Source organism: Dermacentor albipictus, chromosome 10 (genome assembly GCF_038994185.2).
Source record: "Dermacentor albipictus isolate Rhodes 1998 colony chromosome 10, USDA_Dalb.pri_finalv2, whole genome shotgun sequence".
In the NCBI taxonomy this organism is placed as follows: Eukaryota; Metazoa; Arthropoda; class Arachnida; order Ixodida; family Ixodidae; genus Dermacentor; species Dermacentor albipictus.
In genome coordinates, this window is record NC_091830.1 from 71,801,611 (window position 1) to 71,931,280 (window position 129,670).

The window sequence follows — 129,670 nt, forward strand, 5'->3', positions numbered from 1 at the left end:
TAGATAGATAGATAGATAGATAGATAGATAGATAGATAGATAGATAGATAGATAGATAGATAGATAGGCTTAAAATGCCTTAAGTAGGCAAATAATGCCAATCGCACAAAAAAATGCCCATGTGCATAACGGCCACTACAATTATGTGTTTTTGTCAGTACCGCCAACTACGAACACTTAGAACCTGGACTGCGCAAGACGACATGCTTAGACAGTGCCTAAGATAGAAACAGATTAAGAAATATTTCTTGCGTGGAAGCTGTAGATGCTCGTAATGTCAATGCCAGATATTCAGGCCTATTGCCGCGAAAAAGAATGTGGCGTATAGAAGAAATCTTAAATATCTGTAAGTTTGCGTTTATATCTGTCTGGTAACTTAACCTTACTAAATATAGCTTTTGTTCATGAGTGCATCATGTGCCAAGCAAGTAAAACGTGATTCATGTTATTTTATCAGAAACTGACGTTAACATCTTATCTTAGTGCTTCTATAACGAAAAAAAATAGAAACTCAAACAAAAATAAGTGTGACCTTATGTGCCATCACGCATCTGCACATTGTTTCAGCCTCGTTACAGTATTAAGCCCACTAAAATGCTACCATCTGCGTCCTATATAGGTACGTGCGTGTACATTTCAGATCCAAGATTTATTGGAATACACTTGACACTGCCACACCGGTGCGAATTCGCCAAATGCAAGAACGCTAGCGGTGACACATGCTTTTCTCAGTCATGCTCTCTTTATATGTATATATATATATATATATAATATATATATATATATATATATATATATATATATATATATATATATATATATATATATATATATATATATTCTGATGAAGGCCGGACCCCGGCCGAAACGTCAATAAACCGCTTCATACGCGCGTCTACTTCACTGTGTATATATATATATATATATATATATATACACGTCAACTCAAATGTCAAATCTGCGTCTTAGTACAGACTACCTATCCTGAAATATTGAATAATGTTTCAGAGCGGTTCAGAGCCACGGTGTGCATTATTACGCTCGGCATTAATGTGCTCGTTTATAAGATTACCAGAATGACGCGGTGGTTATACTTACCGTTTTTTTTGCTTTCACGTACCGCATGACACCTTTTATATTTACCCCATTTGCAGCATGAAGAAGGTATATTCTGAAAGAGTGTTTGCGAAGCCCGCTCGAATTGAGCAGGGAATTGGTGAAAGTGTAAGATCGGTAAGACCTCATTCGGTCCACAGCTGGTGGCACATTAACCTAATATCATCTTTTGAATTGGTGCAATCACTTGTAAGAAAATGAAAATGTGCTACCGTGTTTCTTTGTTCTGAATACCTGAAAGAAGCCAAACGATATTGGTGAATTCCTCTATATGATAGTCGAAGAAATTTGACGGATGTCAGGAAACTCTTCATAAGCCTTATAAAGCGTTATCAGTTTAAAACAAAAACTTAGCCCTGCTTTAATAATTACGCGCTATTCAACCATAAGGGAAATTAAATCTTTTGGGCTCTAGGGCAATTCACCGACAGCCACAGGTTCAACAGAGGTGAGATTTTGGGCTCGCATTTCACAAGTTGAAAACTATTTTTTCGAATAAATATGCTTTTCACAAATTTATGTTCACAGTGCAAAAAGTGCAAGAGGGTGACAGCACGGTTTCCCATTCTTTATTTGGACGCCAGTGGGCCACTCAGTAAAAACCTAAAGAAAGGCAATCTGTCTGACCACATCCAATCATGAAGCGGCGGTTGAAGGTATAAATAAAAAACGGAAGCAGTACCACATTGGTCGCAATGAATCCACCGTGGATGCTCGAGTACGTCATCTACGATGGTAACGTTGCTGAGGTGCACCTCAAGAGATTGGCGCCTCCTTCGGAGTCCTGCTGTCTGGTGTTCGAGCATTTGCACGCACATTATGCGAACCACATCCGCGTCTACATGGATGGATCGGTCAGCATGGATTCTGACAGCAATTCGGCTGCGCATAGAATCCCGTTTCTTGGTACTGCGTGGTCTTGCTGTTTGGACATTCTAGGTTTTTACTAGCAAAGACGACTGCTATGGCTCTATGCAATTCGTCAGATTACAAAGTATCTCGTCATGCACAGCTGTCCATGTGGCGACGAGTACAAAGTATAAGTGCACCTAAATTTTATTATTTTAATGCGTTGCTATGCATCACAAACACTTTCCGTAGAGTTTGTGCCCATACGAATACCGCCTTAATGAAGGAACAAACATCCGGGCCTCGAGTGCCACTAGTGCTTCCTTAGGCTGTAGAAAATTGTACTGACTCATCAAATGTGACGCATAGAATGACCTGTCAATCCCTTAACAGCTTTTCATTGCCCTGCCAAAGATGGTTGACGTCATGTCAAATCTATAATTGTTCTCATACACTAGCTCCGGCACAGAACGAGAAGGAAAGTATGTACACACACTTTTATTGACTTCTTCCATTGATAATGCTTTAGCTACGAAATTCATACAAATTTATGCCAGAAAGCTTATTCCGTTTATAATGATAGAATAATTCTAAAAAAAATTGTGGCTTTTTTACAACATAAAACAACGCAGAACGACAATGCCGCCGTTGTACTATAGCGCATGATACAAGGCTACGAGGAAATCACCGTGTGATATGTGCTATCCTGCGAAGCTCCTGAAGCCACTGTGGTCGCTCCTTGCTGTAGCGCTGACTTCAGGGGCCGCCATCCAAAATGAGAATGCTGATAATAACATAAATTATTCACGATCTATAGATGATTTTATTACTACTGGACTATCGCACAGATGGCATGGTATCTATGAATGCGCAGCGAGGTTATTTGGTGTAAAATGGAATCATTTGGCTCTGACATTTCAAACGGTTGATTCCTGCTTGTCTTCACTTAGGGGAGGTAAAAGTGTCTTCGTTGTTTGTGGTTCGCCTTTTCCGTCTTCCGTTTCCTAGAAAAAAAAAGAGTATGTATTTGCTAAGTTCCTAATACTCCAAGTACATTTTGAATCAAACTGGTGTGGTTCGCTCCGCGATTAGAGTGAAAACCCTAGTTAGCACAAATGAACCAACCGCAATTTTCATTATGAGTGAATAAGGATGGGGGAGGAATACGGGCTCAGGTTTTCCGGACGTGAATCCCAGGTACAACGTCGCAGCCTTATATAAGCATTCCACATTAAAGGCACCCCATAACTAAGTCCAGTGTGAGAAAACTGAAAAGTTATGATTAACGTCATTCCAACAGCGGTGAGCAAAACCCCGAGCTGCTTTCCTTCTGGTGGTCACAAATTTCCCGCCAGCATTATTTTAAATCTAGCAAGCGAGGAATGACTCAAACCGTGCTTGGATTAAGCTTCTGATACTCCCGCCGAGGGAGTTTCGGAAGCGGCGCCACAATCCGCGTTTTTATTTAATTTTCAGTGCTGCCCTCTGTCGCACGCCGCTGGAAAAGCTTTGGAAAGGGGCCGGTGCGGTCATCTGGTGATTTCTTTGCCTGCCCCCCTCTTGAATATGCGTGGGGCGGGCGTTTCCGAGATCGTGAATAGCTATTGTTTGCATTTGCAGGGCACCATACTTTTCCTAGAACCTCGGTATCATTGGTCGACTGCTGAGTGAGAAGGTCTAAGTGAGCTCTTGTGCTCCGAGAAGGGTGGATAAGGGCGGGATCACGCTATAGGGCAAACGGCTGATATTCGTCAGCCGGGGCGGCTGCCGTGGAACTTGTAATCGCTGATTTCTTCCCTTGCAGCTACGTTATGTATACCGCTTACTCATTTTCTAGACATTTCGCATACTCGATGCAAGGGACTGATAGTGGAGCTTGCTGCCTTAGACTGCCGATTTCCAAAAGTGATGCATTTGCCTGCAGGTGCGTGTGCGACCGCTGCGTGCCGTTTGCTCTAAATAATGTTAAGAAAAGGGCATCGTTGATCTGACATAATGTAAAAACGCTGCTGCACATCTGTATTTGCGGATATAAGCCGCACTACTGCACCCAAGAACGGCTAAATATCAACTTGGAAAACGGCGACGAACGAATATAGGAATAGTTGGGCCTCTTATTACTTGTTCTCGCGTCTCTTTCCCTTCCCCACATTTACAGTCTGCGTGTGACAAAGTATTGTTGGACAGAACTCTGAGCGTGTAAGTTCACGCATATAGGACCTGTAGTCCTCTAGCGAGGACGTAGATAGCAGGGATCACGTGGTGGCAGCTCAACGAGGTTAGTGTTTACACTGATGTACCAAATCCACCGCCCCCGGTTTCCAGTTTGACCTAGAGATAAACAGCTAACCTCCGGAATGAAGAAGTGATTGAACATCATAAAACGTAAAGTCCCGCTTGTCTACGTTGTTGCATTTAATTCGGGGGACGCGCCATAGCAATGCGGCTTCGGAAGTGATCCCGCGCCGATGTTAGCACAGCACTATATTGTGCGCACACTGCAAGAAGTGAAGAAGAATTTATTTAGAATCAATAAGACCGGAACTGACCTATAAAAACTTCAGTTTTAGTTTAGGTTCTCAAATAGCGTGGGCACGAGGTCGACAGCGCCGCTCGTCCTAAACTTCGCTGAAGAAAGTCAACATCCGTTAAAACCTCATGTGCAGGGTGTGTGAGGCCTGAAGTTTGTGTAGTTACACATAGAAACCACATTTCCACACATTTTTAAAACTATTGGGTACACAGACAAGTGAAGGCGCTGATGCTATCGCGTTGTCGGTTCGCTCAGGGACCGATCACTCAGGTATCGATTGAATGATGTTCGACACGCTGGTGCTGTCGGCTTTGCCGGCGCTGGTGGCACGAAAGCCCGTCGCCATATGAAGACTCGCAGTAGTCAGTTACATCGTTGCCCATTCAGTGTCATGAAATGGTCTGGTCTGTACAGGCCGCGAGCAGGCCACAACGTGCAGGCAAGAGCGAGTTGCGTGCGCACTTGCAAACCGGCCCCCTCCTCCCCTCCCCGTCTTCCCTCTCCACCGATGGAGAGGAGAGCGAAGGGCCAGCAGCGCCAAGGGGGGCTGAAGCAAAATAAAGTCAGTTGAAAGTGGGTTTCACGCCGGCAAGTCGTCTCTCTCCTCCGCGCGTACTCGCGTCTTAACAGTAGCGACCCGGACGAGGCTTAACGACACCCACATGGAGACATCAACGCCATGGAGACTACAGCCGACGCACCAGCCATCTCCGCCGTCGAGGTTAAGCAACCACCATTTTGGACAGCCGACTCAGAACTCCATTTTCTGCGAGCAGAATCGCGATTCGCCGCCTGACGCACTACTACCGGACAACCTGTCACCACGTTGTCGGCAGGCTTTCACCTACAGCGGGGAGCGAAGTACGAGATCTGCTGGTGACTTCCCTCGCCAGTGAACGCGTAAACAACGCTCAAGCAACTGCTGATCAGCCGATTCACGCCATCAGAGCCACAGCGACCGAAGCAGCTACTACACGGCGCTGAGCTCGGCCACCGGACACCTAGTAAATTGTTGCTTCACATGCAACAAATATACGGCATGACGACCACCGACGCCGACAGCAGGCTTCTTCGGGAGCTCTTCCTGCAATGGCTCCTCAGAAATGTGCAGATGATCCTCGCTTCGGCTGCCGACAAACAGCTTTCTCAGTTCACAGAATTAGCCAACGCCCCCATCCATCGCGGCGGCTCAAACAGATGCGGGACTTCGCACATCTACAACGAGCTGCAGGACATGGGAAGCAGATGTCTCACTCCGCCGACACAGTAGCAGCCATACGGGTCGGCAGCGCTCGTGCGAAGCACCAGCGTGCCGCGGCGCAGCCCCGACAACTGTGACAGAGAATCTGTTGGCACCACAAGAAGCACGGCAATGCTGCCCGCAAGTACACTCCACCTTGCGATTACGTGGGAAACGGCCGTGGCCGGTAGTGAGGGCGAGCGGTGTTCAGGATACCGCGGAGTCTCCCCCATCAGTGCTCTTCTTCGCCAAGCATAACAGTAGTCTGCGATTCCTCGTGGATGACGGTGCTGGGGTGAGCGTGGTGCCGGCTTTATCAACAGAGCGCCGTGTCCCCAGTGCGTATACCCTTCAGGCGGTCAACAACACATCCATTGCCACTTAGGGATATCGCTTGCTACCACTAAATTTATGTATGAACAAATAGCATTGTTAATCGTGTTAGAACAGTCAGGTGCGAAGGGTTGTGTCTTCACGTACCAGGGCAAAGTGATTGTCTCGTCCTGCTTACTGTGCTAAAATATGCGCTTCCATGCTGAAATCGAGACAATGTCATGCCGTGATTTGGCCGTATTGGTGCTTCTGCCTGCATTTCCCTGCCACCTCACGGTACTTGAATGACCTAAATGACCTAAACCCGCCTCTTTGGCGACGAAAACGATCTAGTCAAGTAACGCCAATTTTCTCGAACGCTGATGGCAAGACTATTTCTAAACCCCTTACCCACAGTTCGGCAGACGTATATGGGAGAAATAGTTTATGTAAATACTTCCGCGTTAAGTTGGAGGAGGATTGAAGGAGGAGGGCAAGATCTCATGTATTGTACAAGGGATCTCAGGAGGATGTGACAAACATGTCGCAAATTCTGGACTAAGGGGTACTATCTAAGTTGATATAGGTAGAATAATAAAGTATTACGTGGAACGTTTCACTGAATTTACGCAATTTTTCAGTTTAGTATTCATTCTACACTGAGCAGCCTCCGAAAGTCTTTAGACTAACTATCGGCTTTGTGCAACAAAAAAATATTTTTGTCAATGATGCGCAAAAAGCTCCTCTCATGGTATCTCAGCAATGACATATTTTGTAGTATAAATGATGCCGCAGTAACTGTCTATTAGTACCTTACTACTTTTTCTGGGTAGAAGAAAATATTTACCTTTATTGAAAAGCTTTCATCAGATTCCATAACACCCAACCAACGCCAGAACCGAACGCAGCACCTGCTCAAGTGCGTGACGTCTGCATGCCGTTGCCTGTGCTCACCTGCGATAGAAATAATAATGCATATATTCTCACAGGACACCAAAGAAAATTAGGATGAGCCGTAGGAATAAACTACAACACCAAAAAGATTCCGGCAGGATTCATCTCGCGATGGCTTTCTACAGTAATGCGGCTAGCGTTCAAGCAATGTAGCGACACCCACATCGCTGAAAACACGTTCGTTTGGAACTTGTAGCGGTCATTATGAAATTTCCTTGCTTCGCCTGCGTGCGCCACACAGTTTCTTCTCTATCAGTTAAGTTTTCTATAACATTGACTCCTCAAGGTCGGTCAAGAGCATGTCTGCGTAGTGATGTCGCATTGACTACGATAGAATGACGAAGAAACAACGACATGATGGAACCGAAGGCGCTATGACAATGACGGCATGGCTACAGTTACATCGTGATTCTAAAACTACAATGGTACAACAACTACAACTACAACAACAACTAAACTACAATGTGACGGCGACAGCAGTATGGCAATCGAATGACGACAATGCAAAGTGACGACTGTATCACGACGGTATGACGACAACCAGATAAAACTGCAATAACGACGATAGCAGCATGGCGACCACGTTATGACAACGAATGCACGACGATAACGAGACAATGACAACGGCGACAAAATTCAAAGACAACAGTATGAATAGCATACAATGATGGAAAAATATTGAGGTCGATGAAACTATGAAGACGGTATGGCGATTATGGCCTAATGACAATGGGGCAAAGTTTGTGAAGTTATGACGTGAAGTGAGACCGTACAGACTGACGGCGACAACATGAGGTCGATAGTATGATGAATCTGTGTGATTTTGACGACGTGAAGCTGACGGCATGACGAGAGTCGGCAGACGGCATTAGAACGACAGTAATGGAATGACTCCAATGGCATCAACGGTATGACAACGAATGCATAATGATGATTGTATGACGACGACCTAATGAAGGCGGCTGCAAGGCAACAGTATGAGGTCGGCATGCTGATGACGGTATGGTGACGATCCAAGAAGTGACCGAGCTCAAGGATCGAATGACGAAAGCGGTATTACGGCGATGCAGTGACCTCAATAACATCACGACCTCAATTGCATGCCTAGTGTTTATGGTGTTACACAACTTCGGACATTCAGTCGGCGTAAAAGGCGTGACAACAACGACATCACGAGAGTCATCATGGATGGATGGATGGATGGATGGATGGATGGATGGATGGATGGATGGATGGATGGATGGATGGATGGATGGATGGATGGACGGACGGACGGACGGACGGACGGACGGGCGGGCTGAAGACGCACAAAGTAGGAAAAAATTGCAAATCGCGACAGGAGGCATGACGAGCCCAACAGACGCGAAAAGAGATTTTTCAAGTCAACGCACTCACTTGCCAGGACGTCATGGATTCGGATGGCGTCTGCTAGGGCCTAGTTCGCTCTTTACTAAAAACGATGCATAACATTATACAGTGAAAGCTCGTTAATTCGAACTTCAATAATTCGAATTTATGGATAATTCGAACTGTACGATTTGGTCCGGCCAAGCTCCACAGAAGTCTATGTATAAAAAAGTCCGTTAATTCGAACGCGAGAAGGTTCCCTCACGGATAATTCGAACTACGCTCGCCTGGCACACGGCCAGAGAAACGCGCCTACTGCCTACACACAAGGCTGTATTGCCTCCTAAACGGAGAAAAGGGCGAGAGAAGGCAAAATCGGAAAAAAATCTAACCAACGCGGGGTCAGCCAGAAGGCAGCGGCGGCTGCCGCCTCTGTGTTCTACGTAACCTCCGAGACTTCTTGCCCGTTGCGAATCTCGGAGGCTTTGCAAATCTTGTACAGCTGCTAATGTTGTGCGGAGATGGCACGGCAAGCGCCAAAACACAGCGAATCAAGTACGTCGCAGCTGCGCTTGCAATCAAGAACCAACGAATCGGGGCCTTCGCCACCTTCACATGTACGGCGTCTTTGTCTCGGCAGTCTTCATCGGTTGTGTACCTCTGTTTTCAGCTTAGGAGGTATCGGCCGTCGCGATTCATTGTGATGGTGTTAAGCCTCGGCTAACGTTCGTTTCTGTGGACATCGGTGGTGTGGCACAGTCGGACCCAGAGCTTCGACTTGAAGATGGCGTGTGCCCGCGGCACACGCCATCACTTTCTGACACGCCAAATTTCTGACATTCCCTACTGCTTCCAAATCGCAGCGTACTGTTGCTCTCCTTCACTTTCGTTAGTTCGAACTTTCGTTAATTCGAACTGAAGCGGCGTCCCCTTGCGGTTCGAATTAACGAGCTTTTACTGTATTACAAAGAGCCAAAGACTAAACATAGAAAACGCTGAGCGCATTTCCGGCCCTGTCACGGCCGGAATATTTGAAAAGACTTGACTGACATGAATTCACAGTGTACTTCAGCACTCGCGTTTCATCATGCAGTTCAAATAATGAACCTGGCCTTCATTTTTTAATTGATGGACTTTATACCGCGAAAATTACCAAACTGGTGTTTTTAAAAAATACACTATTAGTTTAAAGTGTTTATTGCTTCTGTTTAGAGATACTTCGGTATGAATATATTGTTGTCAGAAGATATTTAGAGCGCAACTTTCGAATACATGGCAAAAATCACTCTAAATTTGGAGTATGCAGAATTTTATTTTCAATTTATTTCATGTCAGTCCTAAATGAAGCCACAATGCTAGTGCAGGAAGGGCTCCAGTGCGATTACCTTTCTTTAAGGATTACAGGTATCCGAAGAAGACCCCAATTTAACATGAAATGAGTCGTAAGACAAACCGTTATCAAAGCGAAACATATCTAGAAAAAATCTGAACAGTTCTATTCAGAGCTTTTTTATTTGTGCTGCCTTGCAGCGAAAGTAAATTACAGCTTGCTTGTATAGTGTTAACCTTGCTAAAAGTCCCAGAACTGCCCCAAGAAATTGGGCACTTCAGCTTCAAGTACTTCAGGTAAGTACTAAGTATAAGAGAGTCATCACACCTGCTGACAACTCAAATTCCTAAAAAAAGAAATATGAAGGCAAAATTAATGGCTGTGAGGTTTTAAACTTTAGTTTCGCAGGAACGGAACAATTCTGCATGCTCTCGACATCTTCCTAGCGCTAGAAGAAACTACATTGATGTTGTTTTACCCTACAGTAAAAAGCTCGTAATTCGATGGGCAGGTGTAAGGAAACAAACACGGCAGTATCTTGTATTATCTGAACTGTTTCCAAAAATCCTCAAACCTATTTCGTATATGTATCAGTTTACTGAAGGATTTCAAAGTAAATATCCATGATCAGTCTGACACTTTTGAACCTCGAAGTGACAGGTATAGTTGAAAAAGCTTTCATGACAGTACACTTAGCTGAGCCTCCAGAAGAAGCTGAACGATGCACATGTCGTCAACCTAATAGAATGTACCAACAAGTTTGTCGTTACCCTCATTCCTCCTAGATATTCTTAAGATGGTAGGAACCTAACATTGTGGCTGCTCTCTTTTTCTCAATAAGCTCCATATAGCTGCTTTGTTTCTGAGAAAACTAGCTTTACCTATATACTGCAATTTCGTCATTGTACAATTGCTTCTGAGTTTGTTATGAACCTAGCCTATGGACATTAAAACGAGACGTCTATGCATAAACTTTTTCAAGACACAAAACAAGCGTACACTGCGCGTGAGTTTTTTTCTTACATGCAAGCAGTAGATGGTTACCTTTATGACGAAATTATTCAAAGTATTTTGTGGAGGTGTGTACTTTCATGCATAGGACATGTTGCAGGGAGGTGAGGCATATTCTGAAAGAACTTCAGGTGCAATTCTGACGTGCATGTTTACGCATGCTGGTGGATTGCAGTGTGTTCAAGAAGGCTGAACTAACCTTCGAATTCTATAACTCGGTCGTTATCTTTGTGGTCAAAGGCCTAGGTTGTACTTTTTGGCATAAAAAGAAAAGCTTGCAACTGATGTGTTTCGCAAAATGCACAATTGTAGGCTATTTGTAACAATGTGCAATTGATGTACCTGTGATAACGCTTATGAGTATCCCGAGTAGAACTGTAGCCAACATCCCAAGGAGAGAGCTCCATAATGGTGATATTGAAACCGAAGCTGTATTTCTCGGTGACCTGCAGAAGAGTACAACGTCATTTCTGAATCAAAAGTTGTGAACATAAATTTTACGGCCGCGAATATAACACCGTAAATAAGTTTGAACACTTTTTTGTCGGTTTATGAGGCTGAATCTACAGTAACATCTCTAGCCACCAAGCAATTGCCGCCAATCAGGAATCCTACGAGACTGCAACCACAGAATATTTCTTAACCTTCCTCAAACAACATCATTCTGCGGGCTAATAAATTACGGATATTCGTAGCATAATGCTGGTGCGTGGCGTTCGTACGCGACAGTGGTACTGCGTCGAAGTCTTGAAAATCAGAGAGCATTTATTCTACTCAGCATTTTTTTTTGTCGGTTTGGGGTAACTTTGGGGAAAACTTTGATCTTGAGCTCGACATCCAAGGTACCGTTGATGACGTTGCACTACCATAAACAATATACGGAGCTTGTAGAGTCAACCACAAGAGATTACGGACCACGGGTTCTGGTAAAACGCTGAAGTTCCGAGAAGCCTGTAAACGCAGCCAGTAAAACCAGACATCACATTCTTGCTCCCATATCCTAGCAGCGGCTGAAAATGCAAGCACCAGGCTTCGTTGTGAGGCTGCAGACCATATTAGGTTTTTTTTTTCTCAGATTCCTTGGTCCGTGGAGTTTTGTGGGTGACTGTACCTATTCGTTCTTTTGCTAATGTCGATGGATGACTATATATTTATGTTTCTACTACAGGTAAGTGCCCATTAGCCAACCATTGACTACAGCATGAGATGTTCTTATACCATACCTTTAAATAAAAATGACATCAGGTGTGGTGGCAAAATACATCCTGCCAGAATTACTTTCACTTCATGTCATACTTTTGTTTTTTAAAGAAAGTGGAACTTTGTAAGGCCTGGCAACATATTTGTTGCAAGCATTTCCTAAGTCACAAGTGAGTCGAACAAAGAATGTTGCTTTAAGGCAACGCTTCGACAAAAAGACTTGTTTTCGTCAAGGCAGCGTTCCGTTGTACTTCTGGCCTGTTGCAGTAGCTGAGAAAATTTTACGCAAATAAGCTCTCAATAATTACACAAAGTGCATTGTAGATGTAGGGACGGTTTTCTGTTGCTGCGGTCTTGTTTTTCTGAATACGGAAGTTACTGTCCGCTTCCGAATGCGGTAAAAAAAAAGTATCAGTGTAATGGTGCAATGTGGTCGCAAGAAAACTTGGCGACCTAAGAAAAACGTCATGTGATTTAACTTTCCTCGAGTATTTATTTGTAAAGGTATGAAAGCTTAATTATGCCCGTTTTCGCCAAACTATTCTTGCTCAACACGACATTGTCGCCACATTCTGTGAGACGTAAATTCATAAAGGAAAGAAATGCGCAACAGGATTGATACCTAACGCATAGACGCATGAATGTAATTATTTGCACACATACCTGTTCGAAGAAAAGGAGACTGTGAGGTTTGTGCCAAAAGACGCAACGGTGTTGTTGTCTGGACAGTAGTCAATCGATACGGGCATGTGTGGCGGTTGGATTCCATTGTGAATCGACCACCACAATGCAAGAATTTCAGCAGCTAGCATGAGCAGTGTGGATATCCCTGCTCCCTGCGATGACACAATGAATCATGGCTGTGAAGCAATAGGGGCATGGTTTCAAAGTTGAATAGCTACATCTGTTGTCTTCTTCAGTTTATGCGAACAATGCAGCCCAAATTTGGAAGCATAAGGCTCAGATTGACTTCAGTTCTCGAATTCCCAGTTTTAGCGGTCATAGAAAGTTGCAAGTGCCTAAATGAGAAGCTTGTTTGCAGGAGTGTTTTCAGAAATTTTTTGCAGGGGCGGACTAATTTACCATGCCACCTTCTCTATGTGATAGATGGTTCAACTGCGGAGTTTTCAAATAAAGAGGCGTAGCAAATCGACGGGAGAAAAGGAATACAGTCGAAACTGAACGCTCACAATCAACTGAATTTTATGAGCGTGATCCTGCAACGAGAAAACAGAATGTGAGCTGAGCACGAAGCGAATGCTTTTAGGCTTCATAAGGCTAGCTTTCCATGAAAGAAACTTCGTTGCTAACCGGTGCTCTGCCTCTTCCTGTCTTTCTAATTGTTTGCCCCATGCATCAGTTGACAAGTACAGTATCTCAGTCACTGAAACAACGACCATGTACTTCTTTAATATGCTGTAGAACGACATCTTGCGTGGTGGATTCCCTCGCACACGAAATGATGTAATTCTCGATGGCCGGCTTATGTATCGCAAGGACACCACATAGCGTGACACAGCTATAACAGTCCCGCATGTAATTAAGAACTTTTAGAATCATAAGAGGGAAGTGTGGTAGGAAAAGAATCCGGAAGGGCCCATCTCACGATGACTATCGACGGTGCTGTGTTCATAATAGAATTAATATAGCAACACAACGTATGGCCACAGTTTGAGCGAGTTTGTGGGATGCCTGTACTGCCGAGAGGCTCATTTTTGATTCTTTATTGAGATCCCTTTTAAAATAGGGTGGTGACAAATAGTCACCTAGCCTGATTGAATTATTCAGGTATGTTATACTGCCTTTGCATTCTAACATTTTGTACCTATCTTAATCTTTCTTCTCTTCCTTAAAACTTTTCCACCTAAATTGTACCGCTTCCTATGCTTATAACGGATTCAGTCGTATCTACCTCAGCGTTTTTTCTGCCAATACTCTAAACGTGTCTTGCCTGTCTCGACCGCTGACCGGTTGGTGCATCCGTCCACATTACATCCAAACACTTCTGGAAGGTTTAAGTTACCTATGGATCTCACTGGGTAAATTCGCATTCGATTAGGATGTACTGATTGGTCTCCGGATTTCTGCTGCAGCATACACGTGCTTCATCTTGTTGCGAATGTTTGGCCATTACGAATGTAGGGTAAACCTAATAATAATTCACTGCTATTCAGCTATCTTTCGAAGCTCTTAACATAGAGCGTAAACAGCGATGGAGACAGAGGATGTTCCTGCATTACTCTTGGTGAATATCCATGACTTCGTTACATTTTCGGCTTTCCCGTGCAATTTTATTTGGTTATGTCCCTCAACAGCTCCACCAAATCATCATCAATGCCTGCGTGCTTGAGCATATCCCACGACCATTCTTTGCCTACGTTGTGATAGGCTCCTTTATTATCTAGATATGCTATTCATAAAGGTCTATTCTGAACTATTGAAATCTCTGTGCACTGATTTAGTAGAAACGTGTAACTCTCTAAGCATGTGCCTGGCCGGAACCCATTTTGTAGGTGGTTGGGTGCTTCTATAGGAACACTACGTCATCTAGCAGCGACGCCACGAAGCCTGCGCATGACCTCCGAGATGCATGGCATGCAGATGCGTGCAAACTCTGATAAACACGTCATACGCCAGCCGGACTCGTCTCTCGGGCTTCTGATTGATAGATGCTATGAGCGTTCCCTTTAAAACGGGGTAGTCGGCTGCACTACCATGCTGTTGTTCTGATGATGATCACAATTTAGTGGCATCCCCTTCAAAACTGGCAGTGACAAATAGTCACCTAACCTGCTTAATTTAATTGGGTATGCTATGCACGTTTTATATAGTAGTTTTGTATACACCTTCTTAATTTTTTGCCTTCAACATATACCTTGTACCGCTAGCTATGACTCTAAGGGATCCGGTCGTATCAATCTCTTCCCTGCTTTTTTTTTTTCACCAATACTCTGAACGCCTTTTGCTTATCTAGACTGCTGACCGATTGATGCTTTCATCCGCTTCAAACATAAGCGCTTCTCGAAGGTGTAGGTTACCTAGGGTTCGCACTTGGTGAATCACTTCGCATTCCATTAGGACGTGCTGAGTGCTCTCCAGGTTTTCGCTGAAGCATACACTTGCCACATCTAGCTGCGAATATTTGCTCCGGTACGTTTTTGTCCATAGGCAACTGCCTCGATCCTTAAATAGCAACGCACTGGTTTTGCGTTATCTCACAAATTTTCCCTTCTCATTTATTTCTTCACATTCCTGTAAATCTCTCTAGTCCTTCTTACTTCTATTTTATGCATTCTATTGACTTTTTGTTTCTCTCACTTTCTTTCTGATGACTCCTGGTTGTCTATTTACACTTTCAATTACCTTGTACTTCATTGCCAACTTTCCTGACATCGTCATCTATTCTGTGTCTACGCCTTTCGATTATAGATACTTGTGCACTTTAACATTTATTTTTATCCATGGTTCTGAGTCTTTCTTCAAAACTAATTTTGCTCGGTACTTCTTTGAACTCAAGAGAGGCCTAGCCCATGTCACACTGCATTGCCGCATTCGTGGTTTTGCCGTGGGCTCCAAAAGCCAACCGGCCTAGCGATCTTTGAATAACTTCCAACCACGGCAAGACATCCGATTTTCAGTATAGAATGGGATTGGCGAACTTTAGCGTGGCTCCATTACTCCTTTCCAGATTTCACGCACCTGCTCATAGTTATTGTGTGTTTTTCCGAGGTTCGTGACCACAGCTATGGCTATGACTGCCTGTTCAGCTTCTGTGGTGTAGATGCGCTGTATCGTTGCCGCGACGGTCTCACGGCGGGCGTAGTTCACGACGCTGACGGCGTAGGCGTCAGCGTCGTAACGGCGCAGCTGGTAGAATTTTCCCAATGGCGACCTCAGTCTCAAGGACATCTAGCCTTCCTGAAACGGCCACAGCAGCATGGACACCCGGACATGATTCTCTCGCTGGGATCCTGAGGGCTCACGCCTTGGCTCGAGAGCACACTCACCGAGCCTCGCAGCGAGACAACCGTGAGGACGAAGGTGGTTAGAAACAAATGCCAAAACAATTTCAAACCACATTTAAACTCTACAAACTACAGTGCAAGAAATATCCCCACCGCATGACTCCTCTCTAGCGCACCAAAGCAGTTTCGTGCAGGCAGCTACAGACGAGCACCGTTCCGCACCGCACACTATATCACGCAGTGTCCCCCACACAATACCCGCAACAATTCCCAGATTGCAATGCCCTGGCCCCGCTCTGCCATGCAATCTGGACGTGCCAGTTCGTGAGTGCCAACCCTACAATCCCACACCCAAGCACGCGACAGTGGGAATCCTCGCCTTCTAGCGTCAACTGCCGGGACCACCTCGATCTGGTCGCGAGAAGGCGCCTGGAGGCCGCGGCTGGTGGGGTCCTGGACTGAGCACTCCACCCACGCCCAGGGTCTGTCGCAGGACTCTGCGGTTCCTCTTTCACTTAGTAAATCTTCTTTCCCTCTGTTTCTCTGACGCTTATTCTGGTCCCACAGTGCTGTTTCCTTCACTATTGCAGCACTGCGCTTTCCCTTTATTTTCAGATTCTCCTGGTGGGTGCTAGACTAAGTTTTTCCTTCGTTTATGTATACGCCGAGCTATTTGTATCGTTTAACTATAGATATGGCATCGAAGACACGCTGCGCGATCTAGTGGCGCTGCTGAAAAGACCGCGCATGGCCTCCTGGACTTCCAAGATTGGCTCGCGTTGGCAGGCGTTGCTCCTGCGGTCCTATTTGCGCGCGGAGAGCCTACAATCAGTGCTGGGCACGGCCGGTTCCTTTTGCGCACCACGGCACTCACACCCGAGGTCTTTCCATACGCCGATGAGGCCTTCGCACACTCCTGTACTGTTGCTGCGGCTTGAATGAGGCGAAGAAAACAGGATGTTGCACTGCTATGATTCCTTACTGAATATGAAAAGACGGCTGAAGGTGTACGAGGGCCAAAGCGCGCGCTGGGGGCTATTTATTCTCAAATTCATTAATATTTCTTGTGCCCGTGCACATACTCCCAATACATTAAACTTGGTTTGTAGAAGTTGTATATATCTGCAGGCATTAGTCATGAGTAAGGTAGAAAGCATGAACAGCCACCAATTAGCCCCTTTCCTCGACCTTTTGAAATGCGCATCTAGTGTTAGAATCGTCGACGAACGAACAAACCTGCAGGCCTAAGTGTGCAAGTTCAACTCAAATATTGAAGGTGAAGTCTCACTGAAAGTGCGAACACACAATGAATATTTCAGCAAAGCGCAGCAAGGTTTATGAAAGGTTTCTTTGAAGAGCGGGAAATACACAGTGTATACATGGAGCAGTTTTCTAAAGTGTTGGCGTGAAGGACGCTCATTGGATGCGGCACATATGCAGTGCACTTGCAGCGCAGCCTGATGAAGCATCGAGTTACTGTCCTTGTGACGGCGGTCCGATTCTGCTCAGCGTCAGATATATTGAGGGGTATATTTGGGCATAGAAGAGCGACATACGCCCACTGGAATGAACCAAGTGACCCAAGTTGGCACAAAGCAGGTTTACTGAAGACCAATACAGAGCGTATAAAACTAGCACAGACCGCTTAGAGTTGCGCGCAACCTTCAGAGCGTGGCTAACAGGTACAGGCTACCTATGGTTTTCTCGGTGCCACCCAAGTTGGCGGCCGCGTGCCCACGCACTTCCAAAGCGCCGAAGTCCTCCCCGTGCCGCCAGAGGTACGTATGCCAGGCCGCATGTCGGCTGCTCGGTTGGCGGGGAGTATTATGAAATCCAGCTTGGCTGCCGTAGGGTTTAGATCAGCCAAACAAGCCGGGGCTTCAATGACAGAGTTAGAGAAACTGAACTTTCAATAAAAACACTAACTTTCAGTTAAATTGCCCGTACATTGTGACTCGTGCATGTTTGAGCCGAGGTTTTGCGGTGTTGGCATTCTCGCTAAGAGTGCGGATGCCCTCACGCGTGATGTCATGGAGGCATATACAACATTAATAATAAAATACACATGTATTGCAACGGCATCGCTGTAGTTCTAAGTAGCGGTGAATAAGACCTTTTTTAAATCTTTACTAAATCAGTAACATTCTCAGAATTATTTTATCTGGTGTAATTTGATGAGCGTTTGAAGCGATGTGGTTGGCGCGTGTGCGAAGCGGCTATCTATCCCGCTACATTTTTGCGAATAGAGTTAGTTGCGAGTGATGCCCTCTTCTGCATTGTGTTGCTCCGGTGTTTTTCGCGTATGTATCTCACAAAAGTTATCACGTACAAACTAGCCTAGCAGCAAGTTTTGCCAAGGGTAAGTATACACTGTTGACGACATCGTGGCAAAGCTACGGAGTTAGGTATTGTAAAACATTTTATTCACGTCAATTATTCGTATAGCATTTAAGCAGACAGTGCGTGCAATTGGTGGCTTGTGGATGGGACACAGGTAACCGCCAGTCGCTCCAGAAATTCTCAGTGGGCCCCGCGCATCGGAGATAATAAACAGGTTTAGTTGGGCGCCCATAACAGTGCTGCGTACGGAGGAAAACCGCAGCGGCGACAGTGCGCGTGCGCAGTGCGCAGCAGCTCCCACGGTGTCTTGCGTGCACCTGCAGCTTTTCAAAAGCTGCGTAGCATCGGCTGAGGGCCCGGGTGGCATTGCAGGGCGTTCTCGCATGTTCTCGCGTGTCCACGAGTGCGCATTTTCCGATATGGCTCTTGCCGGAAATATGACTACGGATTGTAGTTTGACTTCGTGGCGGCTGGTATTGGCTACATAGGTTCAGAAAGTGGCATATGGCAGCGCTGAGTAGCACACTACGGGTTCATGTGCGTGCAAGTTAGCAATCCCCTTCTCAACTTTTGCGCCCAGCCAACTATTGCCGTTTCATGCGCGTGCGCTTCGCTATGTAGGCGCGACCTCAAGCGCTACGTACGTGGGTGGTTTCGGACGTCCAACTAAAGCTGTCTATGTTGAAGGCTCCGCTGTGTGGTCAACGTTGTGGGTAGTGCCTCATATCCAGTGTGAGGCCATGGCTGCATTATGTCAATTTCGGCGTTTAAGAAGTCTGTTTTCTCGCCGATCTTTCCGTCACGGCTCTAAATTTTGAATTTTAAAAAGATATCGCCTTTTAACGAGGTCCAAAGTTCCGTTGAACTTTGAAACCACTGTCAGCCTTTTACTGAACCTCGGCTTTCTCCGTAAGCGCGCGTAATCCTGGTAGAGGGGCATTGCATCACTTTTTAGCGTGGTAAGCAGGTGGTACTAGACACCAGACAATGCTCTCGTGAACACCTGAGCCAAATATTGCTCACTTTCCTGCATCAGGAAACCTGCCACGCTACTGTGAAAATCGCTCAAGCTTTCCTATGGCTCCATCAAAGTCCTGCCATGGCAGCGGGACGCCATTGCGCCCTCGTACGACTATTGGCCAGATGTGTGAAAACGTCAGGAGCCACAATGGCCACAGAAAAGTGAGAACAGTAACAATTTTCGTGATACGCCACGTCGTGGAAACTTCGAGATACCACTGCGTTCAAAATGTTGACACGAAAATTCAGTTTTCTATTTCTCAGCATTCGGCAGGCGTTGTCTGGGCCGTCCAGCAGGTCCTCGAGGCGCTCGAAAGGCACGGATCCAGTGAGCCGGCAACGGCGAGCGGAGACCCGCGCCGAGTAGCGGCGACTTCGAGGATGACGTAGGCCTCGTCGGGGCGCGCGAGCGCCCAACTCCAGGCATAAGTAAGGTTGCCTCCAATCCAATCCAATCGGCTCTATCTGTGCCGCCTCCTCCGAACCGCGAGATATTGTTGGCCACTAGCGCAGTGCAAGTCTGTGCGTCCCATACGGTTGGCCTTTCTCCTTGCGTGTGCAGTTTAAGCACGGAAATACCAACTTGAACAAAACTGGAAACGCAGCGCGTACTTGGCGTTGTCCCGTTCACAGTTTAATCACCTGTGTGAAACGCGCGTTAGCAAGCATTCGCTGAATACAGGCGGGAAACTTCGACGCCCCCATGTAGTTACTAGCTGCAAAGGCAGGCGAGATTGCTACACTTGCACTGTATCGACGGCCGCAAGGCGCACAGCTTCGGCAAGCCCGGTAAAAGGGCATCGGATAAACACAATCAACAAGATTCCAACGTAGCGCAAGCGGTCGGCGCAGCCTGCGTAAAGAGTCCGCATAAAAGGCGATACAGGCCTTGTGTACGACTACACATGCTTGGTATCGCCTATACGTGAACATCCATGTGAGCCATCATGGCGTTCAGTGGGTCCCTGACATTCACAGCGTCTGGTCGCCGTACCCTCCACAGTGCAAGCCCTCCGAAGAAGGAGCGGGGTCACCACAGAGGAGGTGAAGGCCGATCTTTGTTTGCCGACAACGGCGCTATTACTGAACACATGGAAATACCTCTTGCTGCAAGATATTTTTGAAAATTCGTGCTTTCATCAGAAATGCTTTTCGCTAGCTTTGATAAACATCGCCGCTGGGACCCTCTAAGCGGTGAACTTGCACATAGGCATTAAGGGACGTCATACATAGGCGTGTGGAAACAAACGAATAGTGAGCGTTAAAGGCAGCTCCAAAACAGCTGTAGAAATACCGAAAGATGCGAAGGTGGAAGCGTGCGAGTTTACCGAGTCGGAAGTACACGGGATAAATAAGAGTTAAAGCTCACTTGTAAATCTGCAAATGGAACACCGAAAGACTGATCATATGAGAGAGTACAATGATGTATCATCTAATAATAATAATAATAATAATAATAATAATAATAATAATAATAATAATAATAATAATAATAATAATAATATTTCATATGCACTTTTATTACATTTTATTTCATTTCAAATATGCACCTTGTTACGAAAATTCTTACTATAACGCACGGCCTTACTTTCCTCGAGCTGTTTCCATACTTCAGATTATCAGGTAAATACCTTTTGCGACCGTGAAGCTGACAAACAAGATACACTTTGTTTATAATACTCACTTTTGAATGCACGAAAGGGAAGGCTATGGCCAGAATAAAAAGTCCCACGAAGGGACCGGTGGCGGCTCCGTAAAACATTATGAGGAGCTGCAGTATAATGTGAAAAAAAAAGAAAACAGAACGGACGAGTTAGTCAGTTCAACGAAGCACAGCGAAAATTTCTATTCTCTTGAAACCAGAAGTACGCTGTATAACGGTAACTGATTAGCTTTGCTGTGCGACGTCCATATGGAGCGATGCACGCTTCTTACAACTTCATTACATTAAAATGAATATAGGGGAGGCTAACATTCAAGACAATAGAGCAGTCCCCACCCACTCGAGTGCTTGAAGTGACCAAAAAATGTAGGACAAGGAGGTGCTGCTCGAGCCAACGTTTCGACTAAGGGGCTTGTATTCGTGCGGGCAGCAACTTCTTCTCACAGCGGTGTAATTTTTTTTTTTTACGCGTGGCTTTTCTGCCTCACCCTCAATGGATGAGGAGGAGGACAATCAGCCGGTGCGCCGAGCAAGCGGAAGTGAAATTTTCGACAGAAATATGGCGCGGGGAACGGGGAGGAAAAAAAAGCAGAGGGTGATGTTCAATTATTATAGAGGTGACACGTGCGGAAACTGTTGGTGGCTTACAGGTATGACCGATGGAACGAAAACCGGATACAAATATGCAAGCAGTGCTTGGAATACGGCAGGCCTATGTTCCCGCAAAGCAGGAAATATGAGAAGCTGCTTTCGGCACGCGTGAAAAATATAAATATAGGGAGTTTCGGAAATGAAAAACCGTTCGAAGTTACTGAATTTTCATGAGACACGTTAGGCTTAAGTAAATTCTGTCGGTTATCATTCTTTCTAACTTTTTTCACATGTTCTCAGAGCGCCTCATATTATTTAATGGTTTTCAGGATGATGGGTCAACCGCGTTGTCAATCCTGCTTGCCGAGCACAAGCAGGGGCCCTAACTATCGGCTCCAACTTCTCTTCCTTTTCTTCATCTTTTTCCCCTGTGGAGAAGTTGACCTTCTCATAGGCGGCGCATCGGCTTAGACTCCTGATCCTCTCCCATACAGGGTTAGGGAGAGTGAGGTATGCGTACATAATAACGAAGCTAAGGAAGGCAATTACTGCTCTGACGAAGGCAAGTCCCCCTGTCGACACGTTAGCTTCACCGGCATTTCTCATTTTGCTCTTGTTGATGGCTAGGCCAGCGTTAACACGCTGACCTTGCACCCCCGTTTTTGCGCACCTATAGCATGCAAAACATTCATTCAGAGAAGTAAGGCTCGAATTATGGGCGAAGTGAAACGTTACAATGGTGAGGCAATCTCAATCGATAGCATTTGCCAACAGAAAAGACTTTCTCTGTGCGCTTTATTTGGCTCGACCAGCGAAGAGGACTCTAGTAGGAGTTTTTGTTTGGCGTATACGTAGGACTGGCGTCTTCGATGTATCGCGGTACTTACAGCATGCCATATGATTATTAATAGATAACTGGGTCTCTCCGCACCACGAGACATTTGACTTGGCCGACACGCATTGTGATTAACATGTCACCACGACTGCGTCTTGTGTTGGGCCCATTTCATGCATTATTTGCTTATAGAAACAGTTAAAGCCCCCCTGCATGAAGATCGTGATGCAAAGGAAGAGATCGCGTTATTTTGTGATAAATGCCCAAGAAATTTGTCTAATGGATCGTAAAGGCCTCGTTTCAACAATTTAGGGTTGCTGACTGAGTGGCTGCTATAATCGAGTTTTTTTTTTTTCTCCACCAAAATTTTTAAAATTACGTGTGACAAATAGAACAATTCTAACCCTTGAACTAAATTATTCGTGAGGAGGCCTTCGATTCTACAAGAAAGTAAAATGCTTATTTGAATAATTAGCGTAATCTAACTTGTTAGGTTTTTTACTAATTGGTATACGGCAGATGTTGAAATCTACGGATCGTATTGAGTCACTTTGCAAGGCATATCGACATGGAAGGAATTCTGACGATGGCAGCGCTTTCGAGGTATGTACCATCAAAGTAGCAATTGAAATGTTATAAAAATTTAACTATGGGGTTTCACGTGCCAAAACTACTTTCTGATTATGAGACACGCCGTGGTGGGGGAATGCGGAAACTTAGACTACCTGGGGTCCTTTAACGCTGACCTAAATCTAATTACAAGGGTGTTTTCGCATTCCGCCCCCATCGAAATGCAGCCGCCATGGCTGGGGTTCGATCCCGTGACCTCATTCTGAGCAGCCCAACACCATAGCCACTAAGCAACTATGGCGGGTGGACTCATATAAATGCTCTTTTCTCTACTTACTTTTATAACAAAACTGTGTAATGCACGCAAACACAGAACCGGATCGCCAATGTATTTCGTTGGACACATTGAAATTTATTATCTCAAAGCTGGCACAGTCCTGAGCATTATTTCGAAGTGTATACGACTTGCGAACTCAGCATCTACTTTTCATAAATTGAAATATGCGCTGTCAAGTAATAAATTCAAGTGTTAATGGTGCAATTATCGAATTATTAAATTCAGCCTTTTGATTTCTCGTAGAAGTAACGACCGTCTGATCGAGTAACCTTGCTCCATGGTCAGAATTGTTCTGTCTGCACCACGAAATTTTGAAAACTTTCATCCAGCTAAAAAAGAACGCCTTGTAGAAGAGTTGCTCGAAAATAGGTCCAATGCACTCTAACTGCTTTTACCGCACGAAACATCGTCAATACTGCCCAGTTTTTATGAAGAACACTTCGGGATGTTTAGCCACACCGACACCACGTTGCCCTTTCTTTAGCTTTCTGGCACAACTGTTCGTCCTCTCGTAAAGCACAAACATTATAATATTTGAGAAAACAAATGGTATGCCGTGATTCGACACGTGGTAAATGCGCAATTTGTGGATGGAATTGATTGGCCTATTTATCGTTCCAAGGCAAACCACGTGCATTGAGAATAATATGCGCTACCGAAGGAACTTTAACAACCTGTAACTTCTTCACAAGTAGCCGATGCTGGTTGCAGGAGCAATTCCTTTTTGTGCGAAAAAGTCACATGGCCCAGTGAGTGAAAGCGTCGGCGCCTGTCGTCTATAGCAGCCAAACGACACCTGAACTCACATTGGCATTGGCTGAGACGTCACGTCACGAGAGCGCCTCGACAGAATTCCTATTGACTGCGAGACCATGTGCCGACAGCATCTCGATGCATTAGAGCAGGCGAAAGGGTGCACCTTTTGCAGCGTAGGCGCGCCAGGTGTTGCGCGACGGGAAAGGGCATCGACTCGACGCCACGTCACCGTCGCTCTCGCCACGGATGCTCCTCTATGTAGCATTGCCAACGCCTACTAGATATAAGGCCTGTGCACTCTTACTTATGATGTCGTGTAACTTGAAGAAGAATTTGCACTGTTAAACCTGGCTTGGCGAAAGCTGTGACGTTGAAATCCCCGTGGCTTACTGGGGAGCATCCTCATGCAGAGGCTATGGCAAGGCGGCCAAGGTAGCGTGACGACATCTATCGAAGTGCACAGGCCTTGTGCTATCTATGATGTGTTGGCAGAGCGGACGGAAGGCAACACCTGCGACGTTAACGCGCCGAGTGTTCCGTGAGGGGAGATGGTATGACCGCGACGCGTCGCCGTGTAGGCATCACCGCTTCAGTGGCATGCGGCGTTGGCACCTCAAGCTGCTGCTGCTTGATTGCTGCGGCAACACGTACCGCTATGCTACATTAATCACAGCGAAAAACTCGAAGGACTGCTCAGAGCGTCGTTCAATAGGACATTTATGCTTCTGCATTCATAACTCATAAGAAGTTTCGGTGTCCTCGGATATTTGTAGGCGAAGCTCTCTTTTTTTTAGCCTGTCATCTCGTGGTGTAACCTGACCGGTGAGTTGCTTGGCGGATTCTCGCTGAGTGAATTGCTTACCACACAAACAAAATTTTGTTCACATCAAAATGTGGCAGTCATGCGGGGTAAAATTAAACCATGACAAGAGGCACAAAGCCATCGGCACTGTGACGTCGGCGGTTTTGGTCGTTAGATTGCTGCACTCAATGGGGCCAAGAGAAATATGTAATTCTGTGTTAGCTCTGCATACAATATAGCCACCAATTTCTGGTGGAGCGTTCACCGAAAAGATTACGTCGAAAAGTTTGATCCTATCGAATGAATATATTTCGCATTCGAGGGCTTAGGGAAATGGCGAAGTTCATGCTCAAACAATGTGGCAAATGGAAGTGCTTACCCTCGTTACAGATCCCATGTAGACAACAACGCAGCTATAGGACGTCATAAGAGCTCCGAGAAGGAACGCTGCAGAGAGAAATAACTGTAAAGAGTTTTCGGGAATTGATTTACGCAGTACACTCGCCAAATGAAGGTTATTATTTTGTGCATTACTTAATAATTAGGAAACTGAGGCTACATCTGATGGAATCATTCCTCTGCTGTACTGAAGTGCAAATACTGCTTTCGTGTTAGCAGAAGAGGTAGTTAGCCACCACAAATATGATAAAAAGTTAATAATTCGCACACAGACCTAGGCAGCGAGTCGTCCAACGGACATTGGATTCTAGGTTTTTAAAGTGCCGAGAGAGAACGTCCACGTAGAGGACAGCAGCCTGCGCGTTGACGATGGACGACGTTGTGCTAGAAAACACAAAAGCGAAGTTTCAAATCAGTATCAGAATGGCAACAGTTCACCGAAGCAAACCGCGAACAAATCTTAGATCAAAGTTTATGTCTCTTTGCTAAAAAAAATGCGTTGCCCAAGTAAAAGCTCCCTTGGGGTCCCCTTCCGGTCGTCCTTCTTATGAGAACCTATTTCGTGACGTCACTATGCCAGACAACATTCCAGAGCTTCTGCCCTTGGCATGGCAGACAGAACTAAATTCTCAATCTTATAATGCTATTTAAACGTTTATTATGCTTAATGCCTTGACGTTATCCTAATATTTTAGTTCCTAGCGTCATCTGGTCGGCCAAACGACAGTTGCTCAAATGATAATCTGGGTGTTGTATCATAATAAACATTTGCTTATTTCTGTAGTGCATAATAGCATTTGCTGCCTTTTATTACACCGTCGCGGTGCCAAAATCTCAAAGGTGAGATTTCCTACGCAAGAAGTCTTGAGTAACGTATGCTGCATCTTGTGCCTTCGACGAATGCTATCAGTATTGTTAGTGGTAAACCAATACGTGAGCCTCAACCCATTGACCTGCCATGTTTCTTGGCTTTCTGCGTTTTTGATTAACTGCTTGGTCACAAGCTGTACTAGCAAATGATTGTTGCAAATGTATTTCCGTTACAACTGGTTATAAAGGACTCTGTGCTTTGGCGCCACCTTTCTTTCGTAACTACCCCGTGCGAGTTTCGCGCACCATTTTAAGGGCGTATGGCTACTAACATTTCAGTACTCAGAATTTAAAATCCCTGTTCAACTATATGGCTCGGCAAAAAAAAAATTTTTCTCCTTATGCGGCGCATATTAAATAGGGGTGCTCCATAGAGTACATTTAAAATCGCATTTAATACGATGAATAGGAATGTGAGCTTCAGAACAAAAAACGTACACTCCAATATTTTCCAACAGCTTAGCATGATAAAATCAAAAGGGTGGCTTAGTCTCATTCGTAGAAAAGAACTTATCTATGTTATCTTATACATGCATGTAATGCTCTTCACAACTGGACTCCCGATGAAATGGGCAGAATGTGAATAATAGTCGTATTTCAGTTATCTTGTTTACTATGAGAGGACTGTCAGGTAATAAATAAACAGAACGTCAGTAAGTGCACGTGAGATGTCTTTGTTGATTGAGTTTAAGTCTTATACGACTGCTACGTACAATTTTTTTGAAGTATGCGAGCAAGTTATGCAACATTATCAAAGTAACTTTTTTGCTTCGCTCAATTCAGATAAACAAGAAAGTTCCGCAGCATATTACACGCCTGTTACACGTCAAAGCGAAAGGCTGCTGCACACTTGGCAATGCACCGTCTCGAATCATCGCGTTGCTGCTTTCGCAGTTTGGCTTGCTTTTGACGTTTAGCTGCGGCTTCGCGCGCTCGTATAGCGGAGTGAGGCTCACGCCAACGACGTTTCTCTTTGATTTTACCTCGCATCGCTTGAACAGGGGATGGAAACGTACGTTGTTCTGTGTGTTGTTTGGGTGATTTAAATGAATGTATGCACTATTCGCTTCCCCGTGCTTAGCACAAGTCTTGTAGCCTTAGTCTTACGGGGGTATGAGCCATTACATTTTTTGCTTGCTTACGTCGGTATGAGCCATTAAGAACGTCACGTGGTTTGTTTTGTACAAGTCGACTAGACCCCGCTTATCTGTACGCTGTTTGCGCGATCGCAATGAATGTATGCACTGTAGCTTCACTTTTCCGAGCGCTTGTAGCCTTTGCATTACGAGAGGGTAAGCCATTGCGTTCTTTGCTTGCTAGGGATATGAGTCATTGCTGAAGATTGTTTCTGTACAATTGGACAGGACGCCACGTTTTTTTCAAGGCCATCGGGCAAAATATATAAATTCGCTCTGGGAGTCCCCATACGTACCTCCACTGAAAGGCTAATGCTTACTGGAACTTTCAACACACTTACTGAACTCACAATAGCCCACCTCGCATCCCAATACAGCAGACGTTCTAACACCGCAATGGGTCGGCACATTCTACAAACTCTTTCTATCACTCCGGCACCCATCACCAAGACTAAATAAACCATTCCACGTCACATACACGAGAACCTCTGCATCCCCCCACTTCCCAAAGACATGCACCCTGTACACCACAAACAGCGCAGGAGGCAGCGAGCAAAGGCTCTCCAAAAAGAATTCTCCCCCTCAAAAGACGTGCTCTATGTTGATGCCGCCGAATATGGGAACAGAAGTCATTACGCAATATCAGTCATTAACTCTCACGGCCAGGTCTATGCGGCCGCCTCCATTCCTCGCTCTTCCTCGGAGGAGGCGGAGGAAGCGGCCATAGCCCTGGCCCTCACAATCCCAAATTCATCACTTATCGTTAGCGACTCCAAAGCAGCCATACATAAATTCGGAGCGGGTAGGGTCTCTAAGCCAGCCCTTTCTCTCTTCTTGGTCCATCCTTCCCCTCACACGGTGGCATTATTCTGGACTCCCGCGCATGCGGGCCTTGCCGGAAACGAGGTGGCTCATGCCAGTGCCCGAAGATTTACAGTCCGAACTCAGGCATCAGATGTGTCGGAACTCGCCACGAAGGAGGCGCCGTTTACAGCGCGGGATCGACTTATTACCTACCACGACATCTGCACACACTACCGATTAGACAATTTAACCTTTCCGCCCCTCATGGGCAAATCCCCGCGTAGGTGTGAAGTTCTGTGTCGACAGCTGCAGACTCGCACCTTTCCGTCACCTTACCTCCTCCACCGCATTCATGCCGCCATTTACGTTTCTCCTTCTTGTGAATTCTGTGTCTCTCCCAAAGCAGACTTAAACCACATCATGTGCGGGCGCCCTAAGCACCCCCTTCCCCTTTCCTCAAGCAATTATTTTTCTAGTCAGGAGCAGTGGGTGGCGGCCTTGCGCAGTTCGAGGCCCGATCTTCAGGGGGCCATCCTGGAGTGGGCTGAGAGGATAAAGGAGGCCTACTTCAAGCCGTTCCTGCCTCCCACCCTCTATTCCATTGCCCCCTTCCCATTAAAGAGGGATAAATAAAGTTTCTCATCATCATCATCGGCAGTACGAACCACGTAAGGCTTTCGCCTTCAAAGCTTGACGGCTGCCTGAAGTCGAGGCAATTCCTATAATGAATGAGTGGAAATTACAGAGCAGAATCCACTGCGTGGTTATGCTCAGAAACCGCCTATGCGCCACAATGGCAGTTATTGTGTAGGAGCATAATTCGAAGCCATCATTACTTGTTTCACCATACTTTCATTGAGTGTTAATATCTCTCGTATTAGGGAAAATTCGAAAATGCTACAGTTTCGTATAGGCCACAATGGAATAAAACATGAATCCCGTGGAAAGACTATTTGTATTTTTATGCATAATTTTTGAATATTTGAACACCGTCAATGCTCTACGTCAACTTTGAGATTTCCACAGCGCGTTTATCCGGTCCATAATCTCAATGACTTATTCTTCGTCCACTCTTTTGGAAGGACTACTTGGTTGTTACTCCTTTTCATGATCCGTAGCCGATTAGACCATTTCTTTACAGGAGAGCATTCTTTTACTTAACTGAATGCGGAATCAGAAGACAGATTTATCTAGGCTATAAAATTGCGAAATGTTCATTGCGTTGGTGTTTTTACTATAGATACCGTTAGTACAATATGTAGCATGACCACGCGTTCAACCACTTCTTTATGTCCACCCCCTCGAATTTCATTATTCCGAGTTACCTTTTGTGGAATGTTTTTACTGTAGCATCCTTAGAATGCACGTAAGTCGCTGGTTTCAACTTTTCGGGAGAGCTTCCCACATTCCGCTTCAACTTAAAGGTGCTCTAACACTAGGCACATGTGTGAATAGAAAGAACGAAAGTGCAACACGATGTATAACACTAAGATTGAAAAGTTCCAGAAACTGCACAGTTGCTTATGATTTTGTTTTATGTTAGCTAAAGAATAGTTGTTTGCATTCACAGAAACTTGCCTTGATGCGGCACTAACAATAGAAGCAAGAAAGATTCCGCTGAACCCCTTGAAGTGGACCAGGTATGTTTTCACATAGAATGGCAGGATCTGTTGTGAAGAAATGATGGCACAACATTGATTCGAAGAAATATAATTACAAATTGTATTATTTTCTGCTGTTCACAAAAAAAAAATTGAACGCCTCGTTTTCTTTATTTCAGAAAAGAATTTGCTCTTGCAGTGCAAATGTATTCTGCTTACCTGATCATGACTCGCAATAGCACCACGGAGCTGTGGATCACATCCTCTGAACCAAAAAATCAATGCTAGAGACATGAAAAGCTGTACTGTGTACGCTGTGGCAAGCAGAAGTGTTCCTACTTGAACCGTCCTGCAATGAGCCACAAATAAGTAATTAATCATTTCTTTCTGAGGTCGAGTGGTCGCCATAGTTGTGCCTTAATTTTAGATGCTTCGAAAAACGCCGAACAAAGTTTAAATGTAGGTGCTTATGTTGTATTAGGCTATGACAGGAGATGCAAGCTTGAGGCGTGTGTGCATCTATCACGCAAAAAAACTTGTTTTAAGAAAAACGCTTGCATTACTACTAATCATGGATACCAACAAGCCCAATACATTTCGCTTGGAAACAGCATGCGCATGCAAGGTGTGGTGCGCAGAGCATTTTCACTGCCAGGGTCGTGCATTCCGCAGCAGAACCAGATTTCCCACTGTAAAACTAACGTGTGCAAATATTGTGCGATATGTGACCAGGTCCATATGTGAGAGTTGCGCTTTGTGAACAAGCGCAGAGGTGAAGGTTCAGCAGTATCCAGAAATGCAGCTTAACTTGATTTAAACGACACCTGCCGTGAACGCACTAAAGGAAACGCAATGAGCGTCTTGAGCGCGTTCACACAAGGGGTCATTTATATTGTGAGCTTCAGCTCTAAACATAGCTGTATCGGAAACCAGGTCAAGCAACCCTGAGAGCCGTTTGACGTTTTTCCGAACGAGAGAGCGGAGAGCCAGGGTTTTCAGCCTTGGAAAATTTGACCGTGCTTTGTAAATCTGCCCAATTAAACGTTTTCCACCCTTTCCGCCCGCTTCCTCCACTCACACATGGCGCAGTCGGCATCCGGAACCTACCGCAGCCACTTCGCCGCCAAGTAAGTCGTCGTACCCTCGACTGAGCGCTGTTGCCTAAGCCTAAGCCTAAGCCTACCTAGCCTATCCTAAGCCTAAGCCTACCCAGCCGGGCGTGTCAACAACGATGTCGTTCATCAACTGGCGTGTTGCCACCGCAGAAAACCTCGCCACCTTGATTGTACAGTTGATTCAAACTGAGCTGCAACGCTGAAACCTCGCCACAACCGGCAACAAGGAGGAACTAATCGACCGACTTCTGGTTGATACCGCGCAAGACCCACCGCCAAACCACGAACCCGCGCCATGCGTGCCCGCATATTCAGCGTCACTCCCGACCATGTCAGCGCCTACGACGCCATTCCCAGCCATGGTAGCCTTCCCGTCAGACCCAGCAGAGAACATGCAGCGCATGGCAGCTTTTCACCAAAACATGGCCATTATGATGACCACGACAGCAACTCACGCGAACCCAGTGCACGTGACAACGCTACCAGACCTCTCAGCTTGACTGCCTGCCTTCAATGGAAGTGGTACCTCTACATTCAAGCACTGGATAGAAGAGCTCGAGCGCATCCAACGACTTGCACGATGGGAAGACTCAACTCTCCTCGCCATCGCGCAAGGAAAGCTACGTAGAGTCGCAGCAGACTGACATGCCTCAACAGGGCGACAGCTTACCACATGGTCCATCTGGAAGGCCGGACTCAAAGAACAATTTGACGAGCAACTTTCGATCATACAGTGGCAACAGAAGGTCACAGCCCTCACACAAAAAGCCGGAGAGAGCCTGCAGCAGTACACCTTTGCAAAGCTCAAGATCGTGTCACGCTGTCCAGTTCCCACAAGGAACGCATCGAATACCTCGTTCAAGGCATTCGTGACGACCAGGTAGCCACATATATCCCTGTTCAGCGACCTCGTACCGTGGACGACTTCCTCAGCATTGTGTCCGAAGTGGACAGAGCATTGGACCACGCCCGCCTGATCCGATCTCCGCAGTCAGCAGAGCAATTCGCAAGACAGCCGGGACGCCCCCAGCTCCAGAGTGCTACTGCCAGGATCGACAGTACTGTGAACTCCTCGCAGACTGCTCGACCATCTATGTTCCAGTACACTACACGCATGACGCAGTCTCCTCGTATTAACAGCCTACCACCTGCGGACCAAGAGTCGAGGTATGAAGCCATTCCAGCTAAGTATGGTTCCCCAGCATACAGAAGAGGACAAGACTTGAGAGATGCGGTGTGCTACAGCTGTCAAGAGAAGGGTCACCTTGCAAGTAAATGTACTTCACCAAAGCAACCTTCTGGTGATAACAAGCTGACAGTGCCCAAAGCACCAACAGCCTGTGTTGGCCGTGACGATGACACCCTGTATGGATCCAAGTTCAGCTGTGCCGTCGCTACTGCTCAAGTAAAGGAATGGGAGAGATCAGTGCTTTCACAGACAGCGGCTCAAATGTCACCATTCTTGCAGCAAGCTTAGCACCAAACCTCAACATCAAACCGTGTACCAAGCCACCTTTGCTTGTCGTTGGTGGAAGCTCCGTCATGCCGGAAGGATCTGTCTTTTTGAGGATCACCACTGGACCTCTATCTGCAGTTGTCGAAGCAGCCGTCCTTGAACGGAACGCCCTTCTCATCATTCTAGGAGAGGATTGCTTTTACGCAGCTCAAGCTGGACTCCACTTCAAACCTCCAAAGCTGCCTGTGATCTGCCAACCATCTATCAACGTTGTCGTACAGTGCAAAGAGGAACTATTGCGAAGAATGTCAAATGCAGTAATTTTGACAACATCTGCATTGTCACGTTTTGATCCCACCCAGCCCAGGCAGAGCCGCTTCAATTCGAGCATGAGCTGTACGAGAATGAACCCTTGTGGAGCCAGCTCAACAAGGCAGCCATAGTTCAACTGGAAGCCACATGCCCCACAAGCCCACTCCAAACTCCCCCAGTCCGTTGCCTTCAGACTCAATTGATAACGTCCCTGACGAACGCCTGACTGACATCTGCCTCGGAGCTCAGCTCAATCCCGAAGAACAAGCTGCCGTGAAGAACATTGTACAACGACATGCTGGTATTTTCAGCACCAGCGCTGAAGACATCGTTCTCTATGAAGGCATCGAACGAAATCAAACTGCTGCCTGACGCCAAACCCTACGGTCGACAGCCATACCGTTACACTGCCAGTGATAGACAATTTCTCGAGTGTCAGACAGCCACTCTGCTTGAAAGTGACATCATCCGACCATCCTATGGCCCATGGGGCTTCCCAGCAGTGGTAGTGACGCAGAACGACAAAAAGAGGCTGTGTGTGAATTATATACCTCTGAACCAAATGACAGTGAATGTCTTGCAGCCACTTCCCCGGGCTGATGACATTTTTGATGACCTTGCTGGAAACTCCCTGCTTGCGGTCTTGGATTTGTGTTGCGCATACTGGCAAATCAGAGTGAAAGAGGAAGACCAAGAAAAAACCACATTCATCACGCACCAGGGTACTTTCAAATGAACTCGAATGACTTTTGGGTTGAAAAACCCACCTTCCACCTTTCAAAAGGCGATGCACAAAATCTTTTCTGAGCTAAAGCCTCGACAGTCCACATCAGGTGTACGCACATACCTGGACGACATCATCATCTTCGCCAACACCTTGTCGGAGTTCCTAGATCTTCTGGACGAGACTTTGACTCTCCTGCAGTGGGCCGGCTTCAAAGTGTCGCTGAAGAAGTGCAGGTTTGCTGTTTCTTCGGTGAAGTTTCTCGGATTTCTCATCTCTGAACAAGGCAAGCAACCACAGCCCGCAAAAATTGAAGCACTCCTGCGAATACCAGTGCCAAAAACGTCAGAACAGGTGCTCTCCTGGCTCCAAACAGCCAATTTCTACAGAAGCTTCATACGTAACTTTTCGAAGATTGCTGCGCCTCTCCAAGCCGCCATTCGCACTGTTACGTTCGAATGGACGCCTGAGTGCCAGAAGGCCTTTGACACTATTTGCTCTGCACTGACATCAGCGCCAATACTGGACCATTTTGACGCAGATGCACCTACGACAGTCGCCACAGACGCATCTGCTACAGCCCTTGAGGCAGTGCTCACCCAAAAGAAAAACGGCAAAGTGATTGTGATCGAGTATACCAGCCGATTGCTCACAGAACCTGAGCGTAAACTGCACAGCAACGTTTGGGAAGCTTTGGCCGTGCATTGGGCCATTACAGTGAAGTTTCGACATTACCTACTTGGACAATGGTTCCATCTTCTGACAGACAACTGGTCAGTTGCCTGCTTGACGACAATCTTTAAGCCCTCTCGACGCTTCACAGGAATGCTACTCAATCTAACAGAGTTTGACTTCTCTGTTGAACATCGAACATAACGTCAGAACCACGTGGCTGGCACGCTTTCACGTTACTCATGCGCCACAGTGTCTCAAGCCCACACCCTCATCACAATGCAAGCTGAAGATGAAACATGCAAAGGCCATCCGTGCAAAGCTTCTGTCAGGACAGGAGAACCAGAACTTTGTTGTGGCCAATGAAATCCTTTACAGGATTGTGAGTCCAGATCTGTAGACAATTGTCGTCCCAGCCGAAATGCAGCAGCCAGTCCTTGAACTTACTCATTATGCCAATGGACACATGGTTGTGTCACACACCCTCACAAAGATCAAAGACCGCTATTGGTGGCCGAAGATGGCTGCTGCTACGAAAGAGCATGTTGAAGCCTGTCAAGTTTGCCAGCTACACAACCGGCCTACCACACGTTCAGTTGGCACAATGTGTTACATGCCCACTACTGAGATTCCCTTCAGTGCCATAGGTCTTGACCACATCACAATGCCAGGAACAGAAGTACATCCTCAACGTCACTGACTTCACAACCAGATACATTATCCCAGCAGCGGTGCCCACAACCTCAACCAAAAATGTGCTGAAGCGCTTGTATCCATTGTTCTACAGATTTGGAGCTCCTGGCGACTGTCTCTCCGACCATGCCAAGGCATTTGAGTCTCACCACTTCAAGAATTTCATGCGCATGCATGGTGTCAACATGCATTATTCAGTAGCATATTGTGCTGCCAGCAACGGACTTGTTGAGCGTGCCAATGGAACACCTGTGACAGTACTTCGGAAACTGTGCGATGGTGATCAGTCACTTTGGGTGACGAAACTAGGAGAAGCCGCTTTCGCTATCAATACTACCCACCCTCGAAGCACTGGATTTGTGCCCCACGAACTTTTGTTTGGGTTCATACCAAAGCTGCCACATCGAAAAGTCCGCCCACATCAAGCCTCTAACGTCAGTGAAAGGCTCCTGACACTGCCAGACCGGCGAAGCGAAGCCGTCAGTAACTCGGAACAAGCGCAAGAAACTCGGAAAACAATATATGACAGGACCCACTGCGATGCATCATTTGACATTGGTGACTTTGTATGGGTACGCCGACAAGAGCCTATCCTACAGGGATCTGAAAAGCTTGCTCCCAAGTTCAACGGCGTATAAAAAGTTATACGCAAGAGAACTCCAGTCACTTACGACGTTCGACAGGTAACCAACTCCACAATGTCTAGAAAAGATACTCGAGTAAGCCAGATGAAGAGGTATCGTCCACCGTACTTCGACCCAATCCTGGCTCAGCCAACTGAGGGAGATGAACGCCCTACTCCAGACTACACTGAGTTGCCACCCGAGGACTACGTCCCTGTTCACGCCACCACTGAACTATTAGAGTCGCATACCTCACCTTCACATCTAGATGAAGCCTCGGCCCACCCTCCAAGTCGACGCCCCCTAGGTCATCGCAGACGACCCCGACATCTACAAGACTATGACCTGTCAATGCAAGAGTAGTTTTTCTTTTCCAAGTGGACTTGGACTTCTAGGTGGGGTGGGATGTGAGTTTCAGCTCTAAACATAGCTGTATTCGGAAACCAGGTCAAGCAACCCTGAGAGCTGTTGGACGTTTTTCGGAACAAGAGAGCGGAGACCCGGAGTTTTCAGCCTTGTACAACGTGACCGTGCTTTGTAAATCCGCCCAATAAAACGTTTTCCACCCTTTCCGCCCACTTCCTCCACTCACGATATCAAGTCAAGCATGAGCTTCAATTTAAGATGCATTTCTGAATACGGCGGTTAATCCCTGGCAACGGTGGTCTTTTTTTCCTATGTTAGGGCAATACATACAATTGTGCTCAAATTTCTGAGAATGCTAGGTGACCATATTTTGACAATTCGTGCAGCGAATGCGAGTTCACCACCTTTAGTTGCACAGTCGGCTTATTATTATGTGAAAGCCTGCCCTATTAAATAATATTATCACATGACTCCACATGCAAAGCTGCATGTTGCGAAACATTACGCTGTGAAACAGGAATATCGACAAAATGTTTAGCTTTCAAGGTCGGACATAGGAATCGCAGATTTTTCAAACAATTCTGAACGCTGTTTATGTTTGAATTTACAACGGACTCATTGCTCGTGCTAAACTCCGATCAATCCTGCACTGCCAGTGTCTGCTGACGAGGAGATAGAGGTGCAAGACTGATGAGGTGAACGCGCATGCGCCCTAAGACTACCGCAACAGCGCAGTGTAAACCATATGATGCATGATGCTTCAATATTTTATTGCAGCAGCGGGCATGCTACGCGCGACAGACCACAGTCATCGTTCACAATGAATTTCAGCGGCTTTTCAAGAAGTGAAAACTTTAGGACACACAAAAAAACCTGACACATAAATGCTCGAGGGACACCATGAAACAACATCATGCACTCAAACCGTGCACTATAATATGGATTTGAATGACGTAATATGGCTGTGAAAACCGATTTCGCTTTGAAGCAATGTTTGCGCATTGTCCAAATGAATTAAACATAGCTTTAATAATTTATTTCTATCACCTTCCACTAATCAAATAGAACAGGTTTTTCTTTTTGCTCCTTATAAAATACTAGCACCAAACAGGTGAAGAGTAACAGTATAATTAGTACAAGCGGAATGAGGAGAACGATAACGCAACAATAAGAACAATTCGTCGGTAGCGCAACTAGGGATGAAAGTTCCTCGAGCCAAGATATTGGTGCCAAATAGTAACAACTCATGAATTCCAGATTGTCCTGGTTTACGAACATTGGCACAAGTTAATTGTTGGGTTACACCTGGAAAATGGAGCGCTAGCATTTATGATATTGTTTAACTACGAAGAAATTCACTTTACTTTAACCTTACCTCTGAGCTTCTGCCAGGGTGCGGGACGCCATGCACCTTTGCACAATGGCCTGGTCGAGGCCTACTCTGTAGATAGCTGTAGCTGCGCATCCGAAGAATGATGCCCAGACGGTTTCATCGTGGGAAAAATCCAGTGCGAAGCTTGAAAAGAATTAATGGTGTCAAGGATTGGCCCGGCCACAATTTCACAATAAGTTTAGAGTGAAGAAAACCAAAATACATATGAAAAAAATACGAAAACGACAAATATCAACTGTCAGCCACTTCATTGATAAGTGAAAGCTACGGTTCCTGGAGTCTGCGCATGCTGACACTACGCGACATTTGCGGTTAGCATTCACAGGTGTGGGTGTTGTTTCTTGTGATAGTGTATCTAGCGTTTCTTCCACGTTCTTCCTTTTTTTCCAGAGGCTAACCCATGCGTAATCGATGCATGCCTTGCAATACACTTATGTTTAATGTAGCGCTTGTAATGTATTTATTGCATATGTGTCCGAAGAAATGAATCCGTATGAACTAGCCCTGTCACAGTGCTTCCCAACTTACACCAGTGGGCGGGCATCCAAAGGCAGCGCTGCTCAACGACAACGTGACCTGCGCTTGGACAAGGGGCACCCAAGACCAGTAGCATTGCAAGGTCGTCAGACATCAGGGGCCCATAGGTCTTCTGTCACACCCCCCCCCTCCCCGGTTATAGTCAGGAAGGCGAGGAAATAAAAAAACTTCCGGGAAGAGGGAGGGCGATGTTTCAGCACCAGCACAGGCACCTTGGACCCCTCCCTCTCATCGCTTCCGTTCCCAGAGACCGATAATATAGCAGCTGTACAGGCTGTTTTATTTTCTGCACCAAATAACAGAAGGTGCTGCCCTGATAAATCGTGATAAGGGCATTTGCACATCTGCTGTCACATCTAAGACTTGCCAGCCAATAAATATAGTTTTCATTACCGATTCTAGAGGCGATATCACATTTGCAAAACTGAAGCTCGACAGTGATATGTTGCCCAAGAACCTCACAAAAATCGTCGTAGGTACTGAACCCAAACGAAAATTAAATGGTGTGTCAGTGACGCTGATCTCCCCACCCTATCAGCAGATGCCACCTGCTTCCTTTGTGCGTGGACGCCAATGCTATAACAATTACGAGTTCTCTTCATTCTGCTCCATAAAGCCTTTCTTTATTTGCTGCTTTTGGCAAGCTGAATCATCCGAGCTGCGGTAGCGCCACAAGATTGCAAATGGAATAGAACACCTCCGCATCGATTCCTGGCGTCACCATGCAAAAAACGAGAAGGCCACCATGAAGTTTGTGCCAGCGAAAGCTTGCGCTTCTGTTGGTTTGCACTCCCAATAGAGAGGATGGAAATGTTGACTTCACTGGTACACTATTTCATATTTCGTTCGGTACTGCCACACTGGGCCACCCTCAGTGCCAAAGTACCGCAGGCTCTTGCACCCAAGACGATTTTGTTCAGAGAAGAAGTTTTTGTTGAGGTAATGATATGACTTTGGGTCCTTAATTTGCGAATTGCAATGTTTCCTCTATAATTGCCAATTAAGCAGTTCTTTAAGATATTCTTATTAAATATCTGCCATATTCTGCACGATACCGAATACGTAGTGGTTACAAAGACGCGTAACCTGATAGAATATCGGGAAATATCCCCACAAAATTCACCTTCTTGTAAAATTCCGAGCAGCTGAAACAGGGCACTGTATTTGTGACTTGAAGTCACACCTCCACAACAGGAATAGGAGGAGGAAAAGAAGAAATGAACGGTAGGAAGGTCCACCAGACGCACGCCTAGTTGGCTACCTCCCACAGGGGAAGATTTTAAGGGAAGAAAAGATAGGGAGGGCATAAGGTACTATCAGTGTGAATTCGTGCGGTGGTTCATAACTTCAGACCTATAGTTGCTCACTAAAGCCAGTCACTTTTATGAACATAGCAATGCCCGCCATGATCCGAGAATGTTAGTCTCTGAATACGGTTTTTACTTAATCTGTATAGCACACGTCGAAGAACGTCGCGCTCGTTGTCATAGAGATTACAAAAACTCAACACGCGCTCGATCGTATCTTCGCAGCTGCACGAGTCACAGATCAGGGTGTCGGACATTCCAATAAGGGATGAGTTGATTTTCGTGAAAGCCACTCCTAAGCAGAAGCGGCACAGTGAAGTTGCATCATGGCGGAAGAAGTTCGATGGAATCCGCAAGTTCAATGTAGGATTCAGCCAGTGGAGATAGCAGTTGGAGAAATTCGGGGTGTTCCAGAAAGTTTCAGTCTCGGTTTGAGCAAGTAAATGAATGCCCCTCGCAGCGTCTGTCCTTGATAAGGGCATGGCAAGTGGCAGGGTTTTTTATGGACTGAGCGGGTGGCATCACGAGCAAGGACATATCCGACCATGCCACAGTGCCCCGGAAGCCAGTGGAAGACGATACTATGTCCCGTTATGAGGGCTTCATGGAGAACCTCTCTTGCCTCCAACACCAGTTGTTCATGTCTCTTGCGTCTTAAGGCTGACTGCAGACTCTGAAGGACTGCCCTGGAGGCCCAAAAAACGACCGAGTTTCGATGTCTGGCTTGTGCGATGTAATTCAAAGTGGCACGTAGAGTGGCAAGTTCTGTTGTCATAGAGGTCGTTATCTGGGAAACTTTGAACGTAATTGTGACATGTAAGGCCGTGATGATAACAGTGCCTGTGGAGCTGGTGGCTGAGACAGATCCATTGGTGTAAACGTGCGTTCTTTGCTGATATGCCTCGTTCAGTAATGAGTGTGAACTGATGTAGAGCCACTGTTGAATGACGGGTATTCGAAATTCCCAGTCTTGTGAGGCGTACTTGAGCCTGTCGTAAGCACCAGAGGGGTAATAGTGATCTTGCTACTGGTGTAACGCCCGATGGAAGGTACCCTTTATGTGTCGCAACAAGTTTGGAAAATGTGGCTTGAGGTCCTTGCGCTGGCAAAGCAGCGATATAGCAACTGGATACACGACACAGATGTCGAATGTGAGCTCTAAGGTTGTCAATCGTTATATATGTTGGAATCGAGAAGTCTTTAGCAATCGTGATTGTTGGGTGAGTCTAGGCGCATCATGGTAGTCCAATACATATCCGTAGAACCTGGCCTTGCAGACTTTCGGGGGTACGAATGTTTGTTTTACACGTGTTCGCCAAAACCGGCAAGCTGTACCGTGAAAAGCCCAGAAACAATGCTCTGTACAGCTGCAACATGGACCGTGCCGAGGCGCAACAGGTTTTTTAGCACATGAACCTTATTATACGTACCATGGAAATTAGTCTCCGCTTCATGTAGATGCAGTTGGGGCTCGATGAAAAGTCCCTGTCTATAATCATACCTAAGAAGCAGTGAGACGTCTGGTAATTGATACTTTGGCCTTTGAGAGAATCAGGGTACGGTGCCATTGGCTTGCAGGTAAACACGATTAACGCGAATTTTTCCATGGATACACTAAGGCCTTGTTTGAGGAAAAGCGAACAAGTTCGAGCGGATGCTCGCTGAATTCTTGCACACACTTGAAGATGAGTCAGCGCAGAGCACCAAGAACAAATATGATGAGTGTACATTGTTAGGTGAATCGTCTTGGGTAATATTTAATCAGGGCCAACCACAGTTACGATAACGATAATAGGGCTAAATACCCCGCCCTGTTGGACGCCACCGTGACAACAACAAAATCACAAAGAGGTGGTTCGCTATGATTAGGTGACAGTGCTTTAATTGGTGGCTGATGGTGTGGACATGGTTGCCCTTTGTTAAACTTATGGCTATACATCATCTTATATAGCGCAAGGCAGCGCGCCGACCACTGCCGGGAGCCGAGCTGTAGCCCCATTTATCCTCCTAGCGTGACGTCACACCAGCGAGCGCCCTCTCTCGGTAGCGCCACAGCAGTGGCGCGCAAGGCTTCGCCTCCACCATCGATGCCGCGAGCTGGGGCCCCGTCTCTCGGTCTGGCGTGACGTCGCACAGTCACGTGACGCGCAGCTGTGTAAGGAGGCGCCACGACCACTGATGGGCCGAACGTGCGGGCAGTATTGCTTTCGCAATAAAAAGTGGCGTTAGTGATATAACTTTCGTTAAGCGGACGTGGTTGCCCTACAGCTTTACCTAAATTGTAACTTAAAACGTATGAGTATCATTTATTACATACCTTGACACTGCGATTTGTAGCACAAGCAACGTCTATCTCTTTAGATAATTCAACTGAGCGGCCGTACTGCTTATAGGTTCCGTGCTATTTAAAGATGTGTTAGAAAAAGTACACAAGAAAAGGCCGGCGAAGGACGATACTTACTTGCCCACGAACGCACGAATGTCAAAATCAGTGACGGATTGAAATATGCCGTGGGATGCGTTCATGTCGACGATCACTTTGACGATGACAGTAGCAGGAGCAAAAACCATGAATATTAGCTGAGCGCAGTCCGTCCAAACGACGCCTCGCAGGCCTCCCTTCAAATATGGAAGAGAAGTAATCGAAAAAGAAAAGATGAACTGCCGTGGCTACCGGTTTGAAAATCTTGTAACTTTTTCAAATTTGTGTCATCCACAACGAATTTTACAAGATTCCTTAGGTGCCGCCAATACAATTTCATATTTAGTAAAAAAAATCAGAAAGATTGAATGATCCCCCTACAAATCTGCGACTGAATGCACACGTGTTAGCAAGTTATAGATTCCAATGCCACTCCCTTCATTGGTTTCTCTTCACGAGTTTATTACTCGCGTGCTTCATCTTCCATATCAGCTGACACTTCACGAGCAAAGTTTCAAATTTGTGTTAGCAAGACGCAAATACTAAGTGCCCTGGTTAAGCCTCTGTGGATGTTGCTCCGTGATTTGGGAAGTCATCTAGCACATACAGGGTGTCCCAACAGTCATGCACCACGATTTATAGATATGAAAATGCCACGTAGCTGGACAGAATCAAGGTAATGTTGTTTCCCGTCGCTTAGAGATACTCGTATTGTTTTTTTGCATTCCGTATAATTACGTAATTAGTCTTGGTCAATTCATGAACTTCTGAAGTATTATAATTACGTGAAAAGCCGCAATGAGAAAACTATAGAACAACACCAGAGACTCCCGATACAACTTTTTGTTGCTGAATACGCGTTACATTAAAGTGCTTGTCTAAGCGTGAAAGAAGCCCGCGAATGCACGCAAAGTGCCTCGAGTAGCCAGTCGCACGCCAATCTTGCGTTTATTCGCTGGCTTCTTTCAGGCTCGAAAGAAAAATGTCTACATAACACGTTAATGAGTTACTGAAAGCTGTTTCATGAGTTTTTCATGTTACTCTACAATTTTCTCAATCACACTTTTCGTGTGAATATAATGTTTGAGAAATTGAATAATTAATCACTACTGATTATGTATCAGGACAACATTCATTTGGGCTAGACGGTGCATACTTGAAGTAGGAAGGAGCAGCGCCAACTAAGACGATCACAAGAGGGAGAACAACACAGGACAAGCGCGACATATTGCTGAAAGCTTCAGCTTGTCCTGCGTCGTTCTCCCCCTCGTGATCGTCTTAGTTGGCGCTGTTCCTTCCTAATTCAACTAATTATGTAGTTAGACGAAATGCACTTGCAACATGCAGTGGGTACTGGTTAGCAAACGCCAGGTGATCAAAATTATTCAGGAGCCTCTCACTAGGGCATGCCTCATATACACATCGTAATTTCGGCACGTTCTAGCATAAAATTTCATATGGAAAGATGCATTTGAATTGACAGCAAGAATGTGGCTCACCAGTGCAGTGTAGAGAGTTCCGAAGATTCCAATAACAATGTTGCACAGCACCAACGGCACTCCAAAAACTGGGAAATTACGAAAATGAGAGATCACAGCAGTTGCACTATAAATGTGAGCAAAACTGGAAAGTTTGAGTTCGTACTCAGAAGCTAGAGATGTCAACATGCCTGGAGTACTGACCAGCTAGTTTACTTTATGTATCGAATATAATCATACAAAAATTACCGACGATTACGTTATTTCCTAATGCGAAATTTGAGCGCAGCAAAATAGCCACCGCACAGGGCGAACGGCAGCGGCAATTTCGGCTCGGGCCGTGCACATATACAGATCCGCCGCCACCGATCTGGCTCTCTGATTGCCACCGCACAGGGGTTGCATTGGAGGAGGAGCGAAGAAAGGAATTAAGTTCGAGCCGGCGCTTTGACAACCGGAGACTCGCAGGAAGAGGGGGGAGGGGGGACGCGTGTACACCCAGCGGCAAACGATGGGGGCAGAAGCGCGCGCAGCAAGCGGACAACACGATAAAGGGAGGAGGGAAGAGATAGCAGCGACTGACTGATGCCGCTGACGCCGATAGTGAGTCAACCCCAGCTGCGGAGTTGGTTTCAGGGACAACGCCGCCGATGCCGACACAAACAATATGATACCCTCATTTCCGCAGCGCTAAGAACCAGGTCTAGCCGTGGGAAGGTGGTCACGTATTCGTCGACGTGCCGGGGCCTACGTGAAATAACCTGCGCGTCGGCAACTGAAGAGCACCCTATCCGCCACACAAGAACAGGGGGGGGGGGACCCTTTCCTCCTCTTTCTGCATGGCGGCGACGGTGTTCTATGCAGTCACGTTATCTTGACTCTCTAGCGGCGTCAGCGGCATCCAGCGGTATCAGTCGGTCGCTGCTAGCGCTGGGGGGATGAAAGGGGGACGGAGCTGGTTACGAGGCCGACGACAACGCCGACGACGACGCGAAACCCAGGAACGGACGCCAAAGAGCTGCGCTCTAAAATACGAACGACGCTCGCACAGATGGACAAGCATATACACACTAAATAAGCAAATACACACATACCTTAGGAGCCCTATGCACGGCAGAAAAAGCGGAGAGTGTTTGCAACGTGCGGGTGGGGCTTCTCTGAGTAGGTCCCGGGGATCTATTTTCGCGTCCACCTGCAAGTGCAGAGCGGCCTTCATGGATTTGTTCTTTGTCCAATCAAGAGAGCAATCCCTAGATGACGCGTTCCAAGTTCTCAAGAAAGTTAAACTGAGGCAGCACATTGATGCACTTGTGTGGTGAGTGTGTCAATAGAAGTGTTTCGTGCAGACAACGCTGAATCTGATGTAGGGAAGGTATGTCGATTTTTCTAATTGACAGCTCGCGTCACCTGACAGTAACGAAACAGATGACTTTCGTAACAGTGTCTCTTCTCGAAAACCTGCGTCAGGATACGGAGAGCGCTCTGAACGTCAATCGAAAGTTCGTCAGACAATCAGTACATGTTTCTTCAGAACGTTATTTTGACCGGTTCTGTTGATTGCTCTGTGATCCTTCACTAGCGCGCCCAGTCTTATTTCAAAGTTGATGAAAAACCATACAACGCTGTGATGCAGCTGGCAGGCCTAAATACACCAGCACCTGATATTGCTGAAAGCCTCCGCTCAGGGCTCGCTCAGGCTAAGACTCATGGAGGTTCTATGGGGATTCTACTCCGCAAGGCTCCCACTGGTTCACACTCGCCAAAATTTTCTTCAGCCAGCTTGCCTAAAACTTAAAATGACTTACCTCACTCACACTCGAATGCTCACTCATACTCAGACTGACTGGTCGGTCTGAGTCAGTTTGAGCGATTAGAATCATGAGTGTGCCGCCGTATGATTATCAAGAGATTGCCAGAGAAAAAAAACATCTTCATAACTATACCACAGCGTATTCGTGCGGAAGCGACAGAATAGTACAGTGAATAAAACAGCATAGTGACAGTATAAAGATACATCGTATCACTGTTTTCTGTGAAGCTTTTAAGCTACGGTTCTGAGCTATCAGTTTTAAAACAAGATGCCATATGCAATCCGGCCGCCAGGAGGATCACGATATTTTATCTCTGGAGGGTGCCACGTGTGCCTAATTTCTTGATTGTTCAGGTCGGACGACGAAGAAGAAGCGCTCGTCCCTAGTCACAGATCGGCTCCATGATTGCTAGCCAATCACGCAGTGCTAATCACCTCGAACCAAAGTTTTGCTTGCACCAATGTGTCCGTGAAGGCGAGTGGCATCGACCGATACCACCTGACCCTAGAGGTGCGTTTTTCTTTGCCACATTTCGTGACTACTTCTACTGCGGCCGTGCGAAGGATTGCTAGGCTTAGGCGTGTTCCACGGACGCTAGGCCCAACACCGTCGCACCGACAGCGGCCTGCCGTACATCTCGGCGGCAGCCGCATGTAAGCTACGAGATGAAGGCGCCCTCTCAAGCAACAATAATCGTGGACAATCACATGTGCGTTCAAGTTCAAGGAAAAGAGATATCACCCGAAGAATACCACAGCGACGCCGGATGGACGCGCGCGGAGGAACGCATGTCGAGGCTGCGCCAGCGGAACCGCACCAGCGGCAAGCCCGACGAACCTGGCGGGAGTCAAACAAGCACGAGGTCGAAATTCTACAACAACGTCAGAGCCTCGGCCGCCAAGGCAGCACGCATGCCAGCCATGCCACTGGAAAAAAGCAAGATAGTCGTCAAACCCAGAGGGGGACTGGACATTGTCAAGACCGGCACCACCACCGTCGCTGCGGCCAAGATCACGAGCGAGGAAAGCGCCGGGGACGCCATCTGCCCCAACACGCAACAGAAAATCATGGTCGTCAGTACACCCAACGAAGACAACGCGGCAAGGTACGCTAACATCCAGGAAATATCTATTCAAGGCAAACCCTACGAAGTAAGCGCATATCGCACGGCACCTCATAACACCGTAAAGGGCATCATCAGAGGCATCCCCATCGACGCGAGCGCCGATGCGCTAGATAGAAACATCGTCAACGAGAGGAACCCGCTAGCAGTGGGCGCAAAAAGAATTGGAAGCACGACCACTGCTATCGTGGTGTTCCAGGGACCCAAGATACCGAACTTCGTCCGATACGGAGTCACCCTGATACCGTGCCGCCTCTACAAGAAACAGATCGACGTTTGCCAGCAGTGCGGCCGAATGGGACAGCGCAAGGACATGTGCCCGACCCCCACAATCAAGACGTGCCTGGCCTGCGGACTCGCGAACGTTACAGAAGACCATTGCTGTACCCCAAAATGTATGTTATGCGGGGACGAACACCAGACCGGAGACCGAACGTGCAAGGCGAAATACAAGATCCCCTACGTAGTGCACAGGCGACAATGGGAGCGCCGACAGGCCAAACGCCAGCTGCTGTCGGAGAGCAATTTCCCGCCACTCGACAAGCCGCCAGATGCGCGAAAGTCAAGGACGCCATCGGAAAACCGCGCACCCAACTCCAGAGACAGCAGCAGCTGCAAGAGAAGCCTCAGCAGCAAAAAGTCCCCATCACGTGAGCGAGTAAGCTGGGTCGACGCAGTGAAAGGGAACAATATAAGGAACGCGCAGAAAATCACCGAAGCCACGAAGAAAGAAGATATGAACAAGGTGCGGGAGGCAAATGAGATCGTAAGACAAGAAAACGCGGCATTGCAAGCGACCATCAACCACCTCACGAGAGAGATCGCCGAGATCCATCAATTGCTGCTATGCTACAATGAACCTCTACAGAGACCCGCGCCAAGCACAAGCAAGACCGAGGAAACGACAACGAACATCCTGGAGAAAGCCATAGAGGAACCGGCACCGAAGAAGCGAGCCATCGTGGCCGCGCGCACGCAAACAGAAAACGATCGCATCGACAGCCTCTAAGCGAAATTCAAAGCGACATTCACCAAACTCGTACAGCTAATCACGGCGAACATCGCAGCAGTGACAGCATTAAAAGAAATAATGGAGACCTACCAAGCCGAGAACACGAGCAGATTCGCCTGCATCGAAAGGACCCTACAGCCGATGGTAAGCCACCCGACGTTTGCGCCCCTCTTCGCGCAACATCCACACAACCAGGGAGCCCCGTACACGCCAATGCAATCATGGCCGCCAACGCAACAGCAGCAGCAGCAGGTGTAACCGCGTGGCAGTGGAACTGTCGCGGCTTCGGAAGGAAGAAGGCGGTCATCGAACAGCACATCGTACATGCCGCGCGCAAGCCGGACGTTATACTACTACAAGAAACACGAACCGACGCACCGTCCCTCTCCGGCTACAGAGTGCATAAAGGATCGCCCGACAGCAGAGGCCTGTGCACCGTGGTCAGGAAGGGACTCACGTTCGTCGAACACGAGCTGCAAAGTAATATCAAGATCGAGCACACACTCACCGAAATCATCCCGGGCAAGAAGAGAAAAGGAAGCATAATTCTACTCAACGTCTACAGCAACCTATCGCAGAGAAAACAGATCCAAGACATTGCTGCACAGAGCCAGCATCGTAGTGGGCCGCAACACGCTGATTGCGTGCGGAGATTTCAACGCGATGAACCCTGCCTGGGGCTACAACAAGTACACAGCAAAGGGCCGCGACCTGTACCAAGACGCCATGGAACTCGACTTCACCCTCATCGCTGACCCGACACATCCCACGAGAATCGGTAACTCCGTGTCCCGGCACACCACTCCGGGCCTCACGTTCGTCAAGAACGACATCCGGGGCGCGATCACCTGAAGAAGCATGGGGACCGACCTAGGCAGCGACCACACCATCGGGGAAATCGGCATACCGGAACACAACGACACCAGCATCAAAACACACAGATGGATAGACTGGGATGCCTTTCGAGACTCCAGAAGCCAGGAGAGCGACGGTGACGACGAGGTCGAAGACATCGCCTCGTGAACGGCCGAAATCACCAAGAGCCTACGCGAAGCGACCAAAGAAATTGAAACGCGCGCGGAGATCGACAAAGTAGACAGCCGGCTTGGGCATTTCATCGAAGCCAAAGAGTCCATACTCAATCGCTGGAAGAAACAACGGCTTAACCACAGACTCCGAAAGAAGGTGGCGGAGCTGAACCGAGGGATCGAGGATCACTGCAGCGCTCTTTGCACGCAACAGTGGAACGAGATCTGCAACGCGGCAGACGCGCAGACGTACAGCGGGAAGACGTGGAACCTGGCTGCGGCACCTGCTCGACAAAACCAAGACCAAGTCGCACCAAAGGGACAGACTCGCCTGGCTGATACATTGGGCGGTCTCAGCACACGGCGTCGACGAAATTACCAGGTGCATTAACGACAAATACCTGCCGACTAACCACACAATTCAACTGCTCAAAACGACAACACAGCAGATCTCTAAGATGATCCGCCGGGTGGCCAGAAACAGAAAAGGCATGCGGGAGGAGGACACGATCCGTCTGGTGCAGGCGCTGGTCATCAGCCGCCTCTCCTACGGGCTCCCATACCTCACCCTGCTCCGAGCAGACCTAAACAAAGTCAATGCGATGATACGTGTAGCCTACAAGAATGCCCTTGGTCTCCCACCGTATACATCCAATGTGAGCTTGGAAGCTCTGGGACTACACAACACGTTCGAGGAAATTCAAGAGGCGGTCCTCCTGTCCCAGAGAGAACGCCTGCTCTCCACAGCGACAGGCCGACACATCCTCAAGCGCATCGGCTACCCGGCGGACATTGACACCATCCAGTCGACCACGAACATTCCTCCACGGTACCGGGCCAGAGTACACGTGGACCCGCTCCCAAAAACATGTCTCAAACTCACAATGAAGGCAGAAGAAACGCCCGAGTAGACTACCTCAAACGCACAGCGGGACGAAGCCCGAAGACGGTCTACGTTGACGCTTCCCTCTATCAGGGTGCATCGAACGCTGCAGCAGCCGTGGTGGTGGACTCTACTTACACAGAAGTCTCCAGTATCTCCATTCCGCACTGTACGGTTACCGAAGCGGAAGCGGCGGCGATCGTGCTGGCTGTTCAATACGGGGACGCGACCAACCGAGAACTACAAGTAGTAACCGACTCCCAAGCGGCATGTCGGCTCCTTCTAGCAGGCAGAATACCTCAAAAATTAGCTAGATTCACGACTAATCCATTGGCTACAAATTCAACACTCAAACACCAGATTACGTGGGCCCCGGGGCACTCGGGGCTGGAGGGTAACGAGGTCGCGGACAGACTAGCTCGAGGTCACACAAACCGAGCGGCCACAATCCTCGATTCCACAACCACCCTCCCCGTCCCCACGGCTTACGGCGCCAGACTTCAATATCTGCGTAAACAACGACAGCTTTACCCCCCACCACACAAGGGGCTAAACGCACAGGAAGCGCGGGACTGGAGACAGCTCCAGACCAAGACTTTCCCCAACTTACACAAATACAGCTTCTTCTCAGAACACTACAAAGACGCATGCCCCTGGTGCAACGAACAGCCCACTGCCTACCACGTCACGTGGGGGTGTACGGGCCCCAAACCACCAGACATACAAACACAACAACCGGAGGAGCAGTGGGAGGCCACCCTGTCCAGCTCAGACCTAGAGACCCAGCGCGGACTGGTAATCCAGGCGAGAGCAGCAGCCAAGGCCACTGGAGTTTTGAAATGAAGACTCCACTCACTGTACATTTCCTTTTTTTCTCCGTAGTTCTTTCCTCTTTTGTGAATAAATGTTTTCTACTACTACTACTACAACCACCGAACAACACGCGCCTTACAGCGGCCTACCTAACGCGAAGCTCGATCGTGACATCGACGTCGAGGAGGTACGCGCGGCCCTGCATTACCTCAACAGCCGGTCGGCAGCAGGCCCGTACCTTGTCATGGACAAGACGCTCAAAAACCTCGACGACGGCTCGACTGAAAACCTCGCAAAATACTTCAACAAGTGCTGGAGAGCGGGTGCGCTGCCAAAGCTATGGAAGACAGCCAAGACCATCCTGATCTCCAAGCCGGGGAAGCCACCGGACACGGATAACCTCCGGCCCATCTCACTCACGTCCTGCGTGGGCAAGGTACTGGAGCACGTCCTGCTCAACAGGTGGCAAGACTACCTGGAACGAGAAGGGCTGTACCCGGCCACTTTGATCGGCTTCAGACAGCACCTCAGCATGTAGGACGCGATGCTGCAGCTCAAACACCAAATCATCGATGATGGCAGCAGCGCCCATGACAACAAAGCAATCCTAGGGCTCGACCTGCAGAGCGCCTTCGATAAGGTGAAACACTCGGTGATCCTGTCCCAAGTCTCCAAGCTCAACATGGGCGAAAGATCCTACAACTACATCAAGGACTTTCTCACGGACAGGACCGTCGAGCTACGAGCAGGCGACCTACAGACGCAAGAGAAGAAGCTCGGGAGCACCGGCACACCGCAGGGATCAGTCATTTCGCCGATGCTGTTAAACCTGGTAATGATCGGAGTGGCTGAAAAGCTCGGGGACATCGAACCCGTCAGGCACACCATCTTAGCGGACGATATCACGCTGTGGGTGACCGGTGGCAGCGATGCCCACATCGAGGGCGCGCTGCAAGCCGCCGTCGACGTAATAGAAGACCAGCTGGAAGGCACCGGACTGAGATGTTCGCCGAGCAAATCAGAGCTTCTCATACTCCCACCTACCAAAAATGGCAGAGGCAAGACCAGACAACACGAAAACAAAAAAATCAGAATCGTAACCAAATCCGGCAACGTGATCCCCGATGTCGGCAAAATTAAGATCCTAGGCATGGTCATCGAAAAGCACCGAAGAAACGGCGAAACCATCCCTTCTTTTAAGGCAAAAGCAGCCAATGCGATTCGACTCCTCAAACGAGTCACTTCCCGGAAGGCCGGCATGAGAAGGGAGAGCCTAATTAGGTTCGCCCAGTCCTTCGTCATCAGCCACGTCGCGTATGTTGCAGCCTACCATAGATGGCTACAACAATGAGCACGTATCAAAATCAACGTGCTCATCAGAAGAGCGTACAAGACGGCGCTGGGCCTGTTCGAGTCCGCGAGTACGACCCGCCTGTTACAAGTCGGTATACAGAATACGCTCGAAGAAATAGCCGAAGCGCAACGGACCTCTCAACTGGAGCGGCTGTCCATGACCAAAGCCGGGAAGAAGATACTGGATGACCTGGGAATTGGACACTCGAACGAGGTGGAGATGAAGTTCCCCGTCCCCGCTGAGGTTCGACGCCAGACATGAATCGACCCCATACCGAAGAACATGAATCCCGAGTTCAACAAAGGAAGAAGAACGGCGAGGACCAAGGCTCTCATCGACCAGCATGCCAACGACGAACACGCGCGGTACGTGGACGTGGCCGAATACCAACGGAACGTCTTCGCAGCGGTCGTCATAGAGGCGTCAACAGGTGCCACAAGGACGGCAGCGAGCGTGAGAAGCGCCGGAGCGGAAGAAGCGGAGGCGGTAGCCATCGCCGACGCAGACTGCCACACGGTACTGAGTGATTCGAGACAGGCGGTGTGAAATTTCGCCAAAGGCCAAATCTGCAGGGAGGCTGACCGCGTACTACGAGCGGTCAAACTACAAGAACTAAAAGTACGACTCAAGTGGTTCCCGGCGCACGCGGGCGATGCGTCGGAACGCAGTGAGAACCATAATGAGACGGCACACGCAGTGGCGCGAGTGCTAACCAACCGCGCCCCGGCGACAAACCATCCGACGTGGTTCGGAACCAAGGACCGCATGACGGATTACAATGAAATAACGAAGGCCTACCGCCTGACTCGCAGGACTCTCCCACCCCCGCACCCGAGGCTGAGTCGAGCGGAGGCGGTAGTACTGAGACAGCTCCAGACCGGATCGATACCGAGCCCGAGACTGATGAATCGCATGTACCCCGAGACATATCCGACCGATAAGTGCAGAGTCTGCCGGAGGGAGACCACAGACTACACGCACATCTTGTGGGACTGCGTTAAAAATCCAGAAGAAGCAAAATGAAGAACGCTCTCACCGCGGCTCGAGGCAGCCGCGAAGGGCTATGACCGAGACGAACAGCTCTGGGCCGTCCAGCAGGTCTTCGAGGCGCTCGAAAGGCAGGACACAGTGAGCCGGCAACGGCAATTGGAGACCCACGCCGAGTAACAGCGACTTCGTGGATGACGTAGGCCCTCGTCGAGGCGCGCGAGCACCCAACTGCAGGCATAAATAAAGTTACCTCCAATCCAATCCAATTGATTGTTCATGTCATGGTGCTCACTGCTGCTTACGTTTCAGTGTTTGTGTGTGAGTGCGCGTGTGTGCGTGGGCTTCTTTTCCCTTCCTTTCATCCCCTGTATATAGTGTGTCCCAGCTAGCAATTATCACGCTGTTTAAAACACCTTGAAAAAACACGGTGCAAATTACGATTTTAAGACTTATTGTGTTCGGTCATCAGCCCGCTCACGACCGAACAGCGTAGGTCTTTAAATCGTATCTGGCACTGTTCTTTTATTCTTTTGTTTTCGTTGAGCAGCTTGGCTAGTGTTAACTCAGAAAACCTATATATTCAACGTGCCGCAGAATGCAGACCCTTCCGCTGACCTAACCAGAACTGTTACCAATAACCTTACTCTTATTCGCGTAAATGTATTTTTGGAAAAACTGGTTGATGTATGCGGTTCCAATATTCCATATTACTGGCATGCGCAACTTATTTTTAGGGCATATGTAGGCTACGCGGTGTGAAAAATTTGACAGTGTTCAAGAGCTCACGAGGTTATTGTCCGAGGCTAGCAGTGTGGCATAACCCAGCGCCAACATAGTAATCAGTTTAGCTCGCAACTCCCAAAACGCAAAATACTTATGGCAGAAATGATCTCACGATGACTCTCGATCCTAATGCGATTAGCATTCGAACAATGTGGTGACAGCGTATTTCTAAACCTATATTTATTTACCCCCTGAGTTCATAGAGGGTAAATTCTCAGGTTCCGATGGGCTGCAAGCGACATATACTCTCAATGGTACCGATCCCCCTTGCTAAGGCACTCGCATGCGAAGATCACCCATGAGCACCAGGGCATGATGATGACTGTATGATGACCCCGCTGTGATGACAGTGGAATGACGTACACAGAATGGCATCAATGGAACGACAAAGCCGCTATGACGGTGATGGCAGGACGACAATGAAATGCCCATTCTTGAATGGTGACGATGTTATAACGACCGCATGACGATGACATGAAGACAATGCGATGACGATGGCATGATGTTGACGGTATGTCGATGGGATGACGAAGCTGGAATGACGACGATGGTACGACACGAGTGCATGACGACAATGGCATGTCAATGGCGGTATAATCACGATTGAATGATGACAGCATGCTTAAGATAGAATGACGACGAGGAAATTACATGGATCGATCGACGAAATCTGTATGACGGTGGGGGCATGCCGGCAGTGGTCAGTGAGGAATGTGTGACGACGATGGAACCAGGAGAGTAGCATGGCTAGTTTAGAATGATCAAAATAGAACGACCCTGACGGCATCATAACGACTGTATCACAACGAATGCATAGCGGCGGCTGTGTGACGGCGCTGTGACGAAATAGACACGGCAATACTATGAGAACAATGGGATGACGGCGCAGGTATCACGAAACCTATTTGACGACGACATGACGAAAGCCGGCAGACAAAACTGAAGCGACGACGATCACACGACTAGGACGGCGTGACGACGACGGAGTTAGAACTGATGCAGGATAGCGACTGTCATTTGACGACGCAATCACCACAATGGCATGACAATGGTAGGATAATGGCGGACTAATCACGACTGAATGACGACCCCATGATAGCGATAGAATGACGAATGACTGAGGTCGATGAAACGACTCACACGGTAGGAAAACTAAAGCATGGGGGCAGTGGTATGGCGTTACTGAACTGAGCACAGTGGTAAATACGACAGCGTGACGACGACAGTGTGACGTCATTGGTACGACAACAATTGCGTCACGACAACAACAGTCAGATGCCGAAGGTAAAATGGCGATGGGATCACAACAACGGCATCGCGACGGCAGTATGTCAATGACTGCATAACGGCGACTGTATGACGACGATGGTATGTCAACGGTGTAAGTACAATGGGATGACGACGAGCGCGTGGCGACAATGGCTTGACAAGTGTCGAATGACGATGCTGGAGGGAGGACTATGAAGCGATCACGACGGCATGTCATTGCGGGTCTGACAGCAACTGCTTGACGAGCGTATGACGACGATTGCATGACGGTGACGGAATGAAGAGAGTAGAATGACGAAGCTGGAATGCAAAGGATGCGATGACCGCGGTGGCATCACGACCACGTGCACACATCTACTGGGGCAAGAGATTAAACAAATTGTGCTACTAGGTTAGCGTAGAAGGCGTGACGCCAACGGCATGACAAATGTCAGATCACGAATCTGTAATAACTACGACGAACGACCGCGACGGTATCACTACTAAGCCTCAAGGTGGGTGGATGGATGAATTCTATGAATTAGATGGATTGCATTGGATTGCATTGGATGGATGGATGGATCGAATGGATGGATGGATCAATCTTTTAGCTTTTTCAAATAGGACATACATGGCAACGCGAATGACAATGCTCATAGGGTGGCAGCTCTTTCCCTAATACGACAACAGTAATGCGCTCATAGCCATAATAAGAACGTTACCTGTAGTTTTTTTTTTTAGTTTGACACAATTGGCAATGCAGTTGACTAGAGACCGAAACTTCGAGGAAAATTACCATTTTCTTTCTTACGACCATATCGTGGCTGCTTACCAGATAGGCATGAGTTATGAGTCTAGAAGCACTCCAGTCGCACACTTATTCTGACTATATTTATGCTTATCCTATATTTTCGCCAGCATAAAAATGTGTTTTTTTTGTTCCAGCCATATTTTTTTTATCTTATTACTCACTCAGAAGTTTTGATGAAGGCAGCCGATTATTACCACGAACAATTTGCCAGTTTCACAGGTTGCATTAACAGCTTTACGGAAGACGAGAGCATAGAGCATTCCTGTGAGAAAGGCTCAAACTGGGCTAGCGTACAGCGTACTTCTGCATTCCCTTCGCATTTTGAGCGACATCATGGGGAAGCGTGAATGCACGGGATCAACTCTGACCCGCAATATGGCGCTAATTTGGAAGTCCAGCAAAGGTTCACCACCATCCCCAATGGATTTGTTGCTGATGAAATTGGGTCGAGATTTCAATCTGTTTCAGACAAAAAATTCCCGGTTATCGGTACTAAATGCTTTGATCGACGAAGATTCTTGAAGTCCAGATAGCGTTGAATCATCGAATGTTTCGAAGTACGAATATGCGCCCCAAACTTCATTGAGTGCTGAGCGTTTCCTTGCTGCATAGAAACCAATGCTCAGTGATAAAGGCGAAACACGGAACCCGCAATCTTGAGATGGAGCTTCTGTGTAACTGGTTTCACGACTTTCCTTGTCGAGTCTTGTCACACTAAATTTCACATAAATCTCGTAACCTACGCCACTTGCTTCATTAGGTTTAATCGAGAAAATCGAATTATTTTCACAGAACCTGGTTTAAGTGTGCTGCGTTCTTGGAAAATCATAATTTATTTCTACACGCATAGCGGAAGGTCTAACAAATTCAGTCTCTACATGCCTAAGGGGAAGTATTTTCTGCATATCTTTACCCTAAATGAAATCTCTGGCGGCTGTTATAGACGCCTAAAAGAGCGTTTCAAGTACCTACATATCTGGTGTCTGCTAATGACCATTGTAAGTGCTGCGGGAGCTCTTTCTGAAATACGATAAAATCAATGTAGCTTTTACAGTGATAGATGCTGCCAATATGCAGACTTGCCAAACGTCAAGTTTTGCAATCCTTGCTAAGGCATTTCCAGTACTGTGAAATAAAAAAGCCGTGTTCACTTTCTGTCACCTCACTAGTAGGCTTGTCATAGCTTAAAACGACACCTTCTGGAAATATCACAGTAGAACAGCAGATGTCGTCATCTCACCTGTGTAAATGGTAAGGCCGGCCGCGAAGATGGCTAGTGCTCCAATGCTTTGCTGAAATAATAAATCATATCATTGGTGGCGTTTCCGTTTTCAGGTCTGGTTAGTGTTGGTGCGAGATGTTAGAGTGACGTGGTCAGCCTTTATAAGCAAAAAAATTATGTTGTTTGTGTAGCACCTTAGCAATTATTCATATATCAAACTGTAAGCTCTATCTCTGCGCAGGTAAATGCGTCATGCAAAGCACCAGACACTTCACAACTGCTATCGAAGTTTCACATACAGTGAGGGCCTTTGACAGCGTGTTGCACGAGGGTATTCCCGCAAATAATCATTGCTTATACTTCTCAACGAACCTTTTCAAGTCCACCATCAATGTTCACTTGGATACAGGTCTACCTCTCAACAGTTTCGCAACGTAAATTTATTCATCTTTTCGCAACATAAACACATAGGTAGCATGACGTTTCTATGATTATTAGAAATATGACACGGACTGGGCTTATGTGTAGACCCGCGCAGGATAAATAGGCCCAGTCATTGGAGTGGAACCGTCCCATAAAAAAAACCTGATGAACAGCAAAACAGCGCACGAAAATAAACAATGAAAAACGCTAATAATCAGCAGAACTTTGCAGTAAAAGAAATACAACTAGAATGAACAATTTGGGGGCGCATTTGTCTTAAAATTGGAATTTAGAATGCAAAAGGACGCTGCAGGAGAATCGTGCGCGTTTCCTTCTTGTGTTGTTTAGGTGGAAGCTTATCCGCAATCCCTGGCAGCTTTCTAAAGTACGTGAATGCTCTGGCAAGTGGATGTGCGAGCGGCTCATGAAAAACCAGCAAACAAATCCACTCGTTTGGAATCTTATGCTCGCATATGAACCAAATTTTTTCTTTGACTTTTTCAGCATAAAAGTCCGCGTCAGATGTCAGAGCTGATCTGGCTGAGAGCCTGTGTTGTAGCCACCTCTGTGTACTTGGCGTACCATTGCGTCGACCGAGGCCAAGCTGTTTTTGAAACGCGCAGTCACCCTTGTATTTGTGCTTTTAAAGTGCAGTAAATAATGCACGAGAAGGGAGGGATGCTTGAAAATCGGATGTTTTCTTCAGATTTTATGGCATTCTTTGGGAGCCTTCTATTGGCTACGAAACGTGTGTAAAAGTGAATTTATCTTTAATGCCGCTCATTCACCACTTACGCGCGTTTCGCCTCTACACGCAATATTCCTGTTAGGTCAATATACTAAAATGATCGATGCTTGTAATTTACTTTTCTTTTTCAGCTGATGGCATCCGGTGGAGCTTCGTACGGCAACGACTGCTGCTTACCTGGTGCCACAACTTTGGATGACCGCACAAGAAACCCGGAACGAGGATTTATATAGAGCAAAATAAACATTTCATCATTTCAGAAGACGTCTTGCGCTTTCTTTATGAAATTGCACGTGACATAGATTTGGTGGAGGCTTGTAAAGATCATTCGTAATCAGTTTCACTAACTTACAAAACGATTCCGCCCCAAGGCCGTGCCTGGTGCAGCAGTAGAAGCGAAAAAAAATATATAAATGTAGCGCCGATCAGCGGACCCGGTGGGGCGCGTACCAGCTGGCGTTCAAAACGCGCGCACCCAAAACCGAAACCGGAAGGTGCTAATACCGCCCGCTTGGTGCGCTACAGTCGATTCGGCCGCTGGAAGTGTCCGCTCTTGATGAATCTCTTTCTCTATGCGCAAGGTTCCGGGGGTAGGCGGGGGGAAGGGGGCCCCGTTTTCCTGCGATCGGATCGTGCACCCGCCCGGGCAGCTGTATCTTGAAAGCCATCTGCGACGTGTACAGATCCGCCGGGCGCAAGTACTCACGATTGCGGATCAAGCGGGGAGGCGGCGCGGGAGGGAAGGGGAAGGCTTCGGCTCCGTTAACAGTTGCGTATTTTACACGGCCCCGCGTGGTTGCGCATACCGTATTTTGAAACGGATACGCAAACGGCTCATAACTTTGCGAGCGCCGTGTTGCCGGCGCTCTTGCGTTGAAGCGATATACCGCACGAAGGTAACTTCGCTCGCTGTTGCTGCCGCGCTTATGCACACTACCGTTTTGACAGCGACTGACCGCGCTCATCGAGTGTGATGTGTTCGTGTTTGCTTGTGTGCGATGGCACCACGCTTGTTAATTCGGTTACTAAGCGAATGTTTCCAAGCTTGTACGGCCGATAAAACCATCCTAAATTAGTTGTGTATTAATTTGCCATCGCAATCGATGCTTCGCCTTTCGGGCAAAACTGCGACTTCTTGTTTGACTACGCGCTTCGTGAGAACTGTTTATGAAGCTTTACCTACAAATGTACTGTTACTCCCAAACGTGCACTTCAATTAGGCTGCATAATTAGTGATTTTTTATTCCCCTGCTTATGTAAGAAGCATATGAGTAAATTAAAGCACTCTTACCGTGAGGAAAAGGTAGCTGACACAGGCGGCCAGCGCAATGGTTGAGTTGAAGCGCTTCCTGATGTACTGAAAAAAAAACAAAGGACCAAATAGTTTAATAAACAAACTACCCACACCAGATGCGGATAGAAGATGGTGTAAAAATTTGTTTGTTGCACCTAGGTTGACAAAGCGCGCGTTACACTATGCTTGCTAATTGTGCTCGTAAGCGAATGTCTAATGGTATGGCAGAAAAATACACCAGCCTTATTTGCTAATTATTACTTTGCTATCTCTACCAAAGCATTGCCCTTCGGGTGAAACTGCAACGGTGTTTATTGATCTGACAGAGCCGTTGACAGAAGACACGAATGTCGGACCGCAGCGATGGGGCCCTATAACTTAACACTATTCCAATACGTCTTTATTCCAATTTCTTTACATCAAATTTGCGTAACCGCCGACGCAAGCATCGGGCAGTCACCCGCAGGGTTACTTGAACAGACCAAATAAACGCTCTCCTCGTTCATAGGAGGTCACTTTTGTTTCCTTGAAAAACCAATGACATTGCCTACACTGAGCGGCTTGTCTTATCTAATTGGCTGACGAGAGCCGAGGCGTACGCTTGAGCGGAGAGAGATTCCATAGGACTGAAAATCATTAACCGGATGAAGAGGGTGGTGTCGGCGTCTGCGATTGGTCTGCTTTACCTTACTTAGCTTGCTGTGGCTGGTCCAAAATCTCGGCGGCATGAAACGGACGCTTAAGAATGACGTTAAAACAGATCCCGAACAAGGAAGAGTTCGCAGAACGAGGTTGTAAACGTGCCGAAAGAGCTCGAAAACATTACTTCGCCGCGCAAAGAGTTTTCCTCTACGCAAATAAACACATGCTCTCCGGCAGGTGCGAGCCGCTAGCACCGGAGCGATCGGCGGCAGCAATGTTTTATTTATTTCGGAACGGGGCAGCCGGCGGCTATTCAGAATAGAATTCAGTTTTGTTCGGCATATTAATGCATCTTTAACGCATACACGTCACTTTGACGACGTGAGTTTCTGCAGTTTTGTGACGTCGCGTGACAGGCACGTGAGGTGGGCGCAGTCAAAAAAACTTTTGACCAATGGCCGAGGGCTATGGCGAAGGGACGTGGAATTAGAAATAACCGTTTTTCTGTTGCTCGTTCAAGTGATGCATAATCACTGTGTACACGTCATATCAGATGGGGAGCTATCGCAGTTCTCCTGACGTCCCGTGACAGACAGGTGAAGTGGACGGCCCAAAAAAGTTTTTCACCAATGGCGAAGGGCTTATTGCAGAATTGGAATAGAAAAGTTTGGAATTGTTTTACGTTATAGCGCCCCTGAGCCCAATGTTTCTTCGTCTGTAGACTTTAGTGCAATGATTGTTTACCCGAAGGTCAAGTATGAGAAAATCAAATTTTAACCGGACTGATGCTCTCGATTGATTAGCTATCGATTGATTAGTAGATTGATGTCCCTGCTTCCCGCATGCGGGTAAATAGGCTTATTTTGATTTGTCACTACTTTCAAGACACGAATTATGTAGGCAATAAAAACTTTTTTTAAAAGGGCAATCATGTCGAGTACGAAAAGGGCTAGAATTTGAGGTGCAGCGTCTACACAGAAATAGATTTCAAACGTTCAGTGCACTTGCCATTCGCCTGTCAAATCGGTCTACTCTTTATACAAGTGCCACCATGCATAGCAGAATAGTCGCTGGTGTTCGCCTACATTCGAAAAGCTACAACGCTACTAGGGTCGCGCACCCATTATGATTAGTCAGGACTTTCCGCGTAAATTGGGTGACAACATTGAAGGAATTCTGAATACCGTATGCTCGGGTAGCACCGACCGCCAAAATATTAACGGTGTTGATCAGATTAAAAAGCGGTCACCGTCGTAGAGCGAAACACGGTACAGAGATTTTACAAACTGGCGTGTCGCCATTCTTTTGTAACGTAAAATAGCAGAAACTAAACACAATCACAAGGACGGGTACAAAGAACATGCCCTGCCGTGTGCCTGCTCTATGGCACCTAATTTTCGCACCTTCTCGCCATTGTGCTTATTCGGTGCTACTTTCCGTTACAAAAGAATACACACTTGAATACTAATATTACTGTAATGAAGAGGGATACTAATTTGACCTATGTCACTTTTCTCTACTTTCGGTTATCCTCGCGTAGCTATTGAATGGTTGGTATAAGGTATGATCATTTAGGAGCTCATGAAATCACTTCAAGATTTTAATCCGTGAAGGAGAGTTAACTTGTTAGGATGGTGGCGCGAAAGCCCGCTCCACTTTGCTCATGTATAATATGCTCTATGCCCAATCACTGCCAGTAAGTTTTCATATTATCACGTGACTTTAATGTGCAGTTAATGTTGCGTCACCAAGAGTCATGAAGAACATGGCGTCAATATGTTGAAGCTTCATCATTCTCATCATCATCAACAGCAGCAGCAGCATCCTGTTTTATCTCCACTGCCCAGAGCATAGGCCTCTTCCTGCGATCTCCAATTACCCCTGTCCTGCGCCAGCCGATTCCAATTAGCGCCCGCGAATTTCCTAATTTCAGCACTCCACCTTTTCTGCAGTATTCGACTGCGTTTCCCTTCTCTTGGTACCCATTCTGTAACCCTAATGGTCCAACGGTTATCTAACCGGCGCATTACTTGGCCTGCCCAGCTCCATTTTTTCTCATACTGTCAATTAGAATATCGGCTATACTCATTTGCTCTGTCATCCAAACCGCTCTCGTTTTCTCTCTTAACGTTATGCCAAGCAATCTTCGTTCGATAGCTCTTCGCACGGTCCTTATCTTGTTGTCAAACTTAATTGTCAGTCTCCAAGTCACCGCCTCATAAGTCAGCACTGGTAAAATGCACTGATTGTACACCTTCCTTTTCAATGATAATGGTAAGTTTCCAGTCAGGAGCTGACAATGTCTGCCGTATGTGATCCAACCCATTTTTATTCTTCTATGAATTTCCGTCCTATGACCAGGGTTTGCGGAACACGTTTAGGTAGGAACGCAGTCGCAGTAAACGCAGTCCTTTACAGACTCTAGAGGTTGACTGGCGATCTTGAACTCTTGTTCCCTTGCCCGGCTGTTCATCATTATCTTTGTCTTCTGCATACTAATCTTCAACCCCCCCTCTCATACTATCTTTTAAGGTCCTCAATCATTTGTTGTAATTCATCTGCATTGTTGCGGAATAGAACAAGGCAAACCGAAAGTTGCTGAGATATTCGCCGTCGATCCTTACTCCTAAGCCTTGTCTGTTTATAAGCTTGAAGACTTCTTCCAAGCACGCAGTGAATAGCATGCAAGGATTGTGTCTCCCTCTCACACCCCTTTCTTCATAGGTATCTTCCTGTTTTGCTTGCGTAGAATTAAGGTAGCTGTGGAACCTCTATAGATATTTTCCAATGTATTTACGTAAGTGGTCTGTCCTTGATTACGTAATACCTCTATGACTGCTGGTATCCCTACTGAATCATATGCCTTTTCGTAATGTATGAAAGACACATACACTCTAAAAACAATTTGCACCCTTTGGGGTGTATATCTGTCGCACAACAATAATCGTCATCTGCCTTGCTTGCGTTTCCTTTCCTGAAAACTCGGCGCTCGCTGCTTTCCTGTCGAGAATGCTGCGTCACACTGATAACGCGCATGCCGTTCGTGACTGGAAAGTACCGGGCTCGCAGCGTTAAAGCAAGGAAACGCGGGCAAGACAGATGACGATTATAGTTGTGGGACAAATATACACCACAAAGGGTCCCAGTTGAAAAACACAACAGGAAATTTTGACAGTCTGTCGTATTTTGGGACGCTGTTTCTGTAGTTCTGTTGCCTGTAGTTCTGTTGTCTGTAGTGTGACGTCCTGTAGTAGAAAGCTCTGTAGTTCATGATCAATATTTAAGTAAAAATTGACAGAGACCTCCTTAAGGCTATGTAAATGTGTCAGAACAAAAAATAAAAAATATAAAAGTGAAAAAAAATTTTTGAAAAAAACGTCCGCGGCAAGGATTCGAACTTGCGACCGCACGATTCCGAGCCCGACATCTTACCACTGCGCCACCGCTGACATTTTTTTTTTCTTTATTACATGGAAAAGAAAACTGAAGGTGTATTACTGAGTGGACACAACTACACACCTAAAACTCAGGCAAACACACACATGCATCCAACAAGTGCATCCAGTCTGGCGGAGGTTCCTGCACAGCGTACACACTTCTTACATACGCAGCACTTTCGCGAAAGAAGGATTTTGTAGTTCGCGGGCTTTCGGCATGGCGATCACAGAGTCTGCTTCTCCACAGGCTATATAAACCAAGCACAATGAACATGTCATAGGGAGGACCACCTGTAACCTTAAACGGTAGAAACCTAATTGAGTATGGAGTCATGTCAATGTCCTTTTTAAGCGTCCTTTGGAGAATATCCCAAAAAAATACAGCGTCCCTACAGTCTATAAAACAGTGATCTATGGTTTCGGCACGTGGACAGAGCCGACAGTTTGTTGACCACGGCACAAAGCAACCCCTCGAATTCAACCAAGTTTTAACAGGGAGTGTTTCCGAATGTAATTTAAAGAAAAATGTTTTTACTCCAGGAGGCACACACATTTTTCGGACGCGTTTAAGTACATCCTGATAAGGTCGGTTTAAATAAGGTGCACGATACAAAGGATCTGGGAAAATAGAGTCAACTAGTGCCGCAGAAATTGCTTTTCGACTCGCTGTGAACACGTACTCCAGGCTGAATCTAACTTTCAAGAAAAGAAATGTGTCAACAACCTCCTTGAGAAAGCCCCAAGGAGCCTGTGGGACATCTTTGACATTTGATGACACTACTATGTTAGGAACATAATGAACTAAACGCAGTTGCAACATTTCACGCAAGAACGGATGGTCACTGTCTCGAAAGAAAAACAGGCGAGAAACAATTTGCCTGACGAAGAGGTGTACTAATCCTAGACCACCACGTTCAAGGGGGAGAAACAGATTGTCGCGCCGCATCCATTCACAGCTCGAACTCCAAATGAATGTTGCAAATACGCGATGCAGTGCCTGAAGGCGAAGTCTTGAGCAGTGCAGTACTTGGAGCACATACATAAGACGGGAAGCTAAGAAAACATTACACACTTCAGCACGAAAGAACACTGACAAATTCCGCCCCCGCCATGAATTCACTTTAGGTTGAATTTTGCCAACTTCTCCCGACCAATGAGGGTTGCTATTTCTATACTGCGAGAGAGGCACACCTAAATAACGCAGATCTTCTTTCCATTGGATTCCTGCGTAATGTGATGGCATTGTGGCCCATAACCCAAACCAAAAACCTGAACTTTTTTCAAAGTTAACGCTTGCACCAGAAGCAGCACAAAATTCTTCTGTAATTGCAAGAGCAGTGTTTACACTCTTTTTATCGGTACAGAAAAAGGCCACGTCGTCTGCATACGCAAGAACCCGAACCTCATTAGTCAGTAATTTAAACCCTTGGAAATTTTGTTCTTTAAGAATGCCCATACAAAGTGGCTCTAAATACAAGCAGAACAGAAGCGGTGACAAGGGGCATCCTTGTCGTACTGATGATAGAAGCCTAATCGGATCGGAGAGAGAGCCATTCACTATAAGCCGCGTTGAGCCATTAGCATAACATATCCGGACACCTCTAAGGAGCAGAGATCCGATATTTATATGCTCTAGTAAAGTAAACAGGAATGAGTGATTTACCCTGTCGAACGCCTTAGCCAGATCTAGCTGTACCATTGCCACCTGTCCAATCCCCTCAGCTACACACTCTAGCACCGATCTCGCAACATGAATGTTCGTCTGAATGGACCGGCCCCTGATGCCACATGTCTGATGATCACCGACCACAGATCTTATTACAACTTGCAAACGGTTAGCTAATACCTTAGCAAAAATTTTATAATCAACGTTGCATAAGGAGATAGGCCGATATCCGTCAACTTTTTGCAATTTAGACTCATCATCGCTTTTGGCTATAAGGACGGTGTGTCCTTCGTACATTGTGGCGGTTAGGTACCCTACTTCCAAGGCCTCACGGTACACCTGAAGTAATAATGGTGATAAGAGGGAACGAAAACACTGATAAAATTCGGCAGTAAGGCCATCGGGGCCGGGCGTCTTGCCCTTCGCTAACGAATCGATGCATGAAGTTACCTCATTGATATCAATGGTTTCGTTTGTATAATCGCACTCATCCTGATTTAACTGGGGCAGCAACGATACAATTTTTTTGGCAGCATCTGTATCCAATGGCATATGGTCTCGGAATAGTTTTTGATAATGTTCAAAAAATGCTTTAGTTATTAGAGTAGGCTCGTTAACAATGACTCCACCATACTCTATCTCTAATATTTGTTTAGACAGCGCGTGTCGGCGCTCATCACCAAGGGCCCTACTGCAAGGCTGTTCTTCCAGGAAACGCTGCTCTCGCGCCCGCACTAGTGCACCTCTGTATTTTTCTGCGTTCAAAGTTTGTAACTGTGCCTTGACCTTATGAATATCATCTATATATTGACCCGGATGTATGCATTCAAGCTCATGCAATTCACTCAAAAGTCTATACAATGCTTTGTAATTATTCTTTTTTTCAAACGCTAATATTGATGATTCTTCGATAGCTATCATTTTAGCTTCCTGTTTGAATAATTCCCACAAAGCAAAGAGTGGCAAGTCCTTGCGGCAAGACACATGAGCTATAAGGTCAGTGATGCGATTTAAGAAACACTCACGCGAAAGTAACTGGTTATTAAACTTCCACAGCTCCCAGCACATACGCCGACTTTGGTACCGACGGCTGCCAAAAGATGCTGAGACTAGGCAATGGTCACTAAAGAATATAGGATGCACAGTGTAACCATGAATAAGAGGTAGCGCGCTAACTGAAACGTAAATTCTGTCAAGCCTTGCATGCGAGGTACCCTGGAAGTGCGTATATCGACATCCCGCCTTTTCATTTTCCCCAATGTCCACAAGCTGATAATCACATATCAGGCGTTGCAACGCATCACTACTTGGGTCATGTCTCAGCTTCAGTGACGCACGATCTTGCGCATTACATACACAATTAAAGTCACCAAACAAGACCAATGCACGATCAGTACAGAAATGATGTTCTAGAGATAAGAAGAAACACTCGCGCTCACGTAACTTGTTCGGGGCATAAACACACACAAATCTAAAGCTCGTGCCACTGATATCAATATCGCAGCAGATTAGGCGCACTTCCCTATCTGTAAACAAATGTAGCAAATCACATTGCAAATGTTTGCTAACAAATAACATACAGCCTGCGGAAACGCCTACTACATGGCTGACACAAACATTATAGTCAGATATGAATGGAGATAGAGCTACTTCTGTGTTTTCGTCGGATTCAATCTTTGTTTCTTGGATAGCAGCAATATCTAATTTTCTATTGCGTAATAAATGAAGAAGCTGTACTTGCCGTCGCTTACTTCGTAAGCCACGGACATTTAAAGTGCCAAAATGGAAGGGAAGAGCGCCCGCCATGATTACCTATGTAGGTGCAGCGTCTAAACGCTGCTCCAGAGGTGCACCACTCCTTTCTTGATGAGGTGATGCACTAGGGACTTTTTGGTGCACGTTAACACAAGGGACATCAGCAGGTGTAGGTGTTCCCCGGAGTGGTTTTGTCAACTTTGACACCTTGGGAACACGAGCCTCCTTTGCCGAGGGCGATGGATTGTCGGATGGCGCTGGACGCTTCTTGGCGGCCTCGCACATCGATTCACATTGCACTGACGGTGGGCGATCTTGAACTGGTGGAGAGTCTGCCCAAGACACAGTTGGTTCGTCGTCAGGTGCCTTAGTCTCATCCTCGCTCGCAGGCTTCTGGCTAAGGCTAATGTCAGCCGATGACGGCTTAACCTGTTCTGGTCGATGAGTGTCAGGGAGTGTTTCGCCAGTTGCGTCCACAACTTCGCTCACGTCCATTAGATGATCGGTGATGGCATCATCCTCGGCTGGTCTATTTCCACGAAGTTTGTCAGCGTAGGTTCCGATGCATGCATCTGCAGGGTGACCATAGCGGTGACAGTTACTGCAGCGCGGTGTTCTACAGTGTCGCCGGATATGCCCAACTCTGTTGCACCGGAGGCAAAGTGGTGGTCGGCCAGGAATCAAGATAAGGCACTGGTGGCCATATATGCTCAATAGATGTGGCAGATTACTGGCAGAAACCCCATCTTTCAATGTGAACGCCACGTCTCGGTTGGTCATTTGCCAGCCCTCCATGCCGTCACACCGCCACATCTCTCTCGTGATGGACTGCACTGTGCCATATGGCTCTAGCGCTTCAACAATCCGCCTCTGTTCGAGGTGTGGGGGAAGCCAAAGAAGCTTCATCTTGATATTCTTGCATTCCGGGTCTATGACCAGGCACTTGAGGCCTTTCACCAGCAACTCGCCTTTGTCGACAAGTTTCTGTTTCGCGATGCTGCTAACACATGTGACTAACCACAAATGGCTCATCTGGTATTGTCCAGCGCCGAGGATATCAGTTGCATTTAGCACTGAAAGGAGAGCATCGCGAAAGTCCGGGGCCCGATACGGCCGCCCTGCCAGGTCAGCATGCAGGAAAACTGAATTGAGAACGGTGTTGCCGGTCGGCAGACGAGGGAGAACGATTTTATAATTACCGGAATCAGTAGTTGACGGTGGGTGTGATCCTCGGCCGAGGGCCGATGCGCTGTTTCCAGCGGAGCTCATCGCAAACGTGGCCGTTCGAACAAGCTTCTTCTTCTTCTGACCCGCGCCACCGCTGACATGTCCTTCCTGAGTAAATTTTTGGCGATGTGAACAGTACGATGTGCTGATGCGCTGATGTTTACATTTGCGTTTTAAGGGCCAAGATGCGCTATCACTCCACCGCGTCAAGTGCCGCATCTCTAGAAGACCAAGAGTGTTCTTACCATCGACAGGTACATCATGCAGTGCTAGAACATCGATTTTGATGTACGATATCCATATTAAATGAGAAATTCAGAAATAGGAAACGGTGACTGTTAGGGTTGTTTCTGCTAATTTCGATAGTTGTCGCTCTTTCTTTACACTTTCGAGCGTGCATATAATTCGTGTGTTCAATGCAAAATAGCTACATAAACATTCGTGGATGAGTGTTCTTTCTGACAGCATACTGGCTTCTCACGGCAGCGCTGTACCAGATTAATGTGACCCGAGCGAGACAGCCTTTCACGCAACTTTGTGGAACAACCCAAAACTTCTTTTCCGCTTCGCATAAGCTTGGGAAATATTCCTGGAAAATTACCTATTGTGTCAGTGTAACAGCACATGTAAGTCCACAGGCCTGTGTGTCACATTTTACCAAATAAAAGAAAACGGATGCGCAGCCATTCCCGCTGATGGTGCGATTTTGATCAGCGGCCGATTTTAAGGAGACCGGCAGGGCGTTGCTGGTGCCGCGTCGTCACGGCACAATTATAAGTATTGGCCACGTCGACTTTAATACCGGTGTCTGTGCTATCAGCATTGCTGGCTTCAGAGAAGCGCGATTGAATACCGCGCAAGAGAAAAGTACAGTGTACATCACCGATCTGAAATTGACATACAATTTTAAAGGGCCGCGACGGAAGGCGCTTCTGTTGCGACTCCAGAACTCTTGGCCTTCGCGACCGAATGTTTCTGCTGCGACGTCAGAATTGGTGTCGTAACGTCGGGGTCGCTGTCACGATATAAAGCTGTTGTTCCGACTTCTGAACTCTTGTTGTCGCGACAGAACGTTTCTGTTGCGACTTCATAACTCTTGGCCTTCTGTTGCGATATCAGAATCTCTGTAGTAACGTCAGAGATGTCTCTCAATTAAGAAACATCAGGAACTTCTGTAGCACAACAGAATTTCTGTAGTTGCGGCAGGAATTCCTGTTGTCTTTTTCAACTGGGATTTTTTAAACTGAGTTATGTCTTCACAGTAGGTTATGTGTCAAAACGAAATTCCGTGCTACATATATGTAGTACACTCTACAGAAGCTTGTCGCATAATTTCAGTGCACTTCTGTTGTCATCATTGGGTACATGTTGCGGTGATAGGTTTCTGTCGTACAACAGTTCTCTGTAGTACAACAGAAGTTTGTCGCATTACTTCAGGAACACTTCTGTTATGACAATTGGGGGCCTGTTGCAACGATAAGTTTCTGTCGTACACCAACAGTTCTCTGTAGTACAACAGAAGTTTGTCGCATTACTTCAGGAACACTTCTGTTGTGGCAATTGGGGGCCTGTTGCCACTATAGGTTTCTGTAGTATTTCAACAGCTCTCTGTAGCACTACAGAATTTTCTTGAGTTACTTCAGGAACATTTCTGTTGAGACAACAGGGTGCCTGTTGTGCTGACAAATTTTTCTGTAGTACTACAAAAATCTGTTGTAGAGCTTCAGCTTTCTGTTGTAACAACAGACATACGACAGAGTGTACTTCTGTAGTCACAACAAGAAATGTCTGTTGTACATCAGAAAAGTCTGTCGCTCCGTCAGGAATCTGTAGTTACTACAGAAAAATCCTGTTGTACAACAGAAATTTCTGTAGTTGCGACAGGAATTCCTGTTGTCTTTTTCAACTGGGGTGCAACTGTTTTTAGAGTGTAGAGAGGCTTATTGTACTCTGCGGATTTATCGATAACCTGATTAATCACATCAATGTGATCAATTGTAGACTATCTCTTCATGAAGCCAGCCTGTTCCCTTGGTAAAGTCCAGTGTTGTCCTTATTCTATTGGAGATTATTTTAATAAATATTTGACGTAATACTGGGAGTAAGCTAATGGGCCTATAATTTTTCAATTCTTTAACGTCTCCCTTTCTGTGGATTAGTATGATGTTGGCATTCTTTTAGTTTTCTTGGATCCTTGCAGTCGATAGGCACTTCGTACAAAGAGCCGCCAGTTTTTCAAGCAATACATCTCTTCCATCTTTGATTAAATCGACTGTTATTCCATCTTCTACGGCCGCTTTTCCTCGTTTCATGCCTTACAATGCCCTTGTGACTTCATCGCTAGTTATAGGAGGCATTTCTGTATCCTGGTTATTAGTGTTTTTATTTGAGGTATCCTGACTCCCCTGGGCACTGTATAGTTCAGTATAGAATTCTTCCGCTGCCTTTACTATAGCTTCGAGATTGCTGATGGTATTACCCTGCTTATCATTCAAGGCATACATCTTGGTTTCCTTCACCTGGCTATCTTGTACATAAGTTCATTCAGCACAGATGCCACAAGAAGCAATGCTGCTATATTCAGTTCTCTCGTATGAAGAAAAAATCGTACAGCAGGACCCTTGACGATTTCGTACCATTCGATGTCAATCGTCAGAAATAAGTAGTAGTAATATTACAAAAATGTGCGAATGTCGTACACAGAAATTATTTAACCAGCTGTCTACCGCGTACATTGCACGCGGCGTCTCTCTATTTAAGACTACTGGCTCTGAATTATTTGAAGATTGCATCACTTTGCACATCAAGAAAAAAAACATAACAAAGTAGAACCATTCTGAAGCACACGCAGCTGAAGTTTCAGTGAGATTACATTTTGTTCTAAACGAGCAATTTTTTTTTTATATCCCAACTTGCGCATTCCTATTTAGTGGTGTACAATCGACGTATATGCTTTTTGATTTTATATAACAAATACATTTGCAGTTGCTCGTTCTTTACATAGCGACCCGTTCTTACTTGTTTTTGTTATGTGCAGTAACATCATCTTTTTTTTACCTAGCCAACCCATCGGAGCAGCAGTGCATGTTATCGGTACCACGTGACAAAATGGCCACTGCAACACTAGAGTGCCCCAGCTCCGCTCAACCTCTCTCTTTCCTGCCACTAAAATCTCCCTCTCTCTCTCTCGCAACACATTCCTACACCCATTTTTGTATCTCATAGGTGTAATAGAAGCGCTCATGTGGTGATTTTAGTTTATTTTTTTTGCTTCCAGTACACAGACATAGCAATAGCTGAACAGTGACTCATTGATTTTAGGATTTGTAAAACGGTTGTTGAGCTCACGCTTTTTTGAAAGCGTGAAGCAGAACACCTGTTTCCGGCTACAGGACCCCATGTGCTCATGCTAGCTGCAGGAGAAGGTCATCCAAAGCTTCTACTTTCCGGTGGTGACACCTTTCTTTGAGTACAAACGAAGTCATTCCTTCATGTGGAGGCTGGCCAAAAGCCAGCTCCTCTATTTCGCACCCTGTTCTTTGCTTCGAAATTACGTAAACACTACAAGAAATAGCAGATCTCAGTTTTTTTTTTTCAACTAGGGAAAATGAACGCATTGGATAAGATCAAAAATACCATTTCTTGTCACAGGATAGGCAACTAGCTAAGCGAATCGTATCGTCTAAAGAAAGAAAGAATCAGGAGAATGAACTAACACGTATTTAGAAATTTTATCGCTGGTAAAAGTGCATTGGATGGGGATTGGCTGTGGTGTTGCGTTTCTGAGCATGAAGTCGCAGGGTCATTCTTGGACGCTGCGACCATGAGTGAACGTGGGGGCGGAATGAAACAATGCTCCACGATGATCGACCGTGCATTAGAGAACCCCAGGCATTCAACCTTATCCCTGAGTCCCCCAGTACGGCGTGATTCGTATTAGAATCGTCGTTTGGGCACGTAAATATCCTCAGTTAAATCTTTAAGTGTGTTCATTTCACTCAATTTTCTAAAATTCCTGCACATTTATTTAACGTGCAAACGTGTATGGTGAAGTTAGCCACGCGCTTCCTTAATAGCTTTCGCGGTAAGTATTAGTGACGACAACGATGAATTCATGCACCTCGTGGGTTGAGATGCCGCGGCGGGGCTTACGTGATGGAAGGAGATTTACGTTCCGCACACGCACGTGAGTTACGTGTTTCTTTGCTACTGATGGCATTGTTAGCTTTATGCAGTCGGATGCCTACACTACGATATAACCAGTAAAACGACGGATTGATTATGCCTAGGCCGAATTCTTATCCTTTAATTGTAACTTCAACGCCTCCTCAACAAAGTCCACTGCAGGAAATTTGCCTCTACAGGGAAGCCATTTAGGCGTCCCCGACAGCCAATTTGTTGTTCTACAAAAATAAGAAGAAAAAGAAACAAGTACCGCTACCGCCACTTCGCCACTGACTGCGTTCTGCTCTGGTGCTAACGGCATCGCTAGCGACGCAATTGGCAAGCGTGCCGATGCCAGCCCTTCTGAACTGCTCCAGCTATCGGTCAACTCGTACGCTGCTTGTTTTCACGCAGCAGTGGGAGCAACGGCTGGCGGATGCGTTGCAGGCAATGGCTTCATAATATAATCGGAACTGGCGACCGACGGCGTCTTCTATGTCATCTCGGGCGGAAAGAAGCAACGGAGAGATTACTTTTTGATAATGAAGATTGAATGCAATTTTTTACTGTAAATGCCACAGGTGCTGTATGTCCTTTCTTTAAGTATGTTCAAAGTAAAGTATGTTTAAATTATATTTTTAAGTACAAAATATTTTGCCTGTATAGTTGTCTTGCTTAACCAGGCAGATTCTGTTTAACCTTTAAAATGAGTTTACTGCTCTTCCAAACAGAGAGAGAGAAACTTTATTGTGTCCTTGATGGGTCTCTCTCTCTCTCTTCCAAACATGTGCGTTACTAATGGCCGCTGCAAAAAGTAAAGAAGCTGTGAGCTGCCTGCTCTCGCCGCAACGGTAAATCTTGTAAGTAGGCTTGAAACAGTAAGTAAGTAAGGCAGCTAATAATTAGATATTTGATTACCACCTCCTTATAAACATAAAAAAACGTGTGGCATAGTATTGCTCGATAACACTGTGCTTCTCATGGCCTTTTCACGCCCTATTGCTGTGTCAAGCGGATTTCTTTAGCTGGGGCGGTGTTTTGTTTAAAAATAGGGTATTCGGAGGAAAATTCTGACTCTCATTTAGAAATGACTAACACTCATTGCATTTAAACTTGCACATGGTCAATATCAACGTTAATAAGTTTGAATATATATTTTTGATAATACATCTCCAGCTATAATGTAATTGCAGAAATAAAAAAAGAGAAGCCGGAAAAACGTAACTATTGTCGAAAAACTATGTACTGCGAAGAAAAACCATGTAAAAGCAACCGGCCATGCAGCGAAGGATGGGGTTAGTCGGTTGGTGTGTAAATGAGCTGCGATTGGCCTTGATAGGGCAAGAAATTATTTTAGACATTCATCCGCGATAGATTAGGGCCGCGCTGGCTAACAGCTCCAGAGTTGGATCTAGTACGACGTAGTAGTTCTGCGGAAACCCGCAAGGTGGAGAGAAGTAATGAATGAAGGGAAATTGAGACATCCACCCGTTCGTAGCAATTGCTACAAAGGAAACCCATACGGGTTCCTCGAAAGAAAACGACGAATTTTTCTTCAATTATGAGGCTTTTCTTTCGAGGAACCCGTATGGGTTTCCTTTGTAGCAATTGCTACGAACGGGTGGATGTCTCATTTTCCCTTCATTCATTACTTCTCTCCACCTTGCGGGTTTCCGCAGAACTACTACGTCAAACTCATGCATTTGCTTCGTGTTGTCGACAAATTCGACTTCGCCCTGCCATCTGCTAGCCGCCTGGTTAGCTCAGATGGTAGAGCGGCTGCCCCGGAAAGGCGGTGGTCCCGGGTTCGAGTCCCGGACCAGGACGAATTTTTCTTCAACTATGAGGCTTTTCTTTCGAGGAACCCGTATGGGTTTCCTTTGTAGCAATTGCTACGAACGGGTGGATGTCTCATTTTCCCTGCATTCACTAGATCTAGTACGCACATTCATACTCAAGATAGGGAAGGCATTGAGGGCGTTCGGCATAACACGATTGGTAGGTCAACGTACGCGTAATGCGGAGCTTGTGGGCTCTGGTCCCACCGGCGACATGTTATACTTCGGTCACTTTCATCTTCCACTTTCACGTGTGATATTATACAATTCAATTTCAAACACCACTAATTACCCCTATGTTTGGCTTAATTGCGTGATTTCTTTATGTGGTCATGGTAAACCAATAGGAAATGGTATTCTTGTGGAAATAATGTAGCTGTTTGCGCAGTCAACCTGATTACGTAGCGCTGCACTTATTTGTTGACACTATTTTTGTTTGTTGCATTATTCGGTGTATCTCTTGCGTATACTAACCAGCAGTTAAATTTGCTTATTGTTGTGCTCACCTTCTTTCAAGGGCTTTCTGCCGTTGTAGGCGTTCTGCATTACAAGTTATTCGGCGCCCTGGCATTTTAAATTGACATAAACTCTGCGGTTTTATTTGCCAAAACCGCAGCCTTATTATGAGTCGCTCCGCAGTGAGGAACTCCACCTTGCGTTTGCGCATCTTTGGTTTCGTTAACGCGCACCTAAATCTAAGAACAGGAGCGTTCTTGCGTTTTCACTCTATTGAAATTCGGCTGCTGCCACTAGCATTCAACCCACGACTTTGAGCTGAGCGTTGCACTGCCATATTCACAGTGTTACAGTCACTGGTACTCTGAAGACATGTTCCTAATATACTGCTAATAAATCCTGTGTCTGCTTTTTTTAGTACATGAGTTCAGCGTTACCATTGGTGTGTTTTTGTCGAGATAAAACTGAAAGAAAGCTAAACAACGCTCCAAGATGCTACTAAATCCTACACTTCGTTCCACATGAGGTCCTACAGGTATTTTGCATATTTCTTAACACGTTAAATTTCTCGAGGGTCATTCGCGCTTCGTTGTTAAGTTTAACAGTTTCCTATGAACACACGGTAGACAGCTTGCGTAGAAAAAAAATAACTGAGGACACCTACACGCCCAATGCTCAGTGAGTATTGTAAACGTTGGAAGCGCCATTAAGAAATTTACGTTTGCCGGCACTTGCACTACTGCGTGAACGCTTAAGAGACGAGAAACGCGGTTGTAAACTGCAGCCGCCAGTACCTCGAACACTGAGGTGATCCGCATCCCGTACATCACCGGCAGGAAAACGTGGGCCGCGACGGGCGCCATGACAATGGTCCCCAACGCATGCCACATGAGGTGGAAACCGTAAGCGTAGAAGTGTCCCGCCATGCCAACCATTCCCGCGGACGAAACGATAGTCGCCACTACGGAGGCCGCCAGGGGAAGTGCTCGCAGTGCCCGGCTGCCCAGGAAGACCTCCGCGGTAGTGCGGGCCAGGCGTGCCTTGCGACGTAGCGAGAAGTAGAGGCCCAGTCCGAAGTTGAGGGCCATAAGCGCACCGAAGACCACGTACTCCAGGATAATGTCCTCCATTGCAGGCGTCTAACGAGGCACTGCTCGGTGTCCCGGATAAGGCCAGTCTTCCGGATCTAAGGACGCACGTGGTTGCTGTCGCTTTCTGTGAAACGATGTTGGAGGGATTTCCTGTTCCACAAACTCGGCAGCGCAGCCAAGCAACGAGCGCAAAAAAAAAAAGATAGAAGCGACCTGTACTGCCTGCTGCGGCAGTTTGTAAAGGGTGCTGTACTAAGCAGGAAAGTGTGCAGCAGACAGCTGCGAGTTCGTTTAGTACAGACAATTTAACGTACATGCGCCTTATGCGAGGTATTCCAGAGCAGAAGGGGAACCGAGGGGCTCGATTTTGTTAGTCATGACCACATAAAACCGAGAGACAATGGAACCAATGTTAGCATTGGGTAAATTAACTGCGATTTAAATTGGAATGTAGAAAGTAATGAAGAAAAGCCAAATGAAAGTGAACGAAAAGATAAATTTTCGCCGGAGGGAACCGAACGAAATTGGCAGTGCAATGCACACGTAATCTGGAGGCCTTATGTTAGGCCCCTACCGGCGAGAAGTTATCTTTTCGTCCACTTCCATTTCCCCTTTCTTCATTATTTTCAACGTTCCAATCTAAACTACAGGTAATTCCCCGATGCTTTCCTCGGCTTCATTGTCTGTTGGCTTTATGTGGACATCATTAACAAAATTGCGCCCCTCAGTTCGCCTTCTATCGCTTATTCATTGGGAGGGTCTCGAATCTGGCAGCCTTGATGTCATTAGGTAGCGTGCGAGGGTTTACTGGCCACGTGCCTGCTCTCACGTGACACGTGACGCCATCGGGAAAAAAAAGAAAGATGCCCCAGGTCCGCTCTCCTTGGCTCTGAGAGATTGCTGGGTAACGCTCCTAGTGCTAGATTTAGTAAGCATAAAGTTCTAGTCCTTTTAGCACCGTTAGTTCCCAAAGCATGAATTACCACCAATTCCCTCAGGTTTCCCTTGTAATAAATACTCAGGTTAGCCGACGAATTGATAGCCGGCGCCTCAGCCCAATCCGCGTTATCAACGGCGCTACGGCGCATGCGCCCTGCTCTATAGCGGATTGGTCGCGAAACGTTATGCAAGGGATGCGCGAGCGGCTGCGCAGTCAGATATCGAGGGAAAGTACCCCGACACAAATGTACAGATCCCACGAATTGTGGGAATCGATGTAAGCGAGGCTTTGTCTGCTGTTTGCGTTCATTGACGTTATTTGGCGGTGATATGTTGACGGCATACGACAGTCGTGGCGGGATGTGAAATGTCTCCTTGGCGGCTCCGCTTCTGTTTGTACTTGCTATGCTCGACACTTTATGCCAGCCTTCGTCTCGTCGGCACAAGTGCACGCTTCGACGCCATTCTGTAAAGTAGCGTTGTAGCTCATAAAATTGCCTCCTCTCTCTTTCTCTCTATTCCCTCGCTAACACTCTCCCCACCTCCTCCCTCTACTCTCGTCGCTGCTGCGGGTGAGCACGGTGAGAAGGGCGGCAGCTCCTGCGCAGCATTTTGAGGGGTCACGCCTAGTTAGGCGTCCAGAGGGCATTGCTCAGATGCGACACGGCGTACATACTGTCGTGCCGCCTATAGTCGTTGCGCATTCGCTTGTATACATATAATTGTTCGCGTTCAAAGTGCGACGACGTGCCTATGTAGTTGAAATGCACAAGCTTCAGTCCACTAAGCCATGCACATGAAGTTTGAGCCAATGTTGATGTTATATAGCGAAGGTTGGGTTAGGCCAGCCCCGTCGAGTTCGTGCACCCACTACCGATGGACCTGAACTTAAAAATCAGCAGTGATGACGAAGGAAACGGCTCTTATAGTTCAGTTTGGGCAATATAGATATTTGGTAGCAACTACTGCTCACGTCGCACGGCGCGTATGTACTCAATAAGCGGCGACACACAGCTCGGTGACATCATCTTTATCCACGTCACCGTTCCCGAAGACTACTGGTCGCATTCGCTAGGTAGATGGGTGGGTCTGTACGTATTCTTATGATTTCTTCATGCCAGAGAAGCACTGTTTACCTCCGCGTCAAACAGGAACGAAGAGAGTGTATTCGGCACAACAACATAAATAACCGCCTCGCTCAGTTACCAACAGCGTCAGCGCAGATATGTATGTTTTGCTAGATTTTGACAATATTTCATATCAGCGAAGTGCCGTTTCCGCAATATTCGAAGCTAACAGCGATCTGTGGTTGTAGATGTCGATAAAAATAAATGCACCGCATCTGCAAATCCGGCATCGAAGGCTGCAGCGCTCGAAGGCTTCATGAATATGGGTAATGTTTAACGAATGTGTAAAAGGAATACCAAAAGCTAGGTGCAAGCGCAGATATCAGTGACAACAAACTCTAAGGCAGCCGCGTCGGCACACGGAACTCAGCGTGTCTTTATCGGCCACACTGCTAGCACAACAGCGCACTCGGGCCTGTTCATAGCGTAGTCGATGGGTGAACGACATGCTTCCTCTTAAAGCCATCATTAATTAATTGCGATCCACGAAACTCACAACCGACGCACCGGCAACATGGGTGCAGGTACACAAACCAACCGGCGAAAGCCCCCGCCGCCATCAATGCTGCATTTCCGGCAGTAGTCTACGGTATCCATGTACCTGCAATTGACTTCTTCTGTAGATGGGATACTGGGATGCTCTTCCTTCGTAAACACACTCGTAATTATTCAATAAAGCCGCGCAGTTTTCCGGATTGACGTTTGTCCTGTCATCATCCACCAACGAAATGATGTCATCGGCAATGTTGGTGGCAGAAATCTATTTCCAAACTTGCTAGCGTTATTCCTAATAAGGGATTGACGGTCACATGGCATAAAATTGTGTTTGGCGGTTCAAAGAGCACGGCAGTATTCTATTTTCATAGCATGGAGTTTAATCGAAGATTGCGGCAGGCCTCTGCCTCTGCGTGCCTCTGCCTTTGCCGTCTCAAAGAGCCGTTTCTTTTTATTTTTTTATTGCGCGTAGCGATCAATGGAACCATGGTTTAGATAAGTTTGTTCTAACAGATTCTAACAGATATACGCGGTATGGGCGCCTGAAAAAACTCAGTTGGTTCTTCGTGTTTCGTTCTGCACGCCCCTCCCTTACATCGAAAAAAAAAGCATAACTCGAAGCTTCAAATGCGCGATAAAGAGCGACGTACGTTCAAGGCGGGCAGCTCATGCATGCGATCAAGCAGTCTGACGTTTATAAGGGGCAATACCAGTTTGCTCGAAGAGCCTATTGCAACGGAACTATTGTTGGTCGTGAATTGTAGCGGAGTGAACGAGAACGCGCTGCGATGTCCACAGAAGACAGGCTATCGAGGAAGTGACACTACTCGGTAGCCGACCCGCAAAAGTGCAAGTGCGAGGGCGACAGCGGCCTCGGCCCGAGCAGGTCCGGAACAGGCTCATCTGGTACGACAAGCGGAGTAGTGCCCAAACCTCCTGCAGCTGTGCCCAGTAGCCCGACCACTAGACAAAGCGACACCAAAACGCCGGCGGAGCCCAAGGCCTCGGGAGATCCGCCATATCTACGCTGAACAGAGTGATGCGGTCGTCTGTGAGAAGACCCTGTACCAAGCCATATTGTCTGGGGGCGTCTCCCAAGGAAGTTGCTGCTAGAACCGCGAAGTGGGCGAAAGCGCAGAGCGAGGTGACCCCAATGGTTAAGATCGAGGCGCAATCCGGCCCCACGATTCTATTGTACCAGGAGCCAGAGTTCCACATCTTCGAAAATAGAGAAGAGGTCCTGGAGGTGTTTCCACCTGAAGTGCCCGAGAAGGAGGAAATACATAAGATGCCCCCGTTCGCCACGGTGCAAGACCTTTGCTCTCCGACCAGTGAGACTCCGGACAGTCCGATTCATTCGACGTCGCCCGTCGTGAAGGTTCCAATCCAGGGTCCACCACTTTCACATCGTTCACCGACGCCACATGAAAGACTGTGCCCTTTTATGAAGCAGGCCAAGAAGAAAGGTGAAGCATCACACCGCAATGACGGCTCAAAACCGCTAGAAAAATGAACGACCGTTTTAGTTCACTTTCATGCTTGAATGGTGTGTCGCGATGTTCTTCAGCAAAGACTTCAAATGGCGTTTGCTTCAGCCGTTCTTGACATTGCGTTGGCAACAGTAATTTTGAATGGCTGCATTGTACAGCAATATGTACACATAATCGCAATTTTCTTGTTTTAATATCCATTCTTTCTGGCCTTCCCAGCAAACATTCACCGAATCTGCAGAACCTTTGTTGTAAGTACATTTCAAGAACGTCAAATTGCCCTCCTCACAGCGTGATAGTACTGACAAAACTCTGCTCTTCTTTCAGCGCTGTTTCACGTGGCAGTGCTTCACACTCCAGCTGGTTACGCTTTCTGGTCCACATTTTAACGATATTGTACTGTCGCATTCTACTCGCATGTCACCCTTCACTAGAATGGAAATTTTATTGATGCTCCTTTTCTTTTGTAACACTGTGAATAAAGACTGACTTGCGTTCTTCGCTAACCTATGTTCTTAAATCCTTGCACAATGACTAGTGCAAAAACATGTTCCGATCATTTTACTGGAACTGTTTACCTCGTCCCCGAATAGTCCAGCAAACGGATCTTACGTAGAACTAGCCTATGTTACCGTCACAGGCAGCACAGCACGAAGATTCCAAATGAGCAAACTCGCCAAGCAAATGTTTGTCATCGGTGAATGAGGTGCGTCTAGCGGTGAATTTTACAGAGAAGCGGTATACTGCTACCCCGCCATAATTTCTTTCGTGTCGTAAAGAGCAAGCTCATTGCCGCGAAGTAAAGCGAGAAGTGTGCATCTGCTTTGAAATAACTTATGCACTATTCTCCACAGTGCTCGGTATCGTCAGACAAATCGTAAAAACTAAGCGTCAAACCGTATTACTGGTGATAACGCGCCTGCAAGCAATCCGAAGCACGTAGCCTGCGTTTCCTGGTAAAAATAAGGTTTCCGTAAGCCCCTCGGAGTGGAAATACACCAGCCACAAAAGTGACGTCACCACACCTACAGGACACAGCTGTTGTTTCCGGAGAAAACGAGCGCGAGCGCCAAGCCCGCCGAGACGAGGAGGAGCTCCGTCAAGCACAAAACTTTCCCGAACGACGCAACTACCATAAAAACACAGTTCAAAATTCAACTGAGCGAATGCGAAATGGTTAGGCGCCTTTCGCATGACTCTGGTCCATGCTTTGGAGGTGTATGAAGTAGCGGAACAAGGCAAGTCGCAGGCCGAAAAACGTCTTTGGCTAATAAATAGGTAACTACATGTGGTGCCGCCATGTGAGTTTTCAGCCACGTTGTCAGGATCAATCTTTCTACGTGTTTACAGCTTCACTGTCAAACCGCTACCACTGCCTGCATTGGTTTCGTCAACTTTTTTTTTTTATTGAAGTGAATGTTAGGAGAGGTTGGCGCCTTTATGGTGGCACCGGCTACTCCTTGTCACTTGGCAAGCGAAACAAATTGGCGTAAAAAGGGAGAATAGCGACACAAAATATAACACTCAGTAGAACACTGGATGAATAAAAAATATACAGTCCAACAGTACATGAGCTGCAAAGTTCCGTGCATTAGTTCAGTCCACGTGCACATATATAAAGTCAGATGTTTTGAAGAGCCAAAACGCACATGTAATACACTGCAAGTACAGAACAGAAGTATACATATTGCGTGAAAGTTGCGATCACCACGTAAACCACTTATGAATTACTAACAACATTTATGTAACTCATTTAGCGTATTCGAATCATTGGATACCTAATATTTTCCCAAAATGTTGGTGTCCTCTAAAAACTTTTTCAGAGCTAGAAGTGCTCTTTTTTGAAGGCCCGCAGTTGGCCATGGGCCAAGCATCTTTTTAAAAGGGAATTGTCTTCTGTCTAATATATACAAATTAGCTTGCAGTACCGTTCTTTCTGTATCGTACTTCGTGCATTCGAGAAGAAGGTGATGCACATCTTCGTCTGGGTGGCCACATGAACACTGCGGACTAGAGACACGTTTTATTCTGTACAAGAAGTGTTTCGTAAATGCAGTACCAAGACGCACTCGGTGTACCAATGTTTCAAATTTTCTGTTGTCTCTTAGAGTTTCCGGCATTGATAAGTTTATACATGGGTCTATAGAGTATAACTGCGAGTTTTTAGATTGCTGGTCAAACCAGGTAGTTTTACTGAGGCGACAAGAAGTCTGACTCAGGATCAGACGGACTTCACTACGCAATAGGGGAAGATCGGTTGTCTCTGCGTGATTGTGCGCTCGATTCGCCGCTGCGTCCGCTGCAGTATTACCAGGAATATTGCAGTGCCCAACTTTCTGATTTCAACATGGGGACAAGCAGGCGCGGTTTATAGTAAAGGATGCCGAAATGCGGGGGAGGGTACACTGATGACCTTCAAACTGTAGGCGCTGCCTCTCATTCGCTTAAAAAACGGCAAAATTGCTTTCCATGACTGCAAGTGGAGTCACCGACTGCCGTTCCTGCAGCGAAGCTGTCTATGGCTAGGATCTGACGGATCGGGTCCGCGCGTAGACCACGAAGTTTTCATACGTGGGCCGATACCAAAGATAGTGCAAAACCGGGCCGACCCGCCGTCAGGTGGAGCAGCCATTAAGCACTCTCCATATGTGGGCGGTTCCCAAAGGTACTGCAATGCCGGGCCGGCCAGCGGAGCAGGTGACGCAGGTGTTAACTCCCCATACGTGGTGCCATGGCGAAGATAGTGTAATACCGGACCGCCCTGCGGCGGAAGTGCGGTTCCCTATCGAAGAGCCCCACATATGCAGCTTCGCTGGTTATCCACCTTCATGGAGTGGAAAGGCACTGAGTTTTCTTTTCCTTTTTAGCACATGTCAACACAGGCTATTTTCAAACGTTTCCTGCGTGCCTTTACGTGACCTGACAGAATTGCGATAGCAACTATATAGACACTCAAGGCGAATTTTATGCCGTCGCGGTCGACCTCACTCTGATGCTCCGCGTAAAATCCGAGGGCGATAACACCGTCCCCGGACGTAGTATGATTTATATACGCGAGTGAAAGCACGCTCGGGAAGCTAACAATGGCTTTATGTTGCCCCGTGAGCGAAAAAGAAAGGAAAAATAAAGGAGGGGCAAACCCGCACCACCGTTAAGGTATAACGGGTATAAAACCGAATATAAAATAAACGAAAACGGGCCGCCAAGGCAGCCCAAATCAGTTTTAGAGAAAAAGCCAATTGATAAAAGAAAAAAAAAGGCGGAGGCAAGCGTACGAAGGGGCCAGGAAGTGGAAGGAACAAAGACACGCAGAGAAAAGAGGGGAGCAGTGAAATAAAACTGCCTCCATGGGTCAGCAAGCTGCGCATGCTCCCAAACCCACCCCGTCCGCAGGGCAACCCAACACCGCCCACACAGTGACGCGCAGTTGGTTTATTATAAAGAAGAGCCAAAGCATTGGTGCGTCTTCGTGGTCTCGCTCGTGCAGCATGGTCTTGTCACGCCGAGGCGACTGGAATGCTCCGGAGAAAGGGCATCTCGAAGGAGACGCCAACAGTCTGCTGGCTGGACAGCTGCACAATCGTTAGAAGAGTTTACAAAAGAGGAAGGAAAAGGAGAAATGAAAAGGTGAGAAATGGAAATGTAGCATGCGGTTAGGACCATCCTACACGGGGAAGCCCCGCCATAGTTGGCTTATACAGTGAGGATGGCCACGAACAGTCATGCGAAAGTAATATGAAAGGGCGAGCCGAGAGGTAACAGAAGAAGGGAATTAGTAGGCATCGGGAAGGAGAGGAGGCACAGGAACAGAGGGAGAAGGAACGGAGAGGGTTACGAGCCGGATGAGTTGCAGGAGCAGGGTGCGGGATCGTGCAGTTTTGATGAGTGTGGAGTACATGTCGGAAGAGATGGTATCTACATTGTGAAGTCGGCGCAACCGCGAGGCAACAACTGCTGTGCGCGGGCATGAGGTCAAGTAATGAATTTCATCGACGTTCGAGGTACCACACGCGCACCGATCGGAGGCAATGAGACGGAAACGATGAAGGTAGTAAGGAAAGTTGCCGTGGCCGGTGAAGAAATGCGTGAACAGACGAGGCGGGGGGAACCAAGAGGGAATGGCAAAGACGCTCCCGACCCATCTATGAAGGCTGGTACCCTGTCCCTCGCGCTGCCAGTACGAGTGCCAAAGCCGTAATGAGGCGGCGAATAATGTCTTTTTGACCGACCGGACTGTGGTGGGGCAGGAACGAAGTAGACCACCGGGTCAGTCAAGCGTGCGCGAAGGAAGGAAGGAAGTGGTAAAGCCCCTAAATTTTCCAAAAGTAGCGCCATTCTTAGATCTTTCCGCCACCCCGCTCACCCAGGCGCTTCCTCCTCCACTCCTCCTGTCGCCCCAGCCTCCTCCGCCCCCCATTGGCCAATCTGTGTCACGTGAAAGCAGGCCCCGCGCTTTTGTATATTTTTTTCCTTCTGGCGCAGAGCAGGCGCCGCGCTTTTGTATATATTTTCTTTCTAGCGCGCTGCGACCCCCATTCTTGGGCCTGCGCGACGAAAGTACGGCAGGCGGTTTGAAGGAGCGCGGTAGAAGTGCTTAATTGCGATGCCGTGCTGCTGCGCCTACGGTTGCCACAACAGACCCAGTGACGGCAAAAAGCTTTTTGCTTTACCATCCGCCGGGCGCAACGCAAAACGAAGAAAAGTGTGGATCCACAAGATCGGGCGGGCTGACTTCGAGCAAGTGGCAAAGAACGCGCGGCTTTGTGAAGTAAGTGCCACGGCTCCTCCAACCTCTTCTTTTGACGCCCGTGTCAAAACGGGCCCGTGTCCAGTGCATTGGGGGCGCGTTGAAGAACTCCAGCTGGAAAAAAATTAATCCGGAGCCCCCATTATGGTGTGCCTTATGAGATCGTGGTGTTGGGATGTAAAACCCAAGAATCAACTTTTTTTCTGTCTTGTGTGCCTTGACTGTTCCAGTTAACGCAACACTGCTTCCTTGTGAAAACTTACAACGCAAAAGAATACAGACGCACGTAGTATACAGAGATAAAATTAGCACTTCAACAAAAGTGTTGCTGGTGCCAATGAGGGGAGGGGGATAATTATTTTCTGAACCTCTTTCCAGTTCTCCCATCAAGTTCCTTCTTTTTTTCTATCAAATTCTAACCATTTGCACTGTAATAAATAAATAACGATTTCATATGCTGGTACGTTGTTCAAATTATCTATACCGCATATGTGTGAAAACGTTGCTCATGGCCACCACAACCTGTGCATGAGCTACGTACATCTGTAAAAGGCCGGAACAGAAACGGCCCTGCTGCCTGGCATTGCTGACCGCAGACAGTCGGAATCTCTCACACGCCCGCCGAACAAAAGCATCCTGCACGTACGTAAATTAACCTACGAAACCACCTGCACATACTTTCACGCTGTCAAAACCTGAAACTCTGGTAATTACTCGCGTGTCTGAGCACACCGCGTGCTTATGTCGTGTTTCAGCAACACGAACTTTCAACGTGCGGGCGCTTTACGCCTTAAATACGCCTTGAATAATGGTGCTTTTCTCTATTTATTCCGCAAATCCGACACGACATTCTTAAGGCCAGTTACCGACTGACAAAGCAAGATCTAGATTGAAAAAACTGCTCCGCAGGACTCGAACGAACTTTTCCGCGGATTTCCTGCCGTAGCGTGTTAGCCGTCGTCTGCTACGGCAGGCCCACCGCCGGCGACGCCACCGTCGAGGCCGCGCCGAGCGGAGGAGGAGGGAAGTGAATGGCGCTACTTTGGGAGATTGAGGGGCTTTAGGAAGCGGGGAGCAACCGCGCCGTCTTGCGTCGCTCCAAAGGCCGTGTGGGGATGGGTGGGGGAAGAGGGGCGGCCTTGTGCGCCAGCAGTAACATACGATTGCTGGGTATTTCGCGACAGGGCGTAAGGCGAACTGACGATTGCGGCTCGCCGTATGTCTCGTGCACCATATGTGGAGAAAAGCGGGGGAGGCATCGCGGCAGCGGCTTCGACTCCGCCAACAAGTGCGTACTTTGCATGGCCGCGCGCGAACGCACTGGCCGTACCTTGAAAAGAATGTGTTCCCGCCGCTCAATTTTAAGCAATTTTACAACCTGGGCGCTATTCTGGATATTCTGCCATTTTGTTCGATGCGTGACATAGACGCGACGCGAATAAAATGCCGCTGATGGCCCCATTTTGCTTGCGTAACGCGACGCCAACCTGACGTTTTGTCTAAGAAACTCAAATGAAGGCACTGAACGTAAGGTTCTAGGTGAAGCAAAACAGTTTTCCTGCGCAGCAAAAATAAAGAAGCTAGCTCAAAGCGTATGATTATTTTGTGGAAAACGCTTCATCCTTCCGTCGTCTGCTTCATTAGCTAGGAAGTATGTAGCCGGGAAATGGAATGAGTCATCGCACGTTGATGCAAACGCGCTCGTTTTCTGCTTTGGTAGAACATACTCGACCTACCATTGGTGATGCGCACGTTCTAGGCCACGTTATCGCTATCTCGCGAAACGCAAGTGAGTCAGCCCGACTCGGCTGGCTGAGAAAGGCCGAATATCTTCGATAGCGTTGCGCGCGCCACAGATATCCGCTTGCGCGGCGCAAGCGCCGGCGCTGTCATCTCTTGTTCGTTTCGCCGGTTATTCGCACCGCTTTAGGAAACTTCAAGGCGCCACCTGGCGTACATTCTTTTTTATAAATTAAAAAGACGCGTTGTCATAACTTTTGATTCTGCAAAAAGGCACCAATCTTGATTACAATACAAACGCAGCAGTGAAAAGAGGACAAAGTTGCTGAAAGTTTGCTATGTTCAACCAATATTATTTCGTTTTGTGGGGTTTCCGGCTCTCGCGGTGGTTGTGTGGAGCCATTGCGTTGTGTTGCCGGGGGCTCCGTGTCCCTCTCCTCCTTGCCTGGACGGGGTGGCAGCGGGTCATAAAACTGTCACTCTGGTGTCATCCTGCCCACGGGAAGGTCAACAGGCTTTCCCCATTGGCCGACATTTTGGCGGGATTCGGGCCCTGCTTGCGTGCACTCCGGGTAAGCGCGCGCAAGACGGGACCCGGGGAGACCACATCGGGGCGTCGGAGGGTGCGTACGTGTTCCTCTCTGCCGGCGGCGGCACCCTCTGTCCGCCGCCGGCCGATGGTTACTTCGGCTCGTCGGCGTCCCGGCCTCGGCGGGCGCGCGCGCACTCTTCCGTCGTCTCGATGTCCTGAGGCAGCGTCTGCCGATCGTGCCCCCATTCGCAACTCAAATCAACATTAGGGGGCGCTGCGAAGCCTGGCCCGGTCTGGCTACACTGTGCAGTATGGCGGCTTTACGGACGTCCCCGCGTGCGCTGTCCTTCGTGAAAATATTAAACTTCTTGCAGCGCGACGTTAATTCGCGCTGTTTTGTGGAGGGAGAACGGGTAGTGGACGCCGAGCACCTCATTTTAGCCAGTACCAGTGGTACAGTGAGTAGTGAGATGGAAGTGGTCGCGCTGTGTGCGCAAACCTCCGGCGTGACAGCGGACCCGCACGAGATTGTGGTGGGAATCACCGACGCATTCCGGGACCCATCGATCGTGGAGGCAAAGTGCTCATGCACTGCTGGATTGTCACAAAAGTGCAAGCACATCTCAGCTCTTTTGATCCACTGTTACAGGTAAGTCTTCCGTGACTCAGTCACTACATCGACGCGCATGGGAGCGAAAAGCAAGCCCGCTGCTTCCACAGCTTTCGAAACGGGGCCGGGATAATGTAACTGACTCTGTTCCCATTTCAAACCTGTTCTATTCCTTCGCCGCGACTGACACCAAAGTTGCTGTTTCCAAATAGTTGTCGGGGCTAGGAATAGAATCGCGGAAAAGAGTCGGTTACATTACACCAACACAGCTCACATTTTTTTTCAAACATAAAGCCAGGGGGAAAAAATGGATATCCTTGTATACTGAGCGTGTAGCAAGGAATCAAAACGCGAGCTTTTCACTTTGTCATGCAGCCTAGTTTAGCATGCTTTGTGAGAGTGTGGCTAAGCTCTCTTCCTAGTTTTGCGTTCCGGAAACTTTTATTTTCTATTTTAAATTCAAGATAAGCGCACCATGACTGCTGCTTCGCTTAGTCGTAGTTACTGCAGTAAGTTGCTCACTGTTTCTGTCGTAGAAAGAAGCGCGAAAAGGAAATCGAACGATCTGCTTTCAATAAGAACCTGTGCAAACCAGGTGCAGGTTTGACTCGTGGTGCATGACCTGATCGTATCTGATTACTGCCGGCCTCATGTGCCGCCACAATTGGCTGCTATGTAAACTAATGAAAGGGAAAAATCTGTTTCTGTGTAAGCTAGTCGTGACTCACCTCATGCGCCAACCTGAACTGATTTTGCATGTTCCTCTGTTGTTGAATCATACATTTTAAGGCTAGGTTCGCCTCCCAACTGCTTATTTCGTTCAGACGCTAATATCAGATCATTTATTCAATGTTTACACATTTTCAAATGAATGTGACGCTTACTTCTCAGCTAAACACTTCTAGCCTGGCAAGCGAACATTTAAACCCAGCTTATTCCGTTTGTGTGATTACGAAATGAGTGGGCTTTTCTTGTTTTTTCACGAACATAGCTGCAATGATGGTTGAAAACAGGAGTGAAAATTACTGATAAGCTAGGAGCACGGTTACATTTGGAAAGACGGGTGTTCACATACTTCGTGACGAGGAACTTGTTCAACTTTTCATAGTGTGCCGTACAGTCTCTCAGAACTATGCATTACTTGGTGCAGTGATGCAGCATATGGTACCAGTGATCTTTTGCAGAGTTCTTGTCTGAACTATGTTGTGTTTTTTATTAGTATTATCACAGCCCATATAAAGCAAAAGTAAGTCACATACATAAATGCATATATTGCAATTGAAGGGGCACATGCAATGTATGGTCATTGATACATATGCGAGCAATCTTTCTAAATGTGGTTTTTGGGCACTGGATGGGACTCACAGAAGAAAAAATGCACACGCATCATCACTGCACTGCAGGTTTTCGACTAATTTAGAATGTTATGCTGATGAACTTGTTGACTACGACTTGTGTATCTCAGTTATGTTTTGTGCAACAAAAACCTCTTCCAGATCAGGCCTTGGGTCCCTGCCGCCACTTAGCTGCACAGATGTGGCGTGTGCATGGGGCACAAAAAAGAAACTTGTGCAGAATATGTATGCACCTGCGCCCATCCGGACATATTGCCATGTGAAGCTGCCTGTCCCTCCTCCGCATGTTCCAATGACTGATGCCGCATAGATGTTGCAGATCCTTCAAAGCAGTGCTCTAATTTCTGCTATTGCAGCGTTCAAGTAAGAGTGTACCAGTAACGCATTTGTGAACCGAACTCTTCTCAATCGGATGATACACTATAGCTGATACACTGTAGCTGATGTTTTTCACATGTAAAGTGCAACTAAGATAGCAGCCACACCTTCGTGCTAAATTTTATTCCCGCATGTTTTACATATCTCTTTCTTTATGAAATACAAAGAGGCTGCTGCAGTGCAAGCACTTGTAAAGTCATAGAGAAGGAACCAGCCAATAAAGCACATCATCCTCAGAACAGCCAAACTGGCGTAGTGGCTGTAGTGTCCTGCTGCTGAGCATGAGTTCACAGCTTTGATTCAGGATGTGGCAGTCCATTTCAATGGAGGTGAAATGCGAAAACCAGTTAGGCTCACGTTAAAAATCACAGGTGGCCGAAATGAATTGTGAGCCATGCACTACAGTGTCTTGTATGGTTGGGGTGTTGCTTTGGGAGCTGAAATACAGTGATTAAACTACCTGCAAAGACCACTCATAATGTTTAGTTGGCACACAGTGGCCACTGTAGCTTTTTCTCAATGAAATGGGGACAACCATCAAATAGTAGCACCAACCAAAAGCTGAAGCATAAATAATAGCTAACAGAAGAAATTTATTTTGATGTTAACAAAGGCAAGATGGCAAGCTTGATTAGCCACCTGCTTGTCCATGCTGTATTGAACGTTTTGTTGAAAAGAGGTATGTTAATTGCTTCTCATGTATGTCAGATTGGTCTCAAGTGTTTATACTTTACCCAAAAGTGGTTTGTGCTTGTGATGGGTGATAACCAAAGTGACAAAAATAAATCTAATTTTACCGTCTGCATAGCGAAGGCTGGGCAATGCAATTTTTGGTGTTATAAAAACACTTGTGCGAGACATGAAATGCCCAGAGGTGGTGTTCATTCATGTTTCACACAGCTACTTTTCTTTAATGTTGTTATTGGAGCTGCTGAACCACTGGCCACTCTCATTTACACATATGGATCCACCATATAATTTTAAGGTGATCGATAGCGTTAGTAATTTATGAATTAAGCTTTTGCAGGGATAGCTGATAAAAGCCTTTTTTGTATGCCGCGTCATTACTGTTATGAAGTAACTGCTATCCCCTTGCATGAGCTGCACAGTGAAAGTATACCAAGGAATGAGTGAATGCATTGCTCATACAAAAACCCTGACAAGTTGGTGCATGTGTAGATTTTATAATGAGACAACATTTGGGCTCACCACAAAATATAGTAAATCTGAGGTTTTGTTCAAAACTAGTAAAGCCAAGCTAATGACGTAATCTGGCTCTCTTTCCTTAGCTCGTATGACAAGAGTGGGCTGTGTCCTCCACTTTTCTCTTCTCACAATGTAAAGTTCAGCAGCCTTGTAACATTTAAGAGGAGGTGCAGGATTATTCCTCCACAGGGCGAGTGAATTTGAATGAACTGGAAGCAATTTTTTTTCCTTCTATATTCATGTTGTGAGAACCATCTATGTGACGCTGATTTAGGTCACTAAAGGAACGATTGTTCCAAGCAAATTTATATGAAATGCATCTGTGCATACTTAGAAGGCAGGTATAGCATGGTAATGACTATTTCGTAGTTGGGCGCGTGATTGCTATAAGAGCCGCATATGTTAGTAGGTTGATGGTAAAAACTCGATTGCTGTATGTTGTTTTATTTGTTGCCACTACCATATTCTTTACTGCTATGCAGGAAACGCAGAAGAGGGCAGGACAGCTCCACAACAGAGTCTCGGATCAAGAATGGTGAGTTCTGCTGTTGTCATGTGTTACTATGCAGTCAAAGTTTCACGTTTAATTGTGCCTGTTCTGTGCACTGGGGCATGCATGCTCCTACACCATTGTTTAAGAACTGAAGTGTCTACAGCTTAATTAAAATTCAAAGGCAGCAGTTCTTGCTGACTGGAAAAGTTTCACATATGAATATGTTTATCATTTCAGATTAAATTGTGGATAATACAGAGGAAAATTTCACTGTGTTATGACATTAGGTTCAACAGAAACTACTATACTATAAATGTATAAAAACACATTTAAGAAGCTGTAGCAGTGTAGCTGTAGTGCCTCTGTGCATTGCTATTTTCTGTGTACTTCGTCTAAGTGTTGGTCTCCCAAATTTGAACTAAGCGGTAGGTGTTTGCATACTCAATGTATTCCTGAGCATCACATTGTAGTTCTACGTATGCGCACCAGCGTTAAAGAATTGTAGGAGTGACAGAAAACTGTATTGCAGTCACTGTTTGGCAGGTCTGAAAGGTGATGGTGTACTTTTGTCATCTTATCTAGGAGTTGTGTCGAACACTCGTGTCGATTTGTGAGGTGGCTGGCATTTCTTATCATATGTTCTATAAGGATCCATGCTTGGATCATTTGCTTGCATGCACTTCACTGATTAGGCCGTAAGCCTCTCCTCAACAATAAAACAACTTTAAATTATTCATTAACATACATGCGTGAGACAAATTGACATTTACATAGACTGCCATTCTTAATTGCTTGTTTGTCACCACCAGTGTGGACACTGGCCTACATTGGTGCATTTCGCTACACGGAAAGCCAGACATTCCTTTCCTGGAAGACTCTTCACACCTTAATTCAAAGCGCACACCGTGATCACAGCTAATTAAGTATAATTCTTCTGAGAGTGCACAAAAGGCTAAAAATTGCAAAGCAGCAGAAAGACACAGCAGTTTGGCATCCTCCTTTTGAAGGCATCTTTTTTCTGTATGACGTGCTTTAGTTTTTAGAGGCCACCCTTCTGAAACTCTCTCCACAATCACATGATGCATTATTTGCTACAGCTACAGATAGCCTACATGAGAGGGCATACAATGGCAGCAGTTTCACTTTGGCACTGTTGGGGCAACTAAACAAGTCGGCATCTCATGACATTGAAAATCTTTTTTGTTCTGGGCCTAAATGAGCAGGTGGCAACAACTTTCAGTACCGAGCTCTCTAATCTTGAAATGGTGCCTCCCCAACCAGTGTAGGCTCTCCGCTAGATATAGTTGGTTATTAAGCACATGCTACTGTGAGTTTCATGCTTTTCAGTAGCATTTTTATATTGTAAATTTAGATCAGTTGCCCTTGAATAATTTTTTTGTGATATTCATAGTTGCAGAATTGCAATTTTGGTGCAGACTTATTACTCTGCTGTTGCTTTCTTTCACCTGAACCTGATGGATGTCTGTGTTTATGTTTGCAGCCAAACAAGCCTGCCGTTCCGCCCCACTTCCTATGTTGGAAATGCTGAGGGCTCAAGCAAATGAACTAAAGCAGAAAGCACCAGAAGACGTCATGCTCCATGTGTGTGAATTATATGGTGGAAAGAGTGCCAGGAGTGAGTTTGAATCCTTGACACAGGGACAGTCGAATTCTCCAGAATGGCACAGATATCGAAAGGGCCTTGTAACTGCAAGCATTGCTCATGTCTGTATAACTCGAGCGAAGACTTTTCTTCGTTCGAAAGGTGCGGCCAACATTGACCCATTTCTTATGCTTATTTTAAGAAGCAGAACTGTTATAACACCAGCAATGCATGTTGGGATTTCAAAGGAAAGTGCAGCGCGTATTGCATACCAGACCTGGCAAGAAGCACTGGGGCACACACTTCAAGTGCGTCAGAGAGGGCTGGTTTTGTTCGAAGAATTTTCCTTCATAGGTTGTTCCCCTGATGGCTATGCCATTTTTTCGTGCAAATGCTGCGAGGGCAAGGAAGTCCTCTTGGAGATTAAATGTCCAACGAAGCTGGACAACTCCTTTAAGAACTACGATACCTTGGAGCCTAAATTAGAGTACTGTACGCAACTTAATGTGCAAATGGCTGTGTGTCGTGTAAAGGAGGCCCATTTTTTTCTTTATTGTAGTGACACTTCCTTTTGTTGTGCTGTTGTACACTACAACAGCTGTGCCTTTGATGAGTTTAAAGATACAATAATTAGTGTATACAAGGAGCGAGTGATATCAGAGCTCCTCTTGAGGCTAAGCCACTGATGTCGTTCTTGCTGGTGCCGACTGCTCAAATTTTAAAGGGACTGTCAACCAATTTTAATGTTACCTTCTTTTTTCTTCTACTTCTCCCAAGTGTGACAAAAAGCTTACTGGTCACTGTGTCCAATCATACTGTGGCAACTCATAAACAGCGCTGGAAAATTTTTTTCATCTGAATTTTTTCCTCTGCAGTGAGCAAATAAAAAATTAAAATTAAATTATGGGGTTTTACGTGCCAAAACGGCTCCATGATTATGAGGCACGCAGTAGTGGAGGACCCTGGAAATTTGGACCACCTGGGGTTCTTTAACGTGCACCTAAATCTAAGTACACGGGTGTTTTCGCATTTCGCCCCCATCGAAATGCGGCCGCCGTGGCCGGGATTCGATCCCGCGACCTTGTGCTCAGCAGCCTAACACCACAGCCACTGAGCAACCATGACGGGTAGTGAGCAAATAAGGCATATATGCTTGAAACATTGAGAGGTGAGCGTGATAGCGATTATGCGCCAGCATTGTTGAGAAGCAGACGGCAAGTGCGGCCCTAGCTGTACGAAATATTTTATCAAACCTTTCTAGCAGTTCGTGTTTTCTGAAGTGTTGAATTATTCATACAATAATAGCTACATTCTTTCATAGTTTACAAATACTTTGGACGTATACATGTCATTGTTTTTTTTTAACCTTAGCCAAGCCAGTACTGCTATTCATGTAGTGCTGGTATCTGTTTACAGCACATTTAGTTTAAAACTTCACATGAAGATCACATAACTCTGGGTGCTCACTCACAACTTGTGTGCATACGAAAGCAGTCATGTGCACCATTATGCATTGAAGGCTTCCACGGCTCTGTCACTCGACTCATTGCTGCGAAAGCAGCACCATTCATTTGAGTGTACTTTTTTATAGTTCATAATACACGTAAAATAAAGGGCAAACATCTATAGTACAGAGAGTGATCTTGAACAGTATGTGGAACAGCAGTTACAATATTTTCATTGCACACATGTGAAGTGCTAAAGTTTCACCGCCAGTTCCCGCCACTTACCAGGTTTTGAGAGTTTTCGTGCCAATTTGAAATTATTTTCAGTTAAACTGCAAACAGCTTCCTCGATTGTGTCACTGTAAACGAATGTCATTTCATTTCTACCTTCTCCTGGCACATTTGGTGTGGTTGTCAGTCCCTTTAATGTTTCATCTCTACATTGCGTTTCATTGTTCATATTGAAAAGATTCTGTAAAGCGAAATGTTCATGTACATGCACCTTTGTAAGCAGAAGAGACCCTATTGTGTGCCAAACTGCAACTTAGCTTCACCTTTCGCTGTGGCGCTTGAGGTCACCTATCACCAAGGCTGGCACAGTGTTTTTTTTTGCCGACATGACTGTTTCCTATGGCTCATATGTTATCTTTTCACAAGTTGTGCCCAAGCAACTGCGTGACATCAGTGGTGACTTAGGCAGAACTCATGAAACCAACTTTTCTTTGTTGTCTTTGTTTGTGCGCTTCTTAAAGGGGCCTTGAAATTGGCATGCTGCATAATATAGATACGACCACCACAAGCCCTCTCCGCAGGATGGTCAGAAAACTGTGTGTATTGATTGGTCTCTGTAAGTGATGTAGCTCCAGGCGCCAATCTCGCGTTTAGAGAGTGCCACACGTGCCTGAGCCACAAGTAGCAATGTGACAAAAAAAAACATGAGCAGTGCCTTGCCCCCTTGCCATGCACCATGTAGCTTCCAGCGCACTACTGGAGACGAAAGGAGAAAGCAATGCATCGGTGCGATTGCTAATTCCGCTTACACTTCAGGGATTCAAAAAAAATTTTGTAGCAGATTAGTCAGCTGTCCGTTAGTAGTGAGGTCACTGTGATCAATCGGATAAGTGTTTCACTGCCTTTTTAAGTGGTTCAACTTTGTGCAAGTTAAATTTTTATATGTCACTTACTTTCCATTTATTGATATATTTATAGTAAGGACAGCTCTATCTGCTCTCTGGGGGTCAATAATTATAATTCACTGATGTTAAGTCTGCACGAATGTCTCCCCATCTTGTATGCTGGTGGTTTAGTTATGCTTCTTAGGAGAGCCATTTGCATTGTATTCAACAAATTAGGAAGAAGCATAAATTATGGTACATATACCAGCTGGGGTCATTTGAATGAAACCATTCTTTCAGGGTACTCTGCACTGGTGGCCAAACTTTCCAAATATTCATTGTATGCAGGTTTGACACTGTTCCATGTTACTTCTCATGTTCTGTTTGGCAAGATAAAAGAAATCCTCATATGCTAAAAAGTGCAACAAAAATGGGCTCGAGTAAAATGTGTGAGGCAAACACCTCGACACTGAGTACAGTGAACAAAAAAATTGAGTGCGTGTGGTTTATTTTGCGAAAAAATACAAGTAAGGCAAGGTGAGGGGGACAACACCCATTGAAACATAACCGCAACTCTATGCACACAGATCATAAGTGAACTGCAAATATCTCGGAATACCATAAGACGAAAACTTGCATCAGAATGCGTAGCGTAAATCAGCAGTTCAGTGAAGAATACAAGTTGCAAAAGAATGTGCATTGCTAATTTACAAAAAGTGTGTTGAAGTTGAAGTCTGCAGGTTTGGCCAATGCAAACAAGTGGAGCATGTAGATCACATGGTAACAATCGTGTTTGAAAAGTATGAAACGGCTGAGTGGCATAAAAAATGCTGGATTTGCGCACCCTAGTTGAGGCAGAGACAAAATGTCTGCTGGCAGTAACGCTTGCCTCCTGGCAGCATGGTAACGGGACAGGCTCTTCCATTTCCCAAAATGTGGCCAATTTCCTCCTATACATGGCTTCAGGTACTCAGCTTACAGGAAACAATGTTGTCCAAGTGACATCGGGTGAATTAATTTGAAAATTTTCGGAAAAAGAAAAGGCTTTCTAGACGGCACCTTACAACTACCAATGTATAACCAAAATTTGCAATAGGGCCTGGTGAGGGTCCCTTACGAGGCCATGCACAATTAAGTTTTCCTAACAAAAAAAAAGTTAAACTCAGGCAACATAGCAACACATGTTAGGTTCAAATGGGCTGCAACCATACACAAGATTGTAGAGATGTAAAAAAAAGCAAACAAAACATTAGAACAGGCTGTAGTAAGGAAGTACGCAATGGGGGCGGAAACAAGGAATATCAAAAAAATGTTGGAGGGGAATTTATGTGCCAAAAGTGAACCAACACCACCATTTAAGGAGGGGCACTATAAAAGATTACTTTTCAATGAAGGAAAAGAAGTGCTTTCCTCACACTTTCCGCTAGTCTTAAGGGGTTGAGACACCAAATTTTGAGTCTATAAAAATGATACTGTAGGCTTCCTCTGTATGGAAGGACACTCGACATAAAGTGTTGGACACAGAAAACGTTTAAAATATAGTTTAATTCGCTTCCAAAGAGTGCCTAAATGCTCGTTCTCGTGACAGAGACATATCGCCACCGCGAATGACATGGACGTCACTGTGTTGGAAGCATAACAAAAGTTTTAGCGACATCATACCACATTAGAGTGACTTGCAATGAGTGGTGACCCACAGCACCGGGCAAGCCTAGAGATCCTCGAGGGCGATGAGCCGCGTCAGACCTAGAGTCGTAATTGGAGCTGCTGTAGCTAGCCAAGACAACTGTCGGCGTGGTTTTGTTTGCCTGCGCTGATACAGAATGTGTGTGCGAGAGCAGACGATGCAGCAGTGTGTGCGTCACAGCTTGGTGGATCCACGTGACCAAGCTTTTTAGACAATGACATCACTGTCAAACACTGCGTCCACAAACCGAAACTGAAAATCTTTCATATAAATAATGCGATATTAAATTATTTACTTAGAATTAAGAATATTCGAGCATGTATCATGCTTCCTAGAGCAATAAGAAAACGTTTGAAACAAAGAACGCGCAAGCCACAAATTTGATGTCTCAACCCTATTAACGTGACTTATTTTGCTACAGAGACTGGCTGACGTGTATCATAGTGTTACTGCTTTTAAGATGAAATCTGAAATTCTTGGTAAATTGTTTCAGAAATAATGTAATCAATACTCAGAGGTAGACGATACTTCTGACAGGAACAACATGCTTTTAGTTTCTAATTAGCCACGCAATTACATTACCAGAGCGAAACCACTTGATCTGTAAGAGGACAAACCAACAAAGGTCTATTTCAAGTGTAAAATAAGGGCAAGTGCTGGCTTCAACTCTGCTGGTAAAGAACATGGCACTTCCACTCCTGTGAAGTTTTTAAAACTTCCTTGCATGGAAAGCACGAACCACTTTTACGATGCACATATGTTCGGGAAATATATTGATCCAGGACTCACAAAAATCGATGTGTTGCTAAAATCGGTGATGAGAGGTTTGTGATGCCTGCAGCTATTATAACAATGTCGTCAAGTAGTCCCACCATGCTCCATGGGATTCTTGTTGACAACACTTTGAATATTTTCATTCGCTGTATAGCACACTCTACATGAACTCTTGCTGATGCTATCTTCTGTGTCCTAAGTGCATCGCCCTTTGACATCTGCTTTTGTTTTCTGGATGGAGGCCTGATTAACTCATTTAAGTGATCCGCACAAATGTCATCGATAAGAAAGCCACGGTCTGCCATTATGGCATCTGATATTGGGTCTAGTTGCTTGATGAGGCCGCTTTGCTCAAAAACGGCCTTATCTGAGGTGCGGCCTCCATATCCTTGGCTTATGTGGGCAATAAGACCACTTGGTGTAACAGTCACCATATATTTAACCGTGAAACCTTTCTTATAGAAGGAGTAGGTCTGTAATGCACATCGCAAACAGTTGGGCTGCCCAATAGGAATTTCGGTGCAGTCTACAATGACACGCATGTTACTGAAGTGTTTAAAACAGATGGGCAAATGTTCAACATCTTCTTTTGGTGGCACAGCCACAGTTACCTTTAAAATTTCAGACATCAGCCGAACAGTCTCTGCAATCATATTGCTACATGTAGCTAGGGAACAGTTAAAAAGGTGACTCAAGAATGCAGTGGAAATATGTTTCAATTTCACCAATGTCAATGCAATTCTTTCTTTTACACATAACTGGTGCCGTCCTGAAAGTGGATGAATTTTTTTGTAGCACGTCACAAGAGCATTCAGAACATCACTTGCTTGTGGAAGCATGATACATGCTTCCACACGCCATCGCAGCCATTACAAGCCCATCTGCCTTTACTGAAGCTGTTGTCATCCATATCTCAAGATGAACGCCTGTTTCTAATGTTTATTTTATTAACCACCCCTTATGTAATACCCCTCTAATGGGGTATTTAAGGTAATAAAGTGAAGTGAAGTGAAGATTGATGGCAGGCCTGTGAACGTATTTACATTGCTATTATTTATCGTGTCCACAAACTTCTGTGGAAAAGAACCTGATGTCACTTGGACAGCCTTGCTTTCTGTAAGCCTTGTCCCTGAAGCCATTTCTAGGAGGAAATTTGCCACATCTTTTTCTTCTCTGGAATATTCTCCCATTAATGTCCGGGTGCCAGGTTGGCAAGTGCATTCCTGTCGCAAAACAAAATCAAGAGTTTTAATGTCTGACATAACTGATGCGAGGTGCAGCTCTTATTTTTTTTTGTCATTCCGATAATGCACGTCAATGTGTTAAATTCAATGTTGGAAGTAGGAAACCCAGGGTTTTTGCATCAATTAATTTTCACCCATCACACACCACAACGCTTTCGCGAAGCAAATCCACAAAGCAAGCTGCTGGCTAGGTAAAGACGGCTGCCACATCACAAAGATATATATATATAGAGAGAGAGAGAGAGAAACGTTTATTAAACGAAACAGTGTCCCGAGCGAGGCCGGGTATCACCCTAAGGTGGGAGGGCTCCTTAGTCCAGGAACCCTCTGGCTTCGACTGCCCTCTTGGCCCTGGCGACGAGTTGTCGCTGGTCTTCCAGGTCCCCGAGGGTTAGCTTGGCCTCCCACGTTTCGAAAAGATATAGGAAAATAAATTACCATATTTGCTATGTCCTTGTCACTTGTTGCGTTTTCAAGGCTTTGGTCCATACTGTTAGGGGATGGGAGATCGTCCTGCAATGTCAGATAGCGTTTAGTCCAAGGAACGAGTGGTTAAGCAATGTGTGCACAAGTTACAGTTAATGTGCACCCATCACACATCACATGATACAACGCTTTTACGAAGTAAATGCAGAAAGCATGCCGCCATCTAGGTAAACAGAACTACAACAACACATATATATACAAAGAGAAATTACCATATTTTCTTTTTCACTTATTTTGACCATGCTGTAGCCGTCAGGGGATGCGAGAGTGTCCTGCAATGTCAAACAGAGTTTAATCCCAAGGAACCAGTGGTTAAGCAATGTGTGCACAAGTTGCAGGCAGCCAATTTACCATGGTGGTCGTCCTGGTGGTGCATGGGCTTCCTTTGCTGCCAATGGGGAGGACGCAGACTGTTTGCTTGATTCATGCTGTAATGCATTAAAAAGTGTTAACATTATTTATGGCATGCTTGTAGCCATGGTGTATGTACCATAAGCATATAAGTGCTGCACTATGTAGTCAAATTAACTTACTCTGGCTGACCGACATGTACGTCGGCGAAGTCTTGCCAGTGAAATCTCTTTCATACGAGCATCCTTTTTTCATCATAGCATGATGTCTTTGGCAGGTTTTCAGTAGGTACTGCATTTCTTTTCAGCCGCCGCCTTTGACATGCAACATCTGAAAAAAATAAATGAATTGTTTGTGCTTTATTGTGTCTCAATATGGGCTGCACCGAGAATTGTTTTCTTTTAACCTCAAAAACACGGCCACGATATTTATAAAAAAAGCATTTGCAAGGAAATGAAGCACAGGTTTGAGTGTGCAGGGCTATGCAACGTTGTACACCGAATGTAGCATCAACAAATGTAGATGAAAGCTGCTCATAACACACAGTACACAGGAGCAAACACCACCACATGACCAGAGTATTTTTGCCACTGACTTGGGGATGATTTAATAATCCAGATAATGCTAGTTTAGGTACTAATACTGCGCATATATATGGGACACGTCAGTAGACGGCGGACGCCGTAAATTTTCGTCGCAACTAGCAAACGCATGTAAAATTGACGTGTGGCTGTCGCGTAAGTGGCAAACTGCAATGAGCGTGAAAGGCTCGCCGTTGGTGCGAAATACCAGTGTCTTATGGGCACTCTTGAACGCGTCGGAGATTCTCAAGTGCAATTGGTAAATGCGTAATCAGTCGCGCTGGGAAGTGCCCGTGTGCAGTGCGCCTGTGCTGCAAGTTCATCCACGCCACGCATGATATTTATTGCGATTTAGCAAGCCACATACGTACCACGTTTACACTCAACACTTCCCGAACTTGCTAGTACATCATTCTTAAAATTTTGAATCTCCGACGCCCAGATAAGTTGCGCGAGACGTGCTGGGCATCGACAGCCTCCCGAGTTACAGCCACGTGTAGTCGAGTGCAAAGGAGACGTTCCTCGCAGAAACCGCTGTGAAACGTCGAACATGAGCTCTAATTACAGCCAATGTGGTCAACGAGTGCAGAGGATACATTCCTCGGAGAAACCGCTGTAACAGATCGAACCTGTGCTCGAATTTCGCGTTGCAGCTGACCTATGCAGCAAATAATGCACAGCCCAATCGCAAGTCCTCGCAATGTGAAACGTGTTTACAGAAGGTGCCGCAGTGACATGTATAATGGCCATTGCACAACGGTCATGTATTAGGTTCGAGTTCACAAGTTCACAATAGTGTCTCACCTGGTAAGGAGAAATCATCCCGTGCAAAATGCCGTGAGCAAACCGTCATTGTCGGCGTCACAGCCTTGCCGATGCGGAGGTTAGTGATCCATCTCGTTCTGCGGCTTCGGTCTTTCCATTCGGAGGGAAATGCGTGAAAGGAAATGTTGCTGTCCTTCCATCTTGCTGACACGCACTGATGAACACGGCAGAACTGCTTGGCCGTTCGCTTTTTTTTTGCTACCGGCTCCATTCTACCGTCTGTGACAGCAGACCCTACGGCGCACATGGCGACTGGACCTCCGTATTGCGTTTCTCCCTACTGCCGCTAGGTGTCGCACAGATTGCTGGGGTTGCGAATAGAGAAAGAAATTTCAACAAGAGCGGACACTCCCACAGAGCCCAGCGGCCCAATTGACTGTAGCACACCAAGCGGATGTTGTTGACTCCTTCCGGTTTCGGTTTTGGGCGCGCGCGTTTTGAACACCAGTTGGTGCACGCCGCGCCGGCTCCGCTGCTCGGTGCGGCATTCATATATTTTTTTTTCGCTTCTGCTGAACCTCGCGCGGCCTTGGCGTGGAATCGTTTCATTATTAAGTAGAAATGATTGCGATTGACCTTTACAAGATTGCACCAAATCTGTCAGGTGCAATTTCACACAGAAAACGAAAGACGTCTTCTGAAATGATGAAATTTTACTTTGCTGTATATAAATGCTCGTTCCGGGCTTCTTCTGCATTCATCCAAAGTTGTGGCACCAGGTGAGCAGCAGACGTTGCCGTACGATGCTCCACCGGATGCCATCAGCTGAAAGAAAGTAAATTACAAGCATGTATCAGTTTGGTATATTGACCTAACCGGAGTATTTCGTGTAGAGGCGAAACGTGCGTAAGTGGTGAATGAGCGGCATTACAGATACATTCACTTTCACGTACATTTCGCAGCAAAGACTCCTCCGAAACAATGCCATGAAATCTGAACATCCGATTTTCAAGCACCCCTCCTTTCCCGGGCATTATTTCCTGCACTTTAAGTGCACAAATACACGGGTGACTGCGCGTTTCCAAAACAACTTGGCCTCAGTCGACACGATGGTACGCCAAGTACACACACAGGCTCAGCCAGACCATGTTGCACGCTCGCAGAATGCCATCTAATCGCACTCAAATCAGACTCGTGGGTGCAAAGCCTGTTTTCAGTCGCTCAGAATACGTAAATGTCATGTTCTCGAGACCCTCCGTGTTATCTTTTATGCGTCCTGCCGGCGCATGCAACGCTCCCGTGTTATCACTCTCGGCAATCGCTCGTCGCGTTTTCGAGAAGCGTGAGTACCGAAATAAGGTATATGATGTTGCAGCGCTATATAATGCGTCACAAACTTGTCCCACTAAAATTCAGTACACGCAAAACTAACTCACTATGGCCGGTTTGCTTTTTTGCTAACACCTTCACAACCCCAGGCGCGGCGAGCAAGCCTCAAAATATCCCAAAGAGTTACCAAATAAATTACAATACTTTTTCGGGTCAGAGAATGCGTCACGAACTTCTACCAGTAGGATTCAGTATACACGCGAAACTGTGGCACACAGCCGAGCCGGTTTGCTTTTTTGCTAACACCTTCACAACCCCAGGCGCGGCGAGCAAGCCTCAAGATATCCCGAAGAGTTACCAAATAAATTACAATACTTTTTCGGGTCAGAGAATGCGTCACGAACTTCTACCAGTAAGATTCAGTATACACGCGAAACTGTGGCACACAGCCGAGCTGCTTTTCGCTAACAGCGTCAATAAGCTGGGCGCGGCAACCGTGCTAAACAACCCCAAATATAACGACGCTAGTTACAATAATGTTGGGGGCCACAGAATGCGCGAAAACTTGTCTGTCTTAGGCGCTACGACGTAGTACACGCATGCACACGCGCAAATGCATCACAAGGCTGAGCCGGTTTTCGCTTACTGCGTCAATAAGCCGGGCGCGGCAAGCGTGCCCAAAAACTACCGAAATAAGTTACAGTAATGTTGGGGCTCATAGAAAGCGTCGCAAACATCTCCCAGGACGAGGCATTAACTCAAATTAACTGCGCCAGAACGGCGGAGCTGTTTTTCGCTAACTGCGTCACTCGAACTAAGCCTAAATGTGCTTAAAATTCGCCGCACACTGTCAGACATAGTTTCTCACCTTGCCGTAGTCCAGTAGTGCAGTGGTGCCGTGTCGAAATGCAGACGATACGCAAGAAAAGCATAGAGAAGGCCGGGAGCCCAGAAACATGGGCTATATCAAAAACAGACGGGCCGCCGAGCACGCGAGCTTCGCACGTACGACCGGCCTTGCTCACTCCTGCGGCTTGTCTGGCGCATGAAGTGTGCACGCGCGACTGGCGTGCCGCTAGCTTGTTGCTAGGCAACGCAACAAAAAGTTGCAAAGTATAAGTTCATTTACACGCCAAACTTTTTCACTTTTAGTGGGAAGGAATAAAAAAAATAAAAGGTTGTCTGGAAGTTTATTTTACATTCTTTTTTTTTTCTGATGCTCGCGTCAACTAACGGTTGTTGTTGAAACTAGGCGTGGCGTGTTTCCTGTTGCCAGTTTTTGAAGAGTGTCCCCTCTTGTTGAATTTCTTTCCCTATGGTGCCCCCGTCTGTTCGTCTGTCGTTTCTTTCTATTTCCCTTTTCTCTGCTGTGGGGCGCGCGATGGCAGGCGCTGACCGAAGGGTAGGCAACTTCTTACTGCTCGGGTTCTTTGTTCTTTGTTCCTCATTTCTTTGTTCTCTCTCTGTCGCAGTGCGCCATTATTGGCCACCGGCGACCATTCGGCCATGTTTTGTGTAATTAGATTCATATTCGGACGTGACGTTAAAACGTGTGTTTGTATTGACTCCCAGTTTAATAAATGTACTTTCTGGCTTCTCGAAAGCTTTGCCTAGGGTTTCCCTTGCTGCGCGCGCGGTCTCGCCTTCCCCTAAGCTGTGGGGGGGGGGGGGGGCGCAGCTGCGCGTCGGCGCACGGAGCGGGCCGGAGCGGGCGCGGACGCGCGGTGCCCTGCACGCGCGGCGGCTCGGAGTGCTCGAACCCGCGGTGGTCGTCCGGCGCGCGCGGAATCGGAGCGTGCGCGCCGTGAGCGTCGCGGGGGAAGACCACAGTATAAACGCGTACTTTTGAAAACCGACGACCCAAAACACAAATGCCAACACCACCCGAGAACGATGCAAATACTATGAGCTCGCGTTATGAACAAAAGATTTTCATGGCGCCAAATGACGGGGGAAACGTGGCAATACGCATTCCTATTGACCGCCATTGCATATGGCTGCTCATTACCACAGTTCGAGCGGCTCGTCGCACCAAAAATTATGGCGAAAAATATCTGCAATGGCGGCCAAGCGCAACGCCAAGCAACGTCAAATTGACGTTTACGAGACGGCCCTTCCTGTGACGCTCCCCACAGCACATTCCTTCAGCCAATCAGCAAGCTGGCATGGCGGCTATTTTGGATCCCCACCATATATTCGTGAAATCGCAGATGCATCGCACTGGATTCTGTGTGATACCGCTCACCTTCTTGGCGAAGCGCTAACGTCGCAATATAGCTGCCAAAGGCCAAAAGATGTATTGGTCGATAAAATTTGCTGCTCCACGTCACGTTTCGTCATCTTGATGAAAACGCAAAATTGCATTTTGCGAAACTTCTGATTCCCGACACCAGTTTCGAGGCACGTGAGCTCTCCACAGCCAATCAGAGAGCCAACATGGCGGATAACGGCAGCCGTGCAACCGTCACACTCTACACTCTTTGGAGTGCCCCTTCTGCCACACAACGATAATCGTCATCTGCCTTGATGCGTTTCCTTTCTTGAAAACACCGCGCCCGCTACTTTCCTGTCGGGAATGCTATCATGCTCATAACGCGAATGCCGTTCGTTACTGGAAAGTACCGGGCTCGCAGCGTTAAAGAAAGGAAACGCATCAAGGCAGATCACGATTTTCGCTGTGTGGCAGAAGGGGCACTCCAAAGGGTGTAAACTTTTCTTAGAGTGTAAGAAAAGTTTAAAAGATATTGCGCGACATAAAAAACGACACGGACGTGAAAGAAGACGACACACCAAGCACCTTTGCGCTTGGTGTGTCGTCTTCTTTCACGTCCGTGTCGTTTTTTATGTCGCGCAATATCTTTTAAGCAATGGATTACCAACTTGCCCGGAATGCTGCTCTCAAGAAAAGTTTACACCCTTTGGAGTGTATATTTGCCACACAACGATAATCGTCATCTCTCTTGCCAGCATTTCCTTTCTTGAAACCGCTGCGCTCGTTACTTTCCTGTCGGGAATACTGTCATGCTGATAACGCGCGTGCCGTTCGTTACTGGAAAGTACGGGGCCCGCCGTGTTAAAGAAAGGAAATGCGGACAAGACAGATGACGATTATTGTTGTGTGGCAGATATACACCCCATAAGGTGCAAACTTTTTTTAGAGTGTACAGTCGATAAAACTGCTATGCTTACCATCGTATACGCGTACACTCTAAAAGAAGTTTGCACCTTTTGGGGTGTATATCTGCCACACAATGATAATCGTCATCTCTCTTGCCTGCATTTCCTTTCTTGAAAACGCTGCGCTTGTTATTTTCCTTTCGGGAATGCTATGTCATGCGCATAACGCGCATGTCATTCGTTACTGGAAATTACCGGGCTCGCCGCGTTAAAGAAAGGAAATGCGGACAAGACAGATGACGATTATCGTTGTGTGGCAGATATACACCCCAAAAGGTGCAAACTTTTGTAGAGTGTACAGGCGATAAAGCTGCTACACTGTTAGAAAAATTTACACCCTTTGGGGCGTATCTTGTCCCACAACAATAATCGTCATCTGTCTTGACCGCATTTCCTTTATTTAACGCTGCGAGCCCGGTACTTCCCATTCACGAACGGCATGCGCGTTATCAGTGTGACGCAGCATTCTCGACAGGAAAGTAGCCAGAGCCGAGTTTTCAAGAAAGGAAACGCCAGTAAGGCAAATGACGATTATTGTTGTGGGACAAATACACACCCCAAAGGGTCCAACCGTTTTAAGAGTGTATACTTACATCGTATACGCGTGCACTCTAAAAAAAGTTTGCACTTTTGGGGGTTTATACCTGCCACACAACAATAATCGTCATCTGCCTTGATGCGTTTCCTTTATTTAACCCTGCGAGCCCGGTACTTTCCCGTAACGAACGGCATGCGCGTTATCAGCATGACATAGCATGCCCGACAGGAAATTAGCAGGCGCGGCGTTTTCAAGAAATGAAACACGTGCGTGGCAGAGATACACTCCAAAGGGTGCAAACTTTATTTAGAGTGTAGTAAGCGCCGATGGACGCGCCACTGGTGGCGGCCTTGTGAAGTGCGTCCGGGAAAGGAGGCAGCCGCATGCCGTAGTTTTCTGTGTCCTTGATCGTACTTCTCTGTCTTATTCACATTTTCAGAGCAAAATAAGCAACACCTTTCGCATGTGTTGGGTGGCCGAAGTTTCACGGAATGTCGAAGAAAAATTGTTCCATGGTGGGGTGCTCAAATACAGGCATAAACGTGCCGGCGATATGGTTCTAATCATTCCCCGCAAAGCGTCATCAACGGGAACGACGCGAGCACCGGGAGCAACAGATCACTGCCATTGTTCTCAGACTGTTTTGTCGTGTCGGTGTTTCTTCCACTCGATCATATGTAGACGGTTAAGCGACGAACTTCGCCTGTAGTGCAGCATGCGGTTAAAGACATTTTCCTAAATTTCTGAATGCTGTTTGCCGCTTGTCTACCGCGTTGCGCTAGCTAAGCAGCGTGACTGCACAAGTGCATCATGTTGTATGTTAAAGTTACAGAAGCTTGCGAGAACTGACACTGTTGGTTTTATGCGGCCCTGTTAATCCTCGAAGCAGCTGTTATGCAATTCATATTTTTGCATCTATTCCATGCATGGCTTCGCGCATGCTGAAGTTGCTGCATGCATAACAATTGTTCATTTTTTTATGCGATGTTTTTACCCTGGCTCGTTTGTAAATGGTCTAAATCACGCTGTGTCTGATCGGAATGATACTGGACAAGTTCTTCTTTAAGAGCTCTATTCTTTTCGCCCGAGGGCATGTTTGATATTGTGGGTTCTTGGGTACCTCAAGGACAACAAGGTTTACAGGTACATGATCGGCTTCTGCTCCGGACTCTCTACGCAGGATGCCATGAAACTAACCAAGCATCAGATTGTGGATGGCCGTTCCAGACACGTCAAGGCTCTACTCGGTCTGGACCTCGAGAAGGCTTTCCACAACGTGCTCCACACCTTCATCATCGAGAGCATTTAAGACCTGGGTCTCGGTTCCAGATTCCACAGGCACGTAAGCTCTTTTCTAACGGACAGGAAAGCCAAGCCTCGCATTGGAGATTTCCACTACGAAGATGTTCCCCTCGGAGGGCGGGCCACTCCTCAAGGCGTCGTCGTCTCCCCCACACTGTTTAACATCTGCATGATTGGTCTTTTCGAGAGGTTGGCACGCGTCGAGTACGTCAAGCACACCATGTAAGCCGACGAAATCACCATATGGTGCTCCGGTGGTTGTGAGGGAAGAGTCGAAGAAGCCATGCAGGACGCGATCGACGTGATCGAGGAGCATCTCCACCCCACCTGACTTCGATACTCCCCGCCAAGTCGGAGCTTCTGCTTTACAGAAAAGAGAAGGGAGGCAGACCCAACGATTGGAGGCCAGTCTCCGATAGCAGAATCAGTATTCGCACTTGTGACGGGGTGTGATACCCAGGGTGGACGTTATTGGGGTCCTAGGCCTGTTTGTCGAATTCAATGGCGGGAACGGAACGGCTTTGCACAAGATCATCGCAAAGACGGACATCGCTTTCCGTGTCGTTCGCAGAATCGCAAACCGGCACCGAGGCATGAAGGAAAACAATCTCCTCACGCTGATGAGCGCCTTCGTACTAGGCCACTTCACGTAAACGATTTCTATGCACAAGTGGCTCAGAGCGAAACGAGAAAAGCTCAACGCTCTCATCCGCAATGTAGCCAAGAGGGCTCTCGGGCTACCCATATCCGGACCTATACCGAGGATCTCCTCAAGCTTGGGGTACATAACACCGCTGAGGAGACTGCCGAAGACCAAGAACGCGCGCAACTCTCTCGCCTGACCACCACAGTGGCAGGTAAACGCATCCTAGAAAAGCTGGGTTACCATCCTGCAGGATTTCAGGTGGTCAGTATCCCGATACCTAGGTGCATTCGAGACAAGTCCGTAGTTGCCCCTGTGCCCCGAAACGTCCATCCCGTCCCCAACGAGGGCAGACGCAAGGCCAGAACAGCAGCCATGCTCGAACAGATCAAGCAAGGAGGCATTAAAGCCAGCATCGTCGATGCCACGGAGTACAGCAATGGGAAGACCTTTGCCGTCGTTCTGGTCGACTGTAGCGGCATGATTCCCAATAGCACCTCGATTCGCACTTCAGACCCCGGAGTCGCCGAGCAAGCCGCTATCGCCCTCACAGCAACACAGAAACATTGGCCGGACTTCATGAATTTTGATGCCTTATTCTATTGCACAACCTGTTATTTTAACTGAAAGGGTGTCTGCTCAAAAGTGAAAGCAAAAATCACGGCCGAAGCCGTTGTATTTGATCTATGTCTGTTGCTCAAGGAGTTCGGTGCGGGTAGACCATCCATCTTTTGTTCGTGGCATATTAGAGCACAACTTTTAGGCGCCCGTTGCTGCGTTTCGCGCCGGCGTCTTCCGTCTGTGCAAGCGAGCAAACGAGCACATCGAAGGAAGAGACAGCGAACGCGGAGCGCAGCGGAGGATGAAAAGTGGCGACAGCGAAGGGAGCGCGAGCAGGAAAGCGAGGGAGCAGCGTAGGGGAAAGCGCGAGAAGCAAAGCGTAACGCCGTGCAAGACAGGCTTTGCGACGACGACCGCTACGCCATGGCGCCTGAGTAGTGCCATCTCGGTACTATCTCAGATTGTTTTTAAGGAATTTGCTCGAAAAAAATTACAAAGGAACAGGTAGGTATCGATCCCACTCCTGTGGTGCGTTTAACATACGGACACCTTCATAAAACCACTAGGCGTCTCTTACAACGAAAGTATTTATTCGCTCTCTTTTGGCGTAGCCACAGGTTTTAATCTTGCGCGCAAAATTACGAACCACATGCATGCTCTTCATAACACGTTCGCTTTTCTCTTTTTTTCTTTATTTGTTATTATTTTTGTATATATCATATAGTAGTTTTTATTCAACGAGGCTCACAGGCTCCTGCAGGAGTATTGTGTGAGGGGGAAATATACAATATATATCTTCATAAGTGGAAGCGTTACAAAAAAAAGAGAACGAGTATATGAGACGAAGGTACATAGAACAAAGTGACGTTACATAGTAGTTAGTGGAACGCGATATATTGGGGGTGACTCCACCACTGGGTAAATCTGGCGCCACCATCGGCGTGACGTGGCATGAGGGATCACGTGGACATTGCGGCTGCATCGGCTGCTTCGGAAGCGCCGAAGCGATCTGAAAACGAAAGTTCAAAGTCCCACCTGCGCCGCGGCTCTGATTAAGTGGTGAGGCTTTACTGCCTTGGCTGTCAACTTGACAACATCCTAAACTACTATAATAGGTAGTGGTTGCCTTTGGAGGCGTGCAGCAAGGTAAGCTACTGCTCGATGCCGCAGTGCCGGACGTACGCAACAGTGTCCGGTGTCACCCTTATTCACACGTAGCCGCAGGGCAAGTAGCTGTGTGAAGCTGGGGTGACGAAACTTAGAACCGGCAGACGGTCATCGGCTACAACTCGGGTATGCAGCAAGCACACATGCGAGGAAGATTTCTGCTACGGCGCAGGATCTGCGCGATGTTCGGTGAGAAGCAGAAAACGCGCACTGACCCGCTGCCCGCTTTCCGCGCCCGCTGCCCGGCTAATGTCAGCACGGTTTCGTCTATGAACTTGTTGATGCTAGATACTGGCAAGTTCACTGGAACGGAAAGGGAGCGGTAAGACGCCCATTAAAGAAAGGCATGGCCTATGGTCATGTTTGTGTTATGGATTAATGCACTGGATTACGAAAAAGAAGCAGAGAGAAATCGAACGCTTACCGATAAACATACAGTGCGACGCAACTTGAGAAAATTTATTGAAATGCCCAAGAATTTAGAAAAAACAGATTGAATCGTCGTGACAGCACATCACAGTCGCCGTAGGCGTCGGATACTCCCTAACGAAATTATTTTTGAGCACTTCTGATTTGTAGCAACCATTGTTGTCCATGCAACAATGGTTGCTAGTGTACAGTCAAATGCTCATATGCTGCGGCCTAAAGCTCACGGCACGGTGCGAAAACGCGCTCACAGCGAAAGCAAAAAATTGTGCGCTGACATGCATGCACAGGCGCAGTCGGTCGCTGCGAACCCGTGCGATCGCTGCACTGAGGCTTCATTCTGTTATGTCCCCTTTGGGTATACGGACATCCTGCTATAAGAACATATTTCACAATTTACTTTCAGCGTTTGCCGCCCTTTCATGCAACAAGCAGGTTCGGGAAACTCCATCGCGGCGACCGCGCGTAGTGGCGTTCACTGTGCGTATTCGGTGAAGAGATAGCATCTGTAAACGATTGTGTGCTTTCAGTTTGCCCAAGATTATTATATCGACGGTAAAAAACGTCCCCCGTTTTGAGAGTACCTACATAAATGTCCAGGAGGGCTGCCGCGTGGTGTTTTTATTGAGCGCCGTAAGCGAAACCTATGGGGAGCGCGCCGCGTGATCCCTCATACGACGCAAGGGATGCGCTTCCGACAGATGGCGACTCCGTACCTCCTCGCCCCCAATAGTACTGGAATGAATGGTGACATACACCTTGGAAGGATACATCATTTAACACTGCCGAATTTTACAGAAGTAATGTAAGGGTACATGTCTTTACATTGCCAACTACAAAAGTTAGCAAGAAGCGTGTGCATAATTAGGAGAAAATTAATAAAATGAACTAGTAACGAAAAAGTAGCGGTTACTTCATGACGAAACCTGACAGGGCCAAGAATGTGGACAACATTACCAAGGAGACTATTCTATAGTTCAATTGCTAGTGGTAATGCTGATGAGTTGAAAGCGTTTGTGGGCCCAAAGGTACGTTTCAAGGTGCGGTTGTGAAAACAGCGAGGCGTTCTTAATGGTTGCGAGAGAAACAGGAAGGTTTGGTGCTTACCACTTGTTATTTTATGAAAAAAAAAACGTGCGCAGCTTGCGCTAGCGGTGCAAGGCTGGAGTCAACAACGGAGCTTGTGATCACCTAGCTTTTACGTGGCTTGCCTAAGTTGTTTGTAGGTTTTGTGGGGTTAATTTCAATCTCATTCAATCCACAGAATGCTTCCAGAATCGATCAGCTCGTTTTATTATGTCGAACTGTTCACGTACAGCTAGTGTCTCGCAGATGAAATCGTCACTTACCCTTCCTAACCTTTAAACTCGGCGCAACATCTCGCGCCTTTGTTTATTCCACAAAGTGTTCCATCACCGTTCACTGAATCAGCAACTCATTTCGCAGCCAGTGTACTTATCCTCCCGTATCGATCACGGCAATAAGGTAGCCATTCCTCTTTCTTGCACTGACATGTTCCTGCATTCTTTTATGCCGAAAACCGGTTCTGAGTGGAACCGCCTTCTCTCCTCTATCGCCACCTTAGCCGATGCGTCATCATTCAACACCGCTGTGACAGATAATCTTTTGAAATGACTCGAATTTTGCTGGTTTTTTCTTTTATTTTGCTGCTCCTACTCACTGTTTATCTTGTCCTTGTCCTTATAGGTTTGAAGGTTTTTTTCTGTAAACATGTGCCCACCCCCTTTGCAATGCACATTGGGCCCTGAGGGCATGATAATCAATAAATAAATAAATAAATAAATAAATAAATAATCGACTTGTTCCGTAAACAAACATTGAAGAAAGCGTTTGTTCCTTCATCATCCACCAGTGAAATGATGTCAGCGGCAGTGTTGGCAGGAGAAACTGATTTCCAAAAGTTTCCAGGGTTACATTTAAAAGCGATTGAAGGTCACATGACATAAATTTGCGTTTGATGGCACGAAGAGCGTGACAGTACTTTATTTTTCTACAGCATGGTGTTCCATTCAAGGCAGGGGCGTGCCCCTGAGCTTTGCCATCTTAAAGAGACATTTGCTTTTATTTTTCACTGCGCGTTGTGATCGGTAGAACCATGGTTCAGATAAGTACGTTCTAAACGAGTTGCCTGGCAAGTGCGACTGAACCAACTGATATAGTTCCTTGTGGTTCGGTCGGCACGCCTCGTGCCGACAGGAAAAAAATATACGTAACCGGAGCTTTAAATGCGCGATAAGGAGTGACGTGCATGTTAAGGCGCGCGGCTCATGCATGTGATCAAGCAGTCTTACATATATATAAGGGGAAATACGAGTTTCCTAGAGGAGCCTATCGTAATCAAACCATTGCTTGTCAGCCGTACGTGCAGCTGCTCGGTGCCCCTCGGCGTCTTTGTCATTGGCTCGGCGAGGCGGTGCTTTGTAAGTTGTTTCCTGCGTAATTCGGATAGCAGCGAAGCAACACATTCGCCCCTGCAGAGGTACGAAGCCCCATTTTTCGAATAAGGCAAAGCACCGGAACCACCGCCTCAAGAACGTCGGCAACCGGACCGCACATCTGAGCTCTAGCGGACTGAACGAGAATCTGCCGGGATGTCGAAACAAGACAGGCCTTCAAGAAAGCGACACGACTCGGTGGCCGACCCGGGAAAGAGCAAGAAAGGCGAGGACGACAGCGGCCTCGGCACTAGCAAGTCCAGAACACGCTCATCGGGTACGGCAACCGGAGCAGTGCCCAAATCTCCTGCAGCTGTGCCCAGTCGACCGCCGACAAGGCAAAGTCGCGCCAAGTCGACGCCGTCGCCCAAGGCGCCCGGGACACCCGTCAAATCTGCCCTGAAGCGAGCGGTGGGCTCGTGTTTTCGAAGCCCCTCTCCCAAGCCACCTTCTATGGGGGCGTCTCCTACGAAAGTTGCTGCTAGAACAGCGGAGTGGGCCATAGAGCAGAGCGAAGCGACCGCGAAAACAGTGGTCCAGGGGCCGTCCGGCCCCGTGCTTCGAGTGTACCACGAGCCAAAGTTGCACAAATTCGACAACAGAGGGGAGGTTCTCGAGGTGTTCCCACCTGAAGTGCTGGAGAAGGAGGGAATACCCAAAAAGGCCCCGTTAGCCGTGGCGGAAGACGTTAGCTCTCCGACCATCGATGCTCCGGACAGTCCGATTCCTTCGACATCGTTCACCGTGCAGGCTACAATCGAGGAGCCACCGTCTTCAGATCCATCACAGTCGCCGCAAGAAAGGCGGTACCCTCGCCGGCAGCCAGCCAAAAAGAAAGGTGAAGCATCGCCTCCCAAAGACGAGTCGAAACCACCAGAAAAATGAACGCCCGTTTTAGTTCAATTTCCTGCATTAGGGGCGTGTCGCGATGTTCTTCAGCAACGATGTGAAACAAGTGCCGTCAGGCATTCTTGACATTGCGTTGGCAACCATAATTTTGCATGACCGTATCGCATAGCGCTCGCATATCGCATGGTCTCAATTTTTTTTCCATTGTTTAGGCTCTTCCCCAAAACATTCACCGTATCTGTCATACATTTTTTCTAAGTAGCTTTCACGAACTTCAAATTGTATTCCTGACAACGCGAGAACGCGGGCACAACTCTCTTCTTTCAGTGTTAATTTCAGGTGACTGTGGTTCATGCTCCCGCTGGTCATGCTTTCTGGCCTACGTTTTTACTGTACTGCACTGTCATTCTGCTCACAATCACCACTCGCAAAAGTGCACATTTTATTGATGCCCTTTTGTACTTCTGAGAATAAAATTTGCTTTGCGTCCTTCGCAAACCTGTGATCTCGACTCCTTGCGCGAAGCGTTGTCCCATGACTTGCTGCGATAGTTTTACTGGAAGTGGTGTGTACGTCATCGCCGAATAGTGCAGCGAGCGTATCTGAGGTAAAATGAGCGTTATTTTCATTCCCGTCACTGACATCCCAGCACGAAGATCCATTACGCGCGAGCTCACCAAGCACATATTTGTCATATCTGTGGCTGAGCCGCTATGATTCTAACGGTGGATTTACTATTTTAACGCTGGATTTACTAGCAATTTACAGCCATACTTTCTTTGGTGTCGTAGATAGAAATCTGAACACCGCGAAGTAAAGCGAAAAGTGTACTACGTCCGCTTTGAAATCGCTTATATGCTATTCCCCATAGTGCTCGTTATGGTAAGAATAAGCATAAAAAGAAACATCTAGACCATATGGTGCATAATGCACCTGCTAACAGTGCGAAGCACGTAGCCTGCGTTTCCCGGTAAAGAGTTCAGTAAGCCGCTTCGTGTAGAAACGTACCAGCAGTAGAAGTGACGTCACCGCACCTGCAGGACATAGCAGAAAACGTGCGCATGCGCCAAGCCCGCAGAGACTAGGAGCTCCGTGAAGCACAAAACATTCCTGAGCGGCGCAGATGCCACTAAAACAGCGTTCAAAAATTTTACTGAGCGAATGCGAAATGATTAGGTGCATGTCGCCTGACTCTGGTTCATCCTTCGGAGCTGATGAAGTAGCGGCGACCCGCCGCGGTTCCTCAATGGCTATGGTGTTAGGCTGCTGAGCACAAGGTCATGGGATCGAATCCCGGCCACGGCGGCCGCATTTCGATGGAGGCGAAATGCGAAAACAGCCGTGTACTTAGATTTAGGTGCACGTTAAAGAACCCGAAGTGGTCGAACTTTCCGGAGTCCTCCACTACGGCGTGCCTCATAATCGGAAAGTGGTTTTGGCACGTATAACCCCATAATTTTATTGTTCTTAAGTAGCGGCGCAAGGCAAGTCGCAGGCCGCGAAATGTCTTTGTCTAATGTTTAGGAAAGTGCATTTGATGCCCGCATGTGAAAGTTTCCAACAATGTCCTGATCAGTAATCGTTCTGCTTTACAAATTCGCTGTGCAACCACCTTCACAGCGTGAGTGGGTTTCGCCAACGTTTACAGTGGAGCTGCTAGAACCTTGCTGGGTTTCCCTCCCTTGACGTTGGCAGCTTCGCTAAGCTGGGGGAGAGAGAGCTGAGAGAGTGTGAAAGCAGAGTATTAAAATAACATTGGAAATATCTGAGTGACTGTGAAAGCAGAGTATGAAAATAGCATCGCACAGGCATAGCGACGCGGCTAAGGTGGGTGAAGCCTAGCGAGGGAGAAGCAGCGGCACGGTGGGGGCGTAATAAACCCCTTAAACTTCGTAAAGTAATGACACTCTCCTCCTTCGCGTTCACTCCTCATTTTCCCTCTCTTTCAGGCTCCCTCTTCGACCGCGGCACGACATAGCAACGGCGCAAACATGATCTCCTTGCCACTACGTAGACGCTTCACGAGCAAAAATGGCGCTGATGCACGGTGCGAGGGCCCACGTGATGCTATTAGGCCAATAGCGACGCGGCGTCGGCCTCGGCCAGAGCGTGCGAGGAGGAGGTGGCATTCTTCAAAGCATGCCGCTACTTTACAAAACCCGCCGTGGTTGCTCAGTGGCTATGGTGTTGGGCTGCTGAGCACGAGGTCGCGGGATCGCATCCCGACCACGGCGGCCGCATTTCGATGGGGGCGAAATGCGAAAACACCCGTGTACTTAGATTTAGGTGCACGTTAAAGAACCCCAGGTAGTCAAAATTTCCGGAGTCCTCCACTACAGCGTGCCTCATACTCAAAGGTGGTTTTGGCACGTAAAACCCCATAATTTAATTTTTTACTTTACAAAGTTTAAGGGGATCTAGGGACGCAGTTGGTGTGGCGTTATTGCTCTCCGATAAAAACCCGCGCGCTCGCTTCAGCCGTTCTCTTTCTCGCAATGAAAAAAAAAATATGCGTGACTCTGCTATCGCAAACACTTGAGACAAGCGGATCTGGGAGAAGCCGAGCAAAAGTCAGACTAAATGTGCGGTTTGGCATTGCTTTACCGGCCTTCCCCGAGCTCCGCTGGTGTCTGGTGTTTGTGATAGCAGAGCAACGCATGATTTTTGTTTCAGAACAGTGACAAGCAGGTGAGGTTTATAGTAATGGTAAAAGATGCCGAAGTGTTCACTGATGGCCTTGAACGTTAAGGCACTGATTCCCATTTGTTTATCAAACGACAAAATTGCCTTACATGGCTGCAAGTGGTGTCAGCGAGTGCCGTTTCTTATTTTAGAAGATGTCAACAGAGCCTATCTTCAAGAGTTTTCTGTGTGCCTGTACTTCATGACACTATTGCGACCGAAATTTTATGGACACTCCAGGCGCATTTTGAACGTCGCCGTGATCTTTCATATAAAGTCCAAGGGAGACAACCCCATCGCTGGGCGTCGTATGCTTTATGTGGAGTAAAAGCACGCGAGGGATGCCAACAGTCGCGGCCCAATCTGGCGTTCGCGAAGGAAGGAAACCGAAAAAAACGCGCCGCCTTCCTTCGTACGAAAGGCCTTCGGGAGTTGGGCATTGTGTGCCGGCAGCAATTCCCCATTTTGCGACTGGGCGCGAGGGGAACTGACGATCGCGGCTCAATCTCGTGCGCAATCGTGGAGGAAAGGGGGGGGGGGGGAGGCAGCGCGGGAGGCCGGCTTCGACTCCGCACAACCACGCGCAGCCGCGCGCGGTCACACGTGCCGTGTCTCGGAAGACCTCTGTGCAACAAAAAAAAAGAAAAAAAAAATCCGCGGTTCTTCGTGCCAATACCCCGAACTCATTATTTGGCACGCCGTAGAGAGGGACTCCTAAAGATTGACCACCTGGCGTTCTTTAAAGGGCCCCTGAAACGGTTCGGACAAATTTTGTAGGCGCGTAGGGTACAGCTTAAGTAGAACATTCGCACCACAATTTAAGTGAAGCGTTACGTATTAATGGAGCTGCAAGCGATTAGAAGTTACCCTCCTCCCTAGCTATGCTTTTCCTCCTCAACTCGCTCGCCGAGCGAGCGGCGCTAAGCTCCGCCTTCACTGGTTCAGCGTCACGATGCGACGTCACATCGCTCACTTCCGGTTGTTTAGCAGCACGCCCCCTCCCGCGCGAGACCTCTCCGCTAGCCGCTTGGCCGTCGACCGAGAGCTATCGAAGCAGCGTGCGTTGCGAGCATTCTGTCGTAGCGCCGAACGTGTCCGGTACTACGCTAAAAACAGGCAAGCTGGTCATTTCGGCAAATGACTGGAGGCATAAACTCAAGCTGATGAAGGAACTTTAGCGTAGACGTACGTGAGCAGCCTGATCGGTCTGCACGGTCCAGACACTTGCTGGCGCAGCGCTTAACCAGTCAAACAAAGCGCTAACATTGCTCTAACCAAGTGTAAAGCATTTTAAACATTTTTGAATCAACGTGTTGATGATTACACTCCTGCGAAAAATACACACCAGCAGCAAAGAACACACTTCGTTGCTGCTACTGTGTATGGTTGAGCTCTGTGCCACCAGGTGGCTGCACCGTGCAGACCGTTCACATTTGCCCTTCTGCTCATCTCGTGGCTCATCCCGGCACAGTCACGCGGCCAGACCCCGTCCCCTTGCGCTTGCGTTTGCCCTAATACTGGACTCGCGGTTTGCAGGTCGCTAGGTTTGCAGTCCACAAGGCAACAAAGTCGAATCATAGTGCTCGCGAAAAGACTGAGACCGACTCTGACCGCGGAGCTCTCGTCAAAATGGAGTACGTTGTAACACAAGCAGACGACACTTGCTGTGTGCGGGAAGTGCTGAAGTGTACTAAAAAACTATTCTTGTGTATTCTCTTTAAGTTATTTTCTTTTTACAAAAACAAAGTAACCAACATTCCAACTATTACGAGCATCATTTGTTCACCATAAAGTTGGAAAAATTATCGACCACGCGCCCTGGTCAGCCAATCAGATAGCTCGCCCATGTGACGTAATATGGGTTATTTGCATCATATGGGTAGGGGCGGCTTAAAATTCCGCCGAGCAGTGCGCTGCGATCGGCAGCGATGGGTATTTTTAAAACCTTATAATAAATTACACGCTTTACGCAGAGCACTTAGATGCATCAATTAATGATCAGAAGAACCTACTCTAACGACTCAGTACGTTTGTAGAAAATCGCCAAAATCGTTTCAGGGTCCCTTTAACGTGCACCCATAGAGTTTCGTATTAGTATACCTAGAGGCAAATCTGGCGCTGCGATCGTTAAACCATCATGGGAATGATGGGAAGTACAGGCTTCGGATTGGCATTCTCTTGACTGGCGAACTAGCGCACAAGTATTTTTTTAAAAGTTTCGGTTTCGCTCCAAGCGCAATTGCTATAACCTGCAGTTGGACAGTGCAACGCAAAGCTCTTTGTATTTGTTATGTTGCTCGGAGTGGCGATAGCGCGCTGGGCCAGCGACTGGGACTATGCTTGTGTCGCGGTGTGGCGTCGAAGCCGTGACGAGAAAGTGGCGGCATCGTAAACGTTGAAAGAACATGTTTTGAGCGTTTATGTTTTGAACATGTGCTCGTTTATGTGCTCATTGTAATGCGTGTTTTAGGACTTTGAGAACACAAACTTACTTGTGGTAGGAAAGATAGCTGCTTCCTAGCTGTAGTCTAGTGTCGCACAATGGGTACCCGCAAAGCCACGCTGTAACGCTTCGGAAGTGGTACGCCAATATATGATGGAGCATACTCGTAGGAGGCCACTAGCGTCCTAGCTAGCACTGCAGCAGATGTGCTTAAAAGTACTTGAAGACGTTCAGCAATTGTGACAGCCGACGCAACGTTTCGAAAGAGCGAGAGAGTTCGCAAGTGCCTGTCGTCTGCGAGAAAAGTCTCGCGTTTGCAGCGAGCAGGCGACGTAGCAGACGACACTTGTAGCATTCCTCTCCAGGGCGCAACGCTTTGTCACAATACAACATTTTTATTTCCAGAAATACTTGATGAGTATTTTTATATAAGTACATGCACGGTTGTTTTGCTGTTGCAAAAATGAATAAATAATTATTCTTTGGCGTTAAATTGGGAACAGAATCGCACAAGTATGCATACCCTGGTGTGTCCTGCTCACAAACCATAGTAAACCATGCTTCCATCTCTAAGTCATGCAATGTTTATGTAGTGTATTGTGCATTATATAACATACTGCAGAAATAGAATTAGATTTTACGCGATAATATTTGAGTATAGCGTTGTTTACTGTGCCAGAAGCAAACGCCACTAGTCTAAAGACCGAAGTCAATCCGAAGCCTGTACTTCCCATCATTCCCATGTAGGTTGAGGCGGCGCTCATGAGAACCCCCGTAGACACTAGCGCCACATTTCCCTCTAGGGTATTTTTAGAAACTCTATGCGTGCACCTAAACAGACATGTGTTTTTTTCCCATCGATATGCTCCTACAGCGGCCAGGATTCGATCCTGCGACCTGATGCTTCGCAGCCCAATACCATAGCCACTAATCAACCGTGGCGGGTAAAGCCTTTTGTGTTCTTGCCGCTGTTTCGTCGACGCGAAAAACCTCGCGAAAGTCGCTTCACTCACTGCTGCTGCCACGCTTGCTCACACTATTTTTGAGATCGAGTGTGCGCGCTCATCGAGTGTGGTGTGTTCACGTTTGATTGTGCGCGCTGACATGATTGTTAATTCCGTTATTAAGCGAATGTTTTCATCTTTATACGGTCGATAGAGCTACTATCTGTACTTCGTATAGCTGTCTACTAATTTGCAATCACAATCTGTGCTCCGCCTTTTGAGTGAAACGGCGTTTTTTTTTTTTTGTAAAGCGAAGCTCTTCGGCACCGGCTCCGGCGCCGAGCGTGTGTGTAAACGCCCAAAGGTGAATCTCCGCATGGTTGCCATTGGCTGCCTTCGAGCAGACGCTCTTTCGACGCTAGCGCCAAGGTCCCCTTCAGTTACGGCCCTAACAGGAGGGCGATGCTCTAGAAAAATGGCGGCGCACATGATTGTTTAGGTTGTCATGGCAACAGGAAGAGCAGCCGCGCGGAGCCTCCTCTTCCTAGCGTCTTCTTTTTTTTTATTATGCCGACAAGCTCCGCTCCATTACCCCTATGCCATGCGCGCCGCTTACTTTTCTTTTGTTTTTGCCTGTACGCGGCGCGTTCGGCTTTTTTTTCTTATCGCGCGCGTGGTGCGCCGTGGGCTATGCGTTGGCACGCACGCAGTCTTGCCCATAGTTATACCAGCATGTGCCGGCACATCAAGAATTCCACTTCCAATACAAGACATCTTTGGTCTCGCTTTATTGACTTCGTTTCCGAAAACAAAGATTGTTCTTATAACGTGGTGTGATATACGCTGAAACAATGAACAAAACTAAAATGTGCATGACATATACATGAGTACTAAACACAAAAGTTCACAGACAGTGAAATAAGAAAGAACGCTCGAAAACGCGAAGGTCGTTCATGTACACACACACATATAAAAAAACAAGATTTTTATATAACGCCCTCAAGACTAAAATGTAGACGAGCTTTTGATATATAAACTAAGATATTGCACAAATTTGGACAACGTTACTGACGTAGTCATGACAACTAAAGAAAGGGAACACTCCCTGGTAATGGCAGAAGAATGACACGAAAAATACCTAAATAGAATAAAATGCTAAGATTGTTTCATTGACAGCCATACCAAAAAAATGAGAGCTGAATTAGAAACCTGCACCAAAGTATATGAAATGCGTGACATGTTCACTGCCACTGAAAAAAATGAAAAAGACATAGCAGAACAAAAATAACATTGTACTAAAAACTGAAATACACATTATTTTGCACTTGGCCAGAACGTGAATAACGGCGGCAAGGGGGAACAGAAGGTAATCAGCTTTTGCAGCAGCACATAGAAATGAACTTGGTTAAAACACGTTGGCGGACTAGTTGGTTAGAATTCATGGGAGAGTGTACAAGCGTGACTGTACGAGGACGTAGAAAGAAACAGCTACACTGCTTAAGTGACTTGTATCTAGCTAACCATGACCAGGTTCTTGATGAACGCCTGAAAAATGACAGCGATGTCGTGAAAATGTTCAGATTCGTTTGTGATTTTTAATCATACTGAATAACGAATCAGACAATTTTGACTCGCTGGTTTCAAAAACCGTGTGTTGTCCCCTTTTTCCTTGACACATGAAGTCCCCATAGGGAATTTCATAAGGTTTTTAGACTTGGGATTGTACTTTTCTCCACAAATGGCCTGCTGGAGTTATCAGCCAAGAGGCAATAAGGCAGACTTACCATTTCATTCCGCTCATTCAAAACATGTAAAACGCGCAGTAGTAATATCGTGTTTCAACTATTCTCTCACGAAGTCATGTGACCACAAAATGGAAGCCAGTTTCAGAGATCAGGCGAAGCGCCTGGCAAATTCAGGTTGCCCAATGCATATGCTCACCTTTGGCACGGAGGGCTTAAGCAGGAAGTGCGAAAACGCATCGAATGGAAGCTGTGCCAATGTTAGAGCAAAGAAAGTTGCTGTGGTATCATACATTCATTGCATTTCACATAATATCAGAAGAATAGCGGCGAAATGGGGGGTGGACGTGGTTTTTTTCTGCCCCTGAGCGTCAACTGTAGCCATGCAAGCAGGTTAACACAGAGAATAACAAAAGGTAAGCATTTTCTACTCAACATCGCAAACAATTTGTAACCTGTACTCATAACGTTGTCTATGCCATTCCACTTTCATGCGGAAGAAAGTATGTTGGTCAAACTGGCAGCTGCATCAATGAGAGATTAAAAGAGCATCGATACAACGTCACTAGGGTAATCTCGGGTCATTTCGGTATTCACTGCCGAGATTGTTCCTGCAAGCCCATGTTTGAAAGTACTTCCTTCCTGTATAGGGTTCATAGCAGGACGATGAGGGAGATTGTGGAGGCCTACGAGATTGCAAAATTAGAGGAAAAGTGCGTAAGCAAGCCTTCGGTATCGCTATTTGAAAAGGAGACATGATTCCTCGGTTTAGCTTTGTGACCACTGCAGTACAAGTTTTCCCCATGCCTTGCACACTTGTACGGTTTATCGAAATTCACCACTGAATGTTCTTTTTTGCTGTTGCGTTTGTTTCCGCTCGTACGGTATATATTTATCGATACGTGCGAAAATAAAATCTATAGTTGAAAGTGAAGCGCTGTGTCTGTGTATCTGTTTCTTTCTACGTCCTCGTACAGTCGCCCTTATACACTCTACGTGGAGCAGACAGAGAGCATTCTCAGAAAGGCCTATTCCTAAATCAAAGACCAGGTAAAATAAGCTAGCAACTTTTCTTTCGCCCCGAATGCAATGCTTAGCAGTCACCGCAGGGGCATCGGCATTAGCAGGCGTTTGGTGTGTTGCGACACCACGTACCCGAGCACACGAGGGTAGAACCCTCCCGCGTGTAGCTGTGCGTGGCTTAACCATGTCTGGGGAAAGGGGGATCCTGGAGGGTGAGCTGATGCTGGGTGCTTGGACCTTCAAAGACCCCGGCGGAGGCAACACACCTCTTTGGCCTCTGCTTCACATAGATGGCACCCCCGGACTGACCCACCCGAGGGAAATCAGCAGTCGCCTTTTCCTGTCCCCCTGTTCAATCTTTATCTTTCCCTTTCACTGATTTATCTTTCCTGCCTCCTATTTACTTCATTTCATTTCCAAGTTTCCGGGCGGCTAGGTTAACCATATGGGCGTGGCCTTCCTTGGTCGTGGTCATGACATGTGGTTATCGCAGTTATGTATGGCTAGTGGTTTTTAAAACACTCCTGCGTTGGGCTCCATGGTGGGCGGCTAGGTTAGCTGCCGAACGCATATGTAATTCCATGGATAGAACTCCCTCTTCAGCAAAACCTGATCGGAAGCCGAAAAGGCACCGGACCGAGGTAATGAACTTCAATAAACCTAGTGAAAGTTTCACAAAATGTTTTGTCATCACGTCTGAACCTGACCGATAAATTCAAGACATGTCCCCCTTCCTCGTCGCCAAAGCACTTAACGAGCGTATTGATGAGACCTACAAAGCAAAGAAAATGAATTCTGGAGACCTCTTGCTCGAAGTTATGACGGCTGAGCATAGCAGTCAGATTAAGAAACTTGAGAAGATCGGCGAGAACAGTCTCGCCGCATCACACCCTGAACTACGCGAAGGGTGTGATTTCAGACACAGAACTCCTAAAGTGCACAGACGAGGAAATCGAAGAAGCCTTGAGAGATCAAGGCGTTCTAGCTCCAAGACAAATAAAATTTAGAAAAGTGACAGTGAAATTCCGACCAAACACATTGTGCTGACCTTCAACTCCATAACGCTTCCAAGTACCGTCAAGGCCACGTACCTGCACCTTAGAGTAAGACCATATTTGCCCAATCCCCACCGGTGCTTTCGGGGTCAGAAATATGGGCACGGATCCCAGTCATGTCGTAGAAGAGCAACTTGTACTAAATGAAGTCAACCAGACCATGGTGATAAAACGTGCGCGAACGAGCTGTGCTGTGCAAACTGCGCGGGTCAGCACGAGGCATTTTCCAGATCTTTCCCTAAGTGAAAAAAAGAAAAAGAAGCGATTGCATTGAAGGTACGGGTAACATGTCTTACACTGAAGCCCAACAGAGAGTCGCGTTTGCCGATAGAGGTACTTACGCACAGGCTGTGCATAGAGGGCGTGCGCCGCCAGTGTTGTTAGTTGAAACCTAGGTGGAGCTGCTGGACAAGGTGTCAGCGTTCCTGTCCTCCTCACCCAGTGAAAAAACAGACGCTCGTCGCAACCCTCTCCCAAGAGGCCCAGAGGCTTCTGCTGGGGCTGACAGCAGTCAGTACGCGGTACAGGCCCCGAAGGTCTCAATGTTGGTGCCGAAGGACCGCTTTCTTTCCAAAAAGACGGCACCTTCACCAAGCAGCATCAACGATGAACGCCCAAAGGGCGATGACATAATGAAAGTGTATCCGCCGGACATGAATCAAACAAAAGAGCCTGCATCTGGTAGGCAAACCAAAAAGTCGCGTATTCCCCCTGGAAAACAGAAAGCGGGTACACTTCCGGTCACTGCCCCTCCCAAGCAGACGTGACCTAAAAAGCATTTTAGCAAGCTTTTTGCTCATATACATATGTCATCTTTGTGAGTTTTTACATACAATTTCTTTGTGAAGTACTTAATAATCCACATAATCAAATATGGCCACTATTCTGCAGTGGAACTGTCGTGGTTTAAGAACTAATATTGATGACATTTACGATCTTTTCGAGGACGCTGAGGCTTCTGTTATGTGTTTGCAAGAAACTCATTTGAAAGGTTGTCATAAACAACCTCTGCGTCGATACAGCATATTTGCCAAAGTTAGGGGACAGTCTTCATTCGCATCTGGAGGAGTCGCTCTAGTGCTTGCTCAAGGAGTCCCAGTACGCAAAGTGAAGCTTAACACCAACTTAGAAGCTGTTGCAGTAAAGGTTCAGATAGAAAAAAATAATAACAGTATGCTCCCTGTACTTAACACCAGGTAAGAATTTCACACGAAAAGAGTTAGAAAATCTTGTGAAAGAACTTCCAGAACACTTCCTTTTATTGGGTGATTTTAATGTCCATAACAACATCTGGGGCAGTAGCCACACTGACGCGAGGGGGAAAATGGTAGAAGTTTTAGATAACTGCAATGTCTACCTTTTTAATGATGGAAAGCCAACATATTTGATTGCAAAAGCACAACCTACTTCAAGCATTGACCTCTCCTGTGGCACGCCGTCACTTGCTAGGTTTTTTACTTGGGACGTGTGGGAAAACCAACGTGGCAGCGACCACTACCCTATAATACTCAAGCCGATCGACCCGCCTCCAACAATGCCAGCACGAATACAGAGATGGAAGCTGTGTAAAGCAGACTTGTCTTTTTTTGGAAAGCTCTGAAATAGGGATTGTCGATGTCATCGCACTCAATATTGACGACTTATGTGAGGCGATAACGAAACAAATTTTAGATGCAGCTGAAAACTCCATGCCAATTTCACAAGGGAAGCTTCCATGCCGACCAAAACCATGGTGCAATGACGCCTGTGATAAAGCTCGCAGGAAACGAAACTGTGCAATGCCTCGACTAAACAGGTACCCAACTTTCGAAAATTTATTGTTTTTGAACAAAGGCGCAGTGAGGCTAGAAGGGAAAGGCGGATAGCAAAAAGAACATCATGGGTGAAATATGTGAGCTCGATAAACAGTCACACAATGAGTAAATTAGTCTGGGAGAAAGGGAGAAAAGCTTACTTCACTTCACTTCACTTCACTTTATTACCTTAAAAACCCCATTAGAGGGGTAGTACATAAGGGGTGGTTAATAAAATAAACATTAGAAACAGGCGTTCATCTTGAGATATGGGTGACAACAGCTTTAGTAAAGGCAGATGGGCTTGTAATGGCTGCGATGGCGTGTGGAAGGCCGTTCTAGTCCCTTGATGCTCAAATAAAAAATGATGCTTGAAAAGTGGTGGTCCGGGCACGTGCGCGTGCAACTTGAAGCGGATGACCGGTGCGATGAGATATGTATGAAGGGGGCGTGATGTACGGTGGGTGATTCAGGGAGCTGAAAAAAAAAATGAGCGGAAGAGAAAGAGGGTGGCAACCTGTCGACGGAAAGAAAGCGTTTCCAAGCCAGATTGCGCTTTCATCGATGAAATGCTGATATCGTACGAATATGAAGATTGAATGAACCTAGTAGCGCGATTTTGCACAGCCTCAAGTGCATTTATGATATAAATCTGATGCGGATTCCAGATGGGAGATGCATATTCAAGTTTCGATCTTACAAATGATTTATAGGCCAACGCTTTTACTTGTTGTGGGGTATGACGCAGATGTCGTCTAAGAAATCTCAGTGATCTATTAGCAGCTGAGATGATGTTAGTAGCGTGCAAGCACCAGGACAGATCACAAGATAGGATGACACCAAGGTATTTGAATGATTGGACTGATTCTATTGGAACATCAGCAATTGAATAGGTAAATGTGTGGGGCTTACGGCTGCGAGTGAAGGACACGAGTTTACATTTGCTAGGATTTAGGTTCATCAGCCAGCGATTACACCATTCTTGTACATTATTGAGATCGTTCTGGATGAGTGTGTGGTCAGATGTGTTAGTAACTTTGCGGTAGATTACGCAATCATCTGCAAACATGCGAATGTTACATAATACATGCGTTGGTAGATCGTTAATGTAAATTACGATCTTGCGGTGTTCATACAGAAAACACGCTCCCTATATTTGACGAGGAAACGGGTCTTAAAGGGTAAGCAGATATACTTGGCGAGCACTTTGCTGGAATTTCGAGTGACGCTCACTATACTCCTGAGTTTTTTAAGATAAATGCCACAGCAGAAAAGAAGGAGGACTACGGTGGAGGGCTACGGTGGCTACGCAGCCAGCGTAGTCCTCCATAAAGAAAGCAACAAAATCCCTATAAAGAAAGGCGTCAGGCAGGGAGATACGATCTCTCCAATGCTATTCACAGCGTGTTTACAGGAGATATTCAGAGACCTGGATTGGGAAGAAGTGGAGATAAGAGGTAATGGAGAATACCTTAGTAACTTGCGATTCGCTGATGATATTGCTTTGCTTAGTAACTCAAGGGACCAACTGCAATGCATGCTCAGTGACACGGAGAGGCAAAGCAGAAGAGTGGGTCTAAAAATTAATCTGCAGAAAACTAAAGTAATATTTAACAGTCTCGGAAGAGAACAGTAGTTTACGATAGGTAGCGAGGCGCTGGAAGCGGGAAGGGAATACATCTACTTAGGGCAGGTAGTGACCCCGGATCCGGATTATGAGACTGAAATAATCAGAAGAATAAGAATGGGCTGGGGTGCGTTTGGTTGGCATTCTCAGATCACGAACAGCAGGTTGCCATATCCCTCGAGAGAAAAGTGTATAACAGCTGTGTCTTACCAGTACTCACGGTGCAGAAAGCGGGAGGCTTACGAAAAGGGTTCTACTTAAATTGAGGACGACGCAACGAACTATGGAAAGAAGAATGAAGGGTGTAACATTAAGGTATAAGAAAAGAGCAGATTGGGTGAGGAAAGAAACGCGAGTTAATGACATCTTGGTTGAAATCAAGAAAAAGAAATGCGCATGGGCAGGACATGTAATGTAGACGGAAGATAACCGATGGTCATTAAAGGTTGCGGACTCGATTCCAAGGAAAGGGAAGCATAGCAGGGATCGCAGAAAGTTAGGTGGGCGGATGAGATAAAGAAGTTTGTAGGGACGACATGGCCACAATTAGTACATCACCGGGGTATTTGGAGAAGTATGGGAGAGGCCTTTGCCCTGCAATGGGCGTAACCAGGCTGATGATGATGATGACATAATACATTTATCAGAATGGAAACAGAAATACTTCAGTGGAATGTACGAGGACTTCTACATAACCTCGACGACATTAGCCAACTATTACACAAACATAAACCAAGGTTGCTATGTGTTCAATAGAGACATCTGAAATCCACACAGACAAACTTTCTACGTCAGTATATAATTTATCGTAAAGACCGCAGCGAGGCCAACGCCTCCGGCGGTGTTGCAGTAGTTGCGGACAAATCTGTAGCTTGTCAACAAATGGCCCTCCAGACGCCCCTTGAAGCAGTGTCAGTTCGGGCTATGCTTCTTAACTGGTGACTTTGTGGTCTGTATACATACCGACTAACTATCATCTGAGATAAACCGCTTTCTATAACCTAATTAATCAGCTTCTTGAACCCTACACACTCGTGGGAGATTTTAATGCCCACAACACGATGTGGCGAGATTCGCGCTGCAACGCGAGAGGTCGATTGAATGAAAATTTTCTTCTGACCTCTAATGCCTGCCTGTTTAATAAGGAGCCGACGTATAACAGGGTCCAACACAACACATATTCAGCATTAGATCTAGCAATCGCTGCTTCTTCTCTTCTGGCTCACCTAGAATGGTCCGTGATCAATAAATTGCATGGAAGTGACCACTTCGCTGTGATTGTAAACCCGCTGACTCTGCATGAGAAACCTCCTCGATGGAAACTAGCATTGGTGGATTGGGAGCACCTTAAAGAATCATCTAATTTACCACCAGATCTTATAAATAATTTTACTATAGATAATGCCGTTGCATATTTTGCCGCTTTTGTTATTGATTCAGCGGAAACGTTTATCCCGCAGACGAATGGTGGTTCACTCAGAAGACGTGTTTCCTGGTAGAACGAATACTGTAGAGAGGTATGAAAAAGACAGAACAAGGCATGGGGCGTATTGCGCAGATCGCCTAATGCCGAAAATCTAATTCACTTTAAACAAATATAAATCACAGGGGAGGCGGATACGACGTCAGGCAAAGAGAGAAAGCTGGATGAGGTTCCTCTCCGGCATTAATTCATACACGCAGGAGGAAAAAGTGTGCAACAGCTTGAGAGAGCTAAAAGGGCAACAAACCCATCCGTTGCCTCTGGTTGATGACCAAAAGGATACCTTGTGAGACCAGGCAGACTCTCTTGGGGAATAGTTTGAGCGTGTGTCGAGCTCAATACACTACTCTGAATCTTTTCTTAAATGCAAAGAAATAGAAGAGCTTAAGCCATTCGTACGTATATGCAGACGCGACGAAGCGTATAACCAGCCATGCAGTATTGCCTAGTTGAGAGCTGCCTTGATCTCACGCAAGAGCACTGCACCTGGACCTGACCGAGTCATGTATGACATGATCAAAAACTTGCACACTCACAGACAAGTCACACTACTCACACTCTTCAACACTATTTGGGCTGCCGGATACCTTCCGCACACATGTAAAGAAGCAATTGTGGTCCCTGTTTTGAAGCAGGAGAAAGACCCTGCCATGGCGGAAAGTTATCACCCGATAGCTCTTACAAGCTGCCTGTGTAAGTTTTTGAAAAAAAATGATTAATCGCAGACACATACATTTCCTTGAGCTCAATAATATACTTGATCCATATCAGTGTGGCTTCAGAGAAGGTCTGTCGACAACAGATCATCTTGTACGCATTGAAGGATATATCCGCGATGAATTTGTACATAAACAGTTCTTCTTATCAATATTCTTTGACATGGAGAAGGCGTATGACACAACATGGCATTACGGGATCTTGCGAGACATGTCGAGAATTGGCATCTGTGGAAATATGCTGAAAATAATTGAAAGCTATTTGTTGAATCGTATCTCCCGCGAGAAAAGCGGCAACGTAATGTCGCGACCTGTTACGCAAGAAAGAGCTGTACCCCAGGGATGCGTGCTTAGTTGTACGCTCTTTATCGTGAAGATGAACACGCTTCGTGCTTCATTACAACCTGCCATTCTTTATTCCGTCTACGTGGAAGACATTCAAATCCACGTCCTCCTTACACACGGGATCACAGTAGCCCATACAGTTTTATCTATTACGGCGAATTGCGTCTGCCTGCCAGTGGTCAACTTTGGCTTGATGACACAAGTGCTGCCACGTGGGATGTCTTTGGCCCAGCTTTGTTCATTCGAGGATCACTCAGTAGCATCCATTGCAGTAGACGACACTTCATCCGATACTCCTCTACCATCGCAGCCGACAAATTGTACCATCGCTGACTTACGGAAAATGATTGCCCCCGACTTGACCTCCGAGCACGCTCGTGAACTCTACCGCGTTCTGTTTTCCTACCACGATATTTTTGACTTTAACGATCGTCCTTTAGCCCAAACTACAGCTGTCAAACATCGCATTAATACCGGCGATGCCCCTCCTATTCATCGCCGCCCGTATCGAGTGTCACCAGCTGAGCGTCAAGTTATTCACGCAGAAGTTCGCAAAATGCTTGCCAAGAACATTATTGAACCGTCATGTAGTCCTTGGGCGTCACCGGTTGTGCTGGTAAAAAAGAAGGATGGCTCATGGCGCTTTTGCGTGGATTATCGGCACCTTAACAGGGTTACCAAAAAGGACGTGTATCCCCTACCTCGGATTGATGACGCCCTTGACTGCCTCCACGGTGCTCGCTATTTCTCCTCTATTGACCTTCGTTCCGGCTATTGGCAGATTGCCGTGGACGATCTCGACCGCGAGAAGACTGCCTTTGTAACACCCGACGGTCTTTATCAATTCAAGGTGATGCCGTTCGGCCTATGTAACGCTCCTGCTACTCTTGAACGCATAATGGACTCCCTTCTTCACGGTTTCAAATGGTCCACGTGCTTGTGCTACTTGGACGACGTTATCGTATTCTCCTCAACGTTCGCTACGCACCTCGAGAGCCTCTCAGCAGTCCTGGACGTTTTTCGGCGAGCCGGTCTACAACTCAACGCATCGAAGTGCCAATTCGGCCGTCGCCAGACTTCCGTCCTTGGACATCTCGTTGACGCGAACGGAGTGCAACCGGACCCAGGCAAGATCCATGCTTTTACGCACTTCCCTGTCCCGAAGTGTGTCAAGGATGTGCGCAGCTTCATCGGCCTTTGTTCGTACTTCCGCCGTTTCGTGAGGAATTTCGCCGCCATAGCACGACCACTAACCGACCTTTTGAAAAAAGACGCTGCTTTCCAGTGGGGCGATAACGAGGCCTCTGCATTCTCTCATCTAATCGACATTCTCACAACGCCTCCAGTTCTGGCCCATTTCGATCCTTCTGCGCCTACCGAAGTCCGTACTGATGCCAGCGGTCACGGCATTGGAGCAGTACTGGCACAACGCCAGCGTGGCCACGACCGTGTTATCGCTTACGCCAGCAGACTCCTCTCACCCGCGGAGCGCAACTATTCCATCACAGAGCGTGAGTGTCTGGCCCTAGTTTGGGCGGTTGCGAAATTCCGCCCATAGTTATATGGCCGATCCTTTTCCGTTGTCACAGACCATCACGCGCTTTGTTGGTTATGGTCATTGAAAGACCCTTCAGGAAGACTTGGTCGCTGGGCCTTACGCCTCCAAGAATATTCGTTCTCTGTCACCTACAAATCTGGCCGACTACAC

General features: G+C 46.8%; 5 protein-coding genes and 1 long non-coding RNA gene across 7 annotated transcripts; 2 read left to right on the forward strand and 4 right to left on the reverse strand.

The window, feature by feature from the left end:
- Positions 1–2,502: 2,502 nt before the first annotated feature.
- Positions 2,503–102,012, reverse strand: LOC135899113 (sodium-coupled monocarboxylate transporter 2-like). Of its 2 annotated transcripts, XM_065428400.2 has the most exons (16): positions 101,859–102,012; positions 100,379–100,486; positions 58,220–58,285; positions 55,776–55,827; positions 42,701–42,768; positions 41,241–41,398; positions 36,918–37,058; positions 29,801–29,930; positions 29,559–29,647; positions 25,445–25,554; positions 25,151–25,218; positions 20,902–20,988; positions 12,556–12,728; positions 11,035–11,138; positions 6,898–7,004; positions 2,504–2,969 (listed from the first exon to the last, which is right to left on the reverse strand). In XM_065428400.2, exons 1-16 carry the CDS (start codon positions 101,946–101,948, stop codon positions 2,883–2,885), a joined length of 1,638 nt encoding a protein of 545 aa, XP_065284472.1. In that variant the 5' UTR covers positions 101,949–102,012; the 3' UTR covers positions 2,504–2,882. The 2 variants fall into 2 exon arrangements, with proteins under 2 accessions (XP_065284465.1, XP_065284472.1); XM_065428393.2 differs by lacking the exons at positions 100,379–100,486; positions 101,859–102,012 and adding an exon at positions 74,202–74,635 and having other exon boundaries at positions 2,503–2,969.
- LOC135899130 (uncharacterized) lies at positions 45,198–46,622 on the forward strand. Its single transcript, XM_065428405.2, has one exon. The coding sequence runs from the start codon at positions 45,198–45,200 to the stop codon at positions 46,620–46,622; it is 1,425 nt and encodes a 474-aa protein (XP_065284477.1).
- Positions 65,619–66,997, reverse strand: LOC139050444 (uncharacterized). The gene has a single exon (XM_070526825.1). It carries the CDS (start codon positions 66,989–66,991, stop codon positions 65,780–65,782), a length of 1,212 nt encoding a protein of 403 aa, XP_070382926.1. The 5' UTR covers positions 66,992–66,997; the 3' UTR covers positions 65,619–65,779.
- Positions 96,219–96,887, reverse strand: LOC135899831 (uncharacterized). The gene has a single exon (XM_065429195.2). It carries the CDS (start codon positions 96,885–96,887, stop codon positions 96,246–96,248), a length of 642 nt encoding a protein of 213 aa, XP_065285267.1. The 3' UTR covers positions 96,219–96,245.
- LOC135898272 (uncharacterized) lies at positions 97,671–98,819 on the reverse strand. Its single transcript, XR_010563297.1, has 4 exons — positions 98,498–98,819; positions 98,316–98,392; positions 98,177–98,236; positions 97,671–97,991 (listed from the first exon to the last, which is right to left on the reverse strand). It is a non-coding gene; the product is annotated as an uncharacterized lncRNA (long non-coding RNA).
- A 9,404-nt stretch (positions 102,013–111,416) lies between the features above and the next one.
- Positions 111,417–112,145, forward strand: LOC135899972 (neurofilament heavy polypeptide-like). Its single transcript, XM_065429387.1, has one exon. The coding sequence runs from the start codon at positions 111,417–111,419 to the stop codon at positions 112,143–112,145; it is 729 nt and encodes a 242-aa protein (XP_065285459.1).
- Positions 112,146–129,670: the final 17,525 nt, after the last annotated feature.

Coding starts and splice junctions, on each gene's coding strand:
- LOC135899130 (XM_065428405.2), top strand. CDS start 45,198: ATGTGCGTTCAAGTTCAAGGAAAAGAGATATCACCCGAAGAATACCAC.
- LOC139050444 (XM_070526825.1), bottom strand. CDS start 66,991: ATGAGCTCCGCTGGAAACAGCGCATCGGCCCTCGGCCGAGGATCACAC.
- LOC135899113 (XM_065428393.2), bottom strand. CDS start 74,537: ATGGAGGACATTATCCTGGAGTACGTGGTCTTCGGTGCGCTTATGGCC. Junction 37,059..41,240: donor ATTCGTGCGTTCGTGGGCAA/GTAAGTATCGTC, acceptor ATTCTTTTCAAG/CTTCGCACTGGATTTTTCCC. Junction 11,139..12,555: donor GTCTCCTTTTCTTCGAACAG/GTATGTGTGCAA, acceptor ACTCTTCTGCAG/GTCACCGAGAAATACAGCTT.
- LOC135899831 (XM_065429195.2), bottom strand. CDS start 96,887: ATGATTGCAGAGACTGTTCGGCTGATGTCTGAAATTTTAAAGGTAACT.
- LOC135899972 (XM_065429387.1), top strand. CDS start 111,417: ATGTCGAAACAAGACAGGCCTTCAAGAAAGCGACACGACTCGGTGGCC.